General features: G+C 58.1%; 2 protein-coding genes across 4 annotated transcripts; both read left to right on the top strand.

Moving 5' to 3' along the window:
- The first annotated feature begins 14,680 nt into the window (after nucleotides 1-14,680).
- On the top strand, nucleotides 14,681-97,500 carry RASA3 (RAS p21 protein activator 3). Of its 3 annotated transcripts, none has more exons than XM_055543086.1 (24): nucleotides 14,681-14,840; nucleotides 48,433-48,550; nucleotides 57,037-57,140; nucleotides 66,882-66,976; nucleotides 70,278-70,354; nucleotides 74,036-74,116; nucleotides 74,468-74,540; nucleotides 75,583-75,659; nucleotides 76,931-77,035; nucleotides 77,892-78,048; nucleotides 79,561-79,709; nucleotides 80,255-80,369; nucleotides 80,832-80,906; nucleotides 81,314-81,437; nucleotides 81,754-81,860; nucleotides 82,969-83,046; nucleotides 84,300-84,377; nucleotides 84,762-84,835; nucleotides 85,731-85,837; nucleotides 86,174-86,256; nucleotides 89,589-89,797; nucleotides 89,924-90,027; nucleotides 94,996-95,167; nucleotides 96,163-97,500. In XM_055543086.1, exons 1-24 carry the CDS (start codon nucleotides 14,786-14,788, stop codon nucleotides 96,236-96,238), a joined length of 2,493 nt encoding a protein of 830 aa, XP_055399061.1. In that variant the 5' UTR covers nucleotides 14,681-14,785; the 3' UTR covers nucleotides 96,239-97,500. The 3 variants fall into 3 exon arrangements, with proteins under 3 accessions (XP_055399061.1, XP_055399060.1, XP_055399062.1); XM_055543085.1 differs by having other exon boundaries at nucleotides 14,682-14,840; nucleotides 94,996-95,179; XM_055543087.1 differs by lacking the exons at nucleotides 14,681-14,840; nucleotides 57,037-57,140 and having other exon boundaries at nucleotides 48,518-48,550; nucleotides 94,996-95,179.
- A 1,425-nt stretch (nucleotides 97,501-98,925) lies between these two features.
- Nucleotides 98,926-107,575, top strand: C12H13orf46 (chromosome 12 C13orf46 homolog). Its single transcript, XM_055541891.1, has 7 exons — nucleotides 98,926-99,115; nucleotides 103,179-103,230; nucleotides 103,688-103,832; nucleotides 103,917-103,964; nucleotides 104,882-104,929; nucleotides 106,026-106,093; nucleotides 107,499-107,575. Exons 1-7 carry the CDS (start codon nucleotides 98,926-98,928, stop codon nucleotides 107,563-107,565), a joined length of 618 nt encoding a protein of 205 aa, XP_055397866.1. The 3' UTR covers nucleotides 107,566-107,575.
- Nucleotides 107,576-124,592: the final 17,017 nt, after the last annotated feature.

The raw sequence follows: 124,592 nt of genomic DNA, 5'->3' as shown, positions 1-124,592 counted from the left end.
GCTAATTGGCCTGAGGACCTGGAACCGGGCCTGCCTGTCAGCACGGACCTGGGGGAGTGCTCTGCCGGTTAGCGCTCTGCTGGTTAGTTGCATGCCGGTTAGCGCTCTGTGAGTTAGTGTTCTGCTGGTTAGTGGTCTGCTGGATAGCACTCTGCTGGTTAGCGCTCTACTGGTTAGCGCTCTGCTAGTTAGTGGCATGCTGGTTAGCGCTCTGCTGGTTAGTGGTCTTCTGGTTAGCACTCTGCTGATTAGCGCTCTGCTGGTTAGTGGCATGCTAGTTAGCACTCTGCCGGTTAGCGCTCTGCTAGTTAGTGGCATGCCGGTTAGCACTCTGCTAGTTAGCGCTCTGCCGGTTAGCGCTCTGCTAGTTAGTGGAATGCCGGTTAGCACTCTGCTGGTTAGCACTCTGCTAGTTAGTGGTATGCTGGTTAGTGCTCTGCTGGTTAGTGTTCTGCTGGTTAGTGGTCTGCTGGATACCACTCTGCTGGTTAGCTCTCTACTGGTTAGCGCTCTGCTGGTTAGTGGCATGCCGGTTAGCGCTCTGCTGGTTAGTGGTCTTCTGGTTAGCACTCTGCTGATTAGCGCTCTGCTGGTTAGTGGCATGCTGGTTAGCACTCTGCCGGTTAGCACTCTGCTAGTTAGCGCTCTGCCGGTTAGAGCTCTGCTAGTTAGTGGAATGCTGGTTAGCACTCTGCTGGTTAGCGCTCTGCTAGTTAGTGGAATGCCGGTTAGTGCTCTGTTGGTTAGTGCTCTGTGAGTTAGCGTTCTGCTGGTTAGTGGTCTTCTGGTTAGCACTCTGCTGGTTAGCGCTCTGCTGGTTAGTGGCATGCCCGTTAGCTCTCTGCTGGTTAGCACTCTGGCAGTTAATGCTCTGCTAGTTAGTAGCATGCCAGTTAGCACTCTGCTGGTTAGCGCTCTGCCGGTTAGCGCTCTGCTGGTTAGTGGCATGCCGGTTAGCGCTCTGCTGGTTAGCGCTCTGCTAGTTAGTGGCATGCCGGTTAGCGCTCTGTTGGTTAGTGCTCTGTGAGTTAGCGTTCTACTGGTTAGTGGTCTTCTGGTTAGCACTCTGCTGATTAGCGCTCTGCTAGTTAGTGGCATGCCGGTTAGCACTCTGTTGGTTAGTGCTCTGTGAGTTAGCATTCTGCTGGTTAGTGGTCTTCTGGTTAGCACTCTGCTGGCTAGCACTCTGCTGCTTAGTGGCATGCCAGTTAGCACTCTGTTAGAGCTCAGCCAGTTAGTGTTCTGGTAGTAAGTCTTTTCCTTTCTCACAAGTTGCTTTGAAAGACAATTCAGAAATAAAGTTTTTGTTAAGAGAAACAGAGATTGTGGCAAATAATCCACAATCCATTGTCTGCCTGGGACAAAGGGTAAAAGGCCTGTTTCCACGCTGCTTCTAGGCTTGGCCATGTAAATTGGTTTGACCACTGGGATACAAGCAGGGGCTTGAAATGTGCACAGATCCTGGAGTTTGCTGTGCATGGTATGGGCAACCCCTTGGTGCTGAGTTAACAAGGCTGGTTTGCTGCCATGAGAACGACTGATCAAATGTGGGGAAATGTGGCCACCCCTGCACTAGCAAACAAGGCCACCCTAGACGGGAGAACTGCCCACCAACCCAGAACCAGAGAGTGGTGCCACTGCAAGCCACAGGGTGTTTGTTTGATGGTTGCTATGTAATCAACAGAGAGATTTTGCTAGAATGTTAGTAGATGTAGCTAAAGCTGCTTAGTGCATAAAATGAAGACGTGGAAATGAACCTATACAAGGACATTGGAAAAGAAAATAACAGTTTATGAAGTGCAGTGCTGAGACCTAAAGAGGTGAAGTGTGTAAAATTCATCTTCAGTTTAGATGCACAATGGCTGAAAGTTTTTTCCCCTATTTGAATGGCTACTTCTTTCAAAGTTCCTCTTTAGAAGAGAAAACTTCTTGTAAACAAACCCAGATTAGGTGTTGAGGCTTGTTCTGTGATCTTGCTGGTGCATTTATATCTCAGGAGGACGTCTGCCAGGGACACACCACATGCTGGTGATAGAGCTCCGCCGCTGAGGGGGTGGTCGGGGTCACAGAGGCCGTCACAGGCTTCCCCGGACAATCCAGTCTTAACAGGTCCCATGTCCTAGGAACCGCCTTTGTCTAGGGCAGGCTGGGGCTGCTGGCCACTCTTTTCCAGAAACAACAGTGCAGCACCCTTCAGGATCAGAGGAAAGGCCAGTTCTGGGCCGGCCCTGGACCTGCTGGGCCAGAGCCTCAGGATCAGAGGAAAGGCCAGTTCTGGGCTGGCCCTGGACCTGCTGGGCCAGAGCCTCAGGATCAGAGGAAAGGCCAGTTCTGGGCCGGCCCTGGACCTGCTGGGTCAGAGCTTCAGGATGGGTCCAGCTACTTTTACCTGGCCCCTCAGGTCATGCTGATGGTATAAACTCGCTCTGGGAGGGGCTGAGGCCTAGGTTCGTCTGGTGGGGGCCCAGAGAGGCTTGTTTAACAGAGGAACCTCAGGATCCCAGTGGCTGGGGAAGATCTGGAGGAAGTTCAGTCAGCGGAGGACCTGTGGTCTGACCACCGACCCTCAGCCCCACACACAGGCTCCTGGGTTTGCCCAATGGCTCCAGGCCACGTTCGAGGAGTCCTTGCCACTTGGGGACATTGTCGATGTTTCCAGCAGGTGGTAAATGCTAATCACCCCGTCAGAAATCTGAGTAAACCCAGTAGTTGACTTGGCTGCTGAGTCAGGCGTCTCCACTTGCAACACACGAGCGGTCAATCACGCCATCAGCAGTGATAAAGAGAAATGTGTAATGGCGCTATTAAGCACTTGAGCATCGTCATGTGCGATAAAAAAGAACACTCTTTCGGTTTTAGTCACGCTGAGGGTGGTAAGCACAGACTTCTAAGGAAAAAGAATAAAGGATGATGTTCTGGATTTCAGCCCCTGTTCACTTAAATACATCTTAGCTTTTACTGTGCTTTGTAGGTGACGTGGCAATGTTGCCCAGTTCTGGTAAAAATCTACGGGAGAGAAGAAAGTAAGATGGTTTAGCAATGTGTGTGACCAAAGATGCAATCACTTTTTTATTTCCTAAGGAGGAAGTTAGGCAAAGATAATAGCTCTATAAATTTTTGTATTATTCCCATTGCTTCACAGTTGGCTTAAAATAAAAATCATCTAGTGTAGGTTATTTCTGTCACCTGAGAAATCACCCCATGTCACAGGGATTCTGGTGACTGATGTCTACATGTGGTTGTCTGCTGTTCTTGGTGTGGCACCCGCTGCCACAGCCACAGAGGACACAATTGTGGGGTACTCTGAGCAGGACCTGAGCCCTGAACCTGTGGCCCCGCCACGGCCGGCAGAGGAAACCTGGTGGCCCCAGCAGCCCACTGGGGCCACAGTAGGGACGTGGCTGAGAAACTCAGTGACATGTGTGCACGGAAGATTCTGGGAGAAAAGTTAGCTTTGGCGTCAACAGGGACATCGGCCTTCTGAGTTTTTAATAGACAGTCTGGTGACCTAACCAGGGATCGAGCATTTCAGCATGGTGCTGAGGAGGCAGATGTGGCTGGTGATGCTTGACATTCTGGGCTGAGCTGGGCTCTGCTGACTGGCTTTGAAAGGCTCAGAGAGAAATCAAGCCGTCAAGAGCATTATGCACAAGCTGGGAGTTCGTAAAAACTTGTTAGTCAAAAGCCTCTGAATATCTGAGTCCGTCTTGAGAGAGCCTCATGCTGGTGATTACACAATGATGTCTATCTATATATAGAGCAGATGCTGGCACTCAGTTTAGAGAACAAAAAACTGTGAAAACAAAGATGAAACAAAAGTAGAAGATCCCTTCCAAAAAGAAGAACAAAACACAGCCTTTCAAACAAGAATTTCGAAATACCGTGCAGCCATCTTCCCTTGTTTGTTTTTGTATTTCTGATTATTTTATGGGGAGACTGATACACACGTGAAGTTAATACACACCTCGCAGCTGAGGCTAAAGCCAAGAAACAGCGGGTCACAGCTCGATGCTCATCGTGAGCTGCAGCAGTTGTATCTGCCTCCTCTTCTCAACTCTTTGCCTTAACCCCACTTGAGAGCTAAAGAAATTAGATCTGTGTGTGCTGCTGGCCCTGGGACTTCTCAGCTGCCTTTGTAGACTCAGCATTGAGGGCTAGAAAGGAATTCGGGGAAACCCACAGACAAGGCGCGCTGGCTTGCTTGGCGGTCCAGAAGTCCTGCTGGCCATTTCCCATCTGGACACCTGACGGGGCCCAGCAAACCTCAACTCCTGGGTCCTTGAGAGTCAGAACAGTGGCCACATCAGAAACATCTTCAGTTACAACAACAGAGATGATGATGCCACAGATCTTATTTCTCTTGTTAATCCACCTTTTAAATTCCCTCTGGGCCGAGTAACGTGTGTGTGAGGGGAGATCGGACTAGGGCACAGGCCACATGCTCAGCAGGCGACCTGGTCACAGGCTGTGCGGGCTGTGGGGAGCTGGCAGCAATGATTCTCGCCTTCTTGTGGGAAGGCCTCCTCCAGGAGCAGGAAGGAAGTGACTGGTGGGGAGTGAGTCACCGACTCCGGCTGAGAATCCTCTGGCAAGAGTGTGGATTAGCTCTGGAGGCTGGACAGATTCGACCACCCCTGGGCCTCAGCCCCCACCCCCCAGCCATCATCAGATGTAACACACACAGTTTAGACACAGCAGTGGATGGGGTTTGGGGCGCGCCCAACAGACACTCATGGTGCTGGATTAGCCAACTCCTGGGGTGCTGCCTGGCCTGCTTCCACTGGGACATTACTTGTAAAATGAACATGTGAGTCTTAGGAGAGGCACTTTTAAAAGGTAAATTTCTATTTTACCTGTTAGGAATTGGGGGTGAAGTACAGCACGGTCGCTGAGATCCCCCTGAATGAACACCTGTTCCTCACTTGGCCGCGAGAGCGATCCCCTGGAAGCTGACTCATTACTGCTGCTCTGTGCAGACACTGGGCCGGGGGCCCCATGGTCTCAGGCCCTGTGTGGTTTGGGGCTGTTCCCACTGCTCTGGCCTCCAGTCTCCTAGCTCTTCCATCCAGCAGCCACATACATTGTGTTCTGAGTCCTTTCCACCAAGTGAGCTGGAATAATGAGACCAGACCAGCTGGGAGCGGTGTGGCTCCCTGCCTCCCCGGCCCCAAACCTGGAACTCCAGCCCAAAGGCCCTGCCAGTCCCCGGGTTCTCCTGTGGCCTCTCCTTCCTTCTGCCTTGGGAAGCCGCTCTGCTCTATGGCGGGTTGGGGGCGGGGGGGATGGACAGTGAAGGCGGGGACTTCGGGGACCTCTGGGCAGTCGGGGGCTCGCTGGCGATCAGGTCCAAGGCCGAGCGGGTCCCTCCTGCTGCCTTGTCACGTGCACAGCCCCGTCGCCCCTTCCCTGGCCCCTGACGGCCACAGTCAGTTCTCCGTCTCTACAGTTTCTTGTTTTTAAGTCATGTGAGTGGCCTCGTGAGGTGAGCGTGGCAGGCTCTCCTCCTTCTCAAGGTCGCCCGGTTCTGGCACCAGGTCAGCCATCTGCTCCTTTTTGCTGCTGAGCTGTGTTGGTTTAAGATCCACCCGCGGAAGGATGGGTGGAGGTTGTCTCTGGTTTGGGTGTCAGTGAACAGTGTGGTTTTGCGAGCGTCCTGCCTTCTGAAGATTTCTTCCTCCAGGGGAGGGTCTGGGGTGAGTGCAAGGCCTCCCTCTGCACTGGATGAAGCTCATCCTGGAGGCAGCGGCAGGGAGAGCCGACTCCTGGGGGTGGGTACCTGCAGGGGCTGCGACCCGAGGTCCCAGGGTGGAGCGGCTGACCGCCTCCCCCAGGTCTCCCAGGTCTGGTGCAGGTGCTGTGGGACAGCAGGTGTCTCCCAGGTGCTGGGGGAGCAGGGGTGGGGTGAGAGGAAACTGCCTCACCCTCGCCCTGAAACCACCGAGTTGTCCTGAGCACTGAACGCCAGCAAAACGCCTCGTGGTCCTCAGCGCCTCTCTCTGGGAGGGCACTGTTGGCCCGTTTTCACAGACCAAGACACTTAGAGATAATGAGGGGAGAAGAGTTCTGTTCACATCAAACCATTTGGAAGGGATAGCAGGTAACTGAAGTGGGTGTCAGGGGCCCGTGTTAATAAAAGCAGCGTCCGCCCCTCACGGTCACACACAAAGTTGACGGACTTGCATTCACGCTCCCAGATGCCATGCTTGCTCCTGACCCCACCTGGTCTCCCTGCCTCTGTGGGATGCATGGTCAGGCCAGTGGCCCCCGTCCGCTCCCTTTTGTGCTGCCTGTGGCCCTGAAGCTGGGAGTGATGGCCTCTGTGAGGGGTGAGAGGCAGTCCTGGCTGAGCCGGCCACCAAGCCAGAGCGACCTCGGAAATGGGCTTCTGGTCTTCACCAAGTGCCGCCACTGTGTTCACAGCTTCGAGGCCGTGTCCACCTCCGGGGTCATCTCCTCTGCTTGCTTCCCCCACCTTTCCAGGTTGAGCCTGCCCGAGGGGTGCCCAAGGCAGTGGGCAGCTGCCTGCCTGAGGCAACGGGTGTACCATAACTTCCCATGGGATCCGCAGCCTCCGGACACGTGCCCTGTGTCCAGTAAGGGAATCTCTAAACAGCAAATACTCATGCAAAACGGTATAGCTCCGTGCAAGACCACCTATAAATGATAGTAACAACATGAAAGAAACGTAACGGGCCTGCAGGTGCCCATTTGCTCCTCTCACGTTTCTTTACTGCGATGTTGTGTCTTCCGATCCAGTGTTTCACAAAAGCTCCTTCTGACCATAAAGTCTGTTTTGCTCAATTGTTAACAACCTACAGAGCAGTCTGGGCCAAGGCAGCTTTATTGCTGGATCTCTGCAGCCCAGCTCTCTACATAGGAAGAGCCTGTGGTCAGAGGCAGGGGTTTCCAGAGCTCCTGGGATCTCTCCTTTGCAGCCTGTGCTGTGATTCTATTGTGAGAAAACATCGACAACAAGTCTCTACCCCAAGTGGTCTGTGCCAGGTACCCACACCTCTCCTTTTAGCTTCTTCTGGGATGCTTTGATAAAGACTTTAGAAGAAAAAAACACATACCCTTCTGCCATAGCTAAGAAGGCAAGGCTTGGGGCCTAGTTAGCTGCTGATTTCAGGGGTATCCTCAAAGAATCTCTTGATATTTGGCAAATTAGGTAAAAAAAAACTTTATGATAAAAACTTAAGTATTTTGAGCAAATATTCTTCATCATAAGCAATCATGGCATCACCTAACTCGACATCACAGGTAACTCTGTTAGATACCTGCAATTACACTTTACTGTTACTCAAATTGACAGGTGCATTGATGCTGATCAATGGCATCCCACGTAAACTCTTAGGGTTTCTGTTCGTGAGGCTGGGCCAGGCCTGAGCTGCCCCTGCTGCTGCTGCTGCTTCTAAGTCGCATCAGTCGTGTCCGACTCTGTGTGACCCCATAGACTTCAGCTTACCAGGCTCCGCCGAGCCTGGTGATCCTTAAATCTTGCTGGCTTTACACAGCAGGCGATGTTTCCCACAGCTGCTCACCAAGGTGGCTCCAGGGCGGCTGTCTCCCCACAGGGATCGGCAGCCCCGGGCACTTCCATCTTATGTCTGAGTCTCAAAGCAAGGCCTCCCGCTCACTGCGGACAGAGAAGAGAGGACGGAGCTGATCGGCGGCTTTTCCCAGCTTCCAAAAGAGGTGCTGGATTTTGCAATGAGCTGCCAGGAGGGGAGGCAGCGTGGACCCCCTTCCCAGGAGCAGCTCCCGAGCTGGCAGTGGCCCAGCCCTGGTCTCCTCGCAGGCCACCGAGCCGGGCCTCCCCTCCACCAGCAGCTCAGAACACCTGGGCTTTGAGCATCTGACAGGAAGCTCAGTGCAGACACCTTTGCTTGAGGCTGTTCCCCTAGGTGTGGGGCAAACAAAGAATACTGGAGGAAGATTATTCAAGGGTATTATTCCTCTTTTCTCTGGATTCTCCGAATGCTTTCTCTTGCACTTATCAGGCCACCAGAGACACCTCCCTTGACTCCTAAGAACCTGAGTAAACTACCAGAGAACTAGGCTGAACATTATGAAATTTGGAAAGCTCAGCAGTGGCCACAGGACTGGAAAAGGCCAGTTTTCATTCCAATCCCAAAGATAGACAATGCCAAAAATGTTCAGACTACTGTACAATTGCACTCATCTCACACACTAGCAAAGTAATGCTCAAAATTCTCCAAGCCAGGCTTCAACAGGACATGAACTGAGAACTTCCAGATGTTCAACCTGGATTTAGAAAAGGCAGAGGAACCAGAGATCAAATTGCCAATATCTGTTGGTTCATCAAAAAAGCAAGAGAATCCCAGGAAAACATATACTTCTGCTTTATTGATTACACTAAAGCCTTCGATTGTGTAGATAACAACAAACTGTGGAAAATTCTGAAAGAGATGGGAATACCAGACCACCTGACCTGCCTCCTGAGAAATCTGTATGCAGATCAAGAAGCAACAGTTAGAACTGGACATGGAACAATGAACTGGTTCCAAATTGGGAAAGGAGTACATCAAGGCTGTATATGGTCACCCTGCTTATTTAACTTATATGCAGAGTACATCATGCAAAATGGCAGTCTAGATGAAGTACAAGCAGGAATCAAGATTGCTGGGAGAAACATCAATAACCTCAGGTATGCAGATGACACCACCCTTATGGTAGAAAGCAAAGAGGAACTGAAGAGCCTCTTGATGAAAGTGAAAGAGGAGAGTGAAAAAGCTGGCTTAAAGCTCAACATTCAGAAAATGAAAATCATGGCATCAGGTCCCATCACTTCATGGCAAACAGATGGAGAAACAATGGAAACAGTGACAGACTTAATTTTCTTTGGCTCAAAAATCACTGCAGATGGTGACTGCAGCCATAAAATTAAAAGATGCTTGCTCCTTGGAAGAAAAGCTATGACCAACCTAGACAGCATATTTAAAAAGCAGAGACATTACTTTGCCAACAAAGGTCTACCTAGTCAAAGCTCTGGTTTTTCCAGTAGTCATGTATGGATGTGAGAGTTAGACTATAAGCTGGACTATAAGAAAGCTGAGCGCCAAAGAATTGATGCTTTTGAATTGTGGTGTTGGAGAAGACTCTTGAGAATCCCTTGGACTGCAAGGAGATCAAACCACTCCATCCTAAAGGAAATCAGTCCTGAATATTCACTGGAAGGACTGATGCTGAAGCTGAAACTCTAATACCTTGGCAACCTGATGCAAAGAACTGACTCATTGGAAAAGACCCTGATGCTGGGAAAGATTGAAGGCAGGAGGAAAAGCAGATGAAAGAGGATGAGATGGTTAGATGGCACCACCAACTTGATGGACATGAGTTTGAGTAAGTTCTGGGAGTTGATGAAGGATGGGGAAGTCTGGCGTGCTGCAGTCCATGGGATTACAAAGAGTCAGACATGACTGAGTGACTGAACTGAACTGCTCCTCGGAAGAAAAGCTATGACCAATGTAGATAGCATATTACAAAGCAGAGACATTACTTCACCAACAAAGGTCCGTCTAGTCAAAGCTATGGTTTTTCCAATAGTCATGTATGGATGTGAGAGTTGGACCATAAAGAAGGCTGAGTGCCAAAGAATTGATGCTTTTGAACTGTGGTGTTAGAGAAGACTCTTGAGAATCCCTTGGACTGCAAGGAGATCAAACCAGTCCATCCTAAAGGAAATCAATCCTGAATATTCATTGGAAGGACTGATGCTGAAGTTGAAGCTCCAAGATGTTGGCCACCTGATGTGAAGAGCTGACTCATTAGAAAAGACCCTGATGCTGGGAAAGATTGAAGGCGGAAGGAGAAGGGGACGACAGAGGATTAGATGGTTGGATGGCATCAGCAACTTAATGGACAAGAGTTTCAGCAAGTTCTGGGAGATGGTGAAGAACAGAGAAGCCTGGTGTGCTGCAGTCCATGGGGTTGCAAAGAGTTGGACATGACTGAGCAACTGAACAACAATTTATGTCCCCAATTTTTTTCATGTGACAGTGGAAGGAACTATTACAGTCATTCAGCAAGCACCAGCTGAGCTTTTACTATGTTCCAGACACCGTTATGAGCAGAGCAGCAAACCCCATTGTTAAAGATGGAAAGTCACTCCCTGACTTACTAAATATCCCTTATGGAAAAAAATTATCTTAAAAATTCCTCCAAAATATTGTCTTTTCTGAAACATGAACACACTTCCTTTCATTAGGCAACAACATATATGAGACCGTGTGTTCCATCTTTCCCTTTTCACCTTGACTGTCAGGAAACTCAGAGCTGAGCTCTATGTTCATTGAAGTAGCTGCTTTCACTACACAAGTTAGAAACAACAATTTCTTCCTTCAATACATTTTTGATACCCTTTTAATTATGCATTGTATGTTGGTCATTTATTTTATGTCACTTCAAATCCTTTGAAAGTAGATTGAGCAGATATGAAAATAAATTAATTATGCTATTTTGTTGTGTGTGTGTTAGTCACTCAGTCATGTCTGACTCTTCATGACCCCATGGACTGTGGCCCGCCAGCCTCATCTGTCCATGGGATTCTCCAGGCAAGAATACTGGAGTGAGTAGCCATTCCCTTCTCCAGAGGATCTTCCTGACCCAGGGATCAAACCCAGGTCTCCTGCCTTGCAGGCAGATTCTTCACTGTCTGAGCTATAAGGAAGATCCACAATGCTATTTTAGCCATACACAAATATCCATTTGTTGATAGATTGGTGCCTCAATAAATATTTTGGCCAGGCGCAATAGAGGATTCTATGGAAGAGGGAACATGGTAACAGTGAGTTATAAACAAAAGAGAGTACAGGTGTTTTCTGCGAGTCATCACTTTTCCCTTTGATCCCTCTTTGTCTTCTTGTCTCTTACAATCACAGGTATAAGGGGACAGATTCTAGTTTAGGAGAGAAGGATCAATCCCTTTGAGCAGAACACAGATCTGAGGAGGCATGGTACTTGCATGGTCTGTGGGGGTGAGTCTTCTCAGAGAAGGAGTCAAGAAAGGATGCTGTATGCATCTCTGTGCTTCTTGGATGGAAAGTGAGGTGCTCAACAATATCCGGCCCCACTGATGTGGGAACCCCTGCGTCTCCGTAAACTTCTTTCTGACTCTCTGAGCACACGTGTCTCAGAGCACACATATCTTCTCAGGCCCTCTGATGAACGGCCACCTTCTTGCTCCTCTGATCTGATTAAAGTGCTGTCATCGATATGGCAGACCAAACTGTCGCTCTGCAGCCCGTCCAGACCTCTTTGGGCTGTGTTACAACAGAGAGCAGGAAAGCCTGAGGATACAGAGACATTCCAGGGTGCGCTAGAGTCTGTGCCATGTGATACAACCTGCTTCTGATCCTCCCCCTTGTTTGGGGTCAGAAGAGGGCATCCCCAGCCCCGTGGCCACGCACACAGTTCAGAGGCCTGGCTGTGCACCGCCTCTGGCCCAGCAGCTGCAACCATGTGGGGTGACCGTATGCTAGAGGCTTTGGTGGTTCAGTGTCATTCTCTGGAACCTGTCTGACTTCAGACATGGGACCGTGAACTAAACGATCCATCAGGTCTTTTCTCCATGTCTTGATCTCCGTGTTCCCTCTAGCACGTGTCACCATTTTTGATCTCCCATCTTGGCCTTCCTTGCTGGGATGGCTCTTAACCCGCACAACAAGGAACCAAGGTGGGCGCTCTGACAACCGTCACAAACGTGCCTGCAAGCCCCTCACCTGTAGTGTGGGGAAGTGATCACCTGGGGGTCTCGCTGTGAGCTGCTCCTGGCCCCAAGCTCCGTGTTCTCCTGGGCCTCACAGGTTTCACTCTAACAGGGGCATGACGATCCTTCAACTCAGAACCCAGCTCAGCAGCTCTTCAAACGTCTAGGTGTTTCCCTCTCCAAGTGGAATTACCTGCGTAAATGGCCACAGGTCCCTCTGGGGGAGGTCCCGGGGGATGTAGTCCTCTCCTACAGTCAGCAGTCCCTGGGATGAGAACTGGCTCACGCCTGGAAACTGGGTAAGGGGCTGTGACATTCTATTGAAGCAACTTTCCTGGGCCCTTGAGCCCTGTCTTCAACTTTCTTTGGTTGCATAAACTGAGTAGTTCTCCTGCTGGCTGGCTTCTGTCCTGCCCTTGATGCCATGTTCGACTGCCCATCACTGTAGCTTTTCCAGCTCAGCACATCAGGGTTTCCACTGCAGTCTTGCTGCACAGTAACTGCTCCCAGTTACTTCTGAAGTTAAACGTCACCATCTGGCCTCTATCATGTCACCGCCTCGCCATGCTCACTGCTATTAGGGAGCCCAGCGCTCCCTGTAACGACGTCTCCGCCCTCCTCAGTCCTGCACAGCCAGCACGTTTGGAAATGGAGCGTCTCCTGGGCTTTCTAGGCACTGACTAGGTTTCCTGGGTTCCTGGAGCTTATTTCCTCTCCTGTTCCATGGCTCTGAGCACTGGGATGCTGTCCTCAGCTGTCTGCCACAACCACTGGGCATTTCCACTTCAATTCATGTGGGGTGCTGCTTTTTACAAGCTTCCAAAGGCCCTACAAGGGGTCTGGAGTTCCAGCCAGGGTGCTGAATCCTGTATCATGGTTCAATGACGCTGTGTCAGGGGACTCTAACCTGGTCCCCCGTGATGGCAGTCCTCTCCTGGGTCCAGCGTTCTTTGGCTCTGCTCCTGATTTTGCTCCCCCGGTCCCTCCAGCACATTTTCCATGTTTGCACATCCAGCACTTCCCCAGCTGGGAGATGCTGCTGTGCTGGGGAGTGGAGATGGACGCAGAGCACAGGCACCCTCCCACAATCATCTGTAAGCACGGAGGGCGTATTTGCCTGTGACAGGGGAAGGGGCACACCTCTTCAAGTGTAAAAGATTTAGGGAGGCTGGGATTCAAGGTTCTGAGTGCATTAATCCAGATGACACTCCCCCAAACCTCTGGGTCACAGCAACCTCCCTTGGGCTGGGCCTGCAGGCAGCCCTGGAGCACTCTGTCTTTTGTTATTAAGTCCTCACTCTGATCCACAGCTTTTTTGGTTCTCTGGTTGTAGGAGAGTTATATGGTGACAAAGAAACCTTTTTGTCACATTTTCCTTAAATGGGTGATCTTCTCATTGCCTTGCCCTCAGCAAGAACCCTCTGGTTCCAAAGCCAGGTGAATCCTGCTTTTCCCAACCTCCCTAGTGCCTGGAAAGCTGCACTGCACTGTGCCCCCCATGCTCAGCTCGGATGCAGTCACTGGCAGGTAGGGGGCTCCCAGCTCTCAAACTCCATCACAGAGGCCACTCCTAGAACACTCCTGGCCCCAACTGTCTTATGCTGGTTTCTCTGGAAACAGACTCTGAAGCAGAGATCGGAGTGTGAAGGCCTTTTTTGGAAGTGTTCTCAGAAGGGGAGTCCTGAGAGGGAGTGAGGGAAGGAAGACGGCATTGGGGAGCAGCTGGTCAACAAGGCATCTGCTCCCAGGGCTCAAGCAGATCCTCTGAGAAACTTGGGAGCTGGGGGTGCTTTCCAGTTCCCCAGATGGAGGCAAATCCCTCCCAGTTCAGATCAAAGGAAGGCTGGCTTACTGCAGGAGCCCCCGAGGTCTGGAGTAGGGTGCAGCAGCTCTCACTGGGGCTTGGACCAGGGAGGGGCTGCTGCCCTAACCTTCCTGTTAAACCCCAGTAAACACCTTCTGTGAAGGTCTTGAGCAGATAAACTCCAGCAGATGACTGAGGACCTGGAAGGAGGCTCAAGTAGTCTGGGTAAAGAGGATCATTAACTTTTCTCAACACATACGTCAACATTTCTTTAAGGAAGTGAGGAAAAGTAACGAAGAGAACAGGCCTCTCTCTTTATTATGCTTGTATTCTGATGTGTGTGTGTGTGTGTGTGTGTGTGTGTGTGTGTGTGCTTGTGCGGTGCTGCGCGCTCTGAAGCCAGAGGAGGGGAAGAGGATGTGAAGTCAGTAGACACAGAAAATGCTCTGAGGATGGTAGCCTGGGGGCAGGGAGGACAGACAGGAGTGCACTTGACCTTGTGAGAAGCTAGGAGCCAGGGTGGCCCGAGGCCCGGGACGAGCAGGTTGGCAACTGGAGGGATTGGTTCTCACCAGACTGCCCACTCCTCCAGATCCCAGGTCGCCTGCAGCGCCTACTCTGAGAGGGCTGAGTTGGGCCGCGGAATTCTTTTCCTTTTCCATCTTTAGGTTTGCGTTTCTTAAATCCCTGTGCATGTGTCTTCCCTCCCACGCCCCCGACTGGTCCCCACACCCAGCAACACTCGCCGCCCCCCGCACACCCGGCTGCTCGGCCTGTTTCCCCTGCAGCAACCAGCCCGGTCGCCCCTCCGGCTGCTTCCCACTGCACCCCCGTCCTGCTCTCGCCGCCGGCCTGGACCCCGCAGTCCCCGCCGGTTCCTCTCTGCCCCGCCAGGAGTCCGGTGCTGTTTCTGGGATGCTTCGCGGATACAGAACCGGCCCCTCGGGCCTGGGATGTGGGCGGAGCCTCCCCGCCCCGCCTCCTCGTCCTCAACCAATGAGCGGCTGGGATCTCTCCGTTGGCCGGACGGTGACGCCTCCGCCCCGCGGCCGGCTTTGGGCGACCGGGGCAGGGGGCGTGGCCTCTCCGCCCCCGCCTGCGCCCCCGGCCAATGGGCGGCGTGTGGGCGGGGTCGGAGGCGGAGCTCAGCGGGCGCGCGGGCGCGGGGTCTAGCCCGGAGCGCGGGGACTGCGCCGCCGCTCGGGCTCCGGCTGCTCCGCGGGACTCGGCTCGCGGATCCCGGCGGACCCAGCATGGCGGTGGAGGAAGAGGGGCTCCGGGTCTTCCAGAGCGTGAAGATCAAGATCGGTGAGCTCCCAGGAGCAGGCGGGGCGGCGGAGTCTTCGGGGGGCTCGCGGCGGCGCCCCCGGTCCCCAACCCCTTCGCTGGGGTTCACGGCCCTGGCGCCTCCCAGCGATGCGCGCTCCCCGGTTGCGGCCCCCTCCTCATCCCGGGAGAGCTTAGCCGCGCCCCCCTCCCCAGCACCAGAAACGCCCAGCGGCGGCCCTCTCCCCGCCTGCCCCGAGGGCGGGCTGGGCCGAGGGGGCCGGTGGCCCTGGGGGACGCAGCTCCCCGCCGCTGGCGTCCCCTAGTCCCCGGAGGCAGGGTCGACTGCAGCAGGGGGAGGTGCTCCGCCGGACTTGGGTCTGGTCCCCAGGGACTGCGTATCTGCGTGTGCACGAGCGCGCGCACGGGGGCTCTCCGGATGCGAGAATTTTAGGTGCCAGAAACACCCAGCTTGGGGTTCCGCGCCTCGCTGAGTGCGGCACCCAGACACTTCCTTTGCTGGGGACGTGGGAGCTCTTGCACCTTCCCTCCGGGGCGAGGGGCCGAGCGGGTGGCTGTGTAAGTGGATGTGTCTGTGTGTCTGCCTGTGACTGTGTGCCGGCGCTCTGGCCCAGGGCTGTCTCAGGGCAGGGCGCCAGGACAGCCACCCCCTCCCCCTTCCATTGAGAACTGGCGGAGGGAGCTCTTGGCCACCAGGGCCTGCCATTCAGGTCGTGTCCCCAGAGCCTCCTGCCGCTCTCACTGGACCCAGGAGCTGGGGGAGGGGCTGGGAGGCTGTGTCTGGACTTCCTGGGTTTATGTGGAGAGACTTGCTTTTTCCCACTTCCGACTGGGAAGGGTGATGTACAAGTTCTCCAAAAACAAGACTGGGGCCTGGAGTGACCGTTACCCGTCACTGCCATTGGTGTGCCGGCTGAGAGGACAGGTCCCACTGGAGAGGGCTTCTAAGGCCTGCGAGAGTTGCCCTCTCAGGGTCCTTCTTGCTCACTGAATCCCTGGGTCCTCCACGTTCCCATGTGAAAAAGGGCCTCTGGGAACCATGCCAGGCCCCCAGTGACTTCTGGAGCGTCAGTTGTTGATGACATCTGATGCTGCTTAGGAATTCCAGCCACCCCAAATCAGCGTGTTGTTTCCTGTCTGCTTTATTTTGGTTTATGGATCATCGCTGAGACGCTGTTGATATTTGGCTCAGAAGCACTGCAGATAGGATGGGGCCGCACCTCAGCCCTGAGGAGCTTGCCTGCAGAGGGTTTCTCTTGTTTACTTGGTTGGTATCTGCTGTCACTTTCTGCAGAGAGGTTCAGCATGGCCCTCCACCTGAAGTGAGGCAGGGAAAGTGCCTCTCAGCCCCAGGGCCAGTGAGCATGAAGGGGATTCACACCAGAGGCCTTGAGCTGCTTCCTTAATCAGGGGACAGGAAGGGGTGGGGCATGGCCGCGGGGGTGTGCCAAGCTTCTGGGTGCAGCAGGCATGAGGGGGTCTGGGGACTCTGGAGTTCGAGCCCCGCACAGCCAGCTTGGACTTGTGTCAGGAAGCTGAGAAAATTGATTTCTTTCCAGAGTGGCCCAGTCCGAGAAGCAGAGGGCGAGGAGGTCCCCACAGGTCCAGGAGAGGAACTCTGCTGGCCTGGCAGGACGCCCTCGGGGAGGCTCTGGACCCACACAGATGGGCCGGGCCTGGAGGAAAAGGGCTTGGAGATGCTGCTTGGTTAGGCTTTCTCTCTTTTGTGTGTATCGCTTTAAACAAGTGAGAGGAGCGCCCGGCTCAGTGGGGGATTAGTGCAGCCACTGAACATCTGCTGCTCCAGCCCCGCGTGGGGACGGGTATTATTAGAGCCGTTGGAGACCCCCACCCTGATGTTTGGGGACTGCAGCAGAGAGGATGAGCAGAAACGCCTGTCCACAGTGGTCCAGCTCCCTGGGCATGGTTCCAGCTCTCAGAAGACCCTGTCTTCTTCCGTCTTTGAGGGTCTTCACCCGCCGTGCGGGGTTGTCCCATCTTTGTCGCTGGGGCTTGGAGGGAGCAAGGGCCTCCGCAAAGCACAGGTAGGGCCTCCTCCTGTGCTGGAGCAAAGAGGCGGTCTGGGCCTTGCTGCTGACTTCGAACCTGGGCCCGGCCCCAGAGGGGGAATGGCCCCAGAGGGGGAATGCAGGAGCCCATCAAGGGGCTTAGTCTTGTTCCACTGTGAGTAGGAGGGCCTGGTGGGTGGTGCCCCAAGCGTTCCACTTCTTTCCTCCGTCCCCTGCTGTGGCCAGGCTTGACCCTGACTTGCCTCAGTGCCGGGCCATGGAGGCAGGCCAGTGAGGAGGGGCACCAGCACTGACGTGGGGGAGGGGCGGCTACGCAGGCGTCACACCCACCTCCTGGCCCCGGTAGACCCTGGCCAATCGTCCATTCATACTGAGCCCTGTCTTGGGGCTGGCTCGCAGCATGCCCGTGTCTGCCGGTGGCCTGCCGGCTGGAAGACACAGAGTAAGCGCCCCCCCCCCCCTTCAGGGCCTCGTTTTTCCATTTGCAAAATGCCAGCAGTCATTGTCTACAGCATCCTGTGGGAGCTTCCCTACCCCCACCCCCCCCAAAAGAGACAGAGGAATTCTCCCTCCAGTTATGCCGTCAGCAGCATCACTGTCCCTAGTGCTGAGAGGAAAGGCAGAATGTTTTGGGGAGCTGAGAGTCTTTTGGGGTGGGGCTGTAGTCCTCAGTCTGGAACGTGTGGTGGTACTTGGTCATTGAGAGACTAACGCTGGGGAAAATGGGAAGAATCTCTTCCTTTTTTTCCTCTTCCCCTTTCTTTTTCCTTCCACCTTTTGCGAATGAGATAATACATAAGAAAGTGCTGGGGAAAAGTAAGGTATTTTTATTGTAACTCTCTCGAGTCCTTGTCTTCAAGAACCTGTGTCTTTCCCCACTTAAGTTTCGCAGTTATTTTGGATGGTTCTTCTGCACACTTGGCTATCTTACCCGTGGTCTATCTTTGGTAACAGCAGTGTCTCATGTCAAGTGAGACTGAGCACACTTCCTATGAGGCCACTTTGAGGAAGTGTGCTCCTCTGACTTTCCGTGAGTCAGGGCTTTAGCCCTGGGAGGGGAGCGACTGCAGGCGGGATGGGTGCAGACCCCCAGTGGGAGCCCCCTGCCCCGTGCTGTCGTTTGGACCTGGTGCTCCTCTAGGACTTGCGACACGGCGTTACTTTCCAGTGATGTTTCCCATTTCCATGACAGTTGCTCCTTGTTTTTAAAAGTGTCGTCTCAATAAATGTGTTCAGTTAAGAGCAATACAGAGGGGTTTCTCTCAAACTAAAAAGCAGAAAATCCTGGCCATGCAGTTGAGGATAAGAAAAGACCCCTTAGCCCAGCCTGTGGTTGGACTGCTGTCGGGTTTGAGGGCATCTGGGATTGGTGGTGAGTGTCAGGTTTGAGGGCATCTGGGATCTGTGCTGAGTCCTGAGTGAGGCCACGGGGAGGCCTTCTTTCTTGGGTCCAGAAGTGGCCCCCTTCTCCCCGGCGGTCAGAGCACCTGCCCCTGTTCCTTCTCCATCAGCCGAGACCCTGCCACGGCCAAGGGCGAGTGCGGCCTAGGTGCAGCACGCACAGTAGCAGGGAACCTCCGGGCCTCCTTGGCCGGCTGTGGGCCTGCCCGCTGGCAAATGCATCCTCCCAGAAGCCCTTCTGGTGGGGAGGGACCCTGGGTGGCCTAGTGAAGAAGCCCTAGACCTCAGGGGTTGAGAGTTTAGGATTCCAGTTCTGAGAATGACTTTTAATCAGATTTCCACCTTGGGAAGCGGTGGTGTGCCCAACACAGGGTCTGCGAGGCTCAGATGACGGCTTGTAAATTGAAATCGTTTTTAATAGAAGGGCTTTGCAGGGCTCAGTCGGAGGACACAGTCTGTGAACATGACGGGTGATGTCACAGTGTGTGTGTGTGTGTGCGTGCGCGCGGGTGTGTGTGTGTGTGTGTGTGCGCGCGCGCGGGGGTGGGCGTGTGTGTGCGTGTGTGCGCGCGCAGGCGGGTGTGTGTGCGCGGGCGGGCGTGTGTGTGTGCACGTGTGCACGCGCGGGCGTGTGTGTGTGCGCGTGTGCGCCCACGTGGGCGTGTGTGTGTGTGTGTGTGTGTGAGAGAGAGAGAGAGAGAGAGACAGTGGGAGGAGGGGCTATGCTGGCCACACACGGTTCTTGGCATCGGGGGGTTTTATATTTTCCGGAGTGCTCCGATTCTAAAATTAACCTGGATATTCTATTAACCGAGCTAGGCTCGCAAGCTATTTTTGGCCCCTGAGGACCAGTGTGCAGGCTGGCTCTGCCTGGGGCAGTGAGGTCGGTCCTGACCCAGCCTGTGGCTCTGGGCTGCCCTGGGAGGGGCGCGTGCTGGCGTGTGGGCTGGGGCGGGCTGCCCTGGGAGGGGCGCGTGCTGGCGTGTGGGCTGGGGCCGGCTGCGCACCTCAGGGTCTGGGCTGCACCTTCTCTGGCTTCACCTTTTCCGCCCACAGTCTGCTGTCACCATCAAGGGAGGGCGGTGATGGCGCCCGCCCCAGCCCCACATGCCAGCGAGTAGGGTCCCGTGCTGCCCCCTCGCCGTGCAGCGAGCCTGGGCAGCAGCGGCCACCCGTCCCCCTGGAGAGGACAGGCCTGTGTGAGGACGGGGTGCGAGGTCCCTGTGCACAGGCGCTGGGACACAGGTGGGGGCACAGAGCTCATGCAGGTGGGATTGGACAGGAGCAGGGACCGAGTCAGCTGCCCCCACGGAGCCCGGCTCGCAAGGAGCAGGGCCTCAGGGGCAGGGTCTGGGGGACGGGGTCGGCACTTGGCAGGAAATGTCCGGACTTCTCTCAAGCTTACGAGGCGTGTGCTCAAGTCACACCCTCCTGAGGGCATTTGAGAGTCAGCGCATCACACATCACACTGTGGAAACAACCCAAGTGGGAGGAGCGAAGCTGAGAAGCGATGCTTGGAAATCACACCTGAAAGTGGAGGCTGCAGGCGCCCCTCCTGCTTCCAAGGGAGGAGGGTCCACTGGGTTCTGGTCGCTCAGGAAAGGCGGGCGGCCTGACACAGAGTCCTGGGCAATTGCTGGCTGACAGCAGCTTCAGGCACGGCCAGGCGGGCTCAGCCTCAGCCTGCTCTGTTGCAGAGAGAGGAGGAGCGGCCCCAAGCACGGCAGAGCTGCCCGAGGCCCTTTGTGTGCGGCTCAGTGAGCCGGTGTGAGCAAAGGCGCCTGAGGTGCTCCAGTCTTGAGGGTGAGGTGTTAGCTGGTGCACCTGGAAGCTGCTTGTTCAGTTAGTCCTCTTAACAGGTTAGGGCTCCAGCTGAGTCAGGAGAGGGAGGTGAGGAGGGGAGGTGGGGTCCTGGCCGATGCCTGTCCTCTGCACCCCACTGTCAGGATGGGGGTCCGTGTTCCTGCTGCAGTCGGTCACTGGCAGGATGGGGGTCCGTGTTCCTGCTGCTGTCGGTCGCTGGTGGTACTCAGGAAAGCTCAGAGGAATGGGAAATGCCAGTTGAAGGGGGTGATTACACGGTGGCACCCCTACAGCCAGGAGGGTTCTGCAGCTTTCAGAGAAATGAGCTGGAGCCCAGCCAGGCCGTGTGACCTGCAGGAAGCCAAAGGTGTGACTGAAACGACAGCGGCTTGAAGAGCCCGCTCGCCTCCGACGGTCCCCAAGAAGAGCAGGGGACAGACACGCGTGAAAACAACCCCATGCACGTCTGTCCGCTGTACCCCAGCTGGGGAGTGTGGAGACACTTCTGTAGGAAGAGAAAATAGATCTGTGGGAAGAAGCAAGATCATTACTGTTGTGTATATAGATGGCTAAATGAAGAGTTAAAAATCACAGCCACTTAAAATGTGAAGGGAACAGTGCTCTGCGGAGGATACTAGGGCCCAGGAAGACAATTTCCTGGACCGCAGAGGCTCACGCATGACAAGTGGGGGCGGCCACCCAGCACAGGGTGCGTGAGGTGGGGGCCCCGAATGGACGCGGACACGTGGGCGTCCTGGGCTGCAGCCCTGTGGTCAGGAAGGTCTAGCCCAGATGACGGGGAACTTAGAGTCCCGCCATCCACACAGAGGACCCTGTGCTTTTCTTTAAGTGTGAGGGATTCCAGACTTCAACAGGTTACACATTCAGATTGCAGGGTAATCGCACGCTCGGTGATCAAGTCTCCCAACTCCACGTGCAGGGTGCGCCAGGGGCTGGACCCATGTGTGTTCCCACACGGCGCTGCTGGGGGGCTCAGAGCCGCTCATCATCAGTGCCCAGGACGCTTGTCTGTGGGATGTGATGGGTCAACAGGAGCATGGGGACCGGGTGGTGGCCCTAGTCCTCCGAGTGTCTGCAAGCACGCCTGTGTTTCTGTACACAGGTGGGTCCCGGCTGGCCCGGGCTGTCCTAGGATATGGCCTTGTCCGTTGTGGTTTTAGAGCAAGCTTGCAGCCCGTAGTGGGGGTGGTCAGTATCCTACAAGGACCCCTTCGGTGAGGCCACGTGTCCACCCCGAGGCCCGCCCGCTGTGGGGGGCTGGACCCCCCTCAGGTTCGATCTGCACTGTACCCCTCACCCCTAAGTCAGACCAGGAGTGTCTCTGGGGCCTGTGTTTTCCTCTTTGCATAGTTTCTGCTCCTGTTATCTGAATGGTTTCCGAAGCATAAGAAGTGGCTGTCTTAACCCCATTGCCAGCAAGATGGAACCCGAAGGGAGCCTCAGAGGACTCAGGGTGACTTGGCGTCCGGAGCCGCGGTCAGTCGGGCTGCGCTCCGCTAGCCTTGCTGCCCCGTCGCTGCTCCAAAGACAGTCCCTCTCGCTTGGTGCCCGCTGGTGCCTCCACAGGACCAGGACCAGGACCAGGGCCTGGATGCCAGCCTCTCCTGGGACTGGTTCCCCCTCGGCCGCTCTTCAGAGCTGGTGGGATCCCAGGAAGGGGCCTGGGCTTCTGGATTTTGGGGACATTTAAGGGAGCGATGCTGACAATTAACCTTGTCTGGAGCTTTGTTTTGAACTTGACAGTGGATCCAGTCGAGTATGATCTGTTTGCAGAGTCAGTTCAGTTCAGCTCAGTCGCTCAGTTGTGTCCGACTCTTTGCGACCCCATGGACTGCAGCACCCCAGGCCTTTCTGTCCATCACCAACTACCGGAGCTTGCTCAAACTCATTTCCATCGAGTCAATGATGCCATTCAACCATCTCATCCTCTGTCGTCCCCTTCTCCCCCAACCTTCAATCTTTTCCAGCATCGGTGTCTTTTCCAATGACTCAGTTCTTCACATCAGGTGGCCAAAGTATTGGAGTTTGAGATTCAGCATCAGTCCTTCCAGTGAATATTCAGGACTAATTTCCTTTAGGATGGACTGGTTTGATCTCCTTGCAGTCCAAGGGACTCTCAAGAGTCTTCTCCACTCCACAGTTCAAAAGCATCAATTCTTTGGTGCTCAGTTTTCTTTATGGTCCAACTTTCACATGACTATTGAAAAACCATAGCCTTGACTAGATGGACCTTTGTTGGCAGGGTAATGTCTCTGCTTTTTAATATGCTGTCTAGGTTGGTCATAACTTTTCTTCCAAGGAGCAAGTGTCTTTTAATTTCATGGCTGCAGTCACCATCTGCGGTGATTTTGAAGCCCCAAAAATAAAGTCTCTCAGTGTTTCTATTGTTTCCCCATCTATTTCCCATAAAGTGATGGGACCAGATGCCATTATCTTTGTTTTTTGAAGGTTGAGTTTTAAGCCAACTTTTTCACTATCCTCTTTCACTTTCATCAAGAGGCTCTTTAGTTCCTCTTCACTTTCTGCCATAAGGGTGGTGTCATCTGCATATCTGAGGTTATTGATATTTCTCCCAGCAATCTTGACTCCAGCTTGTGCTTCATCCAGCCCAGCATTTCGCATGATGTACTCTGCATATAAGTTAAACAAGCAGGGTGACAATACACAGCCTTGATGTACTCCTTTCCCAATTTAGAACCAGTCCGTTGTTCCATGTCCAGTTCTAACTGTTGCTTCTTGACCTGCATACAGATTTCTCAGGAGGCAGGTCAGGTGTTCTGGTGTTCCCATCTCTTTCAGAATTTTCCACAGTTTGTTGTGATCCACACAGTCAAAGGCTTTGGCGTAGTCAATAAAGCAGAAGTAGATGTTTTTTTGGAACTCTTCCTTTTTCGATGATCCAGCGGATGTTGGCAATTTGATCTGTGGTTCCTCTGCCTTTTCTAAATCCAACTTGAACATCAGGAAGTTCACAGTTCACATACTGTTGAAGCCTGGCTTGGAGAATTTTGAGCTTTACTTTGCTAGCGTGTAAGATGAGTGCAATTGTGCTGTAGTTTGAACATTCTTTGGCATTGTCTTTCTTTGGGATTGGAATGAAAACTGACCTTTTCCAGTCCTGTGGCCACTGCTGAGTTTTCCAAATTTGCTGGAATATTGAGTGCAGCACTTTCACAGCACAGTCAGGGCCTTTATTTCTTTCTGTGTGACTCTCCTTTCCAGAGGCCACACAGAGTGGTCCCCCAGGACCTCCCACTCCAAGCCCCTCCTCACACTGTTGGCCGAGGACAGCTGCTTGTGCCCCTGGATCTTCTCTGTAGCTTTGTCTCGTGTATTTTTCTTTTAAGGAAAAGATGTCATTTTCCTTTTTCACTCTGTTGGAGGGACTTGAACGGCCAGTTGACCTGAGTTTGTGCTCTGCCCTTTTTCACACTGCTGGACCTGCCTGCAGGGCCCCAGACACGCCGGGGAACAGAAGGTATCCCTGCGGACGCGGTAGTATCTGAGTCTCGTCACGACTCTGTACCGTGTGCAGGCATGCGTTTTCACTGGCCCCTCCCCCTGAGGCTCAGAGAGGCCAGGCCACTTTCCCAAAGTCACACAGTGAGAGAAGTGACTGCCTCAGTTGTCTGGTGATGAACTTGTAATTGCCCAGGTCAGTGAGGAACAGCCTCTAGGGTGTGTTGTCAAGTCACTTCCTCAGCAGACAGCTGACTTCCCTCCAGGGCCTCCCCTTCCCTGAGAATCTTGGAAAGAGCATTTGGGGACATTCTCAGCCAAGCGACACCTGTGAGGTCAGGTCAGTGAGGTCAGGGCCTGCTGACCACCTCCCAGCCAAGGTTCTTGAGCTGCTGGACAACTGAGCAACTTCACCTGAGATCACACTTCAGTTGCGGGACTAGGGTCCGTGTGGACAGAGCCGGGGGGCTGGGCTCGGCGTGGACAGAGCCAGGGGGCTGGGCTCCACGTGGACAGAGCTGGAGGCTGGGCTCCACGGGGACAGAGCTGGAGGCTGGGCTCCCCATGGACAGAGCCGGGGGGCTGGGCTCCGCGTGGACAGAGCCGGGGGGCTGGGCTCCGCGTGGACAGAGCCGGGGGGCTGGGATCCCCGTGGACAGCCGGGGGGCTGGGCTCCGCATGGACAGAGTGGGGGGCTGGGCTCCCCGTGGACAGAGCTGGGGGCTGGGCTCCACGGGGACAGAGCCGGGGGGCTGGGCTCCCCGTGGACAGAGCCGGGGGGCTGGGCTCCGCGGGGACAGAGCCGGGAGGCTGGGCTCCGCGTGGACAGAGCCGGGGGGCTGGGCTCCCCGTGGACAGAGCCGGGGGGGCTGGGCTCCGCGTGGACAGAGCCGGGGGGGCTGGGCTCCCCGTGGACAGAGCCGGGGGGCTGGGCTCCGCGTGGACAGAGCCGGGGGGGCTGGGCTCCCCGTGGACAGAGCTGGGGGCTGGGCTCTGCGGGGACAGAGCTGGGGGCTGGGCTCCCCGTGGACAGAGCTGGGGGCTGGGCTCTGCTTGGACAACCTGCAGGCTGCTGTGCAGTAAGAGCAGCACTGTTTCTTCCTGACGCCTGCCCTCTGGCTTCTGACCATCCCTTCTTCCTGCTGGCCCAGGGATTGCCTTATGCAGGAAAAGCTCCCAGCCTGGGCAACAAGTGTGGTGTGGAGTGGAGCTGTTGAACTTGGGGGTGGGGCTGGGGGAGGAGATTCGGTCCTAGTCCCAAGCCACTGGGCCTCTGGTTGGGCCCAGCTCACTGGGGGCTTTCCAGGGCGAGCTCGGATGGGGCACAGAGCTGTCAGCAGAAATGCAGGAGCACGAACCGGTTCCAGGAATCCCGTCAGTGTGCAGACCCCAGGGGATGCTGCCGCACAGGCTCCTTGTAGAGGGCTGCCGCGGGCTGCTGTGATGGGCGGGTTTTCCCATGGCCTCTGGGGTGAGGGCGGGCTGGGGATTTCCAGATTGTTCAGGCCTGTGGCTGGCAAGCTCAGCCTTCTCCGGCGGCCCTGCTGGCCTGTCCTGGGGCTGACCGCCATAAACAGTTTTTAAGTTAGGATCAGACAATTGTGTGTTTTATCTGCTTTGTAGGGGTGACTTTCAAGGGCAGAGAACTCTTCGTATATGATGTTCACATAGAGGACACACCCCACCTGGGTGTGGTATGTCCAGGCCTTCTGGCAGCATGCAGGGTCCCCAGGCTCCCCAAGAAAGGGCTGCACCCCTGAGGCCAAGGGCTTGGCTGGGAGCAGGAATCATTTGCCTTTGGCACCTCACGGGGGCTCCTCTTGTCAGACCATGACTGTGCGTGCACACACGCCTGGGGGCTGTCTCGGGGCAGCGGAGCGCTGTGCAGTGATGGAAGGGAGGCCCATTGGCAGGACCCGGGGCACCAGGGAACCAGCCTTGTCTGTGCAGCAGGTGTGCGAAGTTTAGAAAAGGTTCCACTTCCTCAAGCAACTGTCACTCTTATTTCTTCTGCTGGGCGCGGTGGAGGCTGCAGACACACTGCAGAGTCACAGGGCTCATGTGGGCCGAACCCGGGGGTCTGTGGGGGTGTGTTTGGGGGCACCTGCCATCTGAGAGCCCTGAGGGTAGCTTGGCCAGGTCCCAACCTGCTGGGGCCTCGCTGCTGGGACACCTGCCTTTGCAGTTTCTGTGACTTGAGCATTTTTTCTGCAGTTGTTTTTGATTTCATGTTTTGTATTTGTATCAGAAACCATTGGCATTTTTGGTCCACAAGCCAGGCTCTTCCTGTAGCTTCTTTTCCTGCCTGTGTCCGGCTGCTCTCTCTCCTGGCTGTGCTCAGGTGGGAGCCCCTAGCTTTTGGTGAGCTCCTAGGACCCTGGGCGGGCCCGGACTGCCAGGAGACCACAGGATCAAGTGAGAGGACGTTGGTTCAGGCGAGGGAAGCGCTGTGAGCAGGGTGCATGAGGGGAGCTGGGGCCCCCGAGTGTGAGGCTGTTTCCTGCCCGCCTGCCCTGGTGCGGAGCCCAGCTCCCTGGAAGCGGGCACCCTCCCTGGTGGGACCTGAGCCCCGAGCTGGGTGGGCTGCAGCTGCCTGACCACCCCGGCTCTCCTGGCTGTGCCCTGAGACCTGGCGACTCCTCGGTGATGCCTCCCAGGCGTCGGGAGGGGCGGCCAGAGGACCCTGCGCCTCCTGAGCCCAGCTGGCCCCATCCGTCTGGAATCCATGGCGTTCCTTTCTCTGTTCATCATTTCCTGCTCCGCTCAGCTCCGCCTCCATATCTGGAGAAGGAGTTTCTCAGCGTTTGGACCCAGGCGTGTGTTTGTGCGTGTCCTGACCGGAAGGAAAGGGTCTCGGAGGCAGAAAACCCCTGTGTCCACGGTTTTGTTCAGGCTCCTGACTTTCTGTTTGCTCGTTTCATGGCGGGTGTTCCGGCCTTCTCCGCAGGGCCTTTCCCTCTTGGCCGGCGTCTTTCCCGACAGGCAGGCCTTCCCGGCAGGAGTGAAGAGGAGGGGCAGGCCGAGCCACCCAGATAGAGGCTTCTAGTCTTTTTCACCTGCACCCGATTCAGTGTGATTGGTAACAATTTAGGTCTGTCTGTTCCGAAACCGCTCCTGCCGGCCAAACTGGCTTTGCTACCGCTAACTGGGTTAGGACCCCCAGTTTGGTGAATGTAAGAATGTCGGTTTCCTGAAGTAGAGTTTCTGTGGCCAGAAGGGGCTGATGGCCGTGGGTGTTGGCCCGAGCACATGGATTTCTTCAGCCCGCTCGTGCTGGAGGCCATCTGGATTTAGTCCAGATTTAGTATCACGGGCCCTGAAAGTGGTCAAGGCGCCCTTTTGAACAGAAGATATCAGAACAGCTGGGAAGTTTCTGCGTGTCTGATCTGGGATGTGTTAGAGTCCTGTATACACGTGCTGGTTCTGAGTCAGGGTTGGGGTGGCTTGTTGGGCAGCGTGTGGAGGTCAGTGTAAGGGAGCTGGCTTTTCAGGGTCATTCCCAGGCAGCAGTGGGCACTTTCAGGTTGGCCTGATGTAATCACAAGGACTGGTTGTGGAAAATTAGTTTTCAGGATCTCTTTTCCCTGCACATGGTGCTCAGAGGTCATCTCAGGGGTGATTCCAAATCCCCTGGACTGACCTTTAGGTGAAGGTGGCCCAAGGGTGGCGTGCCATTTGCCTCCCTGGTTGTCCCATGGCAGCTGGACGCCACCTTCACATAGGCCTGTGGAGTCATAAACCAGGCATTTCTCAGGCCTTGCCTTCCAAGGGTTTACAGACTGAATGGTAAATGAGACAAACCCATCTGCACACTCATGCGTTATGGGAGTAACAGTAAATGGGGTTTTCAGGCCTTGGGGGGCGCTGAGGAAGACTGGAGGGATCTGCCTGCTCCTCCTGTTCCCCCAGGAACGGGCACCTAGGTGTGCACACACGTGCATGAGCGCATACACAGACCTGTGCAGACGTGTGCACGGCACGCTCTGCACACAGTATGCTTTCCAAACCTGGAGAATTCTCAGGGATGATAGAAACTGTGTGCACAAAGACTTCTAAAGACGCTGATCCCCGTGGAACAGGAGTAGTGCCCACTTTTGTCATCAAGGATATGCTAGGTGTCAGCACATCTTTTCTGTTCTAAGGTGTGGCTTGTCTGAAGGTGCCCTGCCCTCGGCCTACAGCCCCAGTGGGGTGGGGGGCGCTCACCACGGCTGCTCGTTGGACACTGCTTCTGCTCTCAGCAGACGACAGCGCTGTTTCGTCCAAAGGCGTCTGAGGCTCCTTGCAGAGCAGAGGCGGGAGGGCGGCGGGGCAGGACACTGCTTGTAGGTCCCTTTAGTGTTTCCAAGGTGCGAACCTCCTGAGGTAAAGTAGGGCCCTGGACGGGGAGCCTGCTCGGGACCCGGCTGTGGTCCCGCACTTTGGTCTCTTCCTCCTCGGGGTCCCTCGTCACCTGTGGGGTCCTCGTAGCGAGGGCGCAAGGTGGGGGACAGAACTGGAGCGGCCGTGGAGAATACGAGTCGCAGGTGAGGCTCTCGACGGGGGCGACGTGAGGGAGCATCTTCTGGGAGGTCCCCTGCCTGGGGCGTCTCCTGGCTCTGGGAGCTGAATGACTCAGACGACACCCCAGGAGCCGGGCGGAACCAGCAGGAGGCCCGCTTGTTCCTGCCTCGAGAGCAGACATCTGGGGTGGGTGATGGCCTCCCCACGGTGCTCCGAGGGACCGCTGCAGGCTCACAGTCCCCACCGGTGCCTGGGCCAGTGTGTCCAGACCTTCTGCTTTCCTTCAGAGCCCAATTCTAGCCAGGGAACCACCCCGTGGGTGCAGGTGGCTATGCTCAGGGACTTTTTGTTTGTCACACTGGTGGACCCGGTGGGTGGAGACCCTCCCCTGCAGCTCAGCACCTGACCGTGCACGGGCGTGTCCAGGAGAGGGGGCTGCAGTGGACCCCCATGGACACCTGGTGGGTCCTTCACTCTCTCTGCCTCACCTCAGGAGTCTGGAGGCAAGGAGCAGCTAGGTCCCGTGCTTGCCTGATGGAGAGACGCCCGTGGTTGGACTAGCAGGTATTGCCTGATGGCTCGGGGTGTGGGCGAGGAGGGCAGGACCCCAGGACAGGGACCCTGTGGCCAGGCAGCTGGGGACACTTCTACCCTGTATCCTATGGCAAGTCACGACCTCTGTGTGCCTTGGCTTTGGTGTCTAAAATGAGGGCACTCAAAGCCATTTCGTAGGGTCGTTACAGGGTGGAGTGTGACTGCCATGTCTCTCCCTTCCCTCCCTCACTGGGAGGAGAGAGGGCTCAGAAGAGTTCAGACCTGCTGGAATCACAGCGTTGGGTCCTTGAGCCAAAGGTGTTTTTGTGAGCAGTAAATCCAGGACTGGGCTGCGGATTCTGGGGGCAGATGTGGCCGTGTTGGGAGGGCCAGGCTGGAGGGGCTGGGCTCGTGTCCGCACAGGGATCTGGCCATACCTCCCTGGCCACGCGGCCTAAGCAGCATCACTACCACCGCAAGGGAACCCCAGGGTGCCGTCAGCTCCTGGGCCTGCGTGTTCTCTTTGGAGCGCGGGTGCTTCTGTGGGTGGCCGACTGACTTCAAGGCGAAGTTCCCGCCGAGAAGCACAGCTCAGTCGGTGCAGACCTGCGGGAGCAGGTGCCGCGGCGTTGCCAGGAGGCGGTTTCCCGAGGCGGCAGCGGTCAGAGGAAGCGGGATTGGCTTCTGACTTCTGAGTGTGTCCCGGGGCACTTGGCGTGGTCGGAAGGTTCACACGAGGCTGCGTGTGTTTGGGGAGAAACAGGAAGAATAGCCCCCGTTAGGGACTTTAGGTGACAGTTGACGTTATTTACCATGTGTTGAATTCTGTGACTTTTTTCTGGATCATTCTGTGGTTTTATCTCTGTGGCTCGATGTCTTCATGACGAGAAGTGGGCGTTAATGACTCAGGTAGATATTTTGTAAACCTGGGGTGCTGTCTGCGGTCTCTGCAGCCCCCGCGGGGTGGGGACTGTGGCCCCTGTGCTGACTTTGCCTGGAGATGCTGGGGCGCCGCCTGGTCTCTTGTCTCGCGCGGGGACGAGGTGTGAATGTCGCCCACCAGTGAGGGGAGCCCTCGGCGGGCTGGGGCGTTTTGCTGTAGCTGAGCCCCTGCGACCACGGCCTCTCCACAGGCCGGGCTGCTCTGTGCATGTGGACACCGGCTGAGGGGGCATCCAGCTTCAGTCTCCGACCCTCGGGGAGTGGGGATCACTCACAGGTGACTTCAGGGGGTCTGTGTCTCTTGCACATGGAGATGGGGCTACTGCAGAATCAACACCAGACAGGGCTGGAGGACGTGTCCAATCCACTCCCAGGCTCATTCTAGAAACTTGCCCCAGCTTTATTGATGGATAAGAGAAAACAAAGGCGAGTGAAGAGTGAAGAAAAACAAGTTGCTTTGATAAATACAATCAAATATATGATAAGGTTCCACTCATTTGGCCCATGAAGTTTGAAGACCAACCAAGAGTAAGGCATTTTTAAAGGTAGGATGAGGCCCTGGCCCATGGCAGTTTTGTCATCCTTCTCCGAGGGCCCCAGAGTGGGACACACCCACTTCCATGGTCCCTCTGTCTTTAACTGTCCTCCTTTATACGAAAAAGGCCAAGGTGACCCAGAGTGCTTTCCAAGATAGACGTGGGCTCAAGTTTAATGAAGGAAACCCCAGGAAATCCAGAACAGACATCAGCACGTGATCAGAGGAAATTGATTTTAAGCTCTGCAGATAAACTGCGGCTCGGCCTCCTCACACCACAGCAAGTGGCAAGCTGTGCAGAGTCCCCAGGCCTCGGTGTCTGCTGGGCATCGTGGGTAAATTCAGAAGAGCGTGCTAGCCAGCAAGTCTCTGATAGACAGTCGTGGTCCTGAAATGTGGGCGACAAAGGCTGCAACCTGGCTTTCTCACGCGTCTATTTCTCTCTTAGAAGTTTGTTAAAAGCAACGTGGTTTTTCCCAATAGGTGGCAGGGATTTGGGTGTCTTTCAAGCCTGTTTGATGTTCCTTTTGTTCGTCACCTCTCAGCAGGTGGAGGGAAGGTGCTGGGGCTTTGAGGGGACACCGCCACAGCTGCCGGGTAGAGCGTGGGGTGTGAGGCGGGGCTGTTGAGGGGGAGACCCCCTTAGGAGACCTGACGCTGAATAAGCCCCACCTGTGCGCTGCAGTGCATGGGACGCACAGCCTCTGGGTCCTGTGGTGGTGCCATCCAGGCCAGTGCTGCTCAGCCAGCTGCCCAGGACCACGGTCAGGAGAGGCTTCTTGGCCCCAGCTTCTGTCAGCCTCTGGCTCTGCTGCCCCTGGTCTCTGCCACCCCGTCCATCCGCCTGCCCTACCCCTTGCACGCCCTGCCCCGAGGCAAGCCTCTGCCTCCCCGAGGGGCAGGACCTCCTTTCTGAAACCCTTTGCTCTGAGACCCTCAGCCTCTGCTGCCCTCGAGGGTGAAAAGGCTGCGGGCCCCCCTGGAGGTGGGAGAACATGGGGACCTTCACCCGCTCCTCCAGTTTCTGCCCCTCTACCTGTGTGGATGCTCGCAGGGCAGTAGCTCTGGGATGGGGTCTAGTGGTCGTGTTTCGAGGGTCCCAGGGCCTGAGATCTGCTCACTTGCTTGGTCAGAGCTGAGCCAGCCCCCATGGTGCGCCCCGCAGTCATCTGCAGGCCCGCTGCGCTCAGCGCTCGGGGGGCAGCTGTCCTCCCTGCAGCCAGGCTCCTGGGGGCCAGAGGCTGTTGCTCTCCAGACGGAGTCCCCCCGCCCTGCTGCATCCCACAGCACGGAGCTGATGCCCAGAAGACACGGGGTACCCCCCGTCACAGCATGGAGCTGACGCCCGGGAGACATGGGGTCCCCCCGTCACAGCATGGAGCTGACGCCCGGGAGACACGGGATCCCCCCGTCACAGCATGGAGCTGACGCCCAAGAGACATGGGATAACCCCGTCACAGCATGGAGCTGATGCCCAGGAGACATGGGATCCCCCCATCCCAGCATGGAGCTAACGCCCAGGAGACACAGGGTCCCCCCGTCACAGCATGGAGCTGACGCCCGGGAGACACGGGGTCCCCCCATCATAGGATGGAGCTGACACCCGGGAGACATGGGGTCCCCCATCATAGGATGGAGCTGACGCCTGGGAGACACGGGGTCCCCCCGTATTTGCACCAGTTAGTCCTGTCCTGCAGAGGTACCCCATTTGCAGGAGAAGCGGAACCCCAGGAGCTGGTCTCTTTTGGCTTCTGCAGCTTCCACACTGCCACCCCACACTTTGGAATTGGAGGGAGGGGGTGTCTCAGCAGGAGTGAGGCCGGGTGTGTTCTGTGTTGAGTCACCACTGCGGTGCTAGGGGACCTGGCCACAGCCCCCCGGGGTCGCCAGCTCCTCGGGGTCGCCAGCCCCCACACTGCATCAGGGAGGCCCTGATGACGGGCCAGGCACGGAGGCTCAGCCCACTCTGCTGTTAGTTCTGAGGGGCTTTGACCAGCTTGGGTGGTTAGTGGCCACTTTGGAAGGAGCGTGTCACCAATGTACTTGAAGTGCCGAGTCTTTTTATGGTGCTGCTGGGAGGCCGGTCCTGCGTGCGGGCATGGGGGCGGGCCGTACAGCCGCATCTTTCCTGGAGACACCAGCGCCCTGGACTTTTCCCCAAGCACATCGGTGGCATCCACAGTGTTCTGTAGTTCTAGCTGTTGCACCTGGAGCAGTAAGTGGGGACAATGTCAGCCCCGTGTCCTTGGCCCCACACGCCTTGAGGCTGAGAGTCAGTGAGGAGCCCCGTGCAGACGGGCTGAGCTCTGAGAGGGTTGTTGAGACAAAGGTGGCCGCGAATGGGCCGCAAGGGCCTGGCCCAGTGTCTGGGCTAATGGGAGGAGCCCATGAGGAGCAGAGTGGGGCAGCGGACTGAGAGCAAGGTGGCGGCACTGCAGAGCGCCCGCTGCCTGCCGAGACCTCAGCGCTGGAGGTTTGGACCAAAGAGAAGCTGCCAGATGTCCTGCGGCCACTCGCAGAGTCATGAGTCTGGCCGGCCGTGGGCTCCACAGAGGTGTGTCCCTGGGAGAGCCCTGGGATTCTGACCCTGTCAGGCTGTGGGCACCGTGCTCCACATCTGGATCCGGGTCTTCCCTGACTGTACACGCAGCTGGAGGCTCCTTCCTGCGGCTCTGAAGGGAGTGGTGACCTGCCCACTGGCTACTGGTTCGGTGTACTGGGCGCTTCCCTGTGAGGGAGCGGACCTTCCCTGTGATAACTGTGGAACCAGAGTTTTGTGGAAGGACTCTGACTTACACGGGACCTTTGGGGTGGCTCAGGAATGCACGCGCTGAAGGGCCTTCATTGTCATGGGGGTCATGACACCCACTGGGGACCCAGCCCCCGCGTGAGGCTGTGGACCCCGTGGGAGTGGACGCTCAGCAGGCGCCTCTCCCCAAGGTTCCAGCCCCAGGAGAGCCATGGCGTGGTGACCCTGTCAGACCACGCGTTGGGAGGGCTGAGCAGGAGCAAGAGGCTCAGGTGCCTGAGGGTGCCATGAGCCAGCATCTTGCGAGCAGCGTGTGCTGGCCTTCCCGACGGGGACACAGGGTGGCAGGGAGATCGCTGGCCCCAGCCTGGACAGAGCAGCTGCCCGAGCTCTAACCTGGTGCTTGGGCTTCCCAGGAGGGTGAGGGTGGGGCCTCTAGGAACAGGAGTAGGGACCCTTCCACGGGCAGCGACGGGCTGGGAGGCGGCACCACAGCCGCGTGGGGAGAGGGCACGGGACAAACTGCCAGGTCTGCCGGGCCCGCTGAGGCACCCGGGATGCGCGCGGGCCGGGCCCTGCTGAGGCACTCGGGATGTGCGCGGCCATAGGCTTCTGCTTCTCTCGCCCCCTTTTTCTGTTTCAGGAGTTCTGGGTGGCCGTTCTGCTGTTTTGGCAACACGCACCATGCTAGCTGCTTCCTGTGTTGTTAATTCAGGGACGGTCCCTCTGCCCTTTGCCTCCTCCTCCCCGACCCCTCTGCTCTCTGCCCTCTGGCTTCCCGGCCTTCATCCCCATTTCCCTGCCTGGCCTGACCTCCACCCTCTCTGATATTCTTGCCCAGTCCCCAGACCTCAGGGCCCCTCCTCCATCCCCAGCCCTGTGGCTGGAAGCACCCCACCTTTCTCAGAAGTGGTGGTGGGCGTTAGGCAGGGCTCTTCTGTGAATGCAGGTCATTTCAATTCATGAAAAGTGGTGAATTGGGCCGTGGTTGATTAACAAGCAGGCAGGCTAGGCCAGCCAAGGGCTCAGATTCTGGAGCTAAAAATACGAGTGCTAAGAGGAGGAGCGACTCCGGGGAGGCCGCGTGTCCCGGAGTGGGGCAGGGCGGGGCGCGGTGCTCGGGCCCGGATGGCACATGGCCGGAGGAGTTTCTATAAACCCCCGTTTATAGAAAACCCCGTTTATAGAGCAAAACCCCGTTTTGCTCGGGAGCAGTACACTGTGAGTGGGCAGTGGGTGGTTTAATTCAGATAAGAATAAATTAAAGAGTAAATGTGGAGCGTTCAGTTTATTAGGTGTCGTGAGATTTAAACCAGGAAAGATTCTGTAGGAGGTGAAGGGCTGTGTGCCTGCTGTCCGTGTGGAGGCGTGTCGTCCCCCGGGAGGGCGAGCTGTGTGTGGAAGTGTGTCGTCCCGTGGGAGGGCGAGCTGTGTGTGGAAGCGTGTCGTCCCGTGGGAGGGCGAGCTGTGTGTGGAGGCGTGTCGTCCCGTGGGAGGGCGAGCTGTGTGTGGAGGCGTGTCGTCCCCTGGGAGGGCGAGCTGTGTGTGGAGGCGTGTCGTCCCCTGGGAGGGCGAGCTGTGTGTGGAAGCGTGTCGTCCCGTGGGAGGGCGAGCTGTGTGTGGAAGCGTGTCGTCCCGTGGGAGGGCGAGCTGTGTGTGGAGGCGTGTCGTCCCCTGGGAGGGCGAGCTGTGTGTGGAAGCGTGTCGTCCCGTGGGAGGGCGAGCTGTGTGTGGAAGCGTGTCGTCCCGTGGGAGGGCGAGCTGTGTGTGGAAGCGTGTCGTCCCGTGGGAGGGCGAGCTGTGTGTGGAAGCGTGTCGTCCCGTGGGAGGGCGAGCTGTGTGTGGAGGCGTGTCGTCCCGTGGGAGGGCGAGCTGTGTGTGGAGGCGTGTCGTCCCGTGGGAGGGCGAGCTGTGTGTGGAGGCGTGTCGTCCCGTGGGAGGGCGAGCTGTGTGTGGAGGCGTGTCGTCCCCCGGGAGGGCGAGCTGTGTGTGGAGGCGTGTCGTCCCGTGGGAGGGCGAGCTGTGTGTGGAAGCGTGTCGTCCCCCGGGAGGGCGAGCTGTGTGTGGAAGCGTGTCGTCCCGTGGGAGGGCGAGCTGTGTGTGGAGGCGTGTCGTCCCGTGGGAGGGCGAGCTGTGTGTGGAGGCGTGTCGTCCCGTGGGAGGGCGAGCTGTGTGTGGAGGCGTGTCGTCCCGTGGGAGGGCGAGCTGTGTGTGGAGGCGTGTCGTCCCGTGGGAGGGCGAGCTGTGTGTGGAGGCGTGTCGTCCCGTGGGAGGGCGAGCTGTGTGTGGAGGCGTGTCGTCCCGTGGGAGGGCGAGCTGTGTGTGGAGGCGTGTCGTCCCGTGGGAGGGCGAGCTGTGTGTGGAGGCGTGTCGTCCCGTGGGAGGGCGAGCTGTGTGTGGAGGCGTGTCGTCCCGTGGGAGGGCGAGCTGTGTGTGGAGGCGTGTCGTCCCGTGGGAGGGCGAGCTGTGTGTGGAGGCGTGTCGTCCCGTGGGAGGGCGAGCTGTGTGTGGAGGCGTGTCGTCCCCCGGGAGGGCGAGCTGTGTGTGGAGGCGTGTCGTCACACTGTGTTGCCCCCGTGGGTGGGCAAGGGATGGGAGTGTAAGCTTGCATATGTGTCGCCTTTAGTAGACAGACGTGGTCGACTCTTTAAAATGTTGGGTAGATATTCCTAGGTTCCTAACAGATAGACAGTGTCGCAGAGGATATGGAGCAGACCAGAACACATATAAGCACCTATGTCACAACAGAGACACACTGTGGTTCCCTGGAGAATGTGACGTTGCCTTCTTTGGCCGTCTGGCTTGAAACAAGTTACATCCTAACTCTAACCCTAATAGACAAATTCCGGATGGATCGTAAGGCTGCTGTGGGTCCAGGCACGACACGGCCATCCTCCACGGAGCGTGCGCCTGCTCCACGTGGGCGCAGGGCCAAGGACTCACCCCACAGCCCGCCCCTGCCTCCCAGCTGCCAGGTGTGAGGAACATTTTGGAAACTGTTGTGAATAACCTGCGGAATGCGGGAGGACTTCTAAGCTGTCAGTGAACGAAACAAACGGCGGATCTGATTATGTGAGAGCACAGATGTCTGAGTGACAGCAGCCGTGTGCTCGCTGCCGGAGGCGCAGCCACACCGCCCTCTCTGGCATGGAACATGCTCTCGCCCTTGGCTGCTCTTTCCGGGAACGAATGAGGAAGGAAAAACCAAAGTCTTAATTTTACTGTTTCCTCCTGTCCTAAAACTGCCACGAAGACTCAGACCCAGTGGCTGGTGTGGGCTTGGCTTGCGGTTCTCTGCAGGAAGCAGATTACAGGCTGTCTCTCTCTGCGGGTGGGTCGCTGGAGTGGGCTCGGCACTCCTGGAGGTTGACGGCATCCCCGACGGCCAGGGTCCAGGGAGGCACTTCTGCGGGGCTCGCAGCCTGTGCTGGGTGGGGGCAGCAGGTGGGCCGTGGTGCTCTGAGGCTGCACTGCAGGGGCTCCAGGCCCGTCTTGGCTGCACGTGGCAGGAGCTCATCCCTAGGGCTGGGCCCGTGAGCCCAGCTCCCATCCCCTCCCAGGGGATGACACGCTTCCACATCGGAGAAGCGAGGTCTTTGGGACAGACCTACGGGGCCTGGATCCTGGGATTCTCCATGCCTGTTGGCGACTGCAGGCCTCTCAGACCATCACGCTCTGATGGGACGAGAACCACCTGGAGGAGGCCTTGGTTCTGGACACGCCCTCACCCAGCACTCAGTCTGCGGCCCTGCTGGTGCCCAGCGACAGCACAGGGGCCGCAACCGCCTGCTGCGCGTGCGTTGGTCAGCCTGCTCTGCACGTGCTGGCCCCCGCAGCTGTGGACACGCTGATTGGTGAGCTCCAAGGGGCCCCCACCCGGTCGCTGCTCTGGGCAGGGCCGTTGACCCTTGAGGACCCGGAGCCGGACACGCCTTCCGGGCAGCCAGTCCACAGCCTTGCCCTCTGCTATTTGTGTGTTTCTTGGCACCACTAATCATTCAGAGAGACCCTGCTTCCCGAACCAAAAGGGACGACGACGGGGCTTCTCGAGGGGGCAGCTGTGTCAGGCCTCCAGGGCGCTGTGTGGAGCCCTAAGGGCAAGAATGAGGGTGAGTCCCCGGCAGGCCCTGTCCCTGGTCCGGCCAACGCCTGTCCGTCCCCAGTGACTGGCAAACCTGCAGCAGGAGTGACTGGGCTTGGGAGCCCCACCGAGGAGGCTTGTCCCGGCACGGAGCTCAGCATCCTGGCCTGGAGGCCTGCCCTACTGGCCGGGAATGCCGCCGCGATCAGAACCGTCCTGGATCTCGCTTCTGTGGCCTCCTATGCCCAGGGGCGCATGCTGCGCTCTTTCTCAGGGAGCCTCCACCAGCCGGCAAGCAGCCATTGTCAGAGGAATGGAGTCATGTCAGAAAGCCCCAGCTTGTCGGCCACTACCCAGAGGACACTGAGTACCCACCCCTCCAGCTCCAGAGGAGGTGGACTCGGCCTGCATCTCAGACACTCGGCCTTCTGACCAAGAGGCCCCTGCAACGTGGTCAGTGGCCCAGACGCCCCTTGGTTCAAATCTGCCTGGTGCCTCTGGGCCTTGGTTCCCCAGGAAGTGGGTATTGGGAGGCTGCGCCCGGAGAGGTCGTGAGGCGGGCAGTGGTGATCAGGTCATTTGACTCTGCTGGTCAGTGATGGGCCCTCCATCCCCCGAGGCACACGGGCCCCCTTCCCACCCTGGGGGCATACACACACTCACCCCCTCCCCTCCCCCCAGGGGATACATGGTCCTGGCCAACTGGTGGGTCTGGGACCCTGCTGCGCCCTCCTGCCCAGGAGACACTTCCTGCCCAGGAGACGGTCGTATAGATGAATCACAGCTGAGCACACAGCCTGCAGCCCTTTAGAAGTAGTTCTGAAGCTTTCATTACTTCATTCTGTGAACCCCTGGCGAGGTCCCACCTCCCCCACCCCGACCTGTGTATCTTCCAGCTGCTTATCTTCTTGCGGCCTCAGGCACAGTGAAGCCTGTGTTCTGGAATGTTCCCTGGGGTGTCCCGCCTCCTCTGGCTCCAGCCAGCCTCCAGCCTCTCCTGACCTGCCCCTGCTGCACCCCTCACCGCCTGCAGCGGGTCCCCTGGCCGCCACCTCCTGGCACCCTCTGCCTCCCAGCCTGCCCCTCTTCTGTGTCTCCGAGAAGCTGCCCCCTGGTCTCTGGGTGCGAAGCCCCAGCTGCAGTCCAGCAGCCTCTTCCCGCTCTCAGGGTGCCCCCTTCCGCCTCCTGATATCCTCTGCAAGGTAGTGCGTGTGGCTGGCCGCAGGGTTTCTGCTCATCTGAGAAAAGACGGTTGATGAGCCCAAGGTCCCCCTGCAGGCCCAGGCCCCCTGACCTCTGAGTGGGCCCATTAGTGCCAAGCACATTCCTTGCTCGCCTGCTTGCTGAGAGTCGCCTGGCGTCTTGAACAGGGGGGCAGGGGGAGCTGGCACCACGGGCACAGCTGACCTCCGCAAAATGGCAGAGGCTTGAGGACCAGGGCTGTGGGCATCAGGGGGCTTCAGGGGCCCAGCTGAGGGCCGTGCCTCGTCGCGGCAGGTTTGCTGGGAGAGTGAGGCGCTTGCCAGGGTTCCAGTCGGTGCTGCTCCTACAGGGCTGCTGCAGCCCGCTCGCACAGGTCACACGTGCGTGCCCGCTGGAAGTCACACGAGTGAACAGACCAGCTGTGTCGTGGCTGCCCTCCCTCCAGGGGACGCCCCGACTCGGAACCGGAGCTGCTGAGGTTGCGGGGGGTGGGGTGTGCTGAGTGCAGAGAGTGTGCAGGTTCAGGCCCCCCACAGCCCCCACACTCCGGAGGTCAGCACGGAGACAGCTGAGCCGGGTGAGGCCTGGTCGTTGTCTCGGACCTCAGGGCCCCCCCGTCTGAAAGGGTCTGGGCAGTGGCCCCTCCAGGCCAGGCTCAAAGGGTGAAGGGACACCGTGCACTTAAAATTATTTCCAAAACTCGGTGTTTGGACCAGATGTACTAGTGCAAGTTCTGAATTTATAGGAAAATGATTTTTCTAATCTTTTGTTAACATCTAAGAACTTTTCTTTCTCAACTTCAAGCCACGACTATTTCAGAGAAAGGTGGGGGGAAAAAGAAAGAAAAGCAAAAGTGGCCCCAGAGTAGACGCGGTGGGGCCGTCTTTGGTTCGTTTCTGGAAAACGAACCTGGATCCTCCCTCTGCGGATGGAGGCCAGGTGCCCGCCCCTGCTCGCTGAGCCTGGCGGGGCCCACGGCCGCAGTGCCCTTGGCGACTTTCCCCAAAATCATATTTTCCAGATTGTCTTCCCTCCTGGAATCCTAAATAACACTAATGCCAACTTGTAGGAATGTTCTGCCGTCAGAACCCAGGCCCCTGCACTGCGGCAGCCCTCACCCCGGCCGGCGGGCCACCGGCAGCTGCTGGCCATGGGGGGCCTCAGCCCCTCTGGGCCGCACCCCACAGGGTGTTGGAGAGGAGCTAGTCAGGAGCGTAGGTGCACACATACTTGGAAAGGTCAGAACTTGACGGCCAAGATCTCAGCTGCCTGCACCTCGTCTTCAGGGTTCCGTCAGAGTGGGGGTGCCAGCCTCGGCAGGGCAGGTGTGGGGGACCTTGTCCTGCCCAGGACGGGGAAGAGGGACAGGAGAGAGGCTGGGAGTGGCTTTAAGTCCCGAATAAATGGAATGGAATCAGGTCCAGCAATAAGAGCCTTTGTAGCAAATGGACAGCAGAGCGCACAGCATGTTTGCCTCTCAGACTGGAAAGGTGCACGGTTTTGATGACTCGGTTCTAGCAAGGATCTGGGAAGGAGCGTTTCAAATGCTGTGCTCGGCTTGGCAGTTCAATAGATGTGTGTGAAAGTTACAAAGTGTGGACCAGTGAACACACTTGAGCAGTGAAGATGGGACGGGACCTGCAGATGTGAGGGGGGGACTTGAACCCTGAACTGACACCCAGTCAGACCACACGGGCACCCTGGGCAGAACAAAGTTGCCTGGACCCGGGTAGGGGGAGGAAGGGGGTGTGAGGGGTGACGTGCTTAGTTGTTCAATCGTGTCTGACTCTTTGCGACCCCATGGACTATTGTCCACCAGGCTTCTCTGTCCATGGGATTCTGCAGGCAAGAATACTGGAATGGGATGCATGCCCTAATCCAGGGGATCTTCCCAACCCAGGGATCGAATCCAGGTCTCCTACATCACAGGCAGATTCTTTACTGTCTGAGCCACCAGGGAAGCCCAAGAACACTGGAGTGGGTAGCCTATCCCTTCTCCAGGGGAGCTTCCTGACCCAGGTATCAAGCCAGGGTCTCCTGCGTTTCAGGGGGATTCTTCACCAGCTGAGCCACCAGGGAAGCCCGCGAGGGGCGATAGTTGCACACACCCTGCGAATGTGCCGGAAACATTAGATTCTTCATTTTAAGTGGGTGAATTTTGTGGTCTGCTGACCCTATCTCAGTAAATTTTTCTGTTGAAAAACAAAAATCAAAACATGCGCGTACACACCTGTGGACCCTCGCACCTGTGAGATGGCTGTGGGTCAGCCAGCTGTGGGGTGGCTCGTCCGCGTCCACTGCCAGGCGTCGGCCCAGCTGTGCCCCTTTCCTGGCTCTTCCTGGGTCCGCTCCCCTGTCTGAGGTCCCGCAGGCATGTCTTGTGGACTGTTTTCTGTTCTGCATCGCCTGCGTCCCGGCGCCTCCTGATCCTGCCCAGGGGCTCAGGGACCCCAGGGGGTGGCCTCCCTGCCCTTGGGGAGCTCGAATCCAGGAGGCCTCATTCTTCCAGCGGCTTCCATGCTGTCTTCACCTTAGTTTGTTGCATTAAAGAAGCATCTTGTGATACCCCTGCCCTCTCTTTTATCCCCTTCTCCCTCTCAGCTACCTTGACTCCTTACCCCACGCCCTTTCCTGATAACCTCCTGGAAATCCCCGCGTAGTTAGTGACGCACAAGGACTAGAGGGTTGAGAGTCTGTGGAGCGGAGCTGGGGAGGCTTGACGCGGGGGTGAAACTCCAACAATCTGCCTTCAGCTCCTGTTTTAGCTGTCACGGTGTCTCACATAAGGGCATTCTCGGCCCTACTGACTTCTTAAGTAGCTTCCGTAGTTTGTTTTCCAGAAGCTTCTTTTTGAGCTTGGTATGTGAAAATTAATTGGGGGATTTGCAGTTTACAGATGTGTTCAGGCCCGTCAAAGCAGGCGGTCACAGGACGCGGTTCCTGGGCGGACGCCCAGCTATTGCAGTCCCTGCTCCATCTTTGAGGGGCCCAGACGAGGCACGGGTGCCGGGAACGCCAGTGAGGGGTGTCACTCGCTGAGGCTGGTCCAGGCCGGCGTGTGAGCGGAGGCCCCAGTGTGCCCCCACGCCTGCCAGATGGCCAGATGTGGGGGCCTGTGACGGCGCTGTCGCCTGGCTGAGCGTGTGCGTCAGCCCTCTCCCTGTGTCCTGCCTCCGAGGGACCCTGAAGGGAGGGGCCCACGTGCCCCACGCCCCCCACATGCCTGCTGGGCGCCTGGTGCCCAACAGGAGGTGCAGCTCCAGGTCCCATCATCCGGGCAGGCTTGTCAGGGCGCCGCTCAGGTGTGTCCCCAGGCTGGGGAGACAGCCGTAAATACCCTCCTCTTTTCTGGTCTTAGCAGCCCTTAGAAGTGCAGCATTAGGTGAAAAAGTATTTCCTAAACAGAGGCACAAAATTTCAGTTTCCAAGGAATCAGAAATACCTGTTCACAACGTTATAAAATGAAGGAGACACGTGGTTTCTTTTTCCCTTGACTTAATTTCACAGCTTTTATTTCAGGATTGAGTTGTTGTCCAAGAGCACTATTTTTATTTCTGGCTTAATTAGAAAAGCACAAGGGAATGATAGCGTATGCTTTTTTCCCGTTGGGAAAAGATGGGCATCTGAGTGAAAGCAAAGTTACCTAACATTTTGTGTTTCAGGTGCTGAATATGTTGAATCCAGTTCAGATAGAAGATCTAAGTAATTCTGGGGTGTGTTGTCCACAAAACTGGTCTGAGCATGACCCCCACCCAGCTGCTTTGTGCCTGTGGCTCGTCTCCCCCGGGAGCCTCAGCGACACTTGACCCCGAGCCCCCTTGCCGGCGGCACAGACAGAGGAGTGCTCTGGGTGGGCAGATGGTCTGCAGGCTCTTCCGGGAGCGGCTGCGTGAGGGGCAGTGAGGGGCAGCCAGGGTGGGAGGCCCTCACCCGCCCCTGCAGGCCCTGCTTTCCCGCTGGCCCGGAAGCTGGGGCCTCCTGCGGGTGTGGGGGCACCGGGCCCGGGAGCCTGGACGGTGCTGCCCACCCTGCGTCCTGTACTTGCAGAGGTGCCACGGACCTGTGCCCCAGATTTCCCTCCCTCAGCCCCACAGGACCGTGCATTCAGCTGGAGATGCCCAGCACTCAAGGTGACCCGTGCCTGGGCCCTGGGGGAGACAGAAGCTTCTGGGGTGGGAGGAGGCCTCCGGCAGGAGGGGCCCCCCCAAGTGGCCCGGCTCATGTTTGTACTTGGGTGATGCTTCCGCAAGGCCTGGGTGGCGATGAGATAAACTCTGACAGTCTCAGCGCAGGAGGGCAGGCAGGGCTCCTGGGCGGGGCCACCCCGACCTGGCCGGTGACCATCATGGTGGAGACGTGGCCCAGCACAACTGACCTTCTGAGTTTGCAAAAGGCGTGAGAGTTCTGAATTAGGAACGTGTGAAACCACCAGTGTTGAACGGCGTCAGGTGATTCAGAATTGAAAAGTCACCGCATGGGGACAGCCGACCCAAGGGTCCCCTACTGCCGTGCGCCCGGTGCCCTCCCCAGCTGCCGATGGTCCTGCCGGAGCCCCAGCGTCCCCGCCGCACGTCATCCCACGTCATCATTCTCGAGTCGGAGGGCCTTTGCGTCAGAGTCAGAGGCACCAGGGGCGCAGGGCAGGGTCTCCTCACCCGGGGGGCGCCCAGGACCTCCTGGGGGCTCTGTAGCCGCGTGCATCGCACCTGTGTGTCGTCACCGCGGGCGGGGTGGGGAGGTGCCGCTTGGCCCGAGCGCCTGAGCGTCTGAGCGCTGCACCGTCACCTCTCAGGACGTCGGGGCAGTGATACGGGCTGGACGTGCAGCTGGGAGGGAGCTCTGGTGGGCAGCTGGTGGGCAGGCTGCCCTGCGGGCACTTGAGGCCTCTGTCACCGTGTGGGGCGCTGAAAAGTCAGGCTGGCCAGGGCTTCCTGGGTCACATGCATGATAGTGGGGCCTGGCCTGTGGCTCCACACACAGAGCACCGGTGTCCAGCGGCCAGGGTGGAGGCTCATGGCTGCGACCTCCCCCAGGAAGCCCTGCAGTTGCCCCTGGTCACTCAGGGCCCTGAGGCCAGCTCAGACCAGAGGGAGGGACGTGGGAGTCCCCCCAGGATGGGCAGCACAGGAGCTCTGACGCCCTGTGCTGTGTGTTTGGGGAGAGGCTGCCGCGTGGTCAGTGCCCAGCAGACCATGTCGTCACAGGCTTGCTCCTTGACTCGCTGGAACACAGGTTTCAGGAGTGCCTCACCGACTGCCCAGCACTGCTGGATGCAGAGAGGAAGCGGGAGCAGGAGTGACTGTGGGTCACGGTGAGGAGGGGGTGACCGGACGCTCTGGGGTCCCTCTGCCTCGCAGCCCCAGTCTGAGGGGCGACCCTGTGGTGTCCATGTGGGGAGCAGGGCCCCGTCGGGCTCTTCCCAGGGCTCCTGGCTGCCTGGGGGGCTCGGCCCATCAGCGGCCCCTCCCGTGCTGCATGCTTGGCACAGGTCATCAGAGAAGAGCCCCAGAGGGCGTTTCTGCATCTTCTGTAACCGTTTCTCGGAAGACATGCCTGACTGTCTTTTCATAGTGTTTTCTCCTGGAGAGCTAGTGCGTTTCACTTTTAGGTAAATCACGAGAATTGTGTGTTCTGCCATTTCCACGTGTTCATTAGCTCCTGGGACTCAGCACCTGGGTGTGTCACTGAGCCACTCACGGTGGGCTGGAAGGTCCGGCTCTCCTCTCTCCTACTGTATGTTAGACTTTGATTGCCTTCTGGCAGACTTATTTTATTCTTGTCTTTCATGTTGTCACCTGTTCTTTTTGGAAATTGGGGGAGACCTGAGATGCGCGTTTGCGGGTCTTCCTGCGTCCTGGGTATCCCCCCCACCCCAGTACCTGGAGCAGACCTCGGCTGCTCTGTGTCAGGCAGCTCAGCCCAGAGCCCTCCTGGCTTGTAAACCACCCTGCGGTAGAGGAGGCTGCCTGTAACTTGATTCAGGAGTCTAGCCTCATCTGATTGTGGGGATGTTCTTTCTTTTAATGTGTGTGCTCGGTCGCTCAGTTGTCCAACTCTTGGCGACACCATGGACTGTGGCCCACCAGGCTCCTCTGTCCATGGAATATCCCAGGCAGGAATACTGGAGTGGGGGCCGCTTCCTCCTCCAGGGCATCTTCCTGACCCAGGGACCAACCTGCGTCAGTTCTGTGTCTCTGCTGCGTTGGCAGGTGGGGTCTTTTTACCCCTGAGCCATCTGAGAAGCTGTTCTATTTAATATCAAGTGTTAAAAGAAAATAGCAAGGCAGTCAAAAACATATTCAAGGAAAGAGAATGTTTTCATCATGAAACTGATCTCCAGTGGGAAATGGGCTTTTACGTACTTACAGGGAGCTACGCTGGCCACCAGACTCCATAGCCCTGTAGGCACTTGGAGAGAGCAGACGGGAGCCCGGGGGCTGTGGCTCCCTCACCAGGTCCTGCCCCTGTGCGCGGGGAGGGCTGAGGAGGGCTGTCTCCGCAGGACGAGGGTCTGGGGCTCCTGCAGCTGGTCACATGTGGTTACAGAGTTTGGCCTGTAGCTGAACTGAGGACCAGCCTATGTAGTAGGACAGAGCAGAGGTCCCGTGCTTCGTGGACACGGCAAATCTGAGGCCCCGGCTCACTGCTGGGCGTCTTCCCGGGGGCAAGTGAGGGCAGCAGCCGAGGTCAGAGCCCCTTGGAGGTGAGCCCGTGGATGTGGGGGCCGGGCTGGCTGGACCAGCGATGGCCTCTTGGGGTGCAGACCACGCTGCTGGCCCTGCAGGGCAGTGGGCTTCCTGGTCTGGGCTGAAGCTGATGGAGCTGCGGAGACCACCCACGGCCCTCAGGAGGCCCGCCCCTCTGCTGGGTCAGGCTGGAGACCAGCCCTCTGCGGGGCTGGGTCTTTCTGGCTGTGATCGCCTGGAGTGTGCGTGGAGTGTGGCCAGCAGCGGCCAGGAACCACGGCCTGACACCTTAATTAGAGACGGGTTTGCTGCTTCAGCACTGGTTTATCACGGGCTTTTAGGTGCCGCCTTTTATGTCTGTCAGTAAATTCAGCATTCAGAGATGATACTTGGCACAAATTTGCCGTCTGGATCAATCCACCAGCAGACGGTCACTCTGGGTGAACAGGATACATTTTGGAGTCGTGGTTAACAGGAGGGACACATTTGATAATGTGACTTATTTGGCTCTTAGAATGAAACCAGTTTACTTTCCTTTTTCTTTGCAGGCATTTATCCATCCATTCATTTATCAAATAATCACCACCTACTGAATACCAGGCATGACTTTGCCTTCTTAGGTAAACAGCTCCACACATGAGAAAAAAGAACACATCTCTCTTCTCACTTGAGGGACGAAAAGCCCCCATAACCTGTAGTCAGGAAGAAACCGACCTCCAGCCTTTGGCATAAGTGACGCCGATGGAACAGACGTCATCTGCTCTGGTGTGGCTGGGACCCACCCCTGCCCCCGTGGCCCTGGCGGGGCCCCCACATGCAGGGCCCGGCAGACGACGTGGCCAGATGGGGTGCGGGCCTCCTCCCTGCCCTCCTGGCCTGAGTCACTTGTTAACACTGGCTCCGGCGCCTGGCTGGTCTCTGGCCTCTGATGCCATCGTCATAGCAACCAGGACGTTTCTGTAGCCGTGGGGGTGGGGCGGGGGGTGGGAGGCCATGTTCATCGTCTCACAGTTTTAACTGGTTGTTCAGAGAAGGCATTTCCATCTCCTCTGTTCTTGAAGAGTGGTGTCAGCTGCTGCTGCTTGTGTTTTGAGGCTCTTAGGAGAATAAACAGGAAAAATCCCCGTCCTGTGTTTTCCACTAGAGGCCATCTCCAGTAAGACTTAAAAAAAAAGATTTATTTCTACTTTTAAGAAACACAAGCACTTGCAGCCAAATATCTCATTTCTTGCAAAAAAAAAGAATTCCAACAGGAAGTGCAGTCACACCCTAGCAGTGTCAGCAGGGAAGTCGGAGTGGTTTCGGGGGAAGGCTTGTGAGCATCAGTCCGGGAAGCAGGCAGGAAGTCGATGGGCCCCTTCGGATGCGGCTCGTCACGGTCTGCATGCACCTGCGTGAGCACACGCGAGTGCTTGCCTCTGCCAGGAGCGCATGGAAAATCTGTCTCTAGACACTGCATGACGGGGCTGGAAGCTGCATGGAATCACGTGCCCTTCTCAGCTTGTCTGTGTTTCTATGCCCAGCTCCCTTGGAGTGGCCTGGTGTCCAGGGCCTTGCAGCATTGAGGTGTCATGGGGGTAATCGTAGGAAAACAATTCACTGGTTATTTCTTTTTCTTCACCGTCTGAGAGTCACTGATGATTCCCTGACGATTCCCGCAGGAAAACCCCTGCAGAAGCTTTTGAGTTAGAGGAACCTAGGGTGTGAGTCCTCACGCCTCATGGTTGGGAAGCTGAGGCTCCAAGGGGAGGCCTGGGGTCCCAGGCATGGTGTGGCAGGTCCCCGGAGTGCAGCAGGTGTGTGTGTTCAGGTTGCAGCCAGGGCTGCTAGGAAGCCTCAGAACACTCGATTTGTTGGCACAGAAAACATCCACTCGGTTATTGCATGGCTTCTTTAACGTGTTGCTTTGCTCCGTCCCAAGTGATGACATTAATGAAAAGCTTGAAAGAGAGGCTTCGGACTCGCAAACTCGCCTCTGCCCTTCAGAGGCTGTGGCAGGAAGCTGCAAACTGCGTGTTTCCCCGAGAGCAGAGTCAAGCACGTTCGTGGGGTGGAGGTGCCGAGTGAGCGCTGAGGAACTTCTGCTCTGGTTTCAGTTTGGTTTCTGTTGTTGTTTTTTTTTCAGCTTTAACCAGGGGCGGGGGTGCGGCCCTGGGTGGTGCTGGCAGGTGTCGCCGCGCCGGGACTGCCCCCTCCCTGCCCCTGCGTCTGGGGCCCTCAGACCCCCAGCTGGGGAACAGGAGGCCCCTGGGGGGCAGGAGCTTTTTGAGGGGGTTCCTTCCTTCTGACCTGGGAGGAGAAGCCCCCTCTGCTCCCACTTGGTCTGCAAGCAGAGGGGCCGCGGTGGCCCGCAGCGAGCTCGCCCCAGCTCCTGGCAGAGGGCCAGGCAGCTGTGACTTTGCCGGCGGTCTCCAGTCAGACCTGGGGTCACAGGCACCGTGGGCTGGTTGCCGCAGGCTGCCTGCAGCTTGTGCCTTTTCTCCCAACGCGCAGAGGGAGGCACGGGCGCAGCTGGTCCCCTGGACGTCTCCTCGCTGGCGTTGTTGTTTGTGCGTGCGTGCTGAGGTACTTCAGTCGTTTCCGACTCTTTGTGAACCTTGGTTATTGCCCCAGCTTTGACCTAATACTATCAAATTAATCAGAATAAACAGAGAGCTGGGGATTAATAGATAAGCAAGTGTCAACCTCGGGAAAGAAGGGGATGCTGCATCAGGCCAGGACGTGGGTGAGCCTTGGGGACACGGCATTGAGTGACATAAGCCGGGCCCAGAAGGACAAGCATGGTGACCCCACTCCTGTGAGGCCCCTAGGGTCGCCAAGGCCACAGAGACCGAATCTAGGAGCGAGCTGCAAGAGCGGAAATGGGGCTTGTTGTCTCGTGGGAGAAGGGTTTCAGTGTTCTGAGATGAAAGGGTTCTTGAGGTCGATTGTGCAAGCGTGCTGTAGTTAACGAGGGTGCCGCTGAGCTGTATGCTTAAAGGGGAGTGAGAGGATACTTTGAATTTCTGTGTATCTTACTATAATTTAAGGTCTTCCCTGGTGGCTCAGATGGTAAAGAATCTGCCTGCAGTGCAGGAGATGCAGGTTCAATCCCTGGGTTGGGAAGATCCCCTGCAGAAGTAAATGGCTACCCACTCCAATATTCTTGCCTGGAGAATTCCATGGACAGAGGAGCCTGGTGGGCTACAGTCTATGTGGTCACAAAGAGTCAGACATGACTGAGGGATTAACACACACCATGGTTTAAACATTAAAAATATTAAAGGGGCTGATCACTGACCCGACGGACCTGAGTTTGCGTGAACTCCAGGAGTTGGTGATGGGCAGGGAGGCCTGGCGTGCCGCAGTCCACGGCATTGCAGAGTCGGACACGACTGAGTGACTGAACTGAACTGACTAAATGTGGGTAAAAGGAAACAATTTCTAGGCTGATGGATTCCTACTTTTACAGGAATCCATTGTTTTAGAGGTTAATGCATGTCACCTTCATGTAACAGTGCAAATGGTTTTTTCTTCAGCAGTTTGGTGGCAACAAGAAAATGTACAGAATATGCAGAAGTGAGCAGGCGCCTTGCTGTGGAATAAACCCATTATTGGGAAAGATGTCTGAGTAACTAGGAGACTAAATAATTCCATGCTAAATGGATGATTTACATTTGCTTTTAGGTGAAGCCAAAAATCTTCCCACATACCCGGGGCCAAACAAGATGCGTGATTGTTACTGCACAGTGAACCTCGACCAGGAGGAGGTTTTCAGGACCAAAGTCGTGGAGAAATCACTCTGGTATGTCTGCTGCTGCTCTGTTTGAGGCTGATAATCCCTGACCTTCCATCTCCTTGTCTCTTGGCTCACTGGGCAGTTATGAGCTGATGGTCCCTGAATGCTCCTAGTGTCCAGGACTGGGTGGGAGGACAGAGCAGAGGCTGTCTGTCTGCTGGGAGGTGGGTAGGAACTTCCTAAGTCCAGATGAACTGGTGCAACAGGAGTGTAGATCGTGGATTTCAGAGCATAAACATTTGGGAAGCTTTTTTACCATCTTCCTTTTCCTAAGGAGGCTCAAGATGAGTGTAGAAGTCACTGCCCACAGAGGTCAGAGGCCTCGAGAACATTTGCCGATGGAATTTAAGGTGTGGGGATCAGGTGAGAAAAGGAGAGTTCAGGCCTGGAGACAGAGGAGTTTGCAGCAAAAGAAACAGGTCAGCTTGTGTAGGAATCCCCCGAGAGCCTGTTCAAGCCCGGTTGGTTCCAGTTGGTTCCAGTGGGCTGTGATTCGCATTTCCCACCAGCTCCAGGCCCCCTGGCCCCGACCCCACCCTAGGGACCCCACCCTAGGGACCCCACCCTAGGGACCCCACCCTAGGGACGGAACTGTAGCATCTGTGGTCACAGCATGCTGGGGGCGGTGCCTTGCTGCCTGGCAGGTGGGTGGGGTCGGGATGTGGGTCTGGGAGAAATACAGAGCCGGGTGGGGTCTCGACCAGCACAAGCGAGGCTCTGGCTGCGGCCCCGCCCTCAGCTTAGGACTGTGGGTTGTCTGGGTCCATCCACAGAGCTATTTTGGGCTTGAGAACATTTTTAGCAGATGAATTATATCCTTGCTTATTGCTGCTTCTAAGTGGGAACAAACAGCACGTTCTGATGACTTAATGAACTTAAGTTTTAGAAACCGTTAAGATCTCCTGACCCCGAAACATGGAGACACTTCCCTTCACCATCTGCCCTGTCTCTGCCCACACTAGCAGGGCGGCTCCCGAGGTCCTGTGTTATTTCAGTCCACACTCCACATCCTCTGAAGTGATTTGTTGAAGCAAAACGAGAAGACTGAGGAGTTTGTCAAGACTCTAGTGTGGCTTTGGGATAACCTGCAAGGGTTATTTCTGTGAGCTTCCCAGGAGAGGAGTCCTTCTGTGTTTAAATAGTCCCTGTTAGAGGATCATAAACCTGGAGAATTAGCATCGATCCCTGTGAAACTGGGCTCCCTGCAGACCTGCTGGGTGAGGGTCTCTGGGAAGCGACTCTGTTGAGGAACCTCTGCCTCAGGTGAGGGCAAGAAGTGAGGACCATTCCTAAAAATATTTCTTATGAGTTTAGAAATAGAAACCATACTTTCTGGTTTTGGTGGCACAAGACACTGTGCTCTGGGGGCAGAGAGGGGAGACTGTGGGCTGCACGTTAGCCGGGTTAGTGGTGTTGTCAGCGGGGGGTGGGGGGAGCGGGGCGGGCGGCCAGAACCAGGGCAGCCCCGGCCCTCCAGGAGGGCCCGGGTAACTCCAGGGGGGCCGGGTAACTCCAGGGGGGCCGGGTAACTCCAGAGGGGCCGGGCAACTCCAGGGGGGCCGGGTAACTCCAGGGGGGCCGGGTAACTCCAGGGGGGCCGGGTAACTACAGGGGGGCCTGGGTAACTCCAGGGGGGCCTGGTAACTCCAGAGGGGCCGGGTAACTCCAGGGGGGCCGGGTAACTCCAGGGGGGCCGGGTAACTACAGGAGGGCCTGGGTAACTCCAGGGGGGCAGGGTAACTCCAGAGGGGCCAGGTAACTCCAGGGGGGCCGGGTAGCTCCAGGGGGGCCGGGTAGCTCCAGGGGGGCCGGGTACCTCCAGGGGGGCCGGGTACCTCCAGGGGGGCTGGGTAACTCCAGGGGGGGCCGGGTAGCTCCAGGGGAGCCGGGTAATTCCAGGGGGGCCGGGTAACTACAGGAGGGCCTAGGTAACTCCAGGAGGGTCAGATAGCTCAGGAGGGCCCAGAGCACACGCTCCTTCTGACCCTCACTCCCCATTCATGCTTTCCACACAGGCAGTGTTAATATGCTAGCTTTTAAGGTTAATGTATTCATTAGCTCAACTAATATTTATTGAGTGCTTATCTAATATACAAGATAAGGCCAGGAGTGCTGAAAGCAGAAAGTTAAAGCTGACAGCAAATAGACAAATTTGCACAAAATAATTCCAAGAGCCTACAAAAATATGAAACAATAAGCAAATGGGACCTAGCTAAATGTAATCACTTTTGTATAGTTTTTGTTTCCTTTTTTAAGGAAACCATAAACAAGATGAAAAGACAACCTGTGGAATTAGAGAAAGCATTTGCAAATGACACTACTGACAGATGACTAACGTCCAAAACATATGACCAGCTCATGCAGCTTGATGTCAGAAACCAGACAGCCCATCAGAAAATGGGCCGAAGACCTAGACATTTCTCCAAAGACATACAGAGAGCCAGCAGGCACATGAAAAGATGTCCAACATTGCTAACTATTAGAGGAAAGCAGATCGAAACTAAACTATGCAAGACACAAGTTTTTTTTAGTTAAAAAACTGAAAACAGAACTACCGTATGATCCAGTAGTCCGAGTCCTGAGTGTATATCCAGAGAAAGCCGTCGTTCAATAAGATGCACGCGTGCTGTGTTCACTGCAGCAGGGTTTGCAGTAGCCAGAACACGCAAACAACCTGAAGCGCGCCAACAGATAAACAAGGTGTGTGCATATACACACACACGATGAACTACTGCTTGGCCATAAAAAAGAATGCAATAATGCCATTTGCAGAAACATGGATGGACCTAGAGATGGTCACACTAAGTAAAGTGAGTCAGACAGAAAATAATATACAGTACTGCTGACATGTGGAATCTAAAAAAAAAGATACAAATGAACTTACTTACAAACCAGAAATAGACAGACATAGAAAACAAACCGATGGTTACCAAAGGGTATAGTGGGGGAGGGGAGAGGGGTTAACATATGCGCACCACTATATATAAAATAGATAAACAGCAAAGACCTCTTGTAAGCACAGAGAACTATATTCAATATCTTGCAATAGCCTATAACGGAAGAAAATCTGAAAAAGAATGTGTGTGTGTGTGTGTGTGTGGGGACCACTTTGCTGTGAACCTGAAACATGTTGTCAACTAAGTATACTTCAGTTTAAAAACTGGTTTATAATATGACTATGTTTAGTATTGAGGCAAAAACCTTATTCACGCTGGTGGGGGCCACGCTGCTCCCTGGACCTGGACTACAGTGTGAGGGCGAGAGCAAGGAACCTGCCTGTAAAGGAAGCCAGCGAGGGGGACGGCCTCCACCTGGCGCCGAACACTCGCAAGCAGAGCTGGCTCTTGTGAGTGTGCAGCCTGAATCCATACCACACTCTGTGGTCTAGAAACCACAGTCCACGCACATGTATTAATGCAGTCCAGGGTTAGTGGTTTGTAACACCCGCCGAGGCAATGATGAGCCAGTCGAAAGCAATCCAGTCTTCTTCAATCTAGGTCTCAGGATTCTCCAGTATAGCATTCCAGGGAACTTGTGCTCAGAGGAGAAAAGGCACAGAGAACACAGGAGTAAAGCATCACATGCATTTCCCAAGATAAACAGTAGACAGCAGAATTAGACTTGCAGAGTTCGCAGAATGTCAGCTAACAAAGGTTAGTGAACACAGAGTAGTGAGAGACAAGATTGTAAACACCAGCAGGATAAGAAGCGATGAGGAGCACCTGAACCCATGTGAAAAGTTCAAATAGAATGTCCAGAAATGAAGATCCCAAAAACTGATATGAAAAACTCAGTGAATGAGTTAAATAGCTGATTAGACATAGCCGAAGGGAAAATTGGTAAACTGAAGGTATTACATTTGAAAGATACCCAGAGACATAAAGGGATGAAAGGGGTGAGAGAGGGTTAGAGACACAGAAGGTGGAGGGGTTGCTGGACACACCCCGTGGAAATTCCTAAGGCCAGAAGCCACTGAAAGGCCACAGGAAGGAGGCGGCGTCTCGATGCCGCTCAGCCCTCGAGGGGCCACACCTGGGGGCAGCACCCAGAGGCACAGGCCCAGACTCAGACGGCGGCTGCGAGGGAGGGGAGAGCACCCGGGAGGCCAGGAGGGCGTCGCCCCCAGGACAGGCCTCTGATGCGGACGGGCTCTGGGGCTCAGCCTTGCCCCCGAGGTGGCTGCGTGCCTTGCTGTGTCGTGGCCCTAACTCCCAAATCTCCTCCAGTAACCACCTTGGTGTTTGGTTGTTTGTTTGATAAAGTTGCTGTAGAATCAAAGAGCCCTGGTCTGGTCTTAACCCGACAGCCCGCAGGGTCTGGCGCCCCATCCAGGGGAGGTATAAGAGGGAGCTCGGCCGCCTGGGTGGGTCAGCCCACCCAGTGTGCTCTGTCCTTCCACAACCTGACGTGCAGCTGGAGCGTGAGGAGTGGAGCAAAGACACTCACCCCTTCCCTCCTTTCCCCGGCTTCAGGCTGGGCCTGCCTGTGCGGGAGTCCCCACGCCCTGGGGCTGCCGGACGCTGCCCACCCACGCGCTGGCTCACGGCTCCTGCCTTCCCTCCTGCACGTCTGGTGCAGGACCCGTGCTCACATGTCCTGGGGGACTCGCAGGGTCAGATGCCTCAGGAAGAACCAGCCTCTGTCCACCCCAGGCCACCTCCAGCAGGTGATTTGGGAATGGTTTCCGTTCTTCCAAAAGCAGCATCTTCCTGATGTTGCAAGTGGACTGGTTCACATTTAACTTCTTACAGCCATACTTTTTAATCATTTAAATGACAAGTCATCACTTCTTTACCTTTGATTTAAATGTTAAGGCTCTATGAACCTGGTCGTCAGGGTTGGGGCTGGATGGCTCCCTGCTCAGGGCCGTGGCGCGCCTGCAAGGCATCCTGGGGTCCCTGGGCTGGGGCAGATGGGGCTGAAGGCTGCCCGTGGAGGAACCCATCACCTCATCCAGTAAAAGGAGCATGTTGATGCCACGGGCACACACACACAAAGTGAAACAGAGCTCTTGAGGGGCTTCCCTCATAGCTCAGTTGGTAAAGAATCTGCCTGCAATGCAGGAGACCTGGGTTTGATCCCTGGGAAGCTCCCCTGGAGAAGGAAAGGCAACCCACTCCAGTATTCTGGCCTGGAGAACTCCATGAATTGTGTAGTCCCTGGGGTTGCAAAGAGTCGGCCACGACTGAGCGACTTTGACTTTCACTTCAGTGCTGGGTTTGTCTAGTCCTCTGCAGGAGTATTGCACGAAGTGGCCGCTCTTCATTTCCATTGGTCCACATAAGTGATCATGTTGAGAGTGACGCTGTCTGCTGCTCCCCGGGGCGGGTCGGAAGGGGCTCCTGCTCCAACCCTCGCCTCCCCCAGGGGCGGCTGTGCCAGGTGTGCTGTGCCTCCTGCCTGGACGCCCCTCCCTCCAGGCCTCGGCCATATGACTGTTTGGCCCTGCAGACCTGGCCCGGGGCCTGCCGCGTGCAAGGCGGGCACATCCTGCCCCCTTGCTGGGTTGTGTCTGTCAAGCAAGGAAGGCAGGTTACAAAGTTGCGTTCATAGTAAGATGCCTTTTTGCTTAAACCTTGGGATCCTCTAAAAACGACCTGGAGTGTGAGGACCTGAAGGCCAGTGTGGCTGTTATTTCTGAGCAGTGGGATCGCAGTGGCGGTTTGTTCTTTTGTTTGTAGGTATTGTCCTTTTACGTAATTAGAAGTTACTTAAATAACCGCTTTCTGGACCGCAGGGAGGAGGAGCTAGCGCATCGATTGGGCTGTAATTACAGAATCTCGGTCTGCTGCTCTTGCCAAGATCTTTCCCGAATGAAAGGCTGTTCCCTAGCCGGTGGGCGCGAGCTTCCGGTTTGCAGTCAGAGGGAGCGTGAGGGTCAGTGACTTGAGAGGGTCCTTCTGTTCCTTCCGAGAGATGCAAATTGCTCGGAAAATAGAGCTTTGTGTGATGGGAGTGACTAGACCCAGAAGGGCCTCCGCAGTCTTCCGAGGGAGAAGCTGTTTGGGGTTAGGGTGTGACGGGGGAGAGGAAGTCTGTGGTTTGAGGGGAAAGACGTCATTTTCTCAGATGTTTTTAATGAAAACCAAGTTGTTGACTAGAAAACACCAACTGACATTATGAGACTGTACAAATAGCATCTTCTTTGCTTGCGTTTTTCTCTCTAATTTCTCAAGTTAAAGCTTAAAATATTTTTGACATAAATGCAGGTCTCAGGTCCACACGTTCCATACCACCTGGAGTGGGTGTACCCCCACAGTCCTGGGGGGCTCTGAGAGGACCCCCCCACAGTCCTAGGGGCTCTGAGAGGACCCACCCACAGTCCTGGGGGGCTCTGAGGGGACCCTCCCTCCACAGTCCTGGGGGCTCTGAGGGGGACCCCCCACAGTCCTAGGGGTTTTGAGAGGATCCCCCACAGTCCCAGGGGCTCTGAGGGGGACCCTTTTCCCACAGTCCTGGGGCCCTGATGGGGACCCCTCCCCCCATAGTCCTGGGGCTGTCTGGTCCAAGGGGGGCCTGCAGCTCAGAGCATCCCCCCAGCACCTGTCTCCATCCTCCCTGAGCCCCTGAGTCTCAGGATGGGGGGCTTCTCTCTGAGCTCCCAGATGCCCTGCTGACCACAGTGTCCAGGCCCTGGCCAGGCCGGGACCCTGCAGGAGAGACCATGGGTGGACCCCGTGCACCCCTCTGAGGAGTCAGTCCCTCCGTGTGGGCCTGCCGGCCGGGCAGTCTGGAAGTCGGGTTAATGGGACCCCCCTGGGTTCCCCCAGGGCTTCCCAGGCTGCTGCCCCCTCACCCCCAGGGGTCTCACCGACACCCTCCTTCCCTCAGGGCCTTTCTGAAGCTTCTGGGATCTGGTGGCTTCAGTTGCTTTAGGAAATGTGGCCTAAAAGGACTGTCCAGATGTGACTTGTTGGTGAGAACACATGATTTCCCTGGGGGGTGTGGGGGGCCCTGTGTGGGGTGTGAGCCGGGTAGTGAACCCCACGTGAGCAGGGGCTTTCCAGGCGGGAAGACAGTCCAGGAGGGGAGAGGAGCTGCCCTGGCCACGGGCTCTGCCCACAGTCTCATGCAGATGTGAGCAGCGGCCGGAGGGATGCTGCTGACTGTCCACGTCCTCGTGTGTATGGAGCGGCTTTCTCTCCGGAAGCCGGCCCGCCCTGCGCTCTGGCTGTGACCCCCAACTGGGGGAACCTGAGCTTTTGGAGAGGGTCTGGGAGCCTCAAACAGAAGCCGTCGTAATGCACACTCGCAGACACCAAGGGCCATGCTGCCTGGCGATTTTAAAGGAGTTTAAAACCGTTTAGAGGAAGTACAAGAGGGACTCCAAAGAAGCTAGAAGGGGTTTCTGCTGCTTCTGGGAGCTGAGCGAGATCATGCCCGGGGTGGCCGGGCCTCCCAGCACTGGGGCAGCCTGCGGGTGGGGTGAGACCACCGCCCCGTAGCACTGTCCCTGTGGATGCCGTCACCTCCCTTCTTGACTCTTCTCCTGTAGATGCTTGGATACGGTGTTTGGCTTAATGAATTTCACTCCAGATTTTAGGGAATGGTTTAACCAATGCGTGATTATCGGCCAGACGCTGAGCTGTTTAATCTGGCTGGTGCCCTTTTTGGAGACCTGGCCCTACCTGCCTGGCTTCCGGCTCTCGCTGCTCTGCAGGGTGGTCCCGAGCCCACTTCTGGACCCCTGGGCTCTGTGTGGGCTGCCCTGGGGCGCATCTGGGGCTCACAAGAGACTCCCCTCTATTCCGTGGCTCCCGCCCTCCCCTCCCCCAGACCTGGGAAGCGGATGCCCGTGTTTGGACATAGAACAGCATGAAAGGGGAAAACCAGGTTCTTTTTCGAGGCTGGCCCTGGTGGGGGCGGGGCGGTGCCAGCCTGGCACAGTGTTGTGGGGTGGAGGGTGGGAAATGACTCTGCAGGCAGAGGGAGGTGGTTGCACATCTGGGCTCAGGGAAAGGGGAATCTGCTTTTGAACTTCTCCCTATAATTAGCAAGAAAGGCACTCTGGCTGACCTCAGGGCTGCCGGTATTAAGCCCTCTTCATACAGTGGTAGTTCAGGCCAACTGTCCCTGGGCTGCATGTTCCCTTTATCTGGAGAAGCCTGCAGCCGTGCCTCTACGACCCATGTGCAGAGATGCCTGGGCAAAGGTGCCAGCCAGGGGGCTCGGGCTGTGTGGCCCTCTGGGTCCCCCAGAAAGAAGAGACAGTCTTACAGGCACATGAGAAGGTCTCACCCTGCTCCCCACCATCCACAGCTTCCTCTATTTTGGAAAAATGCTTCCAACTCTGTCCCTACGAAGAGACACTGTGGGCTTCCCCTTGACCAAGAGGGAGTGGCCTGGACCATGATGGCCCAACCCTGTGCTCACCTCTGAGGACTGATCCCCCTAGGATGACACCCCAGGACTGACGACACCCCGGCCCCGGCACCCCCAGGACTGGGGACGTGGCTCACAGAGTCTAACGCTGTCCCTCTGTCTCTGTCTAGCCCTTTCTATGGAGAGGACTTCTACTGCGAGATTCCGCGGAGTTTCCGTCACCTGTCCTTTTACATTTTTGATCGAGATGTTTTCCGGAGGGATTCCATCATAGGTAGGTCCCTACTAACCAACCAGGTGTATTCTTCATTTTCTCTGCCTCTTCTGAACGGGGACTTGTTCTGGAGGAACTGGGACATCTACTGGACACCCCATCTGAGCCAGTGAACTGCGCCAGCATCTCGCCTGCCCTTGCTGGCTGTCCCAGTCTGGCCATCAGCAGGTGCGGGGCAATGCCCCATGAGCTCATGGAAACACATCAGAGCCGTCCATCAGGGCTAGAGTGGGGTCCCTGGCCCTGCCCCCAAATGACTCCCAAGGGCTCCTCCAACCACCCCATCCCCTGCCTATCCCTAACACCCAGCACCCACCTATGGGGGGGCTGTTTTCAAGGTGTTGGGGTGCTCTCAGAAGGGTTGAGGTACTCTCAGAGGTGTTGAGGTGCTCTCAGGGGTGTTGGGGTCCTGCAAAGGATGTTGGAGTGCTCTCAGAGGTGTTGGGGTGCTCTCAGGGGTGTTGGGGTGCTCTCAGATATGTTCAGCAGCTCTCAGAGGTGTTGAGGTGCTCTCAGGGGTGTGGGGTGCTCTCCAAGGTATTGGGGTGCTCTCAGATATGTTCAGCGGGTCTCAGAGATGTTGAGGTGCTCTCAGGGGTGTGGGGTGCTCTCAGGGGTGTTGGGGTGCTCTCCGGTGCATTGAGGTGCTGCTCTTCAGGGTGTTGGGGTGCTCTCAGATATGTTCAGTGGCTCTCAGAGGTGTTGAGGTGCTCTCAGGGTGTTGAGGTGCTCTCAGAGTTGTTAGGGTGCTCTCAGGAGTGTTGGCATGCTCTCAGGGGTGTTGGGGTGCTCTCAGGGGTGTTGGGTGCTTTTAGGGGTGTTGAGGTGCTTTCAGGGGTGTTGGGGTGCTCTCAGGGTGTTGAGGTGCTCTAAGGGGTGTTGGGGTGCTCTCAGAGGTGTTGGGTGCTCTCAGAGACGTTAGGGTGCTCTCCAGGGGTTGGGGTACTCTCAGGGGTGTTGAGGTGCTCTCAGGGGTGTTTGGGTGCTCTCAGAGGTGTTGGGGTGCTCTCAGGGGTGTTGAGGTGCTCTCAGGGGTGTTTGGGTGCTCTCAGAGGTGTTGGGGTGCTCTCAGGGGTGTTGGGGTGTTCTCAGAGTTGTTGGGTGCTCTCAGGGATGTTGAGGACTCTCAGAGGTGTTCAGGGGCTCTCGGAGGTGTCAGGGTCCCAGATGCACCAGCATCCTGGAGATAGCGAGGCCCACCTTAAATGGGGAGCAGCCCAGAGCTGCCCGTTTGGTGGGTGCGCCTTTGTCCCAGGAAAGCCCCATCAGTTCCCTTGGCCCCAGAATTAGACCCGAGCCCCCACAACACGGGCTCAGCTGTAGCCTCAGGATCCAGCTGATCATTGGTGGCCTGGCTGCTCCTAGCGGGCGCAATCTCAGTGCTTGCTCTGGGGCAGAGCAGTGGACTCTGACAGCCCCTGACCCTTCAGTCTCCTGCCCGCTCCTGGGGCGCCCAGCTAGCTCCACTCACCACCCACATATGACCAGCCAAGGGTGTTTGTGTCCAGGCCAGTGGCCCTCAGAAAAGGTCTGAAGGCAGCGCAGGCGCTGAGGCCCTTTAAGGAAGCGTCTAGCGGAGTTCCCAGCACATGGACCAGAGCTGCTCTCGCGTGTCAAGATGCAGATGCTGGTTACTGGGTCTGGCCAACAAGCCGCATTTTTGGAAACTGCCGAGTTTTAAGTAGAGGTCACCAGGGTTTGTTTGACAAGTGCATGGCCTGGATCACACAGGAACTCAGGCAATTCATAACTTGACTTGTTTAAGATGGAGCTGTGGTTGGGCTGCCAGCAGGACCTTTAACTCTTGATCCGGAAGGTTTTCCATGTGGGGTAGGCAGGGGACACTTTCATGACACTCACCCTGTATGCCTGGCTACCTTTGCCCTAAGGATGGTGCCCGAATGAACCCTTAGCAGCTGTCAAGCCCTGGTGGTTCCTCCTCGAGGCCAGACATGGGCTCCAGCCCCTACTGAGAGGTGCCTCTGTCTGGTGCCTCCTGGCCTGGAGCCCCCCTCAGGCCCTTCCCCAGTGCCCACATGGCTACCACTGTTGGCCAAGACCCTGGTCAGCAAGGGGCTGCCCCTCGGTGCATGCTACGTCCACCGTCACTGTGGGAGCAGCTCTTTTGTGTCCACCGGACCTCACTTCCCGTGGCCTTGGGCTCCCTGCTCGGTGCTGGGGTGTCTCTGTCCAGCTGCTGCTGGACACACCGGGGTTTGTTCAAGGAGGAAAGGGAACAGAGCGGTGGGTTTGGAATGTGATGTGTTACCTGATGGAGCAAAATGCCAGGCTGGATGAAGCACAAGCTGGAATCAAGTTTACTGGGAGAAACATCAATAACCTCAGGTATGCAGATAACACCACCCTTATTTCAGAAAGCAAAGAGGAACCAGAGTGCCTCTTAATGAAAGTGAAAGAGGAGAGTGAAAAAGCTGGCTTAAAATTCAGCAAATTAAAAAAACGAAGATCATGGCATCGTGTTCCATCACTTCATGGCAAATAGATGGGCAGACTTTGACAGTGACAGACTTTATTTTTGGCTCCAAAATCACTGCAGATGGTGACTGCAGCCATGAAATTAAAAGACACTTGCTCCTTGGAAGAAAAGCTATAACCAATCTAGACAGCATATTAAAAAGCAGAGACATTACTTTGCCAACAAAGTTCCATCTAGTCAAAGCTACAGATTTTCCTGTAGTCATGTATGGGTGTGAGAGTTGGACCATAAAGAAGGTTGAGCACCAGAGAATTGATGCTTTTGAACTGTGGTGTTGGAGAAGACTCTTGAGCGTCCCTTGGACTGCAAGGAGATCCAACCAGTCCATCCTAAAGGAAATCAGTCCAGAATATTCATTGGAAGGACTGATGCTGAAGTGGAAACTCCAATACTTTAGTCACCTGATGTGAAGAACTGACTCATTGGGAAAGACCCTGATGCTGGGAAAGATTGAAGGCAGGAGGAGAAGGGGACGACAGAGGATGAGATGGTTGGATGGCATCACCAACTCGATGGACATGAACTTGAGCAAGCTCCGGGACATGGTGAAGGACAGGGAAGCCTGGCGTGCTGTAGTCCATGTGGTCGCAAAGAGTCGGACATGACTGAGCGAGTTGAACAACAAAGATGTTTATTAATCATTCTGTTTAAGGCACCTGCTATTTTTAAAGATAACTAGCAAAAGCATGGTTTAGCAATTCCTGGTGGCTTTAAATTGGGATGTGTCAGGGTACAACCAGATTTAGAGTTTTCAAAATCGTTCTCACAGCCATAAAAATAAGAGGCTGTCTGATCTCCAGGGGTAATTTAAAGTTATGACTAGCAATTATGTTGTTACCAGGATGAGAAACCACATTCTAGGGTATAAATTTGTGTCACAGAAACGAGCACTGTGTCACCGGCTTCTCACGTCTGCCTGTGATCTATGGCGCAGCACCCGGCTCTGCCTGTGCAGCCCCCGTGTGGCCCCCGCGGGCCGGGTCCCGGGCGCCCCAGGGCGGGTGCGGAGATGCTCGTGTGAGTGGTGGAGGTCATGCCGGGTCAGGGCCACCGGCTCTGGGAGGGTGGCTGGTGGGGCCCCTCCCACCGTCTCCCACCTTTGTCGCGGGGAGGGCGTCCTGCAGCTTCTCTGTGAAAGGCGGGGTTTGCTGTGAGCCCTGGTCCATAGGCCCATTTCCTGAGCTGTAGTCTGTGCACTCTGCCTGTTGCAGGGCAGTCGGCTTTTGCCCACTCATCACCAGATGGGGGTGGGGTTGTGTCCAGTTTTTTGTGACTGTGAACAAAGCCGCCCTAAATTTTCTTGTCTAGGTCTTTGTGTTGACAAATGGTTTTATTTCTCTTAGAAAATACCTAGGAGTGAGATTGCTGGGGCATTCTGTAGGCTTTAGAAGACAGCACAATTTGCCATCCCGAATAGGCCACTTTGGCATTAGGAATTGTTTGAGCTGAAGGCAGTTGAGAAGAAGCAGACACATGGAAATCTCTCTGCCCTGCAACCTGGGACAACTCTAGACCCCGATCAGCCTGGAGGCGACCCCCGAGGAGCCCACGTAGCAAGCCCTCTGAACCTCTGCTGCTGCTGCTGCTAAGTCGCTTCAGTCATGTCCGACTCTGGTGCAACCCCATAGACGACAGCCCGCAGGCTCCGCCATCCCTGGGATTCTCCAGGCAAGAACACCGGAGTGGGCTGCCATTTCCTTCTCCAATGCATGAAAGTGAAAGGTGAAAGTGAAGTTGCTCAGTCGTGTCCGACTCTTAGCGACCCCATGGACTGCAGCCTACCAGGCTCCTCCGTCCATGGGATTTTCCAAGCAAGAGTACTGGAGTGGGGTGCCATTGCCTTCTCCGTCCCGCTGAAACTCAGACTCCCTGAAGCTCCTCCTTTGTGTCATCACTCCTCTGAAAATCCCTGACCATTGTTTTAGGTGGAGATGCTCCGAGTTGCTGCCGTTTCCTGGAGTTACTCATCGCCAGGCTTCCCCTCATGTATCTGAGATACATGTCAACAAACCTGTCTGTTTTTCCCTGGTTAATTTTTCTTTCGTTACAGAGGCCAGAGAACCTGAAAGAGAAGGAGAAAGATTTCCATCCCGTCAGTATTTGCCTCTGTTAGAGACTGACACTGCTTTCCTCATGCGCCGTTTTGAATTCTCTCCAGCACTCGTGTCTTCTTTTATTTTCAGTTCATTTTTCCCATTCTAATATGTGTGTCGTATCTTACTGTAGTTTTTACTGCTTTTTCATAATGAAGAATTATTTGGGCATCTTTTCATGTTCTTATTTACCATCTATATCTCTCCTTTGGTAAATTGTTCAAATCTTTGCCCTTTTAGTTGGGCTTTCTTGTTGAGATTTTCAGTTTTTAAACTGTGTTCTGGATACAAGCCCTTTATCAGATGTGCACTTGCAGATATTTCCTTCTAGCTTCTGACTTGTCTTCTTATTTTCTTACTAGTGTCTTCTGAAGAGCAAAAGTTTTTAATTTTTATAAACTCCAGTTTATAAAAACTTTTTCATAGTTTGTATTTTTGGTGTCATATCTAAGAATTCTTTTCCTACTCCAGGGTTGCGAAGATCTTCTGTTTTTCTTCTAGAAAGTTTTTGGTTTTAGTTCTTATATTTAGATCTATTTCAAGTATATTTTGCATGTAGCAAGATTTGTTTTTCTCCTTATAGATGTCCAGTTGAATTTCCTTAGCATCTTTTGAGAATCGATTGACTTTACACGCATGGGTCTAGCTGTGGCTTCTGTATTCTGTTCCCCTGGTGTGCACTCCTTTCCTCACACCAACATCACACTGTCTCAAATCCTGCATCTTCACAGTAAGTCTTAAATCGGTCCTGTGAGCTCATCAGCTCTGTCCTTTTCCAAACTTGTTTTGCTATTTTAGGTCCTTTGAATTGTCATTTACATTTTTGATCCACTTCTCAGTTTCTAAAATAATTGAGATTACATTGATCTGTAGATTAATTTGGGGAGAATTAACACTTTGAGAAAATTGAGTCTCAGACCCTCCAGCATGGCATGTCTCTCCACGTCCTTGGGTCTTTAATTTCTTTCATCAGGGTTTTGTGATGTGTTTTCAGCATACACATCTTGCACGCACACACGCTTATGTGTGGGGAGTGTGTGTATATGTGCATGCGTGTGTGTGTGTGTGTGTGTATTTATATACATATACCCCTGTGTTCATGTCTTTGGTGCTGTAGACAAAGATTTCTCTGTAGTTCACCAAAAGCTCAGCCGTAAAACCACCATTTTTTGGGTGTGTTAGTGTCTTTGCAATTCCGGTTTCCACTGTCATTGCTTCTGTGCACAAATAGACTTGATTTTTACGTACTGACTTTGTATTCTGTGGTTTTGCTAAACACAGCTACTCTACTAGCTTTTCCTGTAGATTCTGTAAGCAAAGCCTTCTTTCTTCCCTTCACGTCTGCAGGCCCTCGTCCTCTCTCTGCCTCCATGCGCCTGCGGGACACCAGGGGAGCAGCAGCGCCGAGAGCGTCTCTGCCCCCGCCTGTCTTGGGGAAGCATCCAGCTGTCCCTCCTTAGTTGCCGTCCTGAAGGTGCCACCCTCGGCTGCCCACCTTCCTGCGCCCTCTGTACCATCCCTGTCCCCCCGTCACATGCCCCTTCTTGAACTGCCTGACGTGCTTCTCTCTTCTGAATAGACCCCAGCAGGTATAGTGCCACCAGAGGAAATAACACACGGGGGTTTTAGTGGTGGAAAGGCTGTTGCGCCTTTCCTCCTAAGTGGGTCCTGAGTCTGTCCTCCTGAGTGGATGAGGCCCAGGGGATACAGTGACCTGATGTCACCCAGATCAATCAGCGAAGCTACGGATTATGACACGTTGGGCACATTTACGTGGTTTGCAGGTCAGTTCTCCCAGGACAGCCTTTGGAAGCACTGCCTCTGCCGTGTAAAGAGTGCACGTCCATATGTTCTGGACGTGGTCAGCCTCCAGAAGGACAGGCTGGCAGCTGGTGACAGAGGTGACCCCACGGTGGAACCTGTGTAGCAGGGGAGAGACAAGCTTATTCTTGGCTGTATTTTATATCCTTTTGGATGTTTCAGATTTTATTCTGTGTTTCTGTATTACCCACTTAAATCTGAATTAAGCACTTCCAAAAATAAAGAGTAGTACTGATGTGTAAGTCATAGAAGTCATTTGAGTATTAAATATGTGACTGCTCCCTACTCCAGTAAAAAAAAAACCATGAAAACACTGTGGTTACTTAAAATCTCAAACTTCAAATGTAGCCCTCCTACCCAGCTGAACTAATTATGGAGTCTGAACATTTCTTTATCCCTTTTCAATGAAATGTGTTGCCCAATTCAATTCCAAGAAATATTTGTTTCTTGTGGCTTTATGCACGCAAGACTCAGTCATATTCCCATCAGGGAGAAGGGTAGAGTTTTGTAGGAGCCCAGCGGAGAAGCAGCAGTCTTCTCCTGGGGGCTGTGCCTGCTGACAGGTGTCAGAGGTGGGGGAGCCCACGTCAGGCCCTGGCGAGATGCCCCCCAAAACCAGGCAAGGTGGTAGGGGAGGAGCCTGGGGTGGGTCGCTGATGCTGATTGAGGAAGGCCCTCCTGGCTGTGACTTGCGTCCTCTGCTCTCCTGCGGCCTGCACTCTGCGGCAGCCTCTGCTGCTGTGTGCCTTGTGCCCTCTGCCTCCTTGCTGGCATGGGCTCCTTATCCGACTCTGAGTGCCATGGCCTCAGTGCCCTGTGAGGCCTGTGGTGGGCAGGATTCGGCTCTGCATGGCCAGAGCTGAGCCAGCGAGGTCGACGTGAGCAGGGATCGGTGCTGACCCTTGGAGCCAGGTGTGCTGCGTCCACTGTGCACGTGGACAGAGGGCTGGCCTTGAGCCGCCGCATGTGATGGTGGGAGGTGAGCGGAGGCCTGTGGTGGACGTGCTGACATGCTGCGGGGACAGCGGGCAGGGGAACAGGCAGGGGATGGCGCCGCAGCCCCCGGCTCTCGGGATGGCATGTCCCTGTTTCATTTCTAACTTCCTGGCTGTGCCCGGCAGGTGCATCTGTCGATGTCTGGAGTCCAGAGTGTGAAAACTGTGGGGCAGAGACCTTGTCTCACCTACCTGGGTACTCTGACTGCCCTTGCAAAACTAGACAGAAGACAGACCAACAAGAAGAAACAAGCATTTTCAATTCCTCTTAAAGCGCATGTGGCGGGGAGACACCTCAGCGATGAGGAGGAGCTGGTGACGTGGGCCAGCAGCACAGCTTAGGGAAGGGACGGCGGGTTTTGGAGGAGGGTCGAGACGAAGGAGGGGCTGCGGAGAGTGCGGGACCCTCTGGGGCTGATGCCTCCTCGCTGCTCTGGCTCCACCACCTGTATTGTGGGTGCATGTCCTGAGCCCCCAAGCCCAGCAGCAAGGCGTCCTTCTCCTCCAACCTCCCCCTACCTGGCGGATGGGACCAGGCCCCAGCGAGGCCACCGGCAGCTCCCAGGGGAGCCAGAGAGGAGGGCACATCGTGGGAGAGCCTGGTGGGACGGTGTCTGGGAGAAGCATGAGGCAGAAAGACGGGAAGGCAAGGCGCCTGACGAGGCAGGAGGCCCGGAGCCTCGCAGGACAGGCTGCCTGTTCAGTGACCGAGCCGCATCAGCGACCTGCCGCCTGCCCCCCAGACAGCTGCTGGATGAAGCAAGGGGACAGAAGCTTTGGGGACCCACGAGGCAGGCCTCCCTGTGAGGCTGCCAGTGCTTCTGTCTCGTGGGAGCCGGCACGTATCTTTGCAGAAGCCCGAGATGGAGCCCTCCTCCTTGGAGAGGAGGACTGTGTGTCCTGGGTGAGGGCAGGGCTGGCCCGCCAGCTCCGGGCTCTTCAATAGTGTCGTCTTTGGTGACGAGACTGTGGTCCTGAGTTAGGCTGTGTCCTGAGCTCCAAAAGGAAGCAACTGAATTTTAAAAACGTTTAATTTTATGTTGTCCTTTATTGCTCCTATTTCCATATGTGATTTACCGTGTATTTAGGACATGTGTGTACATGTGGATCGTGTGCACACACGCGTGTACAGGGTGCTCACGTGGCCAGGCTCCCCCTCCCCTCCTCTGGTGGACAGTGTGGTCCCCGTGCTCAAGGCCACGGAGTGTGGGGAGGTGGGCAGCCTGGTGCCCTCTGTCACTACAAGCTGGGGGCACGCGTCTGCTAACTGCCCATGCGCTTTCCTGGAAAGAAAAAGGTGAATGAACGATGCATGATGGTTGTAGATATATATTAAATACTACGATTCTGTACCAGGTAATATACATCACACATGTGTATTTATGTGTATGTTTTCACTGACGTTCTGACTCCTCAGTACCAAGCCTGTGTCAGGAACGTAAAGCTGTTGAGAGTGGGCATCCTCAAACTTTGGGACCCTAGGAGTTCCCTGCAGACTTTGTGGAAGTGCAGATTCCAGGAGGAACTCCTCTGGAGATTCCTCCACCCCGGAGGCTGCTTTCTCATCTGAAACAAGCCCGGGAACTTGCATTAGGAAGCCCTGCGGCTGTTTGGATGTAGGGGGCCCATGATCACACGTCGAGAGACACTGATTCGTAGACCCAGGCAGGTGATAACCGGCTCATTCCGCAGGCCTGACAGGAACACGTGTGCACACATGCTACATAAGCTAAACACACACATTCACACACTGTGTGAACCGACTGTGCGTGCTCCCATGAGCTAGGTGTGCACACGCGTGAGTTCTAAGCGGCAGCTCATACAAACACACACACACACACACTAGATGTGCACACGTATGAGTTCCCAGCCATGGCTCATGCAAGCGCACACACTTCCAGGGTATCTGCGGCAAAGTCCTCAGCAGACACCAGCCACCACGTGCCACAGCATGGATGTTGGGGCAGGAGGGGCTGTGACATGGCTGCCTTGGGTTCCTATCCCCTCACCCCATCCCACACCCTGCCCCGGGCCCGGGCAGCACCCCTGGCAGAGCCGCCCCCCGATCTGCAAGATTTCCACCAGCTGCCCCTGAGCCACAGTCTGGGTGACATGGGAGGAGGAGCCCGTCCAGGCCAGGCTGTGTTCAGGTGGACGTGGCACTTCCAAGACAAATGTGGCCTCTGTGACCTTACCGCATTGTCCGTCTCCCAGTGCTCTATCCTGGGTTTCGGTCTGAGATGACTGACGCTGATAGTGGAGATCCTGCTGGCCGGGCCGGTCGGGCGGGCAGATCGGCCCCTCATGACTGGTCTCCTCTGCATTGGTCTTCCAGGAAAGGTGGCCATCCAGAAGGAAGACCTGCAGAAGTACCACAACAGGGACACGTGGTTCCAGCTGCAGCACGTGGATGCTGACTCCGAAGTGCAGGTGAGGCTCACGGAGCCCACGCGTCCAGGTACCTCGGGGTGAAGGAGACCTGAATGTGGCTGGAGAAACAGATGCAGGATTCTGGCCTTCAGCGGAAACAGGGGTTAGCAGACTGTCCCCTGGGTGTGTCCTCCTGGGTGGTTTGTTTTGTTTGTTCCATCGGTTGCTGTCAGACTTAGTTGTGCAGCTTAAAAATGTAAAATGCAAAAGAACGTAACAGATAATTGAATATAGAAAGAGAATAAGGTGAGAAAACCTAAGGCTGTGGGCCTCTATCTACTGGAGGCGCCCACGCATGTTCTGGCTCCCTGCCCCAAGAAGGACCGAAGGGGTGATGAAGGGCCTGTGGCCTGAGCGTCCACAGGGCCCACCCGGTGCCCCAGCCATGTGTTAACTGGGAGTGCCACCTTGACGAGGCCCGGGGCTTCCCCCCAGCAGGGCTGCTGCCTGGGTCCAGGGTCCAGGAGATGCTCGTCGGGGGGCCTGCTTGCATCTTCTCTTCCCTGGTGACCCTGCCTGTGCTCCTGGTCAGCCTGTCCCCGAGCCCAGGCCATGCCTGGTTCCAGGACCAGAGCCTCTGCCAGCAGCATGGCAGCCTGGGGCCTGCACTGAGCTCAGCAGAGCGTGGCCCTGGTGCTTTGGGCCTCGGCTTCCTCCCCATCACGTCGGGTTTTATAAGCAGCAGGATCACGGACCGAATCCTCTGGGGGGCCCTTGAGCCCTTCCCGGGGGTCAAACAGCAGGGTCATGGACCAAATCCTCTGGGGAGCCCACGAGGCCTTCCCGGGCTCCTGGCCCAGTGTCCACATGCCTCCTCGTGGGCCCAGGGCCTCCACTGAGCTTGGAGCTGTGTGCCGGGGCTCAGGATTTCTGCTGTGGACGCCTCGTGACCACTGGGGCCACGCCCAGCCTGTGACAGGGAGATGGCACATGGGTGCGTTTGTGGTGAGGGTGCTCACGCTTGGTCGATTCTGACTGAGGCCCCATGTGCTGCGGGAGGCGTGGGGGCCTGTGATCACTCAGGACGAGGGGCGCGGTCCTGACTGTGATGCCGATGCTGGAGGACGACAGCGGCCGCTGCTGCTCGGGTGGCCGGGAGGCCCCTCCGCGGAGGCGGTCAGACACGCGTGCTGCGCGTGCTTCACTCCCGTCCCCGCTGCCTCAGTCCACACTTCCCATCACTGCTGTTCTGCAGAGACCCCACCTGCAGCAGCGACAAAGCCACTGCTCAGTCCCCAGCTGTGAATGCTGCCCTGCCGGCGAGTGGAGGTTTCCCTTGTTCCCTTAGTCCCCAGATGTGAACGCTGCCCTGCCGGCGAGTGGAGGTTTCCCTTGTTCCCTTAGTCCCCAGCTGTGAACGCTGCCCTGCCGGCGAGTGGAGGTTTCCCTTGTTCTTGCCTTTTTGAAAAAGCTTAGCTTTTAGTTCTGAAGCTGTTATCGAGTCGTAGGAAGTCACAGGAAAGGCTGCCCAGGGCGTGCTGGTTAGCCTGTTTGCACTCAGATGCACCGGGTCTGGGCCCTGTCCCTCCCAGACCCCGCCCTGTGGCAGCCGTGCACCTGGGCAGGGCCCCCGACACCACTCAGGTCCCACCAGTCCAGGTGTGCCTGCGTGCACCCTCGTGGGCTGACGTGAGCACGCGTGGCCCCCTCTGTGGCTCTCAGCCACACTATCGGAACCACAGCTGCTTTCCTGGAGCCAGCAGCAACGCCTTGCTTTCATTTCTGGTTTTAGTAACTTGTGTCCTCTTTCGCTTTTTTAGCATGGTTAGAAGTTTACCAATTTTACTGTTGTTTTTTTTTTTTATTAGCTTTGGTTTATGTATTTTCTCTATTGATTTCCTGTTTTTGGTTTCACTGATTTCTGCTTTGATTCAAGTTGTTTTCTTCTGGCACTTTAGATTTAATTTCTCTCTTCCTAGTTTCCTAAGGTGGAAGCTTAGATTACTGATTTTTAGACCTTCCATCTTTTCCAATATCTGGATTCACTGCTTTGAACGTCCCTCTGAATGCTGCTTTGGCTGCGTCTCATAAATCTTGATGCTTTATTTCATGTCAACTTATGAAAAGAAACAAATTCAAAGTTTTTTTTCCCTGAAACTTCTGCTTTGGCCCTCTTGTTATTTGGAAATGTGTTGTTTAATCTCCATATATTTTGTTATTTTTAGCTTTCTATCTATCACTGAGTTCTAGTTCAGTTTCCAGTGTGGTCAGAGAGTGGCTACGATGCTTTCTAGACTTGCTGACATGTATTTAAAGCCAGGTTGGTCTGTCCCAGTGGGTGTTTCATGTGACCGGGTCTGTGATGCTATTCAGTCATTATTCCCCTTAAATAAGACTGAGAAGTCTATGAAGTCAGCATTTTCAGTGCTCTGCCCCAAGTCTCTCTTCTCTCAGACCAGCGTAATGCAAGAACCCTTGGCAAAGTCTCACTACATCTTGCCTGGGCTCACAGCTAATGAGCAAGGTTCAGCTGACCCTCCTGTGGGAGGGGGACCACCCCAGCCCTCAGCTTGGCAGGTGTTCTGGAGCCACCTCCCTGGAGAGGTCAGGGCATGGCTCCCGTTGGGGTCAGAGCAAGCCCAGGGGACACATGTGTGCAGCCAAGCAGCCAGTGGCCCTTGTGTCCATGGGAGGTTTCGGAAAGGAACTTGGAGACACTGACACAGTGCTGCTCTGTTCTAAGGAAAGTCATTCTAGTTTAACGTCACACTCGCTCACAGAAGCACCCGCACCATGCTCTTCCTGTTGGACTTTTGGGGGCTGGTCTTCTCCACTCTGTTTGCAGCCCTGATCATGCCCTGACTGTGTCCACCTGTCCGTCCTGCCCACTTGCTGTCCTCAGCCAGGGGCCCTTTGCACACACAGCCCCAGCCCAGTTGCGTTCCTCCAGCCCTGCCCCCTTCTCCCAGAGCATCCGTGAGCACTGACTTCCTTCCTGAAGAGCAGGGCTGAGGCTCCTGGCCTCCAACCAGCCTCACGACAGACACAGAGACACCAAGATGGCAGCAGAGCTGCCCAAGGCCCCCAGCGTGCGGTGAGCTTAGCGCAAGCAGCAGCCGGACATGCTGCAGACACTGTGCCCTCAGGGCCTTTTCCTTTTCTTTCTTCTGAAGCAGCACTTGCATTAACAGCCTGCTCATCGTAAAGCAGGAGGGCTGGAGAAGTAAACTCTGGGATCTGAGCTGGGCAGGTAGACGGGCCATGGATGCAATGCAGGGTCGGGTCTCACCAGTGCTTGGTGGGAGCCCGTGAGCCCCCGCTGCTCATGGCCCCTGTGACCCCCTGTCCTTGTGCCTTCCAGGGCAAGGTCCACCTGGAGCTGAGGCTGAGTGAGGTCATCACCGATTCCGGTGTTGTCTGCCACAAACTGGCCACGCGGTAAGACCCGGGACAGCCCCACCGCCGGTCTGTTTGGCCCTGAACCTGACCCCAGGCAGTGGGCAGGTCATGATTTGTAAACAGATGAGTCAGGATTCCCAGAAACGGGGCTTCCCCAGAGACGTCCTGAATGTCCTCGTGAGGCTCACGCTCACCCTGGAGGTGGCGTGTTTGGTTTTTGCAAATAGCCAGTCACTCGGGGTGACAGCAGAGGTTGGGGTCACACCCCTGGCTTTATGCTCAAGGAAATGGTGAGTAGGGGGCAGAGTTGGGGTTTGACCTCTGACCGCAACCCCCAAATCTCAGTTGCTTCTACCCATAATGCTTGGTGGATGTGCATCTCTTTGTGTGCAGGAGTGTAGGAATCAGTGTGCACACCAGTGTGATTGTGTGCATGCAAGTGTGTAGGAGTGAGTGTGCACCTGTCAGTGTGTGCTTGCAGGTGTGTGAGTGTGTGTACAAGTGTGAAGGAGTGTGTACTTATGGGTGTGTGCCTGCATGTCTGTAGGGGTGAGTGTGCATGTGTGTACGAGTGTGCAGGAACGAGTGTGCATCTGTGGGTGTGTGCCTGCAAGTGTGTAGGAATGCATGTGCACTTGTTGGATCTGTACCTGCAGGCCTGAGGGATGAGTGTACACATGTGTGTGCGTGCAAGTGTGCAGGAGTGAGTTTGCACCTGTGGGTGTGTGCCTGCAGGTCTGTAGGGGTGAGTGTGCATATGTGTATGTGTGTGCGAGTGTGTAGGAGTGAGTGTGCACCTTTCAGTGTGTGCCGGAAGTCCTGTAGGGGTGAGTGTGTGTGCAAGTGTCCAGGAGTGAGTTTGCACCTGTGGGTGTGTGCCTGCAAGTGTGTAGGAATGCATGTACACTTGTTGGATCTGTACCTGCAGGTCTGAGGGATGAGTGTACACATGTGTGTGCGTGCAAGTGTGCAGGGGTGAGTGTGCACCTGTGGGTGTGTGCCTGCAGGTCTGCAGGGTGAGTGTGCACCTGTGTGTGTGGGGTCAGCTTAGGCACACACCCCGGTGTTAATGTGCCTTTCCCACTGAGACGGGCTCTGGGCAGACGGGCTCTGAACAGGATTGCGTGCCAGGCTGTGCAGCTAGTGCAGCGACGTCCCTGGGAGGAGGGCCGATGAGCCCACGACGCGTCTCCCGTTGCGCATCCTGGGAGGCAGCATGTCGGGTTTCCTTTTCTCTGAGATGTTTGGGTGGCTGCAGTCAGGCCGTCCCCTTGCCGCTCGGAGCCTTCCGAGTGCTGGTTGGTGAGGAGGGGCGGTGCTGGCCGGCAGGTGGCTGTCTGGCAGGCAGCTGGCCCCACGTCCAGGTGCGCCTCCGAGATGCCAGGTGCAGGAGGAGCTGCTCCCCGACTAGGCTGCTGCCAGGACACCTTCGTCCCTGAGGCTCCAGAGAGAGCCCAGCATCCTGCCTTCTTCCTGATTCACAACTGGATGTGATAAAAACCCTTTAGCCTTGAACTTGGGCCTTTGGCACAGTGTGGGGCAAGTGAGTCCCTCCTCCTGCTTCCAGCCCCAGGGCCGCGGCTTCCCACCCTCCCACCCGGCGGGTCACCCTCTGTGTTCCTCCTGGGGAGCTCCACCCACTGTCCCACTGTGGCTGCTGGGCTACCGAGCCCCCGGGCCTTTAGGGGTGTCAGCCCCTCACACAAGCCCCCTCCCCAGGCCTCTCAGGGTGTCTGCCCCTCCCTGGGTCCCTCACAGGAGCCCTTGGCTAGCTCACGGCTACATGCCCATCCCTGGAAATGTGCCTAAGATTCTTGTTTCATGAAAAGTTAGTTCACAGAGGGAGGAGCATGACCCCAGACCAGGTCTGTAGTAGGGAGAGAAGGGCGACATTCCAGAAAGAAGGGTGGAAGGGAAAGACCTGAAGACATTCGCTGACGTTCCTGAAGCCCAGCCTGTCCAGTGGGCAGAGAAATGGAGAGAGGGTCGCCCACTCGCAGAGCAGGAGCAGCAGAGCTCTGCCTGGAGAGAGGAGGTCCCGTGAAGGGCCAGGACCGCCAGGCCCCTCGAGGGGCAGAAGCCACCCAGGTGCCCGTCTGCAGGCATGAACGGGACCTCGGTCTCCCCGAGGCAGGAAGGCAGGACACTCAGACCCTCGGCGTCTGAGTGGGGTTAGGGCTCTGCTTCCAGCAAGGATGGGACAGTGGAACGCCTGCCTTCTCTCACCTCAAAGAACCAAGAGCTAACGCCATCTGCACCAGCCATGCAGATGGGGGCGGCCCCCACAGGAGGAAGCAGACGAGGTCACCGCAGGCCCACTTTTGTCCCAGACATGCATTGGTGACAGCCAGCGAGTTCCCCCAGCAGAGCCCAGGGCGAGTGAGAAGAGACACGGAGCCAGGGCGTCTTCTGCGGGGCAGCGCACTTGGTGGCACTCCCTGGACCTGCATGAATGGACAGGGTGGAGCCCCTCAGGACCAGGTGGGCAAGAAGGCTGAGGGCAAAGGGGCTGCAGAGCTGGGGGTCATTAGAGTCTCCCCTAGCCCAGTGGAGAGCACGCTCTCACTCGAACACTCAGCAGACCAAACTGTCCCCAGACGAGGCCACCAGCACCTCCCGGACAGAGCTGCAGAGCAGTCTCTTCAAACAAGAGACCACAGCCTCTGACAGCAGAGGGGCCCAGAACCCGGGCATCGAAAATGTGAGGCTCACAGCATCCATCCAGGAGTTCAAGCAGGAGCAAGGCCTGTCCAGCAACAGACCAGGGCGACAGGTGATGGACAAGGGCAGTCCAAGAGCTGGTGGACCACGGTCCAGACCCAAAGGGAGCCAGGAGCCAGAGCAGTTGATGGAGCAAAGCCTGAGATGGGGTTTCCCTGCCTGAGGAGCACATTGGAGGCAGCACACAGGCCAGGGCTGGGAGCCCCTGCAGCGCTGGGCCCTCAGGCCCCCGAGAGCACAGACCAAGTCCCGCTTCCTGCCTGACAGGGCTGTGTAGACCTCTCTCGAGCTCCTGGGGTCGGAAGGCAGGAGATTCGCTCTGGAAACTCTGCACTGCGGACAGAGGACGTCACCTGCCGTATCATAAACAGGGCTTTGCACCTCCAAGCCAGCAGCCACTGCAGCCGCCCCCAGCAGCGCCTCCCCACAAGGGTCCCAGGGTGGACAGTCCTGGTCTCTGGCCTCAGAGAGCGGAGATGCCCCTCAGAGGAATGATCTCAGTGAGCCCAGACTCCCGCGCGTATCTTCCCATGTGTGGAAAAGCACTAAACTCCTTAACCCGGGGTGTCTGGGTTTAGTTAACAGTGGCCTTTTGATGTTCCGACCAACCTGGTCTTTGTCAAAGGCGCTCCTGTGTACCCTGGCGCCTCTCACCTGTTCAGAGACGTCTAAGACACTGCATCCTGGGCTAGGTCCTCAGAAAGCCCACCACGTAAACACGACCCTCAACTCCTATGCAGTGCTTTGTTTTCAGCCAACACTGGAAGCGTGTCTGTCCTTCCCTTGGGTGCACACACACTTCTCTTGCCCCCAGGTGCTTGCTGCCCGCTGACCAGGGTGTCCATCTCTGTTTACTAGATGGGAGCCTGGGGAGTGCTTTGCAGGGACTTGTGGCTCTTGGCCTGAGCTGTTGAGACGGCTGCTCTGCCAGACCTCAGGGCGGCTGTGAGATGGCCCCTGGGCCTCAGATGCCCTCCTGACCTCCACTTCTCTCCTCAGCATCCTCGAGTGCCAGGGCCTCCCCATTGTGAACGGGCAGTGTGACCCCTACGCCACCGTGACCCTGGCGGGACCGTGCAGGCAAGTACAGCCTCAGCTGCAGGGTGGGCGAGGTCGCTGAGGTGGGGCTTCCCTCCTGAAAGCGGGTGGGCCAGGCAGGCTGTGAAGGCCTCACTTCCTTCTGTTTCCTTCATGGCCTGAAGTCTGTAAGAAGAAAGCCTTCCTGTTCTTCAAGTGGGTGTTTCTGGCTCAGTAAAGGGTCCCAATTTGCATACCATCTGGTGCTGGTGGTTGAGGCCGGGTGGTCTGTGCCCCGGGGGGCCGGGTGGTTTGTGCCCTGGGGGGCCGGGTGGTTTGTGCCCTGGAGGGCCGAGTGGCCCAGCCTTGGTGGAATCACAGTGTTTTCCATCCGATCCTTCCCCTCGAATGCAGGTCAGAAGCGAAGAAGACGAAGGTGAAGAAGAAGACCAACAACCCCCAGTTTGATGAAGTGTTTTATTTTGAGGTCGGTGTTTCAGTGGCGCAAACACAATCGATACCCACACCCCAGGGTCTTTGGCAAAAGGGCCCTTGGTCACTGCCACGGAGAGTTCTGGGGTGCTGTCCCTCACCTGGAGTCCCTCCCACCCTGCAGTGTGAACCCCCAGGAACTCCCTTCTTCCCTGGGCAGAAAGGCTGTTTGCTGCTTCCAGTTTGACCCGGTTTTGTGTTGAATGCTGACAAATCAATACTTTCCAAATTACCAAGATTTGGGGGTTTTTTGGCTGGCTTGATTTGGTTTTTTTTTTGCTCCACCCAGTCTCTCCTGAGCAGCAGAGAGAGGCTTGTTTCACCACAAGTAGTGAGGGTTTTGGGGGTGGAAGTAGTGCATTCAAACGAGAGCCCCCAACTGCCCCTTAGAACCAGAACCACCAGTTGGCTGGTGGGTGAGGGCCAGGCTGGCACAGAACTGCCAACCACTGGCTCAGAGGTGCCAGCCCCAGTAATGCTCAAGAGGCCATTGTCCCCCTCCAAAGGCCACCATAGGTGAGCATGAGGGTCTCGCTCCCATCTCCATGGTTCACTGCCCAGCGCGGGGAGGGCGGAGCAGCCGTGCCCTTATGTGGCGACCATGGCATTGGGGCTCCCAGAGCAGAGTGGGTGCGCCACCCTCCAAGGGGCAGTGGGCAGGGATTCTGGAGTGGGGTTGGAAAGGGTGTGCATGGAGCGCTGGAGCTGTAGGAAACGAAATGCTAGGGTGGAAAGGTGTAAGGGGACTTTGCAAATGAACTTGGAGGGATGGGTCAGGATGTGCGGGGGTCACTGGCCTCTTCCACCTGGGCCCTCAAAAGGATGGGCAACGGTGGCCTCATTGGGTGGCTGTGGAGGCCTGGAGGCACAGCCTGAGAGCCTGGGTGAAGAACCTGTGCCATTCTGGGATGTGCTTGTTGTAGCCAGGAGGAAAAGGAGGCCAGCCCTCCCTCACGGGGTACATCTGCAAGGCTGTGCAGGAGTGAGCCAGCAGCCAGGGGCAGTGGAGGCCTGACGCTCGCTCTCCGTGCCCGCAGGTGACCAGGCCCTGCAGCTACAGCCGCAAGTCCCACTTCGACTTCGAGGACGAGGATGTGGACAAACTGGAAATCCGGTGTGTGAGGGCATTTGGGGTCAAGATTCCCAGGCAGTGCGCTTGGGCTCCTGCCACCTGCTGGGCCCTTGTGCTGTGTTTGGAAACTGGGCGACACCCATGAAGCTTATGGTGAACGGTGTTGGATCGCGACCTCCAAAGATTCAGCTTCAGGACCGGGGACCAGGCTTGATCACTCAGAGCTCTGTGTGGCACGAATTCTATTACAGTGAAAAAGGAGAGAGAAAGCTTCTGACACAGACATCAGAAGGGGGATAGGGAGTACCCCCCTCGCAAGTCTGATCAAGGCTTTAAGTACTTTAGCCAGACCCACTTGCACAGCATACTCTTAAGATAGCAAGGTTAGTCAGAAGGTTCCTGTTAGGAGGAAGAAACGTGTCCTTGAGCAAGATACCGTTGTTATGTAATCATTAGTACAGCGCTTAAGGAAAAGCATACCTTTGAGCAAGATGAATTGTTCTGTGTGGTTGTGTAAAAAGTTAGCCTTAAAGATTGTCGTCATAACAACTCAGAGTTTAAGAAAAAACGTCTTATGTGACTAAGACAGAGCAATGTAGAAAGAAATGTTTGTCCCTTTCTCCTCCTCGAGGGCCCCGGACTCCTTGCCAACCTACCTAAGATGTAACTGTCTCATCTACAGACAGGAGCCTCAGTTTTCTGGATCATTTTAGCACGAGGATGCTGGGAGGTGGTAGAGGACACATGGTCTGTGTCCACTTTGCAGTGTCTTCCCGGGTGCAGTGCAAAGGTTCCAAGCCCCTCTCTGAGTGAGGCCTGGCCTGGCACACGGTTCCACTGCTTCAGGACCCCGCGCTGGGGCCTCTAGCTCAAGGTCCGGCATCCTCTGGGCCTCGCCAGCCCTCTTGCCTCTGTGGCTGCAGCTCCACCCCCTGTGTCTGGGGACAGATCATAAGCCTGAGTCTGGGGTGGCCACAGTGGGTCTGACCACCATGCTCATGAGAACCATAGGGCTTCTCTAGATTTGACACCGTTTAAGTTTGTTTTCCTGTGCATCAGGATTTCCCTTGAAGCCTGAGGTTCTGACACTCAGTTGGGGGCAGGCTGGTGTCTGTCCTGCAAGCCCAGCCTCCACGTAGCAACAGGCCATGGGCTGGGGCTTTGGGCGAGCCACTCCCCCTCCAAGGCCTGAGCGCTTGGACCTCAGGCTTCAGCTCAGAGTGGCCTGTGGGCCTGTCCTGCCCCAGATCTGGGCTTCAGGGCTCCCGTTGCCCGGCCACCTGGTAAGAGGCCCCATGCCTTCTGCCTTCCAGGGTGGACCTGTGGAACGCCAGCAACCTGAAGTTCGGGGACGAGTTCCTGGGGGAGCTGAGGGTCCCGCTGAAGGTGCTGCGGCAGTCCAGCCCCCACGAAGCCTGGTGAGGCCCCCACAGCCTGGCAGCTCGACAGTGGCCTCACCGCCCTGCCCCACCGCTGGGGTGGGGGCAGGCACAGATCACTCGCCTCACGCCTCACCCCAGAGCCCACTCACCTGTGAGCATGTGGGCAGACGGTGCTGTGCCCCAGGGAGCGTCCGTCCCAGGAAACTGGAATTCCTGTTTTGGTTCCCAGGCGGCCCTGCTTGACCAACAGCCTGGCCTTGGGATAGGGCTGGGCGGGAGGCCTGCTGGTGGTCCGTGCCTCAGCTGCTTCATACCTCAGGCTGCCTGGCATGGGCGCTCAGGGCCGCTGGGTGCTGCAAGGCCACGGGTGGGCCGGGAGGACAAGGGTATCCGTCAGGAGCACCGCTGTGTGCCCCTGTGCCTGGGGCCACCCAGCCCATAGTACAAGCCCTCCCTCCCCACTAACGTCCATTCCTGAGGGTCTCTCCACCCGGGGCTGCTCAGTGATGGCCATTTTCCAGGGTCAGTCTCCAGGGTAAATGGTTTTACTGCAGTCTCCTGCACTGCTCACGGCCCTGCCTGTTCCTCCCACTCCCACACCCCCTTCTGAGTCTGTGGCTCTGTGATCAGCCCAAAGTGAGCGACCATGGGGGCTACCCCCCACGCAGACTCTGTGGGGGGCGTCAGGTGAGGGACCCTCCAGGTGCAGGGACTCTGTGGGAGGGGTCAGGGGGCGGCCACTGAAGGGTGGGGATGCGGAGGGGGTGTCCTGCAGAGTGTCCACGAGTCCCCTCACCTCAGACGCTGACCCAACCCGTGTCAGGAGGCCCGCTGCAGCAGGGTCCCTGGGGAGCGGCGGCCTCATGCCGCCCGTCTGTGGGTCCCGCACCAGGTACTTCCTTCAGCCTCGGGACAACGGCAGCAAGAGCTTGAAGCCAGGGGATCTGGGCTCCCTGCGCTTGAATGTGGTCTACACGGAAGACCATGTTTTCTCCTCCGACTACTACAGCCCCCTGAGGGAACTGCTGCTGAAGTCGGCGGATGTGGAGGTACCTGCATGGCCCCCCCCACGGCCCTGCCCGCCTCCACCCGGCACCTGGCAGCCTCCCCCCACCCCCGCCCCTCAGCCTGGACCTCCCAGCCTGCCTAGTGCTCAGGACTGTCTGTGTCTCCCTTTACTGGGGGTGGGGACCCCACAGCCCACAGGAGAGCCAGGGGAACACCACAGCCCACACAGGAGCCATGGGAACCCCACATCCCCCATGGGAGCCCCAGGAATCGTACACCCCACACAAGAGCCACAGAAACCCCCACCCCACACACAAAAGCCATGGGGACCCCCCCACACCCCCACACGAGAGCCACAGGGACCCCCACACCCCCACACGAGAGCCTCGGGAACCCCACACCCCACATGAGAGCCATGGGAACCCCCACACCCCAACACGAGAGCCACGGGGACCCTCACCCTCCACATGAGAGCCATGGGAACCCCCACACCCCAACATGTGAGCCATGGGAACCCCACACCCCCACGTGTGAGCCATGGGAAACCTCACACCTCACACGAGAGCCACGGGAACCCCACACCCCCACACGAGAGCCACAGGAACCCCACACTCCCACACAAGAGCCATGGGGACCCCCACACCTATGTGAGAGCCATGGGAACCCCACACCCCCCACAAAAGCCACAGGGACCCCCCACACCCCCACACGAGAACCACGGGGACCCCCACCCTCCACACGAGAGCCACGGGGACCCCCACACCCCCACACAAGAGCACGGGGACCCCCGCACCCCACAGGAGAGCCATGGGAACCACCACACCTATGTGAGAGCCATGGGAACCCCACATCCCCCATGGGAGCCCCAGGAATTGTACACCCCACACAAGAGCCACAGGAACCCCCACACCACCACATGAGAGCCACGGGAACCCCCACACCTATGTGAGAGCCTCAGGAACCCCACACCCCCACGTGTGAGCCACGGGAAACCTCACACCTCACACGAGAGCCATGGGAACCCCACACCCCCACAGGAGAGCCACGGGAACCCCCACACCCCACAAGAGATCCACGGGAACCACCACACCTATGTGAGAGCCATGGGAACCCCACACCCCCCACGGGAGCCACAGGAATCGTATACCCCACACGAGAGCCACAGGAACCCCACCCCCCACACAAAAGCCACGGGGACCCCCCCACACCCCCACACGAGAGCCACGGGGACCCCCACCCTCCACACGAGAGCCACGGGAACCCCACGCCTCTACACGAGAGCCACGGGAACCCCACACGAGAGCCACGGGAACCCACATCCCCACACAAAAGCCACGGGGACCCCCACACCCCCACACGAGAGCCACGGGGACCCCCACCCTCCACACAGAGCCACGGGAACCCATCAGGCCTGAGACTTGCGGTTTCTCTGACTGTGACCCCAGAGTCGCGGGCGGGCCCTCTGCGCAGCGGCTGGTGCTGCGTGTGGGTGGTGGGTGTGGCTCCTGGAGTGGGCCGGCAGGCAGGGGCTCACTTCCCGCACCCTGCCCCAGCCTGTCTCCGCATCGGCGGCCCACATCCTGGGCGAGGTCTGCAGGGAGAAGCAGGAGGCGGCCATCCCGCTGGTGCGGCTCTTCCTGCATTACGGCCGGGTGGTGCCCTTCATCAGTGCCATCGCCAGCGCCGAGGTCCGCAGGACCCAGTGAGTGCCAGATGGGCCTGAGACCCTCTGGGGTCCTGGCCTGCCGAGGGGCAGGGCGGGGGCCCAGGGAGCTGGAGGGAGCCACGCAGACTTCACCAACGCGCTGGCTCTTTCACAACTGTGCCTTTCCTCCTGGAAACAAGGTGGGGGGCGGGCGAGCGGGGAGCTGGGTGCCTGGGGGAAGCTCAGTTCCAAGGTCTGGGCTGCGGGGTCAGCAAGAAGCCTGCATCAGGGGCCAGGTCCCTGCTCCCCGGGGCCTGCCACTGTTCTGGGAGGTGGGCTCTGCTGGGACCAACAGCTCAGAAAGATCCATACGTGTCTGTGGAGATGTGGCGAGGCCACCCTTTGCCCCTGGGGCCGTCATGAGTCCCTGAAGACCAGATGTGGCTTTTGAAGTGCAGAGCCCTGGGGGCCCCGTGGTGGCCATAGTCGTGGGGGGTTAGTTATGCAGCAGGCAGGCCTGGACCCCTGGCTGCTGCAAGGCGTTCGTTGGTCAGGGCAGCCCCCCACTCCCTGGACACCTCCCTATCCATGCTGTTTTCTAGGGACCCCAATACAATCTTCCGAGGGAACTCGCTGACATCCAAGTGCATCGATGAGACGATGAAGCTGGCAGGCATGCAGTACCTACACGTCACCCTGAAACCCACCATAGAGGAGGTGAGGGCCCGCAGGAGGGGAGGCTGGGTGCCCCCGGAACCCAGAGCTGTCGCCGCCACGCCAGCCTCCCAGCCTCCCGAGGGTGCCTCCAAGCATCCCAGAGTCTCCCTCATTTTTCAAATTAAAAAAATACTTCAGAAAGTCCATTGTTCCGCTCATACAGGAGGACCCAGGGAGGAACCTCCCTCCCCAGTCCTGGAGGCCGTTCCTCCGGGTCCCCTTTCTGGGAGGGGCATTTCCTCAGCACAGTTTAACAAGAAACGGGTCCTTTGCATTGAGAGGATGGAGGCTAGATTCCTGTTTGCTCTGTGAACCGAGCCCTGAGGGCGCCCTGAGGTGTGAGCCAGGCCCTGAGGGCGCCGTGAGGCATTCCGTGAGTGAACCCGTGGGAGCTCACAGGATCTCTGCCCACCTGGGCCCCAGCTCAGTTCACATGTGGCTTGTCCCGAATGCCCTTTGTAGATTTGCCAGAGTCATAAGTCCTGTGAGATCGACCCCGTGAGGCTGAAGGACGGCGAGAGCCTGGAGAGCAACATGGTGAGACCCAAGCGCCCTGCCACGTGCTTGGGATGGGTGGGGCTGTGGGACTCCAGGCACCTGAACTGCAGCGCTGTGGGGGCCACCCAGGCACCAGCCACCACACTCTGCTCCAGGCCCGGCCCGCGGCTCAGGCGGATCACACTGTCTGTGCCTCTAAAGAGCCCAGAGGGGTCCTGGCCTTCGGAGGTCACATCCCGTGGTGCCATCTATGGGCCCTTGATCAGCAGGGAGAGGGCCACAATGCGCCTCTCCGCCCTCCCTGGTTGGATGCGGGGTCTGGACTCCACAGCACGCTGGCCCTGACCCATGGTGGGAAGCCTGTTGCCCGAGGGCCCTGGGTGAGCGGCCGGCTCCGCAGCCCTGGGAGGGCTGGGTGCAGCCGGCACTGCCCTCCACCTTTGCAGGAGAACCTGCGGCAGTTTGTGGACCGCGTGTTCAGCGTCATCACCAAATCGGGGGTGAGCTGCCCCACCGTCATGTGTGACATCTTCTTCTCCCTGCGGGAGGCGGCCGCCAAGCGCTTCCAGGGTGAGTGCTCGTGGGCCTCTTGTGGAGAGGCCTCCAGGCCGCAGAGGACTCACAGGTCCCGTGGGTTAGGGCTCCAGCCGTTGCTGCTGGGAGGGGTCAGCCACCAGCATGGAGGGCTCCCTGTCTGCACCCCCAGCTCGCACCTCCCCCGTCTACACTCCCCTGTCTACACCCGCCCCTGGGGGAGCCAGGCCCCAGCGCTGCCTGGGGAATCGTAGCTCGCAGCTGAGCTTTGTCCCTGTGGCTCCCGTTTTCTTCCCTGGCCCGGTTTCTCCCTATGGCTCCAGAAGCCCAGACGAGTCTGTCTCCACCACAGATGACTTGGACGTGCGGTACACAGCTGTGAGCAGCTTCATTTTCCTGCGGTTCTTCGCTCCAGCCATCCTGTCCCCCAACCTCTTCCAGCTCACGCCCCACCACACGGTGAGTGAGCCTCAAACACAGCACAGAGCACTAGTCAGCCAGACCTGGCCAGCCACCCTGACCCGCGCAGCCCTCCTGACCCACCCAGCCGCCCTGACCCGCCTGGCTCTCATGACCTGCCCAGCCCTCCTGACCCGCCCAGCCGCCCTGACCCGCCTGGCTCTCATGACCTGCCCAGCAGCCCTGACCCACCCGGCCCTCCTGACCCGCCCGGCCACCCTGACCCACCCGACCCTCCTGACCCGCCCGGCCACCCTGACCCACCCGGCCCTCCTGACCCGGCCAGGCATCCTGACCCGCCCAGCCCTCCTGATCTGTCCTGCTGCCCTGACCCTCCCAGCCGCCCTGACCCACCCCGCCCTCCTGACCCACCCATCCCTCCTAACCTGTCCAGCCGCCCTGACCCGTCCCGCCCCTCAGACCAGGAGGGGTTAGGGAAGGTGCTGCTAGCCGAGTAGGGGAAGGTGCAGAGACAGCTCCACGTGATGACTGGATTATGGATGAGCCACAGGCCCTCAAGTCCTTATCTCAGGGAGGTGCTGAGACATTCTGATCTAAGTCATGTCATTAAAACCATCGGATGGTGTGACCAGGGCTTCAGCTGAGGGCTGATGCCACCCCACCCTCCATGCGAAGACAGAGTGTTCCTGACCTTGGGTATATTCAGGCCAGGTGGTCAGCATGGACTTTTGAACTCCCTCCATGACCGTGAGTGAGGCCCACGCCCTCATGGACAAAGTGCCAGGCGGCCCCCGCCCTTGGTGGAAAGCCCAGGGTGCTGGCCCATTCCTGGGTTTGAGTCCAGCCTGTGAGCGGTGTCGGGGGCGAGGGGCCCCCGGGCAGGGTCCTGGGAGACATGGCCAGAGATCCCCTTGGCTGGCAGCACGGGGTGTGGGTGGCCCGAGGGCCCGCCTCTTCAGCAGTTCCCAGACTGGACAGGTGGAGGGTCTACAGGGACCTGTGAATCCAGCACTTCTGGGCTTAGCTGCTCCCTCACGGATGACACTCGTGACGGGACAGCCTTTAGGGATGTCCTTCCTTTTGTTGGTGGCAGTTCTGGGCTCAGTCACAACTCATCTGAGAGACTGTCACCTCCCGTCTCCGGCAGGACCCACAGACGTCGAGGACGCTGACCCTTGTTTCGAAGACCATTCAGACTCTAGGCAGTCTGTCCAAGTCCAAGTCTGTGAGTCACTGACTTTAATTCTCTTTTCAACACGAAGGAGGACGTGGAGTAATAGGGTGAGGAGAGTCGCAGCCTGGCCTCCCCATGTGAGGCTGTAAGAGCACCTTTGGGAGGAACAGGGTAACAGCAGGTGGCGGTGGCATCCCCTGAAGGTGTGACGTCCCCCATGGGTGGTGATGTCACGTCACCTATACACAGTGACCGTCCCGTTGGGCTGTGACGTCACCTGTGCGTGCTGACTGTCCTGCAGGTGGTGACGGCCCCCGTGGGCTGTGACGTCACCTGTGCGTGCTGACTGTCCCCTGTAAGTGGCTGGCACTTCCACTGCTGTATGTGGATCTGCAGACGTGTGCCCTTGGCACAGACACTGCCCAGCCCCACTGCACAGCTGGGCGTTCTCAGCCTGAGCGTTTTAAGGAAGTTGGGGTGCCGCCCAGTGACCAAAGCCTTGTCCACACACAGCTAGAGGCAGCCGCTCCTTCCCCAGGCCCGCGCTCATCCGTCTTCCCCTCACCGGGCTCCCTCGAGACTGGCGTGCGGGGCCGGGGAGTCTGCACGTGAGGCAGCTGTGCGGGGGCCAGTGGCGCAGCCTCTCCTCGGAGGCGGGCCCGTCGGGCTCTGCTGGGAAAGGGTTGAGCCGCGACTCACAGGGCCCCCGCCCCTGCCCTTCTCCTGAGTTCACGGCCCTGCGTGCCCCCCCGCCCCCGGCCCTGCAGACAGCAGCCCCTGCAGGCCAGTCAGCTTTCTCAGAACCTAAGTGACATACACAGAAGCAGACCAAAGCCCCACACTCTGTCCGTCCGTCAGCCCAGCATCTGTCAGCCGAAGCAATGAGCGGGCCCCTGCAGGGCTGAGGTCCACACAGACCCCCTTGTAATAAAATGACTCATGTGGACAGAGGCCCGTAGGTTCCTCCTGCTGTTGACCTGACTCCTGAAAGTGAGAACCTCCCCATCCCAGCAATGCATCTGGGAGCCACATGCCCGCAAAGGGTGTTGAGTCATGCGTAACAGGTCTCACCCAGGACCAGGACCCCGTGTAGTTGGCATTTGAAGCACAGCTTGAGTGGAGCCCCTCCTGTGGTGTGCGGCAGGCCTCAGCAGCAGGGGGTACCTGCGCTTCACGCTGCTGGAAAGAGATGCCAGCCTCCTGTGGTCAGCTCCGAGCTGAGGCTTGTCGCATCCACGCTCCAGGTCTTTCAGGTTTGGGCCAAGCGACCTCAGGCTTCGTTTAAGTGACTTTTTCTGTCTTAGGCCAGTTTTAAGGAGTCCTACATGGCTGCATTCTACGAATTTTTCAACGAGCAGAAGTACGCTGACGCGGTGAAAAACGTAAGTCTCAGCATCAATTACCCAGACTCACAGAGGCCGAGGTGGGTGATTTGTGGGAGGCCCAGCTGAGCAGGGAGGCCCCGCGGGGCCAAACCCAGAGGTGGGAGGGAGCCGGAGCGGCTTCGAGCTCGGGGAGAGGGGAGGGTGAACCTCCCTGAGTCACCTGGGGCCTGTCGGCTCTCAGGAGCAGCAGCAGCTCTGGGTGCGGGAGGCCTTCCAAGGAGGGGCAGGCTCGGGGGGGTGCCCGGCCTCCGTGGTTCCCTGAGGGGCTCTGCCTGCACCCGCGCTCAGACCCACCTCTTCTCTGGCTGCAGGAGGAGACACAGGGTGCCTGGGCAGTTCTCACAGCTTCCTCTTAACTGTCTGCTTTCTGTCCCACTTCAGTTCCTGGATTTGATCTCATCCTCCGGGAGGAGAGACCCCAAGAGCGTGCAGCAGCCCATCCTGCTTAAGGAAGGGTGAGGTGGCGGGAGGGAGGCTCAGGGACAGGGGGCCTGCCCGCAGGGCCAGGGGCGTCCAGAACTGCCTGGGGCCTTGGTCTGTGGCTCTGAGACACCTCAGGGCTGCTCCCCTGTGCTTGTTCTCCGCTGAGGCTGCGAGGGGAGGAATGCCCGTCTGTGGGCAGGGAGCGGGAGGAGACTGAACGGCCCCCGAGTAGTCAGAGGCTTCTGCCCGGTGGGTCCCTCACCAGAGTCTGAGGGCCCCCTGCCCTCCATCAGCCCCCCAGGCAGCAGAGTCTGAGGGCCCCCTGCCCTCCATCAGCCCCCCAGGCAGCAGAGTCTGAGGGCCCCCTGCCCTCCATCAGCCCCCCACGCAGCAGAGTCTGAGGGCCCCCTGCCCTCCATCAGCCCCCCACGCAGCAGAGTCTGAGGGCCCCCTGCCCTCCATCAGCCCCCCAGGCAGAAGCGTCCCCCGCCGGGGCTCAGAGCACAGGACGCAGCCCAGAGCAGCTGGCTTTCTGCTGTCTCTGCCTCCAGAACAGGCTTGCGGGGCTGGGACCTACTGCCGCACGGGCTCTGGGGGCACCTTTAGTCCACGTTTTCAGGGCAGGAGGTGGGGGCTCCTTGTCGGAGCTCTGGTAGACCAGAGTTGTCAGCAACTCGCAACCTGAGGTTGACCGTTGACACCAGCACAGGGGCTAAAATTCTCAAAAGTAGAGGCCTTCATCTTCTGATTCTTAAATCCTGTCCCTTGGAAATAAGATACTGAAACCCCATAGTCTGCATCAAATGTCACAGGAGTGAAACTGGTGAGCTGTTCTGATTTTGTGACTTTGGCCTGCGGGGGCAGGCAGGCAGGTGCCCTGGCCCAGCCCTTGGCCACTCAACCACCAGACTGTCCTGTTCACGACAGGTTCATGATTAAGAGGGCACAAGGGAGAAAACGATTTGGGATGAAGAATTTTAAGAAAAGATGGTTCCGCCTGACAAACCATGAATTTACCTACCAGAAAAGCAAAGGTAACAAGAAAAGGTCACTTTTTAGGTCACATATTTTATTCCAAGGGACCAGAGCCTCCTCTTGGGCCCCGTGGGGTCCAGATTGCTTTTGGGGTGAGCACTTCCTCACACGGGAGGCGGGGGCTCCAAGAGGGTGGCTTGGGTGGCGTGGGGAGCGGTCGGCCCTCCATGGCTGAGCGTGGGGGGGTCAAGGTCTCGGGGCGGACACTTTTGTCCCATGTGGGTGGCCCGGTCTGGATGGTGGGCATCCCCAGGGGACTCGAGGCCTGTGGGAGCCCGCGGGGAGACCTGCAGGGAGACCGGCCCCCCTGGCGCTCACGGCGCGCTCTGCCGCAGGGGACCCGCCTCTCTGCAGTATCCCCCTCGAGAACATCCTGGCCGTGGAGGCGCTGGAGGAGGAGTCCTTCAAGATGAAGAACGTGAGTCCCCGCCCCGCCCCCGCCCCTGGTCCTGGTCTGTTCCTGGGCCCGTGAAGCAGAGAGCCCACCCTGCCTGTCGGGTCGGCCAGGACCCGTGGGGTTTCTCTCAAAGTCAGCTTTGGGTGGAGGCCGTGGGGCCCCCCATCCTAATGGACCTCCCACAGGTCCGCCTCTGCTGGCCATCTGGACACTGGCAAACAGCTTGGGGACCCCTGCTTTGCCTTTACTCCCCCGACACCGTGGGGACCATGGGGGTGGGGGATAGTGCCTGAGTTCTGCCTGGTGAGCACCTCCACACGCTGGGGAGGAGGAAACACGTGCCCACCCCCACCGCATGGTCACCGCGTCCCTCCTGTCCCCCTGCGAGGCTCCGAGGGGGGCCAGGGTCCACACTGGGTGCCAGGACGACCCGCTGTCTGAGGGGCTGGCCTCCGGAGGGCAGGTCCCTGCAGCCTCGTGAGGGCACCGTGGGGTCCTGGCCCTGCGTCCCACCTCCCTCAGCTGTCTTCCCAGAGCCCGATCCGAGGGCTTTTCTGGGTTGTCTGTTTTCCTCAGAAAATCTGCGTGCTTAGGTCCTGTTTATCCTGTCTGCTGCCGTTCTCTGCTCTAATTAAGTCCTGTTTATCCTGTCTGCTGCCGTTCTCTGCTCTAATTCTGCTCCTAATTTTTAAAATATTTTTTCTATTTTTTCAGTTTCATTAGATGCATTTTGTGTAAGTTGTGTGCAGTCTTTTTTGAAGGCAGATGGAATGTAAATACTAATAGATAAAACTTGAAATCCTACACACGATTCGCTGATCTTCCTAAGAGACCCTGACTGTGACCGGGGGGGTGGCGGACAGCGTGGGCCCCGCCATCCAGCCGTCAGTGGGCAAAGGCCCCTCGGAAGTGTAGGCATCTGCTCGGGGGCCCCAGCCTGAGCCTCTCTTCTCTGAAGCTTGTCTCCGTGTCCCGAGGGCTGGGTAAATGGAGAGACGGCCCCACTGGGGTCTCCCTGAGGAAGGTGGTGGCCAGGACACCCCTTCATCAGGTGGATGGAGCAGGCAGGGACCACCTGGCCGGGCGGTCAGCTCCTGCGCCCTCCTCTGCAGACGATGGTCATCCTCAGGGTGGTCACAGGCCAAGCAAACGGCAGGTGCAGCAAGGGGCTCCGTGTAGCCGGTTCCCTCTTATGTGTGAGTCGTCGTGGTTTATGGTTCGGGGGACGGTCTGGTTGAGCAGGACCCTGAGGATACCTGACCGAGGATGGTCATCTGGAGCTCTTTGCACAAAGGACACTCCCGTGAGGAGGGGTTTTGCTTCAGTGTTCAGACAAGTTGCCTCCCGTGCCCTTCGGGCACTGCTGGAGCCTCGGTGGGCTCAGTGGGGTGCTCTCTAGGCTTTAGGCGTCTGCATCCTCCAAGGTCACTGAGCGCCCTCGTGTCTAGAGACCACTCCCCCATGACTATCCCGAGGAGGGGGGCCTGGAGCTGGCCGGGAGCTCACCCCCTCACATGGGGGCAGTGCTGGCCTGGGCCGACCGTGGGGCCCCAGACCCGCCTCCCATCTTCATGCCGCTGCCCCAAGCTGCTGCCGCAAGCCCCTCCAGGCTGAGCATCCGGTGTCTGCCAGTCCCTCTCCTGGCTCGCAGACCCCAGCCAAGTCTGGTCCGCCCACCCACATCCATCTGCCGCCGGCGCTGGGCCCCTGCAGGAGGTCTGGTTTGCGTAGCTGCATCCAGCCGCACAGGGTGGGTCTGCCTGGCCTCTGTCTGGTCTGAGGCCGACCCGCGGCCGCAGAGGGTTAGTTGCTGGCTAGACGATGGTAAGAGGCAGTTGCCCTCGTCCTGCGCTGGCTCCTCCCCTTGGCTCCCTGCCCCGCCCCCAGGGCGATCTGAGGTTATTTCTTGGGCTGGGAGGTGGCCTCATGGCAGGTGCGAGGGTGTCCGTGGGCCTGAGGGATGTCAGCGCCCTTGTCCTGCCTGTGTGTGTCTGCACAGCATCGCGGCCCCTCCCAGGCTGGTGACAGGTCCCCCCAGAGTGGGGCTGGGGACAGCCTGCTCCCAACGTCCAGGGAAGGACGCAGTGTGGAGCCGTGCCCTGTAGCAACCGGAGCCGCTCATTCCATCAGGTGTAGAGTGATTCCTTAATGATAATAATTAGAACTATTATGAGAAGTATTAGAGGAAATTCCTAACTTCAGAGTTAGCCCATGGGAACCACCTCTGTGGAGGCAGCAGGAGGAAAGGACTCTGAGTGCCTTCCTCCGGGTGTTGCCTCTGTCGGGGATGGAGCTGTATACAGATTGTGCAGTTTGCGGCCTGTGCAATGGTGCTTGTGTGCGTAGGCCGGCCAGAGGAGCCTTGGCTATCCACTCAGGAACCTGAAGTCCAAGTCCTCTGGGAGCCCTTCACACCCTGTTCTCTTCCTTCACTGGGCACACCTCCCCACCTTGCAGAGGCCACCCTGGGCTTTGACATCCTGACTCTTGGCCCCCTGTGCCCTCTGACAAGTCCAGCCTGCCAGCCCTCCCAGGGTCAAGCCTGCCGACCTCCCTGCCCTTCTGTGGGCGGCATGGCTGTGTCTACTGGGAGGTGCCAGCCCTTGCTGCCCCAGGGCCTTTGCCCCTGCTGCTCACTGTCCCCACTCAGCTCAGTTAGCTCCAGGCAACCCATCCGATTGCAGCTGGAGGACCGTTTACCTAGAGGTTCTCTCCTGACTCTCGCTAGGCCTCCTCCTTCACACAGCCCAAGTGCTCTGAGTTCACTCTTGTCTTTCTGGCTGTCTAGACGCTCACAAGAGCAGAAACTCCATTTGGGCCACTGAGTCCCCAGAACTTTGGACAATGCCTTGGGCTTAGGATTGTTTGTTGAGTGAATAATAAACAGGAAAGGCAGTGGAAGTTCTGAGAAGCCTCAGGGGGGACATAACATCTGCCTGGAGGGCGGAGGAGGGGCCCCTGAAGTGGCAGGCTGGGAGGGGCACCTCCCAAGTGGACAACAGCATGTGCGCTGGTCCTGGAGCCGGTCTGGGGTCGCAGATGGGAGGATGGACAGGTCTGCTGGGGTATATCTTGCACAAAGCCTGTCTCACTCAAGGAAGGAGGAGGTCCAGGGAAGCTGGCACTCTTGTGTAATGGCCACATCCACTTCGGCCATCCTGGGGGCAGGCCAGCAGTGCACCTGGGGCCCAGGAAAGGCAGCGCCTGGCCCGGCTGAGCAGGGCTGAGCCAGCCAAGCCTCACCGCTCACCTCGCTCCCACGCGTCCTGGGCAGGGTGGCACGGCCGGCCGCGGCCCTCACGGTGCAGGCGGGGGCTCTGCCGTGCGCTCCCCTGAGCCCTCCCCGCTCTCAGATGTTCCAGGTCATCCAGCCCGAGCGGGCGCTGTACATCCAGGCCAACAACTGCGTGGAGGCCAAGGCCTGGATCGACGTCCTTACCAAGGTTAGCCAGTGCAACCAGAAGCGGCTGGCCGTCTACCACCCGTCCGCCTACCTGAACGGCCACTGGCTGTGCTGCAGGGCCTCCTCGGACACGGCCGCGGGCTGCTCCCCCTGCACCGGGTAGGTCATGGCTGCCGGTGCCCCAGCCCCGCAGGGGTCAGTGAGGGGCCAGGGCCTCCATCTTTAGGGGCTGCTAAATGACCAGCATCACAGTTGACCCTGCTCCTCTCCACCGGCTCCCGGCAGCGGCCTCCCAGCAAACATCCAGCTGGACATCGATGGGGACCGTGAGACCGAGCGCATCTACTCCCTCTTCAGCTCATACATGAGCAAACTCGAGAAGATGCAAGGTGAGGAGGGGCCGGGGGAGCCAGCGTGGCAGGCTTCTGCAAGCTGGGTGGTGTTCTGGGGGAGTTACTTTAGTAACAGTTTCTGTGGCTAATTTTAGGCTGGCGTTTAGCCTGCAGCCTCTGAACTGCCAAATTCTTGAGAAGAGCCTGTCTTAGTAGCTCCCGCGCCCCCAGAGGGCTTCATTCGTCCGTGTTTCCCAGAGAGACGCGAGCGTGTGTGTGGACCCGTGTGAGTGTGTGTGCATGAGTGTGGACCTGTGTGTGAGCATGTGTACGTGTGTGTGGACCCATGTGAGTGTGTGTGCATGAGTGTGAAACCTTGTGTGTGTGAGTGTGGACCTGTGTGAGTGTATGTGTGCATGAGTGTGGACCTTGTATGTTGTCTGCATGAGTGTGGACACTTGTGAGTGAATGTGTACATGTGTGTGGACCCGTGTGAGTGTGTGAGCATGAGTATGGACCCATGTGTGAGCGTGTGTGCATGAGTGTGTACCTGTATATGTGTGTGTGCATGTGTGTGGACCTTGTATGTTGTGTGTGTGAGTGTGGACCCTTGTGTGAGCATATGTGAATGACTGTGGACTGGTATATGTGTGTGCATGAGTGTGGGCCTGTGTGTGAGCATGTGTACATGAGTGTGGACCCATGTGAGTGTGTGCACATGTGTGTGGGCCTGTGTGTGAGCGTGTGTGCATGAGTGTGGAACCTTATGTGTGAGTGTGGAACCTTGTGTGTGTGAGTGTACATGAGTGTGGACCCATGTGAGTGTGTGCACATGTGTGTGGGCCCGTGTGTGAGCGTGTGTGCGTGAGTGTGGAACTTTATGTGTGTGAGTGTGGAACCTTGTGTGTGTGAGTGTACATGAGTGTGGACCCACGTAAGTGTGTGTGCATGCGTGTGGACCCGTGCGTGAGCGTGTGTACCTGCCCAGCAGCTCCAGGCGTGTCAATGCAGCTTCGTCTTTATGGGTGTTCATTGCTCTTCTTGCCCTACTGAACTAAGCAGTGTAGGTGGGACAAGTCAGGAGGCCCGGGGGCTTGGTTGGGCTGCATCACGAGAGGCAGGTGCAGGACGGATCCCCAAGCCATGCCCCGGGGCCGGCACTCTCAGAGCTGGGGTCAGACAGCCTGCAGTAGGCCCTGAAGCCCCCGGAAGGAGCCTGGAAACAAGGCTGTCAGACTCTTCCTTCTCATCCCCTCATCCGGCCCGAAAGTGTCCGTGTGGCCTGAGGCCTGGAGGGCGCCTTACCCTGCTTTGACAGGCACGCAGCTGCCTGTCCGTGAGCTCGGCCCACTGTTCTCATGCCCACCTCCCTCTGTGCCCAGCACCACGCTGCAGACCCCTGCGCCCTTACCCCTGACACACCCCCGGTCTAACACCCCCGTGGCCTGTGGGTTCCCCTCCCCCCGACAGCCTGTGCTCATCTCTGTCTCTTCGATGATTGTTGTCTCAGAGAGCTTCACCTGTGATGCACGTGAGCCTTGAGAAAAGAGGCTGGTGTGACTCATCCCCATGCCCGGCACACAGGAGGTGCTCGGTACCTGTTTGCTGGATGGATGGATGGACGGACGGTCAGATGGAAAGGGGTCTTGAGCACCCCGCCTCCTCCTGGGCAGCACTGATCTTGACAAGCAGGGTTCACAGGATGTCAGTAGGATCAGGGACCCTGCCCCCCACTTCATGAAGGCACCGAAGCACTGAGTCACTTTCCATGGTCTTCAGGCCTCTGCCTGGAACCTCAGCGCTTTCTTGAGGCCGATAGTCTGCCTTCAGAGGCTCTCATCCTTTTGGGATCTTGTCTGTGTTCACCAGACTGCCCTGAGCACTCAGCCCGTGGCTTGTGATGTACCAAGGCCACTGCCCTGAGCACTCAGCCCGTGGCTCGTGATGTACCAAGGCCACTGCCCTGGAGAAGCAGCCTCTCGGGGCTTGGAGGGGGCTGCGTCACTGTCACCCGTCACCCCTCACAGCAGGGACCCCACCGGTGCTCCCCTGGAGCTTGGTGATGGTGCAGCCGGAGCCTCGGGCGGGCAGGCCCAGCGCAGGGCTGGCAGGATCCCTGCTTAGGGGCGGGCGTGGGGCCCCAGCTGCTGGTCAGAGCTGTGCGGCCGGGGTCCTAGTGATGGTGACCGGCCGCCCCTGCTGTGCCCCAGGCACAGACCCAGTCATCGGGGCCTGGGGAGGGCTCAGGGTGACTCCAGACACAAAGCAGCGCTGCCCGCAAGCCCAGGGCCCCCGTCCGCCCAGAGACCAGAGCGGGCCTGACCTTCCATCTCGGGACGCAGACACTGCCCCGTGGCTGGGCCTGTGGGTCTTTGTGTGCTGCGTCACCTGGCCGTTGGGTGTCCTCCCGACTTTGAGTCTCTGATCCCCGTTGTCACCTGGCAGAGTCCACCTCGCCGCCCTCTGGCCCTCAGGATGTGGCTGGCCCACCGGAAAGTCCGCCTGTTGGCCTGTCCCGCGTCTGCCCTGTGCTCCTCGTCATTCCTGGAGCTGTTTCATAAAACCATGCCCGCTGCCGGCGGGCCTCAGCACACAGTCCAGCGCTGCCAGGCTCGGTTTTGGGAGCCTGTTAAAGCGGAGCGGGTGAGCTCCCTGGCCTCCGGATGCTCAGGGTCTGTTTTCGGTCCAGTCACAAGTCTTGTGTCTGACATTGGGCTAAGAATTAAGACCTGCTCCCCCAGCCTAGCTTTGGGGCCTCCTCACAGCCTCTCCTCGCGCCCTCCCGTCCCCTGGCCGCGCTCCCGTCCCCTGGCCGCGCTCCCGTCCCCGGCCGGTTCCCGTCCCCTGGTCGCACTCCCGTCGCCCCGGCCGCGCTCCCGTCCCCCGGCCGCGCTCCCGTCCCCCGGCCGCGCTCCCGTCCCCTGGTCGCGCTCCGTCCCCTGGCCGCGCTCCCGTCCCCTGGCCGCGCTCCTGTCCCCGGCCGGTTCCCGTCGCCCTGGGATGGCGCAGTGCTGCTGCTGCTCAGGCGCTCAGTCAGGTCCGAATCTGGGCAGCCCTATGGACTGCAGCCCGCCAGGACCCTCTGTCCGTGGGATTCTCTAGGCAAGAATACTGGAGTAGGCTGCCATGCCCTCCTCCAGGGAATCTTCCTGACCCAGGTGTCGAACCTGGGTCTTCTGCATTGCAGGCAGGTTCTTTATCACTGAGCCACCAGGGGAGCCCCCATGCACAGACCTTAATTCAGAGCCACGTTGGTGTCCCCTGTGAGACCAGCTGGCACATCACCCACCATGCAGCACCGATTTCCTCCTCTAGGAACCGGCCCCACCGACCAGGCTGCTCCAAGGGCTGCATAGTCACCCTGTGGGGTGGTTCATGCAGCCCCCATCCTAAGGCGGCCTGGGTCTCCCTGCCTGTGCCCTGTGCCCACCCCTGCCCCCCACCCTCGGGGTCTCCCTGCCTGTGCCCACCCCCGGCCCCGTCCATCTCCCCAGTGTGGTCCTTCTGTGATTCCCATCCTGCTCTCAGCAGCCCTATCTCCCAGCAGGGCTCACTGAGGCTCAGCACTTCAGTGACTTGCTCAAGGCCAAGCATCTGGCACAGCAGGGCTTTGGGGAAGAGATGCAGGCCCAGCAGGCGCAGGCGTGCAGCTGCTGTGTCCCCCCGACTGGTGCCCCCAGGCCTCTGCTTCTTTGCCCCTGACGTGTGGACCCTCATCTTCCTCACACCATTTTCCCTTTTCCCTTGAAATTTTAAATCTTCTCAGTTTCTCTTTGCACAGACTCGTGGTTTTTCAGTAAGAATTAGGAGATTCCTCTGAGTTAGTAAAGGCAGTGAAGCTTTCTGTGACGGTGGCGATGACAGTAGTGATGATGGAGGGGATGATGGTGATGAGATGGTGGTGGTGATGAGGGGGATGATGGAGGCGATGATGGAGGCGGTGATGGAGGGGATGATGGAGGCGGTGATGGAGGGGATGAAGGTGATGAGATGGTGGTGGTGATGAGGGGGATGATGGAGGGGATGATGGAGGTGGTGATGGAGGGGATGAAGGGGATGATGGAGGGGATGAAGGTGATGAGATGGTGGTGGTGATGAGGGGGATGATGGAGGTGGTGATGGACGGGATGATGGAGGGGATGATGGTGATACCAATGGAGGTGGTGATGGAGGGGATGATGGAGGGGATGATGGTGATGAGATGGTGGTGGTGATGAGGGGGATGATGGAGGCGATGATGGAGGTGGTGATGGAGGTGGTGATGGAGGGGATGAAGGTGATGAGATGGTGGTGGTGATGAGGGGGATGATGGAGGCGATGATGGAGGTGGTGATGGAGGGGATGATGGAGGGGATGATGATATCAATGGTGGTGGTGATGATGGTGTAATGTTGGTGATGGAGGTGATGAGGTGATGTTGACGATGAGGTTTATGATGGTGATATCAATGGTGATGATGATGATGGTGGTGATGCTCTGCATCACAGACCAGGGTGAGGGGCCTGATGCTGGTCCACCTGGGCCAGGCACCAGGAGCACAGGACTTGGCTCAGGTGTCTGGGGTCAGATGGGGTCCTGGAGGCCATAGTGTGGTCTCCAGCAAGAGCGAGGTGGTCTCAGGAGAAGCTACCTGTTGAGCAGGGGAGGCAGTGTGCCCTAGAAAGCTGCCAGTGCAGACTGGCCGACAGAAGGCTTTATGACCACCCTGTGCCCTGTGCGTACCCCTGGCAGGGCACCTTCACGAAAGTGGATGGAGCCCGGCGCCCCTTCTCAGGTGGGGTTTCCCTGAGCACATCTGCCCAGGCTGACTGACCCTGCCTGGCCCAGGCTCTAGGAGGGTTTGGACCCTCAGGCGGAGGTGCCTGGTGGCCCCCAGCCTCACGGGCATCTCTGCAGCTCAGGGGCCTGACTCTTAGTGGCTTCTGTTTTGTGTGCATTTGCACGAGCGGTTGGTCCTTCCTGGCGTGCTCTTGGGCGGCCTGTCTGGGCCCCCCACACTGACCTCAGCCCTCCCTGGCACTGCAGAGGCCTGTGGAAGCAGATCCGTGTATGACGGGCCAGAGCAGGAGGAGTACTCCACATTCATCATCGACGACCCCCAGGAGACCTACAAGACGCTGAAGCAGGTCCTCGACGGGGTCGGGGCCCTGGAGCAGGAGCATGCCCAGTACAAAAGGGACAAGTTCAGGAGGACCAAGTACGGAAGCCAGTGAGTGTGGGGCCTCAGCGGCACGGGGAGCCGGGGGGGATGCCTCGGACCACCTGCCTGTGGACAGGGACCACCTCGGACCACCTTCCTGCCTCCTCCAGAGCACGTCCCTCTGGACTGTGTCCTGGAGCAGTGCCTTCTACCCCCACACCCAGACCCTCAGGCCCCCAGGCTCCCTGCCTCCAGGAGGCACCCCAGCCTCTCTCCAGGCTGGCCGTGGACCCCACCCCACATCCTGGGAGAGATGAACGGCAGAGATGCAGACTGACCCAGCCACCTGCGCTCCACGCCACTGGCTGCAGGCGGCTCAGCCAAGGGTCCCTCTCCTCCTGCTCTGAGTATGGGGTGATGAGAATCCATGAGCAGTTGGAGCCCACAGACCCATGCAGAGCTCACCCAGCACACACCTGGCATGGGCCCAGTCCCCCTCCCTGCTCCCCCTTCCTTCCAGGGAGCACGTGGGTTTGGTTTGGGAAGGGAAGGGGGCCTCTGGAAGAGACCCCAACTCTGGCCAGGCTGCAAGGGTGCCCAGCGTCTCCAGGAATGCCAACCGTGTCTGCTCCCGGCTCCACAGACACTCACATCACCTTCCAGACCCTCTAACACCCTCTGTCAGAGCCCACATCAGCCGTGTGAAGATGCTGCCTTTTCCTAAACATGGCAGACCCACCTTGTTGGAAACAGCCATGACTTACAGCTGTGCCAGCATCCATAGCCAACGGGGCACAGCACCGCGGTGCCCGCTCCCAGAGCTCACGGTCCGCACACACCTGCAGGACGAGCCCCACCCCCTGGGGCTGGGCTCACGGTGGGCACTTCCCTGGGTGGTTTCGGGCTGACTTCTTCCCTTGCTGGTCTGCCTTTTTCGTGCATGTTACGAGGGTTGTGCTTCACAAGCCAAGGTAGGAGCAGGCAGTGAGAGTTCAGAAGTGTGCCAGGCACGGGGCAGCCCATGCTCACGCTCCTGTCCCCACACTCTGTAGGGAGCACCCCATTGGAGACAAGAGCTTCCAGAGCTACATCAGGCAGCAGTCTGAGACCCCTGCCCATTCCATGTGAAGCCTCTGCACAAGCTCTCCCAGGATGGCAGCCTGAGCTGCACCAGAAGAGCCGTGCTGGGGGAGGAGAGAACCAGACCAGAGGGCAGCTCGTCGGACCTCCAGCTCACGAACTCCTGAGGCTCCCGGGCCACCTCCGGGCGGCCGTGCACTTGGTCACGTTGGTGGCAGATGAGCTGGCCCTCCCGGAACACGGTGCTGGCAACACCACAGCCTGCAAGGCACGTGCCCTTGTCACACGCACGTTTGTCTCTACGGCTAAGGCTCTGCTTCACCTGAGCGGGGACGTCCTGAGCATTACTCTCCTGTGAGCCTGCTGTCCGGGCGGCCACCAGCACAAGGCCTCCGGTTTCAGCCTTGACGTTGGTGTTACCCCTGGCCGGAGGGTCAGAGCCACACGGAGATCCCGGCTGGAGGATGGCCTCGATCTTCGGGGGCAGGGGTCCTCTTGCAGAGATTTCCTCGGGGTCCCAGCCTTCATTCCCTCCGTGCTGCTGAAATGCGTCCACCCCGCTGCCACATCAAGGAAAGCTGCGTTTGCTGTCAGTGGGGCTTAAAGTAGAATGCCACCCTGGTGGGAGTTTGGGGAAGTTTGCAAAAATGGAAATGTGCATTATTTTCAAGCTGTTTTTCTTAATGTTTTTAAAGAACCATTTTAAATTAGCTTTTTGATATAAAGTGTTAATAACTTGGAACATCCAAGCCTCTACCATTCAAGGGAGGTGCCACCTTAGGACAAAAAGGGAATGGGGGTGTCTCATGGGGGACAAAGCCTCAACACAAGGCCTCCAGTTTCAGCCTTGACATTGGTATCACCCCTGGTCGGAGGGTCAGAACCACACGGAGATCCCAGTTTGAAGACGGCCTCGGTCTTTGGGGGCAGGGGTCCTTTTGCAGAGATTTGGTGACAAAAAAGGGAATGGGCGTGTCTCATGTCAGCGAGTCAAGTCCCCAAGAGAAAAGGGAGGGGGAGCCACTGGGCCAGCGCTGGGTGGCCTCGGGAACAGACACCTGGCCTGGGCAGAGCTGCTGCCTCTGATGCCCTGAGGTCAGCCAGGCTGAGCCTGAATTTGGAAAGCCCCATTAGGACCCCTAGCACCCGGTACCCTGTGCCTGGAGATCCAGATGGCAGATAGAAATGTTACCAGTTGTCACAAATGGTGAAAGAAAATGTTGCAAAAAAGAAACTTGCATCACACAACTATTAGGCTGCTCCAAACAGCAATTTTTAACATGAATTTGTAACTTAATGTTTCTAAGATACTAATGATGTGCGATGTATTTTACTGGCTAATTAAAACAGACCTTTTATTCTTTCTGAGACTGACTTGGTTTCCCAGGAGCACCGACTGATAATATGCACCTGTGGAGATGGGGGTGGGTGGTGGAGTGGGGCAGGAAAGGAGTTTGATGACATGTGATGGCAGGTGAGGTTCCCCTGATGACCAATGGGGTCCTCATGATGACGGGTGGGATCCTTCTCATGACAGGTGAGGTGCCTCTGATGACGGAGGCGGTCCCCCTGATGACAGGTGAGGTTTTTCTGATGACAGGTGAGGCCCCCCAGTGACAGGCGGGGTCCCTTGAGGACAGGTGAGGCCCCGCAGTGACAGGCGGGGTTGGCTGGCAGGTCCGAGGCCTCCTGTGAGCCACGGTGCTATGAGACTTCAGGGATGGATGTGGGAAATGGGGATCAGTCACTTTGGCTTCATTCTGAACATTGACAACACACAGTGCTGTCAGCCGGGTGCTCAAGGAACCTCTGCTGTGACTCGTCCCCATGGTCCCAGAGGAGAAGAAAAATCATTACTGAATAGATCATCAGAACCTTTCTGTTAGGCTGTGTTATAGGCTGACTGTGCCCCACACAGTGTGAAACCCTGACCCCCAGGACCTCATAGAGTGACTGCGTTTGAGATGGGCCTTTAAAGGGGAGACGAAGGCTACCTGAGGTCCCTCGGGGGCCCTGGTCCAGTCTGACTGGTGTCCTTTTAAGAAGAGGCGATTAGGGCTGAGACACGTACAGGGACGACCCCGTGAAGACGTGAGGAGCAGCATCTACACTCGAGGAGAGAGGCCTCCAGAGAGCAGCCCACCCCGTGCCTGGACTTCTGACTCCAGGCTCCAGACCCAGAGCATCTGCTGTGGACACTGCCCGAGCCCTGTTTAAGGACATGCCAGCAAAAGGCCCCACTTAAAAGGCAGGGAAGCGTTTCGTCAGCACAGTTCTGAGGAGCCTGTCCCCAGGTGGCGCCCACCCCCTTGACGTCACATTTGAGCGACTCTCCCCTTGTCTGGTGTGGGGAGGATGCGGACGCCACCAGGGCCCAGACCACCAGCCAGGTCGTGTCACCACCGCCCCCCAAGTCCTTCGTCCCTGGGAAGAGTCAAAGGATTCACTGAAGGCTCAGCAGACACGGGACCAGGAGCCCTGGGAGCCGTGTGCCGGCCCCCACCACTGGCCCTCTGTGCCTCTGCTGCGGCCGGGGGCCCGGGGAGGCCACTCGGAGCCACATCCTGGGGCCGGGCACTCTCTGGCCTCTGCCCCTGTGGTGATGTCACAGGGGCCACCTAGCAACAGGGCCGGTGCCCGTGGGCAGCTCCCTGCAGGGCAGAAGCCATGTGCTCCGGCTGAGGGCCCCTCAGGAGCACCGCCCCCCACTCTGCTGTGACCGGAAGGCGGGGAGGATGGACAAGGACGGCACGACCACCCACAGGAGGCACCGGCCCGGCCCCGGCGCCCCTCCCATGGGTGTGGGCCCCGCACACCTCAAGGCAGCCAGTGAGATGGCCGAGCTGCAGCGGAGCCGGAGTGTGGGCGGCCTGCTCCAGAAGGGGGACCCACCGAGCTGCATCAAGAAGCTGTGCAAGGAGCTAGGTGGGGGCAGGCGGCTCACCCCGAGCTAACGCGGGCCCCCAATCCCTGCACATGGGTCTGTGGGGGGCCATCCTGGGGGTCGGAGGCTGCAGGGGCCCATCCTGGGGGCCGGGGGCTGTGGGGGCCCATCCTAAGGGCCAGGGGGCTGCGGGGGCCCATCCTGGGGACCAGGGGCTGCACGGGCCCATCCTGGGGCCGGGGGCTGCGGGGGCCCATCCTAAGGGCCAGGGGGCTGCGGGGGCCCATCCTAAGGGCCAGGGGTTGTGGGGGCCATCCTGGGAGCCGGGGGCTGTAGGGGCCCATCCTAAGGGTCATGGGGCTGCGAGGGCCCATCCTAAGGGTCATGGGGCTGCGAGGGCCCATCCTAAGGGCCAGGGGGCTGCGGGGGCCCATCCTAAGGGCCAGGGGGCTGTGGGGGCCCATCCTGGGGGCCGGGGGCTGCGGGGGCCCATACTGGGGGCTGGCCCAGGGCTTCAGGGGGCCTGCTGTAAGCTCTGCGGAGGGCAGGAGAAAGGGGTGACAGAGACCTGGCCCTGTGGCCTGTGAAGGCATCGAGTACTTTGGGAACACCTCTGGCTCTTGAGGTGGCGCGGAAAGTGTCTCGGATTCATAGTGAGGCCCCAGGGCGAGCCTCGATTCCGCTGTGGAAAGCAGGAGCCTCACGGGGCAGCAGGGAACCCATAGGGCTGGCGCCGCCCCCACACACGGCACGAATGAGGCTTTTACGTTGCAAGCTGCACGTTTGCGTATTGTGTTGTGTGTTTCCCACTCCAGCGTGTTTCTAACCCCGGAAGTGGGCAGTGGTGTGCCCAAGGTGGGGATGAATGCTCGAAACGCACTGGTGCTGATGTGGACCTGCCCCTCGAGGGTCAGCTACCCCGGGGCAGCTGGCCCAGAGCTGGTGGAGAGATGGGCGGGTTGCCACTCATCGGCGGGGGCCCTAGATCGTAGTTCTCCTGAGAAGGCCACGCCAGCAAGCACCCTTTGCCAAGACCGTCATTCAGGCCAAGGAAAAGAAACAGTGAGCAGGAATGTGATTTGCTTGTCAAGCCCTAGGAATGCCTTTAAGAGGTCGTGGTGTAAAAATACTTGTTATCTCAGCTGAAAAATCCAAAGCTGTGTTGGTGGAGGAGGTCACAGCACAGAGGCCACTCCATCTCCCCCACATCCCACCGTTAACATCCGAGCATGTGTCAGGCTCTCAGGAGGGCTGAGTCTCCGAGAGGAAGCCAACCCGTAACCTGCTCAGAAACACTTCAGGTGGCTATGGTGTCTCTCCGGTGACACTGGCCTCAGACCTTCCCGTCCAGCACTGCGGAATTTCCCGAGGCTGGATAACCAGGAGTGCCAAGCTGAGCCTCGTTCCGCCCTGTGCCCACCTGTCCCAAGGTCCCAGGCCCAGGAGGTCCCGGGCAGCACAGAGGAGCTGGAACACAGAGCCGGCCTCGCTGTCCATGTGGTCAAATGGAACAAGACGTGGCCCCCCTGAAGGAGCTCTAGAGACCCTCCCGGCCTCGACGCTAGCATGCAGGGATCATAAGGGAGGAGGCTGATGCTGTCTGACCTGCGGCTGTAGAGACCACGAGGTCACAGATGGGGGGGCCGCGGACACACCAGTCCAAAGGTGCAGGAGCCGCTGGAAGCCGCAAAGCCGCCGATCAGCCCCTGCCCCCGACAGCCCTCTTGCAGGGCGTGGCCAGGAGGAGGAGGGCCATTCCGAGGGTGGGCTCTGGGCCTCGGGCTGCTCCACGTGGTGGGACCTGCTGAGATCCGCGGGCTGGAGGAGGCTTTCCTGCTGTGAAGGGAGTGAGGGGCACCCTGGCTGCAAGGCAGGGTCAGTGAGGTCGTGCAGAGGGTTCTGCGATGTCAGCCCCTCGCCACCTGGCCTGCCCACCCTCTGCGCTCATCCCAGACCTACGGGGGCGTCTCAGTCTTGGACAGTGATCTGTGAGTGGTGTGAGGGTCGCTTAGAGCCCAGCTGAAGGGAGGCAGCAAAGGGGGTGCTCTCCCTCTGGGCCAACTGCTGACCCCCTGCACCCCGTCCTGAGGCTGCTTGTGGGGCCCAGGGGAGCAGCCCTCCCATCTGCCCGGAGATCATTGCAGACCCTGCAGACATGCCCAGAACCCGGGTGAATGCAGGATTGTCCTTAGAAGGCAGACGGGAGACCCACCAACACATGAGAGTCTCCCTTTCTGACGATGGTGCCCTGGAAGAAAAGGCGACTGTTGCTCATTCCACGGCTGCGGCAGAGCAGAGAAGAACCAGCTCTTCCTGCTGATGCTTCCTCCCCTGTCAGTCCACGCAGGAGGAGGGGGCAGTGGAGAGCATGTGGGCCAGCCCGTGCCCAGATACGTGTGCACACCTTCACACACACGTGTGCACACACTCACACACATAGGGCTAGGACGCTAGCACACACGCTGCACACATATACACAGGGACATGTGTGCCGACATACACATGTGCACACACCCATAGACGTGCACATACACATACACATACACATGTGCACACACCCATAGACGTGCACCAGCACACGTGCTCACACACTGACACACGTGGCAGCACACACATGTGCAAACTTGTGCACACACAGACACGTGCCCCAGCATGCAGGCTCACACGTGTGCGTGCAGGCTAGGGGCTGCTGAAGATTTTCCAGAAGTCACATGTAGCATTGCCTGCAAACAGCGGCTCCTGAGCCTCCGGGCCTTCCTGCTGAGAGCAGCCGAGCTCTGAAACATTCTCTGAAGGCCCGCTGAGGCTGTACCCTTGGCCTTCAGGACTTTGTCTCTGGGTGGCCAGGGCCTGCCTGGGGGACAGCAGAGCACAGGTCAGCAGGTGCCCTGGAGCCCATACGGGTGCTGGAAATGGAGAAGGACGCACAGCACCCAGTTCTCACCTGCAGGGAACCCAGCCCAGAGGCGAGGGAATGACCCAGACCGGTGGGCTTGGTGTGGGTGCCGAGCACCAGGGAGGCCAGGCCAGGCAGAAAACTCCCTCCGCGGAAGGTCACTTAACCCTGGGCAGGGGGCCCAGGTCCCCGTGAAGGATGGCGCTGGAGGATGTCAGGAGCCAGGGACACGGGCTCGGGGCCAGGGGAGGGACAGCAAACGAAGCGGCACAGCTGGCAGGGCTCCCACGAGGGGCTGGCCCTGACCCCCTCCCTGGCGGTGCCCCCAGCCGCGAGGCCTGCGAGCTGAAAAGACCCTGAGTAGCTGATCTGGCCACCAGATTCTGTAGGAAACCCTCCAGGACCATGGCCACCAGAGGCGTCCTGCCGGGCGTCCTGCCGAAAGCATTCTTTAAAGCTGGGAGCCTCCCGAGACTGCGCTGGCTGCAGGGCCAGGGCCCAGGGTGTGCGTCAGGCTGTTGGTGGGAACCGGGCCACTGGGGGGGTTCCAGAGTGGCCACGGGGCACCTCAGGCTCAAGGGGGCTGCAAAGTCGTGGGGCTGGAGCATGGCAAACTTGGGGCCCTTCTGAGGGTCCTCTGGGGCCCCAGGGCCTATGGGAACCCCCACTGCAAACTCCGAGCTCCGGAGCGAGTTGCCTGCATCTCACCAGGAAGCCACGGCCTCCTGCCCGGAACTCAGGACTCACGCTGCCCCAACAAGGCCCTGAGACGCGGCCCCCCTGCTCCCCGTGTGTGAGGCACCCTGCTCTGCTCACGGACAGACACCCCCAGTCAAGAACCCGCCCCCGCAGCACCCCAGGGCCACTGTGGCTCAGATGCCACCACCGGGGGGTCGCGCGGCCCACTGGCCGCAGGCCGAGTGCCCCCCGCCCCCACTCTGCTGCCTCCAGGAGAACACAGCAACACCACAGGCCCCCTCAAGTTCCACTGAGGGGGCGAGGCCCCGCGGGGACCCCCTCAGCCCAGCTGCGATCCCTCAGGGCCCCTCACTAGCCTGCAAAGTACTGATGGGGACGTCAGGGCTGGAGGCCTCCCGGGCGAGGATGCCGGGGGACTTGGGTGCACACAGGGGTGGCAGAGCCGGGCTCCCCACGGGTGGCCATCAGCGTCCTTGCAGGCTGACTGCAGCCCTGCTGCCCCTCCTCAGAGTCTGAAGACCCGGGGAAGGACGTCAGGAGCGAAGCAGAAGATGCCAGCTGGTAAGCAGCCTCAGCACAGCGGAAGCAGCAGTGCAGACGCGTGCAGGAAGACGGGAGGCAGGGCGGGAGCGAGGCCTGGAGGCCCTGAAGGAGGGCAGCGGGCTCCAGGGAGGCTCAGAGGGGCGGGTCACCCAGCAAACAGCAGCTCATCTTGGCTCAGCCCAGCACCTCGGCACTGGCACCTGTCTCTGCAGTCCTTCCCCAGGATCTTCAGAAAGCTTGCCGCCCGGGAGGCTGCTGGGGCCTCGGGTGACCCTCACGCTGGGCGGGTCTGGGTCGGAACGGCCCCTCGGAGCCCTGCATCCCTCATGCCTCTGCACCTCCTCCTCCCCTGGGCCTGCCTTGCCCACCGTCCCCGCCCCTCTGCCAACGCAGGGGCACCGCACGGGCTCCCAGGGTTAGGGTTAGGGTTAGGGTTAGGACGAAGCCGTCTCCCAACTCTATCCACCCCCTGCAGCCAGGCCAGCCTGGAGGACAAGCAGGACGGGGGCCAGGATGCCCGCGGGCAGGCGCCGGAGGATGCGAAGGTGGAGGAGGCCAGCACCTGCCGCGAGCAGCCGGCCGGAGGGGAGGGCGCGGACGAGTGCGCCCCGGAGGACGAGGTGGGCCGCGGCCCTCGCACCTGCGGCCAGCCCCCAGCTCAGCCCTGCCCCTTTTGCCCAGCCTGTCCCACCTCCTCTTTACAGGAACTGGAGCCCGAGTCCATCAAGCTAGACGACCTTCTGGAGAAAGAGGCAAGAGAGTCTCGCTTCAGTGGCGGAATCAGGCGGGGAGGCCGCGGGGCGCGGTTCTGCTGTGGATGCCGGTCAGTCCCCCAGGTGGAGCCGGGCTTGCGGTCTAGACCGGCCCCGAGCTCCCTTGGCACCGGGCCTGTGCTCTGCCCTAGGGCGCCTTAACCCCAGCTCGCAAAACAGCGCTGTGCTCAGGGAGCAGGGAGTCCTGACCGAGGCACCCTCAGCTCAGCCTTGTCGGGGAGACCCAGTCTGGCCCGCAGCCTGGGGTACAGCCCTCCCTGGACACCGCCCTCCCCCCAGGAGGGGCTTTCCTTCCCCCCCATGCTCATTGGGGTGGAGAGGAGCTGGGCGGTTATGCCAGGGTTTACGCCGGAGGCCCTGGGCCTGCGTCCGGGGGTTCTGGGGTTCCCTCCACTCCCAGTGTCAACCAAGGCGCTACCAGAGAAAGCACTTTCAGGGCTGAGCCAAGGTGCCTGAGGGGCAGAGACGGGGCAGCCACCACACAGCCCCTGGGTGTGCGTCTGTGCACCGGGCGGAGGGGCGCCTTCAGCGGGGCCCGGGGGCGTGTGTGGGCCTGCAGCGACCGCCCAGCTCTAGGTGCGCCTGCTCACCCAGGCTCTGGTTCTCAGCAGGTAAAGGTGGGGGCCCTTCTGGGTCCTCAGGGGCCCGATACAAGGTGTCTGAGGCTGCGGGGAGGGGGGGCCAGACCTCCCCGCCCTCTGCCAGGGCTGCCGTGGAGGCCTCACCAGCCCCACTGCCAGCAGCTCCCACCACCCACAGCCAGGGACGGAGACCCCGGGGCGACGAATGCCCAGACCTGAGCACCGCGGGGCTTGAGCCCACGCCCCTCCCAGGAAGCTACGCTCCCCCGGCTCAGCCACGCCCGTCATCCATGCGTCTCTGATTTCCCTCCACAGAAACCATCTGTGTTTGTGGAGATTGACCTGGGAGACCGTGCCGAGGAGGTAAAGTGCCAGAGCCAAGAAAGCCCGGCCACCCTCAGGAGGCAGCCTGCTCGGGGCCCGCAGCGGTCCCGGGACCATGCCCAAGCAGGGTGTGCTGGCCCCTGAGGAGAGACGGGGCCCGGGGTTGGAGGACTGGCCTGGGGACCAGAAGGCACCTGGCCTCTTTCTCAGTCCCTCACACCAACCCACACGCATTCCTGCACCACCAGAGGCCCCAGGGCCTGGGTCAACCCTCAAGGTGCCCAGGGGCCTCAAGAACCTCTTGTGGGATTGTGCTGGGGTGGCGAGCGGGTCCAAGCCAGGAGCAGGAAGACTTAGTCTCCACATGCAGGGAAGGCTCACACAAGTCACCATGCCCTTCAATGCCTCAGTTTTATCATCTGCAAAATGGGAATCTTAATGCCGCAGCCCAGCGTTGTTCTACAGTGCCCTCAGAACACTGCCTGGCGCCCAGGGAGCCCCAGTATCAGGTACCATCTTCACCACCACCACCATCACCCCTGTCTCCACCATCATCAACCACCACCCCACTCACTGTCTCCATAAGCGTCAGCATCGCCATCAGCACCACGGCCACCGTCACCACCTCCGACACCACCGTTTCAGCACCACTCTCTGTAAACGGAAGTGGTTGACCCAGTGGCCTGATTGGGCCTTTCCAACACAAATAGTCTCTGTTTCTCTTGTTGTGAGTAGCCATCTCTTTGGAAGCTTTCTCTAATTCTCTCTTGGCAAAAGTAAGCCCCTGCCTCGGGGCTGCTCCTTTCCAGATGGTACTTCCTAGCTCTTTGCCCTCAGAACATGATGCATGGTGAAGAGAGTTGGTTACTGACTCACCCCAAGGTTACCGAGGGGACAGGGTTCAGGGACTCAAGAAGGTTCAGCCAGGGCAGAGCTGGGACTGAGGGACCAGGCCTTCTGACTTGCATTCCAGGGTCAAGGGCACGGCTCCTTGGTCTGGGTCCCCTAGTTAGAAACCCCCGCCTGACGGAGCCCCGCAGCGTGGGAGGACGCTCGGGGCCGTCTCCATACCCCCTCTTGTTCTCGGCGGGCCCAGCAGGTCCAGCCTCAGTCCCTAATGCCTCCCACCCCACAGGTGGTCACGTGCATCATGAAAGAAGAGAAGCGGTCCCAGAGGGACATGGGGGATGTGTCAGAGGACGAGTGAGTGAGGCGTCCACTCAGGGGGGCCTGGGGGGCAGGGGGGTGTTTGTGCCAATACCTCCACCCTCCCGGGTAGAGATCGTGAGGCTCTGAAGCCAGGACGATGTGCAACGCTTGCCCAAGGGCTTTGGGTTGGTGGTATTTTAAACGATACAGAGAAGCGCAAAGAAGAAAATAGCAGTTCATCCACTTTTCACCTGAATCAACTGTATTAATATCTTGGATGATTTGCTTGCACAGTTTTAAAAAGGAAAATTTCTCTATTCACCTTGTAAAACTGATAGTCATTTAAAATAAATGAAGCGACATGAAGTAGCAAAACAGAGAGGAAAGGTTTAAAACACCCATGTGCCACCAACTAGAAACAGTGGGGCGTGTGGGCGCCTGGGCCCCGAGGGGCCAGAGCAGAGGCTGGAGCACGGGTGAGCGGGGGCAGGGGGCCCCGGCCACGCTCCTGCGCTTCCAGACGTGCTTGGCCGCAGCACCCAGGCCCTTTGCGACTTGGCAGTGGCTGTTGCTGCCTCTCCCCGGGCTGGGCTCCAGGGGGACAGTGTCCTGTGAGGAACTGTCACCCCCAAGTCTGCGCTGACCTCTGCTCACATGGCCAGGCACACAGCTTTACCAAGGTGTCAGGACTGCCTGGCATAGCCTCAGATCTAGGCTTGCCAGGAAAGTCTTCCGTAAGCTAACGTCTGCTTTTCTCATTTCTTACTGGACGTGGTGATGGACTTGGTCACCCTGGACAGCCTGGCAGCTCCTTTTCTGCCCCAGGCCAGGCGGGCCCAGGCCCACCTCTCAGCCTCTGGGTCTGGCTCCCACACTCTGCTCAGCTGCCCCAGAGAACCTGTGGATGGGCCATGCCTAGGAACCAGGCCTCGGCAGCTGGCAACTGCTTGACGGACAGGACAGGGTCTGCTCATGGGGGGTGCCTAGATACACGCCAGGGAGGCGGGGTCACCTGCCTGCTCACTTGCAGCCTCAGTCCGTCCAGTCAGCCCCCTTGGGCACCCAGGTGCCTGTTAGAGGCCCATTGGGCACTTTGGCCCAGAGCCATGGAGGTCCCTATGAAAAGGAGTGCCATCTGACCCCAGAGACAGCCTTGGTTGGAAGTGGAACCCCCAGAGTCCCCCCTAACAGGACTAGGCACAGGCCGCAGTGCTCTGGAAACACTGGCTGTCCACCTGTGACGCCTCTTCATGCTGGGCTGTGGATGGACGGGGCATCAGGCTCAGCAGGCCCTCAAGACCTCTCGGGCTCAAGGGGCTCCTGTTGGAATGGAGATGTCGAGGCAGAAGAGGGGAGGGCCCCAGAGGGGCCTGGGAGCTGTCTCTGGCTGGCGAGCTTATCCACGCGGAACTAGTGGGAGGGGGTAGGGTGCCTCTCACCCCCTTCCCTTGGCCTCCAGGTCCAGGACCAGCTGGGTGTGCTGCATCCCGTACTCCACCAGAAAAAAGGTGAAGCAAAGCGCGTAGCCTGGAGAAGGTAATTCAGGCTCGGGGAGGGGCCGAGCTGAGGGAGGGGCAGAGCATGGCGTGGGGCGGGCGGAGGGCAGGCTGCCTCCCGGGTCCTACCCCAGACCTGCCCCTCTGGCCAGTAACTGGGCCTCCACATGGCTCCTGGACCAGCCAGACCGGGTGGAGCGAGGACGCAGACAGCTGTCCTGAGACACCAAAGGAGCCTGCTTCAGAGGCGCCATGGCTGCTCCACACATGATGCTCCACCACTGGGAAGCGATGAGACCATCCTTTAAACACGCAATAAAAAGTGAATGAAAGATGTTGTACTTCTCAAGGGCCCCATCCCTTCTTGCCACAAATCTTGTCCCACAAAATGTACATCAGGGAAGAGAAGCAGCTCAGGGACTTATCTCCCAGGTCATGTGGTAATACCTCCAGGTCTTGTGGTCACACCTCACAGGTCACTTGGTCACACCTCCCAGGTCACGTGGTCACACCTCCCAGGTCACGTGGTCACACCTCCCCTCCCAGGTCACGTGGTCACATCTGCCCTCCCAGGTCACGTGGTCACATCTCCCCTCCCAGGTCACGTGGTCACATCTCCCCTCCCAGGTCACGTGGTCACACCTCCCCTCCCAGGTCATGTGGTCACACCTCCCCTCCCAGGTCATGAGGTCACACCTCCCCTCCCAGGTCACGTGGTCACACCTCCCCTCCCAGGTCATGAGGTCACACCTCCCCTCCCAGGTCACGTGGTCACATCTCCCCTCCCAGATCACGTGGTCACACTTCCCCTCCCAGGTCACGTGGTCACACTTCCCCTCCCAGGTCACGTGGTCACATCTGCCCTCCCAGGTCACGTGGTCACACCTCCCAGGGCATGTGGTTACACCTCCCCTCCCAGGTCACGTGGTCACACCTCCCCTCCCAGGTCACGTGGTCACACCTCCCCTCCCAGGTCACGTGGTCATACCTCCCCTCCCAGGTCACGTGGTCACATCTCCCCTCCCAGGTCACGTGGTCACACTTCCCCTCCCAGGTCACGTGGTCACACCTCCCCTCCCAGGTCACGTGGTCATACCTCCCCTCCCAGGTCACGTGGTCACATCTCCCCTCCCAGGTCACGTGGTCACATCTCCCCTCCCAGGTCACGTGGTCATACCTCCCCTCCCAGGTCACGTGGTCACATCTCCCCTCCCAGGTCACGTGGTCACACCTCCCAGGGCATATGGTCACACCTCCCCTCCCAGGTCACGTGGTCACACCTCCCCTCCCAGGTCACGTGGTCATACCTCCCCTCCCAGGTCACGTGGTCACATCTCCCCTCCCAGGTCACGTGGTCACACCTCCCAGGGCATGTGGTCACACCTCCCCTCCCAGGTCACGTGGTCACACCTCCCCTCCCAGGTCACGTGGTCATACCTCCCCTCCCAGGTCACGTGGTCACATCTGCCCTCCCAGGTCACGTGGTCACACCTCCCAGGGCATGTGGTCACACCTCCCCTCCCAGGTCACGTGGTCACACCTCCCCTCCCAGGTCACGTGGTCATACCTCCCCTCCCAGGTCACGTGGTCACATCTCCCCTCCCAGGTCACGTGGTCACACCTCCCAGGGCATGTGGTCACACCTCCCCTCCCAGGTCACGTGGTCACATCTCCCCTCCCAGGTCATGAGGTCATGCAGCACCTCACTTAGCCCCAGACGCCCAGGGGCCTGGCCTCAACCACAGCTGCCACCAGGGCACTGAGGGACCTGGGCATTGGTCCCTAAAGGCCAAGGGGCAGGCGTTCCTACAGCTGGACTGGGAGCCCTGAGGACCACACGGAGGAAATGCAGCCACAGGGAGATGCCGCCTGCAGGGGGAGGGAGGCAGGACCAGGAGGGAAGCCTCACCAGGGAGACCCCGCGAGGTCTGTGGCTCCTTTGTCCAACCAGCTGGGGGCTTGGCAGCCCACCTCCGGCCATGTGTCTGACTCAGCCCAAGACTGAGGACGCGGCATCACAGCGCCTCATGAGGACGCATCCACGGCCTCCACCAGTAGGCACAGCCTCCCAAGCAAGCACCCCCTCTTCCCTGCCCCTGGGTGGCAGCTCCCAGCCCTGGCACCTGGCCACCTAGATGGCCACTGAGAGAAGCTTCCAGAGAATTGGCCAGAGGAGGCCACAGGCCAGGAGTGTGACTGGTCCTCAGCCAATACTCTCCCTGTCCATCCCTGGCCACCACGGACAGCTGGCCTTGTTCAGACCCATGGAAGAGTCCAGTGCAGGGCAGCCCCACATACGTGCATGTCTGGCTGCAGGTGACCTTCACCTCCTGGGTCAGCTGGGGCGCCTGCAGGGAGCCAGTCAGGGCGGCCCGTGAGAACCGGCAGGACGGTGCGGTGGTGGAAGTGGTGGAGCCCACGGGCCAGGCTCTAGAAAGGCAGGCGGAAGCAGCCTGGGAGCCTTCGATCTGGTCCCCAGGCCTGCTGAGGCCACAGAGAGACCCCTACCTGGGAAGCTGGGCCACAGCCAGCGGAGATTACACTGTGAGCTGGACCTGCAGGGTATGAAGAGCTGACAGCCTTAAGGAGAGTGGAGCCCTAAGGTCACCGCTGATGGCAAGATCGCTCGCCCCGGAGCAGGAGGGAGACCGAGCCCCCACCCTTGCCGCCCCGGGGGCCGTGGAGCTGTCTGTCCATCTCGGTGCTTGGAGCCCAGCCCTCACGGACTGCAGGCGGGAGGGGGGCATATACCCCTGGGAGGGCCCCAGTCCTCAGGGCCCCCAACTTAGCCTGCGAGGCTTGCCCCCCGGCCTGACCCGGCTCCCTCCCCAGCACCTGCAGGCCCACAGCTGCTCAGATCAGTGAATTCGAGGCCGCAGGGCCCCCAGGGCGGGCCCAGCCCAATGGCTCTGGTGGACACAGCACCCCCCCAGGCCTGTCCCTGCCGCCAGCCTGTTCCTCCCAGCATTGTTAGTCTCTCCCAAATCGCACATGCTCTTTCATTGTGGGCAATGTGGGAACTGGCAGAAAGCGTGTAACCTGTCCCCTTGCGACCTTCATACCACCGCTGGCAGGATTTCTGTTTCTGCTTCAAATATGTAGAGCGAGCTGTTTATGGAGATAGGTAAACACAGCTTTTTTACAAAATTGACACCACATTGCACTAGTTTTGGGGCGTGTTTTACTTTTTGTTTTGTTTTGTTTACAGTTTTTCCTTTTATCCTCATAAACCCTTTCCCACTATCGCCGGTGAGGGTTTGCTGAAAACCTGCCTTGTGCCAGGTGATACTCAGGGGACACATGGTGGTTGAACAAACCCTGGCCTCCCAAGCCTCCAGTCTGGGGGGAGAGAAGCGTGGATGCCCACTGCTTGTTGCCTAACAGACGGTCAGCTGCATCCCCTGGAAAGTGGTGCTCCATGGCTCCTCCACCAGGGCAGGCACCTGCCGTCAGGCTGACAGATTAGGAGGAAACGCAGGTGGTGGGCTGGGCGGGGAAGGGGCCAGGGGAGGGCGAGCTGAGGGTGGCGCTCCTGGCCACGGCGGCGGACCCTCAAGGGCGGTGCTTGCTCTGCACCCCGCGACCTGCCCTGCACGGACTAGCATCTTTCACGTCCACACTGCGGGCCCTGTTATTCCCCCTGCTTTTGCATCAGGAAGGCGGGTGGCAGGTGGAAGTGAGGGGTCACTAGCAGGGCACCCCGCACCCAGGCAGCTGCCCTCGGGAGCCACAGTGCCCGAGCATCAGCTGGCTCTTCCTGCCGCTCCAAGGAAATGGATGTGCAAGGGCCGTGTCCGCGGCCGGTTCTCTGAGCTCCCGCCGGGACCGGCGGCTGCGCTTGACTGGAGCGCCCCCTGGTGGCGAGCCGGCCCTCCGGCCTCCCGCTGACGTCCAGCCGAAGTCACGCTCCCAGACCTTCCACCAGGAGACGGTGGCCTGACATCTCCTCACCTTACAGACGTGAACTCTCCTCTACTCACTAACAAGCAGCCGGAAGGAGGCTGTGTTGGTGGCCAGCGGAGGGCAGACTGAGGGGCCTGACCCAGGCCACCTGTGCGGAGCTGCCCTGCTTTTGCATCCAGGGCGCAGAGGTCAAGGGTCCTGGACCCCGGCCCTCCCTGTGCCATGACCTCGAGACCCACAGTCCCGGGAGCTATGGAGGATGGACAGACAGACCTGCCCTCTGTCTAGAGTCCTGCGCACCTCCAGGGGTGGGTGGACGACACTTGGCCCGTGTGGAACCCAGGCCCCAAAGAGAGGCTCCCCGTGATGTTCTGACGCACTTCACGTGACGCGACAAAATGCAGAGCTGACTCACAGGGCGCCACGCTTAGAGCCCCGTGCCCAGTGTCCCCACGGCGCCCCCAGGTGCCCCCGTGCCCCCAGGTGCCCCCACATCCCCAGTGTCCCCACAGTGCCCCCAGGTGCCCCCATGTCCCCAGGTGCCCCCATATCCCATGTCCCCAGTGTCCCCATGGTGCCCCTAGATGCCCCCGCAGTGCCCCCAGGTGCCCTGTGCCCCCAGGTGCCCCCCAGTGTCCCCGCAGTGTCCCCAGGTGCCCCCATATCCCATGTCCCCAGTGTCCCCATGGTGCCCCCAGGCGCCCCCGTGCCCCCAGGTGCCCCCGTGCCCCCAGGTGCCCCCAGGTGCCCCCATATCCCATGTCCCCAGTGTCCCCGCGGTGCCCCCAGGTGCCCTGAGCCTGGGGCCATAGCTCCAGACACCCTGCTGTCCAGGCTGGAGGGCCCATCTGGGACGAGCTTGGAGCTGAGAAAGGCCAGCTTGGCCACAGTGGGTGCTGCTGAGGCCTTGGGAGGTGAGGGGCTTGCCAGGGCCAACGAGCCCCCAGGAGCAACCCTCAGAGGTGGTGGGGAGGAACAGCCCAGGCCATGCGAGGGGAAGAGCTCCTTCTGCCCATGAGTTGTCCTTCCCTGAGCACAGCCCGAGGACTCCACCGAGGCCTCCCATGGAGCACCCCAAGCCCAGGGCTGGTGCCGCTCTCTGGGGCGTCCTGGGTCCCAAGGCCTGACGTGGGTTCCTGGACAGGGCAGGAGAGCGGTCAGTGCTGACAGCCAGAATCGCGGTCCAGGGAGCGGGCCAGGAAAACACCAAGTGTCCCCGCCTGCCCCTCCTCAGGCAGAAAGCAGGAAAAGCGCGGTCCCCAAGGGGCTGTCCAGGGCAGGGGAAGACAAACCTGAGACCCCCCCAGGGCAACAGCAGCACCCACCTGCCCATCTGCCCGGCCGTGTGTCAGGGGCTGCTCCTCTCAGCCACAAACACCCTCCACGGGCCCAAGATGTGGGAGCCAGAGCCTCGTTCATGGGCCAGGGTCATGGGCAGCCGGAGACGTGGTACGTCCTGGGCCCACAGGTGCAGGGCGCTGGGGCAGAGAGCTGCGGCCTCCAGCTTGTCCGGGCCTGGCCCCTGCCGGCTCCTCCCAGGCCCTCCCTGGCTACAGGCAGCTGTCCTCGCCTCAGTCCTCACACTCGCTCGTCCTCGACGCCATGCCCTTCGGAGAGCGAACAGGGCCTTCAGACCTGGGCCCCTGCTTCCCGAGGAGCCAGGCGACCACGTGGGCCAGGAGTAAGACTCCGGCTTCTTCAGTGACCAGTACTGCCCGCCATCCCAGCGCTGCTCCGCTGGTCCCCACCCCATCCCGTGTGTGAGCCCTGCTCGGGGTCCACGACCACTGGCCCCAGCCCTAGACGCAGGCCTGCCTCCCAGCTCTCCCGGAACGAAAGGGTCTCACCCAGACCCTCCTCCAAGTGTGGAGCTCTGACCTCATTTCCCAGGGCTTCTGGGGATGTGTGCGCCAGTCAGTGTCCACCGGCCTGGGGACCTCCAGCCTGGTCTGTGCCCCCCAAACCAGGGACTTCCCTGGTCTGGAACGCCAGCCCTGGCTCCTCTGTTTTCACCAGAATAGTTGAGGGTCCTGCCGGGGCGGCTCCAGCGTCACCCGGGCCACTGAGTGGCAGGCGGGGAGGGGCACTGGGTGTGGGTCTGACAAGTCCCAGGACAGCCTGCAGCCCAGCTGCTGACACACGTGATCCTGGCCCCAGTCACACCTCTGCCCCGACAGGACAGGACAGGATGAAGCAGGGCAGCTCAGACACCGCAGCCCCTGCAGGGGTGCTCACTTAACCTTGAGCTGACTCAGCTGACTACCTGACCCCGCTAATAACCTAACCCACCTTACTTCTCAATCCAGCTGACCGCCTACCCAGCTGACCATGTTCGATACCGACTACCTAGCCCTTCTAACTACTTAACCCAGCTGACTACCGATCCAGCTCGCCACCTGCCCAGCTGACCATCTGCCCAGTCCCTCTAGACCAGCGGCTGGCTCCCTGGGTGAGGGTTCTGCTTGTCACAGGGAGTCCCTGGGCAGCCCCCAGCACGCTCAGACACCACCCACCCACCCCCGTGGAGAACAACTGGCTGCATTGTGGATATGAAGACAGCCGTGGGAGCCACACCGACACCATGAGGTGACTCCAGAGGGGCGTGCAAGGCTCTGCGTGCCTGCGGACGTCTGCCCTCTTGCTCTGTGAGTGAAAGGTTGTTGTTGAATCACGCGAATACACCAGGATTCTTGGCTCCCGGAGGAGAAGAATTCAATCCGGGGCCAGAGACAAGGCTTGATTGCTCAGAGCTTTTGTGTAATAAAGTTTTATTAAAGTATAAAGGAGATAGAGAAAGCTTCTGACATAGGCATCAGAAGGGGGCAGAAAGAGTACCCCCTTGCTAGTCTTCAGCTGGATGTTATATAGTCACTAGCAGTCTGTTAATGAAAGAAAGGAATGTCTTAAAATTTAGAATGGCACCAAATGGTTTATCTTGGGCCATAAAATAATTAACTTGAATCTTAAAGAAGGACAGACCACCATACAAATAGTTTCATTTACATAGATTAGGGGAACAATATCTGAGTATAACATACTGGTTTGTCAAGTAGGTTTTGGGCCAAGAGGCGGAACCGACTTGGAGACAGAGTTTGGGGTAAAGGCGTAGTACATTAGCATAGCTTAAGACAAACATTTCCATAAGAAAAAGGCATTGGTTATCTCTAGTGTCATTATGGCAACACAGTATTTTAAGAGAAACCTCTCTTTAAATTTGTATAGAGAAGGAAAAAAATATTGTTAGTTTGTTTCCTCCTGCCGCTTAAGAGAGAGAAAAATGTCTGACACTTGCAGGCTATGTCCTCCATTTGGAGACCCCTGGCCTTCCTGCCTGTTACCCTCTCATGAGCCTCCGCAGCTGGAGTGCGCTCACCCAGACGACCTTCTCTTTCCCTCTTTCCCTGTCACTTGTCTAGGGAAGGTTTCCTGAAAGCGGCGCTGTCCTCGTCCCTGTTTGCTTGTTTACACAGGCAGCTGTTTCCACTGGCCCGGCTCGCACACACGCGCCACTCCGGGCGACAATACGCAGCCCGAGTCTGCTGCTCAGGGCGTCTGTCTGTGGCTGCTGGTAGCACCCCCAGGGCGTGCCCTGCGTCTGCTACGGGCTCTTACTTTCCTAATTAATTAAATTGGGGAAGATTTCCTGGCTTTCTGGCCCCACAAGATATTCCAGGCTCAGCTTGTGTTTTCCCTGACCCAGTGGGGAGTGGGACAGGTGGGGCACCCGTTCAGACTGAAAGCTCACAGGGGAGATTCCAGGCATCGCTGAGAAAGCTGCAAAGGCTCCACAGGGACACTGACCTCATGGCGAGAGCAAGGGCTCCCTCTCCCCAGGGAGGACATGGGGCCTCCAGGCCAGCCAGCAGGGCAGCTGTGGGTCCAGGTTGGGGACACCACTGTGACCCCAAGGAAGGAAGGAAGGAAGGGCAGGCAAGCTTCCAGGGGCCTGAGGCTCCAGCTCAGTCTTCCCCTCACACAGGGAGCAGGTGGGCAGCAGGCCCTGTACCCCAAGTCTGCGGCATCCTCAGCTCATGGGTGCCCTGGGAGAGTCCAAAACATACAGCTACTTGCCTGGAAGGCAGCCCTCCCCCCAGAGCCTGAAAACGTTCTTCCTGAGAAACTCAGGCCAGCCTCCCATACCTGGCCTCCCACGCCTGGCCTCTCCCACCTGACCTCCCACACCTAGCCGCCCACACCTGGCCTCCTATACCTGGCCTCCCCTGTCTGGCCTCCCACACCTGGCCCCCCACACCTGGCCTCCCCTGCCTGGCCTCCCCACCTGACACCTGCTCCTTGAGACCCTGGCCCCTCCCCCACAGTGACTCTCACCCAACACTCACCAGCACTCAGTGGATGACCCATTCGGTGCTTGTGTGACACTTCTGGAACAGGCACTGCCATTCGCTCTGTGCTGTCCATGGCTGGGGCCGTGGAGAGGTCAGCACACTGGCCAGGGCCACGCAGCACACGAGCTGGCCAGCAGCTGTGAGGTCGGTTGGGGCCTGACCCTGCCTCCTGTGCTCATGCCGTTCACAGCTCGGGAAACTGAGGCAGCCTCCAGGCCTCTCACCAGGGCCTGCAAAGACCCTGGTCCCACCTCCCTCAGGGGTGTCCCTGCCCCACTCTGGGAGGTTGCCCCATCTTGAGCACACAGGCGCAAGGCTGAGGCTGGTGCTGTGTTCAGGAAGGCTCCGCTGTAGGGCAGCTGAGCATCCAGAAGGGATGGGGTGGCAGGTGAGGGCCACCAGGAAGGTGCTGGCCACAGGGAGGGCCACCAGGAAGGTGCTGGCCAAGGGGCTGGCTGAGCCAGAGTGGAGATAGGAGAGGAGACTGCATTCCTGGAGCAAGCATCAAGGTGGGCTGCGTGGAGACCCCTCCCCCGAGGCACCTGTATCTGAACCCTTGGACCGAGGGGGACATCACCTCACCGGGGACAAGGACTTGGTGGTGGGATTAAGGCGGGGCTCCTGTCTGTAGAAGTGGGCCACTGCACCAGCTGGGTCAAAGGAAGACAAGGGAAGGCTGGGCCCGGAGGCAGGCGGGGCCAGAGATGCTGTGCTGTTGGGTTTGGCCCCTGAGGTCAGGCCACCCGTGCTGGGAAGGGAGGATCCCCGAAGGTGGCCTTGCAGCTCTTGGAGCCCAGCACAGCCTCGACTGACCCCCAGCTACTGACGGGGAGGCACTGAGTCGACAGAGTCTTGAGCTGTGAAGCCTGTGATCAGCCAGAGCTGCTCCCTTGGGGCTGAGCCGTCACCCTGGGGCCTGGCCGGCTACGAGGAGAATGCAGAGTCCAGGGCCGCAGTCCAAGCCAGGACCCTGGAGCCTGCCTGGCGGCTCAGGGCTGAGACATGCTGGACTCTGGCCTGGACAAACATGGGCTCTGCAAGCAGCAGGGGCTGAGCGCAGGACAGGGAGTCCCTACCATGAATCCTGCTTCCCTTCCCACTCACCACCCCACCCCCCCTCCCCACCCCCCAGCCCCAACTCCCCACCCCCTGCTGAGGGCTTGTCCCTGCCGGACCCACACTTCCTGGCACTTGTGTCTGTGTTTTCCAACTCTGAGCTCTTGAAAAACCCTCAGAACCTGGTGAAAACCTATTGCGGGTGAATGTCTTTTCCGCAAGCACTAAGGAGCTTCACGCGGGTTGCAGTCCTGCCTTCACCAGCTCGTCCTGCACAGCCCTGCTGGGTTTTAGGAAGCTAGTCATTTGTGCAAATTCCATGCAGCAAGGGGCTTTTCCGATTGTGATCACAGTTCGCAAAGTTGCTGAGTTTCAGCTGGCCTTTGGCGCCAGGCCTGGCGTGGAGAGGGCGCTCCACGGCTGTGTGCATGCTTGTGCAGCCGAGGCGTAGCCCCTCCGTGCCAGGTACTTCTCCGGGGGAGCAAAGAGAAGATGTGAAAACAAACGCGCGTCCAGGCCTCCAGCAGCTCACAGCCAACAGGAGCCCCGAGCCTCCTGAGTGCAGTTTACCGCAAACAGCAGTTGCCACGGCAACAGAAAGCAGGCGGTGGGGCCAACAGCACCCCCAGTTTGGCTGCTGAGAGACAGATGTCTGGGAGATCAGGCTACCAACCCTTCCCTCGCTAAAGGGGAAGAAGCTGGATCTTCTGGGAGAGATTTAAGAGGACAGTCTGAAATCCAACAAAAGCAAGGGCTGCGGAAAGAGGCGGGCTGCTGGGCCAGAAGCCAGCCCCCCTAGGCTTTGTTTGTTCTGGCCTCGGCCAGGCTGCGCTTTGCAGCAGGCAGACAGAGGCCAAACCTTTACTGGTCAAACAGCACATGGGGGCCAAGTTTGCTAGGAGAGAAAACAGTGGCCCGGGGCCAAAGGCGGCTTTTGGGAGCTGTTTTCCACTTTCCCTCCAAGCAGCTGGAGGTCCTGGGGCGGAGGCTCCCGGCAGCATCATGCCTGAGGACTGGGTCCTGACCTGGAGTTGAGGCCCCAGGGAAGCAAGGACAGGCCTTCCCGTACTAGGACCCCGGGCAAGACTGGGGGTTGGGGTTAGGGGAGAGGGAGGCCTGCTGACTTCTGCGAGCAGGTGGAGAGGGGAGCTGGGCGCCAGGCCCTCCTGGGATTCTCCTCCATGGCCCTCACCTGCCCAGGCCCAGCGGCCCCATCCCGCAGCAGAGGGTGGGTCTCTTCTCATACCTTCGCTCCGGATGGCTGCAGGAGACCCTCCACCAAGGTGCCTGGCCAGGGGCACCATGGCACTAAGCAGTCAGCACTTCACGAGTGGCCTATCAGAACGTGAGCTTGACCAGGCCGTCTGAGGCAGGGGCGCCACACAGAGGCACAGGCCCTGGTCCCCAGGGTCTTGTGAGGGCTGCCCAGGTGTTGTGACGGGGGAGGACCCAGGCTGCCATGGGCGGAGCTCCTGCTCCCGGCACTTAATTAACGTTTAATTAAGCAGTTGTTTCCTGATCCTCGCCGACGCCGTCCCCGCTTCAAATTCCCTGGATCCACCGGGGCTGGACCCGGCACCAGGCCTGGGCACTGCAGCCAGACGTGGCTGGGCCGAGACCCCAGGGAGCTGAAAAGATTGGGCTGAAAGGCCAGGTTGGCCCCAGGTTCCAGACAAGCAAGAGCGAGCCTCCCCACACTGCGTGGGGGTGGGTGGGTGGAGTGGGTGGCGTGCGGACGTCTGAGGATGGAGCCCAGCACACGTCCAGGCAGCCACCCACAGCCCTGTGGGGACACTGCCTGTCCAGGCAGACCCCGCAGAACAAGATGGGCAGGCGGGTCTGGCCCTGAGCCATCTGTTGTTGTCCAGTCGCTCAGTCGTGTCCACCTCCTTGCGACCCCGTGGACTGCAGCATGCCAGGCTTCCCTGTCCTTCACCAATTCCCGGAGCTTGCTCAAACTCACGTCCATTGAGTCAGTGATGCCATCCAACCATCTCATCCTCTGTCACCCTCTTTTCTACCTGGGTTCTTTCACAGCATCAAGGTCTTTTAGAATGATTTGGCTCTTTGCATCAGGTGGCCAAAGTATTGGAGCTTCAGCTTCAGCATCAGTCCTTCCAGCGAATATTCAGGGTTGATTTCCTTTTGGGTTGACTACTTTGATCTCCTTGCCGTCCAAGCGACTCTCAAGAGTCTCCTCCAGCACCACAGTTGGAAAGCATCAGTTCTTCAGCACGCGGCCTTCTTTATGGTCCAACTCTCACATTCGTACAACTACTAGAAAAACCAGTTTGACTGTACAGACATTTGTCGGTACCTACTCACATTTTTTTCGGAGAAGGCGATGGCACCCCACTCCAGTACTCTTGCCTGGAAAATCCCATGGATGGAGGAGCCTGGTGGGCTGCAGTCCATGGGGTCGCTAGGAGTCGGACACGACCGAGCGACTTCACTTTCACTTTTCACTTTCATGCATTGGAGAAGGAAATGGCAACCCAATCCAGTGTTCTTGCCTGGAGAATCCCAGGGACGGGGGAGCCTGGTGGGCTGCCATCTATGGGGTTGCACAGAGTTGGACACGACTGAAGCGACTTAGCAGTAGCACTCACATTTTTAAAGTATTTTTTTCATTGGTGTAAGATTATTGAATTAAAGAGCAATAAACTGAATGCACCTGAAGTGTGTAATTAGGTTTGGGTGTGCGTTTGAACCCAGAAACCTCACTGTGTCCATCACACACTCTCCAGGACGTCCCAGAAGCCAGCTGTCTGCCTGTGGCTACAAATTTTGTATGATCAGAACCACACAGGTGGGCTTTTTTTGGCCTGGCCTCTTTCACTCGGCTTTGTGACTTTGAGACTCTCCTGTCCTTACACGTGTTTCTTCCCTTTTTAATTCTGAGCAGCCCTGTGCTCCGTGAGGCAGACATGTCACCAGATGACAGACATGTGGTCTGTTCATGGCTTCAGTGATTCCAAAGGAAGCTTCTTGTTCACACCTTGGTGTGGAAAACATGTTTTGTTTCCTGAGTAAACAGCAAAGGGTGAGATGGTTGGGTGGCAGCTGTGTAGGTTTCTGTCATTTGTCTTTTTCTTAATAGGAGGAGTTTTTAATTGCAACGAAGTCCAATTGATCAATTTTTAAGATTATTTCATGTTTTCTGTGTTCTAAGAAATCTTTGCCTGCCCCAAGCGAAAGACTGTCTCCGGTGTTTCCTTGCAGAAGTTTCATGGTTTTAGAACTTACATTTATGTATAACCCATTTGAGTTTTGTGTGTGTGTGTGTTGTATGAGACAAAGGACATGTTTTTCTCCCTATAAGGACATTCAGTGGATCCAACACTATTTGTTGAAAAAGCTTTCTTTTCCCTTTGCATTGTCTTGGCACCTTTGTTGAAAATTGATTTACCATATATAGTAGGTCTATTTCTTTTTTAAAATGGATTTTTGAAAGGAAAATTCCAAGACTCTTTTTTCTAAATTTGGTCCTACATCCTCCCCCCACCCCCCACACCCCCGCCACATTTGACTCACCTCCATCCATCCTGTTTGTCTCAAACTTCCCTTAAAAAGTTAAATATATATCTACCATACAGCCCACAACTGCTCTCCGGGGTTATCCTGGAGTAACAGAAATTTGCATTCACAAAAAAGTCTATACTCAGATGTTCACAGCAGCCTTACCTGTGACAGCTAAAGCCTAGAAACACCTACGTGTCCTTCCATGGTTAAACAAGCCCTGGCCCATCCTGGAAGCAGTGTATTGCAATTACATTATGCTCCTGAAATGACAAATTATTGTGATGGAGAAGAAGCCAAGGGCTGGGGAGGAACAACATGAAGGAGTCCTCTGCGGGGATGGAAGTTTCACGTCCTGAACACGGCTTCAGGGTCTACACGTCGTGAGCCCCCTGCACAAGACACCCCAAAGGAACGCACAAACCTGCAAAGACTGGCAACCCTGTGAGCTCCTTAGACTAGTAGCCATGTTAACTGTGCTAGCTAGTCTAGTTAATGGTGTTAACTGTCCTAAATAGCCTAGTAACAGTGTTGACTAGTCTATTTAATGGTGTTGCCTGTGCTAACTAGTCCAGTTAATGGTGCTACCTGTGCTAACTAGTCTGGTTAATTGCGCTAACTAGTATAGTTACTGGTGTTACCTGTACTAACTAGTCTAGTTAACCATGTTTACTACATAAAGCTCCTGGTTTTGAACATTTAGTCTTGTCATGTAAGTTTCCACCATCTGTGGAAACCCAGCAGTGGGTATGTGGGACCTCTATGTACCATTGTGCAACTTCTTATGAAGTGGTGATTCATTCAAAAGACAAAACTAGAAATATAAACACTTAGAAATAAATGTGACAAAAGTTATACACAAGACCCATAGGGTTAGAATGTAAAAACATTGCTGAGAGAAATTAAATAAGACCTAAATAAAGAAACGTTGAGGTCATGGAGTGGAAGATTCAATATTGTCAGAATCATCAAGAGGCCAATCTCCCCAGATTAATCTGCAGAATCAGCACAGTCCCAATCAAAGCCCTAACATGTTTTTAGTAGAAATTAACATTCAAGCTAATTCTAAAATTTGTATAGAAATGTATAGGACCAGAGCAAGCATGATAAACGAACAAGGATGGAGAATTTATATTGCATGATTTCAAGATTATTTTAAGGAACGCTGATCAAGAGTGATATATCATGGTTATAACAGACCAACAGATGAACTGGATAGAGCAGATTCCAGAAACGGACCTGCTCAGATGCAGTCAGCTGACTTGACAAAGGTGCCGATGCAATTCAAGGGGAAAAAAATTATCTTTCCAGAAATGACTCTGAGTCACCTGGATGTTCATCTGCAACAAAACAAAGAAAATCCCTTAAAACTCTTGCCTCATTCCAAAAAAATATAATACAAAAATTCACATGAAATCAATAAATCTCCTAGAGGGGATGGCGGGGTGGATGGAGTGGGGGTGGGGGAGGGGGAAGCGGACGGGGGAGGCGGACGGCGGGGGGACAGCAGGGCGGACGGCGAGGTGGACGGGGGAGGAGGACGGCGGGGCGGACGGCGAGGCGGACCGGGGAGGAAGACGAAGAGGCGGAGGAGGGAGGTGGATGAGGGAGGCGGGAGGGGGAGGAGGACGGGGAGGCAGAAGGGGGAGGTGGACGGGGAGGCGGACGGTGGGGCAGACAGGGGAGGAGGACGAGGAGGAGGACAGAGAGGCGGACGGGGGAGGAGGACGAGGGAGGCGGAAGGGGGAGGAGGACGAGGAGGCGGACGGCGAGGAGGACGGAGAGGCGGACGGGGGAGGTGGACGACGGAGGCGGACGGGGGAGGCGGACGACGGAGGCGGACGGGGGAGGCGGACGGCGAGGTGGATGGGGGAGGCGGACGGGGGAGAAGGACGGGGAGGCGGACAGGCGAGGAGGACGGGGAGGCGGACGAGGGAGGAGGACGGGGAGGCGGACGGGGGAGGAGGACGGGGGAGGAGGACCGGGAGGCGGACGAGGGAGGAGGACGAGGAGGCGGACGGGGTAGCGGATGGCGAGGCGGACGGGGGCGGCGGACGGGGAGGCGGAAGGGAAGGCGGACGAGGGAGGCGGACGGGATGCGGACAGCGAGGCGGACGGGGGAGGAGGACGGAGAAGCGGACGGGGTAGGCGGACGCGAAGGAGGACGAGGGAGGCGGACGGCCGGGCGGACGGCGAGGCAGACGAGGGAGGTGGACGAGGGAGGCGGGCGAGGGAGGAGGACGGGATGCGGACAGCGAGGCGGACGGGGGAGGCGGACGGGGAGGAGGACGACGGGGCGGACGGGGGAGGAGGACGGAGAGGCGGATGAGGGAGGCGGACAGCGAGGTGGAGATGCAGGATTCCCTGCCTGCTCCCAGGAAAGAAAGCTGGTCTCCTCCGGGCACTCGCGAGGTGACTCTTTAGGAGACGACACTCCTTTCCCAATCCCGTAAGGAGTCGCAATCCCCACCACTCGCTGTGCTGGACCATGTGAACCGTCAATAGCGACTTTGACGCAAGACCCTTTGTCTCGCTTATCCAGCTGTACTCTGACCTCTGAGGGGCAGAATGTCCTCAGAGATTCTGAAAGACTGTCTGCTGAGTTACAGTCCTCAGGGTGGCTCAGATAAAATTTTCCACTTCTTTTTTAGATTGACCACTGATTAGGGGAGCAGGGCCTGCATTCCAGGGTCCCAAGCATCTCTGCGGTCCCAGAGGAGGACTGAACTTCTCTCTTGGCTGAGACGCTGCTGCTGGCCCTGCCTGCTGGAGCCCCTCCACCCCACTAGTGTGGCCAGGGCTTAGATTCTTCTGACCTTGGCCCAAACCCCAGCCTCCCAAGGTAGGGCTCTGGACGTCTCCCTAATCAAACACAGCCGTCCCCTTGGCCTCGGGCCCTTTTCCTTCCTGGACAGAACAGTGGGGCATGGTGACCCGGGGGCGACAGTCAGCACCAGCACCAGAGGTCCCAGAGCAAAGTGGACCTGGGACCCTTGAGGGGCAGCTGGGCGTTGGGGCTCCTGAGGAAGGCTGCAGGGAAGCTCATAATCGCATCCTGGGGTCACGACCCATGGGGGTGCACATGCCCTCTGTGTCCATCACAGGTGAGGAGGCCCAGAGCCTGCCCGGTCTCCCTGGCCTCGGCCCCCACCGTCCCCCTTCTCCTGGGGACTCAGCTCCAGGCTCCACCCTCAGCTCCAGCCTCTGTTCTCACTCAGCTGGACCCCCACCCCGTGATGGATGCCCCCCAGGCCACCCCCCAATGGACGGCACCCTGGCCCAGGCCACTCCCCCTGCATGAAGACCCCCTTTCCCCGGCTCAGTCCCTGAGCAAGCCCATAGAAGCCCCACACACAGTTCAGGGATGTGCTCTTCCTCCCTGTGGTCTGCCAGGATGCCGCTCCATGAGGCCTTCTGGCCGGGAAGATGAGACACGTGGTCAGCGAGTAAGAGGGCACACAGAAATTCCACTTTTGCTCTCGCTGATGGGCCACATTTGGAGCAAGGGTTTCACAACAGCTGGAGGAATGCAGTGCCTCCTGTTCCGGGACCTCCAGGGTCTTGTGGCTTTTACCGCAGTCAGACATCCTTTTACCAGGAAGAGGGGGTCTGTGTGGACATGCCAGGGGCCGCCCAGGCCAGGGCTCGGGCTCAGGGATGCTCGCTGGGGACCTGGCCTGGGATGCTGACAGAGCTGGGCTTGGAAGTGGCCGCGTGTTGGGTGTGGAAGGCCGCTGCCCACCAGAAATGAGGACAGAGGGCTGAGGGCTGGCGCCCAGGTCTGCTTGGCTGGGGTCTGCATGTGGTGCTGAGCTTGGCCTCAGGGACTGGAAACTCTGGCAAACACAGATGTGACTGAATCTCCTTAGTCATCCCATGGTTGCTGCTGTCTCGCTGGAGCAGGGACGGCCACCGGGCACTAGTGCTCCCCCAACAAGTGCTTCCCAGCATAACTGCTCCCAAGCAGGAGTGCTCCCCCAATAAGTGCTCCCCCCAACGCGTCCTCCCCGAGTGCTCCCCGAGTGCAGCCCAGCATGAGTGCTCCGCCAATGAGTGCAGCCCAGCACGAGTACTCCCCCAACAAGTGCTCCCCAGCATGACTGCTCCCAAGCACGAGTACTCCCCAGCACGAGTGCTCCCCAACGAGTACAGCCCAGTAAGAGTGCTCCCCCAATGAGTGCGCCCCAATGAGTGCTCCCCCCAATGAGTGCTCCCCCGCATGAGTGCTCCCCA

The sequence above is a fragment of the Bubalus kerabau genome, chromosome 12, assembly GCF_029407905.1.
Source record: "Bubalus kerabau isolate K-KA32 ecotype Philippines breed swamp buffalo chromosome 12, PCC_UOA_SB_1v2, whole genome shotgun sequence".
In the NCBI taxonomy this organism is placed as follows: Eukaryota; Metazoa; Chordata; class Mammalia; order Artiodactyla; family Bovidae; genus Bubalus; species Bubalus kerabau.
The sequence above is the reverse complement of the archived record's forward strand: the minus strand, read 5'-3'. Positions and strand labels throughout refer to the sequence as shown.

Excerpts from the sequence above, each read along its gene's own strand:
- RASA3 (XM_055543085.1), top strand. The coding sequence starts at position 14,786 with ATGGCGGTGGAGGAAGAGGGGCTCCGGGTCTTCCAGAGCGTGAAGATC. Across the intron at positions 80,370-80,831 it reads TGAAACCCACCATAGAGGAG|ATTTGCCAGAGTCATAAGTC; the intron begins GTGAGGGCCCGC and ends TGCCCTTTGTAG. Across the intron at positions 83,047-84,299 it reads GTCTGTCCAAGTCCAAGTCT|GCCAGTTTTAAGGAGTCCTA; the intron begins GTGAGTCACTGA and ends TTTCTGTCTTAG.
- C12H13orf46 (XM_055541891.1), top strand. The coding sequence starts at position 98,926 with ATGGACAAGGACGGCACGACCACCCACAGGAGGCACCGGCCCGGCCCC. Across the intron at positions 99,116-103,178 it reads GAAGCTGTGCAAGGAGCTAG|AGTCTGAAGACCCGGGGAAG; the intron begins GTGGGGGCAGGC and ends GCCCCTCCTCAG. Across the intron at positions 103,231-103,687 it reads GAAGCAGAAGATGCCAGCTG|CCAGGCCAGCCTGGAGGACA; the intron begins GTAAGCAGCCTC and ends CACCCCCTGCAG.